The 101,580-nt window shown below is 60.8% G+C and overlaps 4 protein-coding genes across 8 annotated transcripts; 1 reads left to right on the top strand and 3 right to left on the bottom strand.

Moving 5' to 3' along the window:
• Positions 1–5,752: 5,752 nt before the first annotated feature.
• RAB36 (RAB36, member RAS oncogene family) lies at positions 5,753–18,185 on the bottom strand. 5 transcript variants are annotated; one of them, XM_059676000.1, is made up of 11 exons: positions 17,980–18,055; positions 17,249–17,331; positions 14,186–14,277; positions 12,515–12,580; positions 11,761–11,862; positions 11,363–11,427; positions 10,195–10,250; positions 9,416–9,493; positions 9,040–9,110; positions 7,710–7,829; positions 5,753–7,312 (listed from the first exon to the last, which is right to left on the bottom strand). In XM_059676000.1, exons 1-11 carry the CDS (start codon positions 18,047–18,049, stop codon positions 7,165–7,167), a joined length of 951 nt encoding a protein of 316 aa, XP_059531983.1. In that variant the 5' UTR covers positions 18,050–18,055; the 3' UTR covers positions 5,753–7,164. The 5 variants fall into 5 exon arrangements, with proteins under 5 accessions (XP_059531983.1, XP_059531981.1, XP_059531980.1 ...); XM_059675998.1 differs by having other exon boundaries at positions 5,759–7,312; positions 9,020–9,110; positions 17,980–18,052; XM_059675997.1 differs by lacking the exon at positions 5,753–7,312 and having other exon boundaries at positions 7,319–7,829; positions 9,020–9,110; positions 9,416–9,497; positions 10,127–10,250; positions 17,980–18,185.
• A 2,630-nt stretch (positions 18,186–20,815) lies between these two features.
• On the top strand, positions 20,816–67,936 carry RSPH14 (radial spoke head 14 homolog). The gene is made up of 6 exons (XM_059677035.1): positions 20,816–21,069; positions 21,862–21,964; positions 23,202–23,320; positions 65,726–65,951; positions 66,902–67,038; positions 67,636–67,936. The coding sequence occupies exons 1-6, from the start codon at positions 20,871–20,873 to the stop codon at positions 67,875–67,877; spliced, it is 1,026 nt and encodes a 341-aa protein (XP_059533018.1). The 5' UTR covers positions 20,816–20,870; the 3' UTR covers positions 67,878–67,936.
• GNAZ (G protein subunit alpha z) lies at positions 26,398–60,360 on the bottom strand. The gene is made up of 3 exons (XM_059677034.1): positions 60,127–60,360; positions 44,542–45,730; positions 26,398–28,116 (listed from the first exon to the last, which is right to left on the bottom strand). Exons 2-3 carry the CDS (start codon positions 45,262–45,264, stop codon positions 27,772–27,774), a joined length of 1,068 nt encoding a protein of 355 aa, XP_059533017.1. The 5' UTR covers positions 45,265–45,730; positions 60,127–60,360; the 3' UTR covers positions 26,398–27,771.
• A 3,000-nt stretch (positions 67,937–70,936) lies between the features above and the next one.
• Positions 70,937–97,626, bottom strand: LOC132222150 (sodium/glucose cotransporter 1-like). Its single transcript, XM_059677069.1, has 15 exons — positions 97,570–97,626; positions 94,269–94,340; positions 92,136–92,240; positions 90,990–91,049; positions 89,183–89,287; positions 87,012–87,117; positions 85,916–85,996; positions 84,409–84,629; positions 82,899–83,034; positions 79,961–80,068; positions 78,777–78,927; positions 77,611–77,779; positions 76,354–76,569; positions 74,245–74,344; positions 70,937–71,894 (listed from the first exon to the last, which is right to left on the bottom strand). Exons 1-15 carry the CDS (start codon positions 97,609–97,611, stop codon positions 71,620–71,622), a joined length of 1,947 nt encoding a protein of 648 aa, XP_059533052.1. The 5' UTR covers positions 97,612–97,626; the 3' UTR covers positions 70,937–71,619.
• Positions 97,627–101,580: the final 3,954 nt, after the last annotated feature.

The following is a 101,580-nucleotide window of genomic DNA, read 5'->3' as shown; positions in this document are numbered from 1 at the left end:
GAGAGGAAGGGAGAGGGGTAGAGAGATAGAAACCGATGAGAGAGGAACATCAATTGTCTGCCTCCACTGGGGATTGAGCCCGCAACCCCGGGCATGTGCCCAGATCAGGAATCGAACCGACGACCTCCTGGCTCCTGGGCCCCCGCTCAACCGCTGAGCCACCCCCGCCGGGCTGTGAGGGGTTCTCTTGCCTTCCCCCCAGTTCCAGGGCCACCCAGGTGAGATACCCTGATGTCTAATACGGAGCCCAGGGCCAGGGCCCTGCTGCCTGACCAGGGTTGGGGTCACCCCCACACAGGCTCTGTGGCCCGGGCAGTCGCCTCCCCTTCTCTGAGCCGGCTTGGTCCTCCTACGTAAGGTGCGGGGAGCACCGTCTGTCAGCACTCAGAGGGGCCCCTCCCAAAACACACCTGGGCAAAGGGCCTGTGGTGCCCCTTCCCTCCCTTGTTAAGAGGCTGCCCCCAGAGAGGCCCGGGGGAACCCTTGGGGCTGACTTCCAGTCGCGGCTCACTGCTGCCCTCTGCAGGCCTCTCTCCGTCCTGCCTGCAGGGCCGAGCAAGGCGAGGCTGACATCTCAGCGGTGCTCACATCCTCTGCGACCTATTCTTTAAAATGGGTATAATTGGAACGGACTCGGGGGGAGGGGGCGGGGGAGACTGGATGAAAGTGAAGGGATTCGCCAAAAAATCATATACAGGGTGTCCCCAAAACCTGTACACTCACTTTAACAGCTGGTAACTCACTGAGTTTTCACTTCGGGTTTAACTGATGTGAAAGAATGGGTGAAGCCAGCCTAAGCTTTGAACAAAGAAAATTTATCCACTAGACTTTTTATGGGGATACGTACAAGATAAGTTTTACAGTACAAAACCGGCAACTGTTGACGAATCGAAGGCGCACAAATACCGAATAAAATGATTATTTTAAAATATATATATATCTTATTGATTTCAGAGAGGAAGGGAGAAGGAGAGAGATAGAAACATCAATGATGAGAGAGAATCTTGGATCGGCTGCCTCCTGCACGCCCCACACAGGGGATCGAGCCTGCAAACCAGGCATGTGCCCTGACCGTGTTCAGAGGTTGATGCTCAACCACTGAGCCATGCAAGCCTGGCACTTTAAACCTGTATGGTTTTGCAAACCAAAGTCATCCCCCCAAAATTCAATTAATTAAAATAAAATGGGTAGAAGAAGTCCTGCCCTCACAGGGGGTGGCTCATGATCAACAGTAGCTGCCTTCCCCGCTGCCGGCATGCTCAGGGCACCCAGCGAGCGGGCCAGGCCGGCTCAGGCCCCGGGCCCTGGCGGTCAGCAGAGAGAATCCCCCAGCCACAGTTGTTTGTCCCTTGCCGATGGGCCCCTCCGTTTCCAGGGGGAATCGTGGGATCACCAGGGACATTATAATGACCACCTGGGAAACGAGAGGATACCTGGGGGGCGGGGGTACTTCATCCGTCACTGAGGTCGTCCTTTCTCTGGTTTGCAGGCCCCAGCTCAGCCCCACCTTCCGTGTGGTAGACACAAGCGGACTTCGCTCCCAAACCCTGCAGATGTGCAGCTTGGGTTTGTGGGCTCTTCCCTTGCCAAGTGGCTTGTTGTTGAGCACAAGGTCACAGCGAGATAGTGGCTATCTCCGCGCGGGAGGGGACGGCTTCTTCTGACCCCAAGGACACTCCTCCCATCCTCAGCCCTTTTTCTGAAAGCGCTCCTGCCTGGCTCTGGTCCTTTCCCGCAGGGTTTCCTTATCACCCATCCCCTCCGGGGAGGGAGGGAAGGGCAGGGAGGGAGGAAGGAGGAGGAAAGTGGGGCCCTGTCTGCCTGCTGTCTGTCCCCAGCTAGATCTAAACTCCGGAGGACAGAGACCTGTCTCTCTTGTTACCCGTGCTCAGCCCACAGTAGGTGCTTAGTCAGTGCTGGTGAATGAGGAAGCTGACGTGTGTGGCCCCAGGGAGCACACAGCCTGGGGAGAGAGGTGTGTGTGTGTGTGTGTGTGTGTGTGTGTGTGTGTGTGTGTGTGGAATTGATAAGGCAGGCAGAGCCAGGCGGTGGCAGAGGGTGTGTGTCATGTGGGGGCCCAGGGGGAGGCAGAGTCTGAGGGAGGTTTGCCAGGTCCTAGGACGAGGAACAGAAAGGCAAAGACAGGAAGACTAAGAAGTTCTAGGTGTGTTTAAGGAGCATCTAGGTTAAAATTTCAGGTACCCGTTAAAAGTGCGGATACTGGTTAAAAGTGCGGATTAGCTATTAACCAGTTAAAAATGCGGATTTTGTAATAAAAAAAAACACAATACTTTCAAGAGAAACATCAAAAGTGCTTTATTCAAAGTCATGTCCATCGCTGGCTACACATTTCCCCATCTTTCAAGTGATTTGTGGAGACCGTCCCAATAGAACTTTTCTTGTTTTGAGGCCGACCATTCAGAGACCCAGTTTCCCACGTCTTCATACGTGTTGAAGTGCCGCTCAGAACGTGCATGTGCCATCGATCAGAACAGGTGGTCATCGGAAGGAGGAAGGGCTGGTGCATACGGCAGGTGGGCTAATACTTCCCAGGCAAGATCTTTTCACGTGTCTTTCGCTGTTTTTGAAGTGTGTGATGGTGCGTCATCACGAAGCAAAATTACTTTGCCGTGTCTTCTGGCCCATTGTGGCCGTTTCACGATCAAAGCATGGTTCAAATTGATTATTTGTTGTCTGTAGCAATTAGTATTAACGGTTTCACCTGGTGTTAGCAGCTCATAATGTTGTACTGTACCCCGCGAATCACAGAAGGATGCCTCAAGAAGTCGAATTAAAGAGTCATATTTATTGCAATCCGGGACTTTGAGGGGCCATTCCCCAAATCTCATAGTGATAAGATGGCCGCAACACCAGATTTCTATAGGCAAAGATCACAAAGGTATTGATTACATCCCAGGGTTTGGAATGAGGAACCTGGTTTGCAAAAAAGCGGTTTACAGAAGCAGAAGCAGCATGTTATCTAAATTAGTTTTTGGGTCTCCAGAACACTGAGTCAACAGGGACACGTTAACTGGAGCCCTCTGACCTTGGGATAACTGTGCTGTCCTTCCCAGGTAAAGGAAAACATGCTTTCTAAGACCAGTATGACCATAACCAATGGGATAGTCACAGTACAATCAATAGGGTATTCAATCGAATGGGGTGATTTATATAATTCAGAAAATCAAAATAACTTTCCTATTGTTAAACAAAGCAAATAAGTACAGGAGCCCAACAGCAGGGTTAAAGTTAAACTATAGTTTCTACCTGAGATGATTGCTACCACACTTCAATAACACTCCACACCTTCCCGATCCCACCAAGCGCAGAGCACTGCCTTCTTTCCGAGCGATTTGGCCTTGCAGTCGATGTTGATGGTTGACTTGGGTCAACCCGTGATTTTGTGCGTTTGGGATTCTCAACATAAACCCACTTCTCATCGCCAGTCACAGTTCGATGCCAAAAAGACTCTTTTCGTGCCGTTGAAGCACCATTTTACTGATGACTTTTCGGTTTTCCATTTGTCTTTCGTCCAGTTGATGTGGCACCCATTTTCCTTCTTTTAAAATCCTTCCCATTGCTTGTAAACGATCGGAAATGGTTTGCTGAGCAACGTTTCATCTTTCTGCGAGTGGTTTTTGAGTTGGACACGCATCTCCACCCAATAATGCTTGTCATTGTCGGTCTTCCATCTTTTTCGGTTGACCTGGACGTTCTTGGTCTTTCACATCGAAATCCTCACTTTTAAAGCGTTTCAACCAGCGATCACAGGTATCTTGAGACGGAGCATGTTCCCCATAAGCTTCCCGAAGTATACGATCACTTTCAGCGGCACTTTTCTTCAAAATAATGATTTAAAACTTCCCGCAAATGCTCTTTTTTTTGGGGGGGCGGGCACGAAATTTGACATTTTTAAGCGTAAAAGTATCTATGATGTTAACACCTTCAGAAAATTTGACATAGGAAGTTCTGAAGCTTGTTGTCCATACAACAAAATAGCACACAACTCCATCGATTGAAAGACACCCGGATTAGTAACCGGTACACCTGCTAGCACCACCTGGTCTTCAGGGCTCATAGCCATCCAGCTCTCACCAGCTGCCCAGCCTGGGCTGGGACCCCACCGACGTGCCTGCCACCCTCACCACCACCCTCTGGGCAAGAGGCAGGGGAAGGTGCTGGGACCGGAGCCCAGCGGCCCGACACCCTGGATGCCGCTCCTGCCATGTGTCAGGCGGGGTCCTCGGCCCTGGCTTCTCAGGATGGCAGGGCTTCCCCGGGGAGCTGAGGCTTGTCCTTGCTCCTCCCGGGCCTGTCTGTACCCCCATCCCCACCCGCTTTGGGGGTCAGAGGCCAGAGCAGGACTCCCTCCCGGGAGGAGGTCCACAGGACCCCCATCTGTCATCTGTCAGCCACCATCCATCACCCGCCGGCCCCTGGGAGCTGCAGGCAAGATCTGAAAACGGGGCGATCGATACAGCTGTTCTCAGTCGCTGTGCTGGACGGACCCGGCGGGCCACCTCCTCCAGGCTCCCCGCCTCCTGCCCGGGCTGGGGAGCAGGTCTCCCCGGGGCTTCCTGGGCCCAGGGCTCCGTGTGAGGGACGGCGTGGACCTTTCCTTCCAGGCCCCCTCGGCTGCAACTGGCCCGCCTCCTGCAGAATCAATTATTGATGAGGCCCTTGCAGTCGGGTGTCCCAGGGGAGTGTTCTGGCCGCCTCCCCGCCTTCATGGGGGGCGGGGGCAGGGACAGGATGAGCTTGTTCTCAGGCCTTGACTTCCAGGGGTCAGAGGCCAGAGCACCCTCAGGCGGGGGGAGGGCGCTCACCTGGGGGGGAGGAGCCATGGGCAGCTTTGCTTCCCCGAGGACTGAGGGGGAGGCCAGCTGATCCAAGGGCCGCGCACCAGACTGACAGCTCCCAGAGCCGCCTGGGGCGCAGGCTCGGACAGGTGGCCGGTGGCCCTGGTGCTGGGAGGCCTCCGGGTGGGGCCGGAGTCTGGGACGCGCTGCTCTGCCTGGAAGGAGGCGGCGTGACAGGCGCAGTTCCAGTCCGCCGATCAGCCTCCCTCCCGGGAGGGCCGCCATATGGGAAGTGACATCGGGGCGGAGCAGATGGCAGGGTAGCCCTGGAGCTGCGGGAGGGGGTCTTGTCTCAGGGCAACGGCCAAAGCCTTGGGCTCCCTGGGTGGCGGGGTGCCCAGTCCTCCCTGCCCCCCATCTCCAGGAGCCCTTCTCCGACAGAAGAGGGGGCCCCTCTCTGGGCTGGGCCCTGCCCCACCTTCTCCGGTCCCTGCCTGGGCCTCCCTCTGCCGCCCCCACAGCGGCGGGGCCTTGTCCTCTCCCGGCCTCTCCCGGGGCCACTGATTCTTACGCGTGTGAAGGAGTGAACATGCGGGTGTAACTGATCTTCTCTGCGTCCCAGCTCTTGGGTGTCGCTGCTTAGGACACCTGGGTCCCTCTGGACAGCGAGGTCTGTCTGGGAGGGGGACGGACCGGGGCCTCTGCTCCCTCCAGGCGCGGGCAGGGCTGGGGGGAGGGGCCGCAGGGACCTGGTTAAGGGGCGCAGGGCGGCGTGGACAGGGCCCGCAGGGCATCACGGACGCGAGCTGCCAGGCGGTGTGTGCGGACTGGGGTCGTTCCGGCTAAACAGGAGCCGGCGGCCGCCAGGCTGTGCTCAGCAGGAACCGCCTGGAAGGCCCTCCCCGCTGTGCATGGCGCTTCCCTCCCAGGGGCGCCGCCCACTGGCGGACTCTGCTCTGCATGCAAAGCTCTGACTCATTTTTGGTTTGTTTTTTACAGAAAGCACGCATTCCCTTTAAGAGTGATGTTTACAAAGCAGGATTTTATATCGTCATAAAAAAGAGAAAGCTATAAATGTGGCAAAGGGGAAATAAACAGAAAAAGATGCCCGTGTTCTTCCCCCAGCGACGTTGGGCAGTCGCCGCCCTGAGCACCTGTAGTGGGCGGGCCCTGCCGGGGTGCTGGGCGGCACCCCTGGGGCTGTGGGTGGGGCTGTGGGTAGGGCTGTGGGTGGGTGGGGGCGTTAGTAGTCCTCCTGGAGGAGCAACCCCAGGGCATGGAGAGGGCGTGGACTGGGCAGGAGCTGGGGCTGGGGCTGGGCCTACCCGGCTGGGTGTGCGGAGGGCTGGGTGTGCAGGAGGGCTGGGTGTGCAGAGGGCTGGGTGTGCAGGAGGGCTGGGTGTGCAGGAGGGCTGGGTGTGCGGAGGGCTGGGTGTGCAGGAGGGCTGGGTGTGCGGAGGGCTGGGTGTGCAGGAGGGCTGGGTGTGCGGAGGGCTGGGTGTGCAGGAGGGCTGGGTGTGCAGAGGGCTGGGTGTGCGGAGGGCTGGGTGTGCAGAGGGCTGGGTGTGCAGGAGGGCTGGGGGGACGGCATGCTGACTCTGGGGGACCTCCGGGTCCTCCGAAGACACCCGGACGCCATCGCAAAGGCCCTGAGAGGCGAGTGCCCAGCGTTTCCTCATTCCCAGGCCTTCCCCGTGCCGGCTGGAGGGGGACAGGGGCAGCAGGGGCAGCCGTGGGCACTGCTGAGCCAGGGCAGAGCGGGCAGTGCCGTGCTCAAGGGACGCAGCAGCGAGTCACCTCGGGGGCAGCTGGACAGTCTTTTCCCCTCAGCCCAGCTGGGGAGACTGGTTGCCAGGGGCCAGAGGGGTAGGAGCGGCCTGTTCGGCTGGCCTTGCCCACTGACCAGAGGCAGGACCCGGGGATCCAGGAGGAGCCAGAGAGGCCTTCTCACCCGTCCTCCTCCAGAGAGGAGGGTCCCACGAGGCAGGCAAGGTCCTTGGGGACCCCGCTCGGCTCTGGCAGAGGAACTGGGCGGGGGACCCAGAGTGCGAGTCCTGCTGTGAAGGGAAGTCCCAGGCGGGGTGGCAGGTGGTCCTAGGGTGCCGACTCGGCCAGGCCCTGCCCACCAGGAGAGGCTGAGGGCACGTGCAGATGCTGACGGGTGCTGAGGGCCACGGCACACGTGTCCTGTGCCTGCAGTGTGAGGTTTCCCAAGGCCGGGCAGACGGGTGAGTCTGTGGGTGAGCCTGGCCTTCCAGGTGGCACCACGGCGCCCCCCAGTCGGGCAGTGCGGGCCCCGGGCAGCTAGTGCGGGCTTTCCTGCTAGAGAAGCGGGAGTGGCGCCTGCACAGATACATCGCTGAGTTCAGACTCCACGTGCCCCCTCCGCAGTTTCAGATGGCGCTGCCCACGCGTGTCGGGAGTGGAGGCCTCGGACACAGACCCCAGCTAACAGCAGCCCAGGCCAGAGGGCCTCTCGCTCCCCTGGGTCTCGGAGGGGCTTCCCTCCATCCCTGGAAGGAAAGGAGTCTCTTGGCATCAACCAGGCACCTGCAGGGACATGGGACACGCCCCCCACCCGATGCCCTCTGGTGCCTACTGGTCAGAGGTCACAGGCCTCCAGGCCTCTCATTCAAGGCTGGGCACGGGGACACATTTCGGGTGATGGGCAAAGGTAGGTGCTAGGAGAGCCACAGCCAGGACACACCGTGGAGCCTGGGTGCCCAGCCTGCCCATGGGGAGACTGCCCAGCGGACAGGGGAGCAGCGAGGGGGTCTGAGCTGGCAGGCAGGGTCTGGGAGGCTGCGGGCCTGGGGTCAGAGTGACGGAGGAAGGTGGGAGGGGGGTGGGAGGATGCTGGAGGTGGATGTGAGGCCACAGCCTGCCTCCGCCCCCGCGGCCTGTACGCACGGATGAGGTCTCCGTCGCCGACCAGGAGCCGGCAGCCGCTCCTCCTCTCCAGGGCCTGCAGCACCGACTGCTCGAACGCCAGGGCGGCCACGCGGCTGAAGAAAGCCGACACGTTCTCCCCTGCGAGCCCAGGACACAGCTGTGACCGCGCGCCTCGGGGTGGGGCTGGGACAGGGCGGTGCCCGGGACTGGCCTCCTGCCCCGCCGCTGCCTCAGATCTCTGCCCCTGGGCTCCCACAACCTATTCATCCCGCGGGGAGGGCCCTGCTCTCCTGGAACCTGGGAGCACCTGGCCAGGGCCAGCTAGGAGGATTGGCACGTGCGGCCAGCCCCGCGCAGAGCCTCTGAGTCCTCCTCCAGGTGGAGGCTGCCCATCCGGGCACAGGACGGGGTTCCAGGGCCCTCACACTACCCTGTGCAGCCAACAGCCTGCACGACGAAACAGGGGCATTCTGCTTGGCACCCAGAGCCCTCGGTGAACCTGCCGCCATCTGGTGAGAGAGGGGGTCCTCCCAGGGCACGGGGGTGCCATCAGGCAGGAGCAGAGGGCACCAGGCCTGGGCGCTGCCTCCCCCATCCCTGGCCCGTGTCTGCAAGGACCACCGTGTATAATTCCTGCCCCCAGACCCTCTCTGCGCCAGGTGCTCACTACATGGCATTGTCGAGTTTTTCTCGGGGAACACGTGGGGCTTTTGCAATTTCAAACATGCTTTTCCATTAAAAATAAAATGAGATGAACAGCATCACCTGCTTCCCAGACAAAGACACTGAGGCTCAGAGACACTGGGCATCTTGCTGGGGCCACGGCGAGCAGTGCCCGTGGAGGAAGGCGGCTCAGGGCCCAGGGCCGGATCCGGGGGATCTGGCTGAGGGCTGGAGGCCGTGAGCGAGGGTCGTATCTCCCATGATGACACCCAGGGGATGGATGGGAGCCCCCAGTTGCTGATTGCCCCTCTGTGTGCCAGGCGGTGCCCCCCACCCCCGGGCACCCACAGGTGCGGGCAGGGCCCTGCAGTGGTTACAGTGAGGGCTGGGTTCCAATCCTAGACCTGGCACGGCCGCCCCGGGACCCTGGAAGCCACTGCCCAGGGACAGAACTGACCCGCCCAGAGGGTCGGGGTCGCTATTCCCACGGCCATTGGGCAGGGTCCAGTCTCCCTAGAGATGAGGGGCTGTTCAGGCAACGGGAGGCCCTGCCCGGCCATCCGCACAGCCGCTGTGACGCGGCACTCGATGGGCCGCAGAAGGCGATGCGTGAGCCTCCCGCAGCCGGCCCCAAGCCCACCACGTGCAGCCCCGAGCCCACTCACCTGTCTTCGCCGACACCGACCAGTACTCGGCCTGCAGCTCGTTGGCCAGGTGCACGGCCTCCCCCTCCGCCTGCTCACACGCCGCCCTGGACTGGGGAAGCGGCCCTTCTAGGAGGCGCCGGGAGGTGGCTGCCGCCTCCCACTGGGCCTCCTTCCCCGCCTCACCCTGGGCAGGCGTGAGACCCCAGCAGCCCCAGGCAAGTCTGAGTGCCAGCCGTGCCCCCTGAGAGGAGCACCCCTAACTTTCAGGTCCCAGGCCTGTGCCTGCGGATCCTCACCGAACCACGCCAGGCCGCCCTCCATCCCGGGCTGGGGCTGGAAGCGGATCCATTTCCCTGGGCACCCCCTCCCCCAACATCCCCCCCACCCCCCCACCTCCCCCTCCACCCTGCTCACCAGAAGGTCCTTCTTGGTCCCCACGAGGAAGATGAAGCAGGAGCCCGGCTCGTTCTCCCTCAGCGCGTCCTCCAGCCACTGCCTGGGACGCACAGGGCGGGGGGACCGGCTGAGAGACAGTTCTGCCCCCCCAGAGAGGCCAGAGGGGGTGCAGACCCGGCCGCCCAGGCGCTGGGAGGGTGCCTGGACCGAGCTAGCTGAGAAGGGCTGGGCCGAGTCCGGAAAGGCCTTGGCTGGACCACAGGGCGGGGGGTGGGGGGGTGGGGGGGGCCCAGGAGCACCGGTCAGGGGTGGTGGAGACCCAGTCTTGGCCGTGGCTCTGCCCTGGCTGTGTCAGCTGGGGTGATCCTGCACTGTCCTGAGCTGGGTTTGGAGATGCGAGATGTGAGCACCCACACGTGGGAGGGGAAGGGGGCCGGGTCCATGAGCCGGGGATTCCGGCAGAAGCAGGAAGGCCTCCGGGAGCCGGTCGTGTGGGCAGCTCCGGACCAGTCCCTGTCCCAGACAGAGGTGCCAGGCATGTCCCTCCGACGGGACTGGCCACGGAGCTTGCAGGCCCAGGGACATGACCCTGCCAGGCCCTTCGTCCCGCACGAAGGCTTCCAGATGGCAACAGCCGAGCGTGGGAGCAGGCACAGGCCCCCGAGCACGTCAGCGTTGGTGCAAATCTCGAGGGAGAACAGGGGCCTGACCAGAGCTGCTCCCTCGCACCTGCCACTGGGGCCCAGCTCAGGGGCGCCGACTGGGGAGCCCTTCCAGGTGGGTTTCTGAGCCCAGACTCGCCTGGTGTGTTCCAGGGTCTGCACATCCGTGAGGTCAAAGGCCGTGATGATCACTGCGCATGTGGGCGAAAGCCAAGAGCTGGTCAGCGACAGGGGAGGCGACAGGGCGTGACAAGGGGTGCCCTTCAGTCGGCTCCCTGCTCCCCAGGAACTGCCGGGGTGGCCCCCAGGCACTCAGCTCTGGCCCCCACATGGAGGCCAGGAAGGAGTCACCCCGTGTCTGCCCCTGGTGACCCACCCTCTGACGCCCTCTCCGACCCACCCCCAGTGGTGCAGCCACAGCGGGGATCGCGTGAGGCCCGATGCACTTGGGGCTCCTGAGCTCAACCTCCCCTCCGCCGTGCAGCTAAGGGAGCTGGCGGGCGAGGGCCTTCGCTGCTGAGGCCGCGTCCCCACCTGGGAGAGACAATAGTGCCTCCAACTGCGGGGATGCCGGGAGGCTTAAGCCAGAGCAGCGATTTTAAAGCTCTCGGTTCAGGGCCTGATGCAGGCAGACTCCGGACTAGTGGCAGCTACTAGGAGCAATTACCACCCTGCCCGGTTCGGCTCAGTGGATAGAGCGTTGGCCCGAGGACTGAAGGGTCCCGAGTTCGGTTCCGGTCAAGGGCATGTACCTCGGTTGCAGGCTCAATCCCCGGCCCTGGTCATGGCCATGTGGGAGGCAGCCAATCAATGTTTCTCTCTCTCTCTCTCTCTCTCTCTCTCTCTCTCTCTCTCTCTCTCTCTTCTCTCATCTCTCTAAAAATCACATCCTCGGGTGAGGATTAACAACAACAAATAACAGGCAGTTTGTGAGTTTAAACCACCAGCTTTGGGGAAATAACTGATGGGGAGCAGGGAGGGCAGGACATGGAGATGCAGCCCCCCCCCCCACACACACCCCCGGTCAGCTCAGCTCTGCTCTCTGGGGGCTCTGGACACATGTCTCCCTGGAGCCTCTTTCTGAGCTGACACTGGGGCTGAGCCTCCCAGGGAGCACCCATGCCCACCGGGTCCCACAGGCTGTGCCGGCCGAGGCCCACCCAGGCCCCGAGACTGGCCAGGGGCTCTCAGTGCTTCCTGGGGACGGATCTAGGGCCTGCACGGAGGGCCTGCTGAGCCTGGTGGGGAGCCCTCGGGTGCGTGATGTTGAGGGCCCCGCCGTGGCCATGACCCGGCTGCTCACCCTGGGCGCCCCGGTAGTAGGCAGATGCGATGCACTTGAACTTCTCTTGCCCTGCTGTGTCCCAGCTGTGCGGGGGCAGAGAGAGGGGGAAACAGAGGCGGCAGGTTAAGTCACTGCAGCGGTCAGAGCTCAGCAGTTTGGGCCCCGTTTTCCAGATGGGAACAGGGGCTCAGAGACCGGAAGTGACCTGCCAGAGGCCTCATGGGTGGCCTGGCGAGTGGGGTCACAGGTGGCCATGTGTGGGGGGGTGCGGGGTGCTGGGTCCTGCTTGTTCCCACGGGTCCTGGCTGAGTGCCCCTGAGAAAGAGCACAGCGAGGGCGTCCTCAAACCGCGCCCCCACTCTCCCCCATCCCTGCCCAGGCCACCCAGGAAACGGCGGCACTCGACAGGGACTCACATCTGGAGGCTGTAGGGCATCCCAGCAATCTCAAAGCGCTCGATTTCGAAGTCCACCCCGATGGTGGCCTTGTAGTCGTGGTCAAAAACGTTCTTGCAAAACCTGTGGGAGCAGGGAAGTCAGCAGAGAGGCTGCGGGGAAGCTTCGTGACAGCGAGAGTCTGGGCATCGAGAAGCCCGCCCGCTGGGAGTCACTAAGGAGGTGACAGTCCCGAGACAGGCCACGGAGGTACAGCCAACAGGAATTATGGGGGGGCCCGGCGGAGTGGCTCACTGGTTGAGCGTCGACCTATGAACCAAGAGGTCACGGTTCGATCCTGGTGAGGGCACATGCCCGGCTGGCAGGCTCCATCCCCAGTAGGGGGAGTGCAGGAGGCAGCTGATCCATGTGCTCTCACATCAATGTTTCTCTCTCCCTCTCCCTTCTTCTCTGGAATCAATAAAGTTATATTTAATAAAGAATTATGTGGGGGGAGAAAGGCTGCAGCAAACACTGCAAGTCAGGGGCAGAGAAAGGGAAACTGGCATGCTTCCGCAGCGAGGGCGGTAAGGGCGAGCCCACGGCGCCGGGGGACCATGCGACCGATGCCAGGGCCCTGGGATGCCCCACTCTCCGCTGAACCCCCCTCCCCGGCTTTCCCGCACCCCTCCCCGGGCGTGCTCCGGGCAGTCACATGCCTGGACTGTGACGGTGCCCTCTGGGCTCCCAGGCAAAGCCCTGGCAGCCTGGCGCTGGGGCGTGGCGACGCGCCTACCTGTGGATGAGGCTGGTCTTGCCCACGTGGAGGTCACCGACGACAACGGCCTTGGAGAGGCTGAGGCTGCGGAGAACCGGCGGGGGCGGCTGCTCTCAGGCTCCGTCACAAGAGCAACTCCCCACACGGCTCTCCTTCCCACTCCCACCTGTGAGCCGCCCACAATCCTGGATGGGGCTTTATTTTCTTCATCCTCACCCGAGGATATTTTCCCATTGATTTTAGGGAGAGTGGAAGGGAGAGGGAAAAACATTGATGTGAGAGAAACACAGCAATTGGGTGCCTCCTGCACGCCCCCTGACCAGGGCTGGAGCCAGGGAGGAGCCAGGAATTGAACCCGGGACCCTTGGGTCCACAGGCTGATGCTCTATCCACTGAGCCACACCGGCTAGGGCGCTGGTGGGGGTGGGACACTTGCTGAGTCGCTCTGGGTGTCTGTGCCCAGCTCTGGAGAAGCAGGAGGGTCTGCGTCTGTTCTGGGGACCCTGCTGTCCCTGGGGCTGTCCTCCTGGCCCGCTGGGCCTGAGCCCTTGACGTGAGAACTGGAATTGGGTCACGAGAGGCTGAGGAAGCAGAAGGAGGAGCCCTGGGTGGGGCTGCGTGCAAGCTGGGGGCACAGCCAGGAACCTGGGGCGCACACACAGCATGGGGGCAGGGACAGAACCCTGGCACCTCCTACCCACCCACCCCTGGGGCTACACGCCCGAGGGGCTCCCTCCTGCTCCTGGCAAGCAGTCACTCCCTGAGCGGTCACACCTGCTCCTTTGGGGGTGTCTGCTAGGGCCAGCCAAGGGGACAGGGGCAGGTCCTAGACAGATCTCGGGTCTGCATGCCTGGAGGTACACTGACTGAGGGTCTCGGCTCCCCGCTGCCGCGCCCCCCCCCCCCCGACTCAGCTCTGCCCCGGTGCCACCTGGTCCAAGTCCCTGATGCCACCCTACCTCCGTGGCAGCATCTCTCACCCCCTGGAGACCCCATTCAGCACACAGCACCCTCGGCACTCCCCTGCAGCTCCAGGGACCTGCTGAGCCCGGGCCCCAGCCTGTCACTAGTCCCCAGTCCTGCCTGCAGCCCCAGAGTCCTCAAACCAGTCTGGGAGGGTTGACCCCTGAGACAGAGGGGTGCAGACAGCAGGTGGGCACTCCGTCCCACCCCCCACCATCCCCTGAAACGCCATGAGCACCAAGTCTGTGCTGACGGTCCAGCTCCTGGAGGGCTTGGCCTGCGCAGTGCGGCCACCAGAGGGCGGAACAGGCCTCCCAGGGCAGCTGCATGCCCACCTGGCCGCAAAGCCATCCCTCAGCCCCTCGCTGACCCCCGCTGAAGGAACCAGGTGTGTCTCATCACTGAAGTTTCTCCCTCCCTCTCCCCCTTCCTTGCTGAAATCAAAAATATACTTAAAAAAATAAAAAGAGGAGGAAAACCAATACAAACGGAAGACAGATGCCGAGACCTCAGGCTAAGAAATCACATGCGTGACTTGTTGGGAAATGGTCACGTGGCAGCCGTGTGCCCAATGAAGCAGCGAAAACTCCCGTCAGGTTCAGGCCCATCCTGGGCTGCACGGGGCAGTGTGGGTGTGTCACGTATGCATTCGCATGTCCACGCACGCTCTCATTCCTCCCTGCCGGCCCCCCACACCCCACGCCCTGGGCGCTGAGGGGTGCTCACCCGACGGTGCCCGTGTTCCTGCGCTGGCAGGCGGCGTTGACCTGCCCGTGGAAGTGCTCCTTGAGCTGCAGGCAGGCGGCAGGCGTGTACCACTGCAAGGAGACAGGCAGACAGACAGACAGACAGACAAATGGGCACCTAGCTCCGCGAAGCTGCGGCTCCATCACCCAGCAGGGCAGCGAGGTGGTGACCTGCCACCGGCTGGCAGCCCCTCGCTCTCCCCGGTCCCTCGGTCAGGCCCGTCCCCTCTCCTGTCAGCAGCCTCAAGACTCCAGGTGTTAGGAGTCCTGAGGAGCCGCAGCAGGGGCGGAGCCAGACCAGAGAGCGCAGGTGGGGACTGGAGAGCTGGGTCCCACCCGGGGTGGCTGTGCCTTCACTGTGGGCACGTGTCAGGCCTCCATCCCCTCTGTCCTCTTGGGGTGAGAGGAAGGCTGGCCTGTAAGGGCCCTGTTAGCTCCAAGGTCCTCCCACAGCTCCTACGGAACTCCAGGCCATTTTGCTTCTAACGTTTGCACATGTGTGCATGGAAATGCGCTGGAAGGCACTTCAGGCCTCCCACAATAGCGGAAGGCAGAACCGGGGGTGGTTTAAGAGTACGGCCTCAGGGTCAAGACCTGCGTCCATGCTTAGCTGCTGTGTGACCCTGGGCGGTTACCTAACGTCTCTGAATTTAAAAAAAAAAAGTTTTTAATTGATTTCAGAGAGGAAGGGAGAGGGGGAGAGAGAGAAGCATCAATGGTGAGAGAGAATCACTGATCGGCTGCCTCCTGCACGCCTCCCAGTGGGGATCGAGCCCGCAACCCCGGGCATGTGCCCTGACCGGGAATCCAACTGTGACCTCCTGGTTCACAGGTCGACGCTCAACTCCTGAACTTTAGTTTCCTCACCTGCGAACCTCAGAGGCTTGGGGGCAGAGAAGGCGATAATGTCTGTAAGGCGCAGAGCCAGCCTGGCACACACCGAGTGCTCAACAAGTGTTCGCGGCTGTTATGATGCCATGACTCGTGCTGAATGTGCCTTTGTTTTAAAATTAGAAAAAACACTTCGATGACCATTATGTTTTATTCTCTAATGGGCCGTGGCTAAGCAGAGAGTGTGGCGAGGACATGGAGGGAATGGCATCGTGGGAGACTGCCGCTGTGCTCTGCCACGACGCGGCCGTGGTGGCCCGGGCCACGGGCTCTGTCCCTCAGGGGCTCTGTCCCTGTGGCAGGGGCGTGGCCACATGCCCTCCCCAGGTGTCTCTTCTGAGCTCCCAGGCACTGGAATGGGCTCTGCTCTGGCCCAGGTGCCCTCGCTGCTCCAGGCGTGAAGGTGGAAGGAACTTTGCAAAAAGGCGAGTTAGGAAACCTCACTGAGCCCGTTTCCTCCTCTGTAAAGGGCGACACGCCCAACAGCACCTCTTCATCTGGTGGCCGGAGGATTAACTGGGTGACGCTGGGGCGCAGCGCAGCCCCGCAGCCCACATTCAGGCGGGACAGCGGCTGCTTTTCCCGCCGACTTGCATCCAGCCTCAAAGTGGGGCCCCGGCCTGGGCACGGTGGTCACGAGAGGAATCCCGTGACTTGGATGGACTGGAGCAGCGTTTAATAAGGAAGGCTGGACAGGAAGTGCGAGCCAATTTTAGAGACAGGAAAACCGAGGCCCCCAGAGCAAAGGGAAGGACTTGCCCCATCTGACCACAGAGTGGTCCGGTCTGACATGGCGTGCTGCGGGTGGGGTGCAGGGCGAACTTGGCCCGCTGTGCCCTGTGACCCCTGGTGTCCACCGACAGCCGGGGAGAATCCGACCTTCTGTGGAAACAGGGCAGATGCCCCCCAGGGTAGGGGGAAGTCGGAGCTCTGCAGTCAGCCACACGGGCATGAATGCGCAGTTCTGAAAATACGTTAGTCCTTTTTTTTTTTTTTTAAATATATTTTATTGATTTTTTACAGAGAGGAAGGGAGAGAGATAGAGAGTCAGAAACATCGATGAGAGAGAAACATCGATCAGCTGCCTCCTGCACATCTCCTACTGGGGATGTGCCCGCAACCCAGGTACATGCCCTTGACCGGAATCGAACCCAGGACTCCTCAGTCCGCAGGCCGACGCTCTATCCACTGAGCCAAACCGGTTTTGGCAAATACGTTAGATCTTAATGTAGATGGAAGAGAGCTTAGTTTCTGGCAGCAACTGAAGGCAGAATGGTAAGAGGGGAGAACCCTGGATTTGGTGTCAGGAAACTGGAGTGCTGTTTTGATCATCATAATGATGCCCTAGTGGATAGAGCATTGGCCTGCGGACCAAAGGGTCCCGGGTTCGATTCCGGTCAAGGGCATGTACCTTGGTTGCAGGCTCCTCCCTCTGGTCGGGGCACGTGCAGGAGGCAACCAATCGATGGTTTTCTCTCACACTGAAGTTTCTCTCTGTCTTTCTCTCCTCCACTCTCCCTAAAAGAATCAATGAAAAATATCCTTGGGTGAGGATAGCAAAAAAAAAAAAAAAAAAAAGATAATCGTCATGATAATTATGAGAACAATGACCACCTCTCAGGCGGGGAGCTCCCGTTGGCTATGAGCCAGGCACCCGACACGGGAGGACTGACCCTGTGGAACAGTGGCTCCGAGCGGTTGAGTAACTTGCTCACAGTCACACAGCTTTAGGATTTAGAATTGATTTAGGATTGACAGATTTAGGATTCACACCCAAGACTGTCTGATTGCAAAGTCCGTGCCCTTAACTTTCAGGCCACACTGGCTCCTGGCCCACCCTGGCCAAGCCAGCGCCATGTCTCCCAGCGTCTCAAGAAGTCTGTCAGCAAGGAACTGACCTCCCGGGTTCACCTGCCTTGTTTTTGGTGATGAGTGCAGGTGGGGAAAGCTACCATTTTAAACCGGTATCTGCACTTTTAACCGGTATTCAATGAGCTCTTAATCGGTTAAAAGTGCGCATACCGGTTAAAAGTGCGGATACCGGTTAAAAGCGCGGATTAGTTATTGACTGGTTAAAAGTGATATTTGTGGACACGTCTGGGGAGCGCAGTGCTCACTGCTCACGTCAAGGTCTGGCCTCAGGACTCCCTACCTTAGGGAAGCTGGCGATGATGCGGTCCCGGCTCACAGGGGGCCCCAGAGGCGGCAGGGAGGCCCTCATCCTTCCGGAGAGTTCTGGGGACCCAAGCGGGGGAAAGGGTTAGGGAGCTGTGCCAACGCCTGGGGACTCACCCGCAAGTTCACGCCTAACTTTCCAGGGGCTTTAAAAGCAGGTCCAAGCCTCCTCCTGCCCCTGCCAGGCGTCTGGCCCGGCGTCACCTCTTTCAGTCTGCAGGCAGGAGGGGGGGCGGGGAGTCCCGAAGACCTGGGCCTCCCTCCTGCTGCGGGGTGTGGGTGTCCAACCCGGAGTGGCCCCTCTCTGAGCGTGTGACTGGTTGTGAGTGGGGCACACACATCGCAGGCCTCGCAGGCAGGCTCTTGGGTTTCAGCCCACAGGCCTGTCACCCCACCCGGGACCGCGCCCCCGGCGCCTAGTCAGCCCGACCGCGCCTTCCTCTGCCCGCTTCCCCGCTAGGGTGGCCTTGACCCAGGCCTGTTGTCCTCGCTCTGACCCAGCGCCCCTCCAGGCCCAGCACGGGGCGTTCAGGGTCGGGGGTTCAGGAAATGCTGAGGCCTCAGGGCCTCAGGCCGCGCTCAGATTCTGGGGGTGGGAGGTGGGCGGGGGACGCGGCGTCCTTCCGACCGGGGCCTCCGCGACGCGCCCTCCCGGAGGTGGGAGGTGGGAGGCGGGCCAAGGGGAGGACAGAGGCGCGGCGGACTCACTGGCAGCAGCAGCGGAAGATTCGGGTTCAGCGCAGCCTGGTCCGGCTCGGTTCGCTGCGGAAATCACCATGGCAACGATGACCACGCGCGACCCGAGAGCATCTGACCAATCCTGGACGTCGGGGGCTGGGTCTGGGCGGGGCTCGGAGCGGAAGCAATCCCACTGCGGCGTGCCCGAGCCGTCACCATAGCAACCAGAGCCTGGAGGGAGTCGTGGGCACTTGACTAGGCTGTTGCCTGCCCCCCCCTCCCGCCCCCGCCAGGGAGCGCTTGCGATCACCATGGAAACGAGGGCGGGGTTGGATATGGGGCTGTGGGCGGGGTCATCGCGGTCTGGGTGGAGCCTGGATCCAAAGATGGGAGCCTGGGCGGGGCTGATGGTGGAGAGACCTCTCTGACAGTCACTGTAGCCGGGAGGGGTAGGAGCTCAAACGGGTAGGGGTTATGATGTGACGTGTGTAAGTGTTTATTTTTGTAATGTATTGAATATGATTTTTCATAGGTCGATGCTCAACCACTGAGCCACGCCAGCTGAGCCGAAGGGCACTTTTTTTTTTTTTAAAGACTGTATACACAGACTCTGAGAGGCCCCGGGTTCCCAGCTTTGAGAATCTATTTTATCCAGCTTCCCATTTCACAGACAAGGAAACTAAGGCTCACACAAGTTAAAAGTGTTGCCACGTGAGTTAGAACTAGAATCAGAACCCAGGTTTCCTGACTCCCAGCCTTGTGCTGTCTGCCCCACACGCCTCAAAAAGCTCAGGGTCAGAGAGACCCTCCCTGACTTTGTCCTTTGAAGAATAGCAGCAGTAGGGGGCAGGTTTCCACATCACCATATGGCATCCTTGGCCCGCAGGTCTAAGTCAATTACCTGCATTTCAAAGCTAAGTGTGTTGGAGGCTGATGCTTGGTGCCTTTGTTAGCGAGTCTCACGGCGACAGGCCCAGGCCTACGGGTGAACTCATGTGAGTTGGTCTACCATCTCCTGTGCTCAGTTTGCTCAGCTATCAAAGGGACTCGACTATCTATGAAAGTGCTCTGTAGATTAGTATAAAGCTGGACTCAAGTCCATGACTCAGTTATTCATTCTACACGTACCGAAAGCCTCCTGGTGATTAATGAAGCTACGGGATCATTTACTGGTACTAACATAGAGTTGGGGAGACGACAGGCTTCATGGAGGTGGCGTCTGTCCACCGAGCTGTGCCCCGAAGGACACAGAGGTGGTCCCTGTTCCTGGCAGCCCAGGCTGCATGGAGGAGGTGGCCATTTGGAGGACTCATATCCGGCCTGGCACCCAGGGTCTTGAGCGGCAGGCTGGATGTTTGGACTCTGTCCTGAGGCCACTGGGGAGCCATGGAGGGTTGTATGCAGGTGACGGCTGGGTCTGGCTTGCTTTCAAGCACAATTGCCCCAGTCAGCAGGGCATTGGGTCCACTGCGAGGGCCGATCTGTGTCATTCCCGGGCCATCAGCCTGCAGAGCAAGGAGCATGGGCCAGGGCTCGGCAGTCCTGGGCTCTGGCCTGCGTGGTTTTGGCAAGCTACTAAGAAGGCCTCTGAGGGGCCTGCCTATAACCTGGATCATGTTAGCAGCTCATGGGGTTACTTTGAGGACTAAAGTCATGCGAAGTGTCCCGCGCAGAGAAAGGCGTTCACACTCATTTCCCTTCCCCTCGGTGCTATGAACAAAGCAGAGCCGTCTTTGTTCCCCGCGGTAACCCCGTAAAGTATCATTGTTCCCTCTTTACAGTCGGCCCCAGACCGAGGCTGCTCGCGCCGCCTGCGCCTGCGCGGTGGGCGCCTAGTGTGCGGAGCGCAGCGCTGAGGACGCCGCTGGGGTCGCCTGGCAACCTGGTCGCCTAGCAACGGGCGACCGCTTACGCTGAAGCAGGTGAGCCTGCGGCACCAGACAGGGGCCCAAGACAGGGGGGACAGGGGACCCTCAGACCCATCCAGTCTGGCTCACACGGGTCCCGCGTCCGCTCGCATCCGCGGCGGGACTCCCGCAGCCCAAGCCACATACGGGAGGCCAGGCCCCCTTGTTCCCGATCCCCGGAGCCCAGCATTCCCTGCAGGGGGAGCCCCAATCGGAAATGGCCGCCCCTCCCCTTCCCCGCCCAGCTCGTCCCGTCTGTCTCTTGTCACCTGGTGCCTAAGAGCAGAGTTGGCCTTAGTTCTTTAACTGGGGTAGAATCCCACAGGGTGGGGGCCTGTCAGGGCCACTCAACACCGGCAGCAGCAACCACTCCCGCAATAAGGACCACAGCCAACACATCGGGAGCCCTGGTGTGCCAGGCTCAGGAGGGTCGTTCACACGGGAGCAAGGGAAGGAGGTGCTATTATCAAATCCTTTTTGCAAAGGCTCACAGAGAGGAAGAGATTGTCAAGGGCCGCCCCGTGGCCTGGGTCTGGAGCCGGTTATGAGTACTAAGCCACATTACCTACAGATGCTCCGTGTGTGTGTGTGTGTGTGTGTGTGTGTAATAAAAATAATTCATTCCCTAGCCTTTTTGCAAAGGCTCAGTGGATAGAATGTTGGCCTGCAGAGCGAAGGATCCCGGGTTCGATTCCCTTCAAGGGCATGTACCTTGGTTGCAGGCTCCTTGCTGGCCAGGGGCCCTGGTCTGGCATGTGCAGGAGGCAGCCAATCGGTGTGTTTCTCTCACATTGATATTTCTCTCTGTCTTCCCCTCTCCCTTCCTCTCTCTCTAAAAATCAATAAAAACATTAAAAATATCCACTCAGCTGTGCTTACCGTTTTGAAGATCGAATGAGAAGTAGCTTCTAAATCACAGTCGTACTCATGACAACGTTTGGGGTTCTTTTCACCAGTGTTCTCTGCGGAGCTCCGTTTTGAAAGCGACAGAGTCACCTCCTGCAGTGCGGAAAGATGGCCCATACCTGGATCTCTATGTACCTGCCCCCCGACATCAACCCCGCCCAGGCTTCCATCGCGTACGGCTGCCGCGCCCTGCCCAAGCTGAACGAGGAACTGCAGTCCGAGGACCTGCAGACCAGGCAGAAAGCCCTCATGGCTCTGTGCGACCTCATGCATGACCCCGAGCATGTCTATGTGGCCATCGACATAGGTGAGAGTGTCACGGAGCCCAGGCGACTGTGACTCGGGTCTGGATGGACAGACACAGAGTAGCTGGAGGTGGGAGGAGTTGAGGTGACCCTCCCATCTGGTCAGTCTGTCCTTGGAGGACACCCCCAGCAGCCGACCCAGCCACAAAGCAGCCCTCTCTGCTATGGCTGGACCGACCAGGTGGCCACAAGTCCACCAAACAGCCCTGTGATCTGTCAGCCACGAAAGACAGGCAACAACCTATTGGAGCCACATCGCACCTGGGACCTCTTGTTTCCCACTCTCCTAACGACCAAAATGAACGCTGAGGTGATCTTAGTGGCCCGGCCACACCTTTCCCTGATCAGGTACATGATGAGTGCACTGCCACTTCTCCCCCAGCCTTAGCTGAAGGGCTGATTTAAAAAAAAAAAATATATATATATATATATATATATATATATACATATATATATATTGATTTCACAGAGGAAGGGTGAGTAGAAACATCAATGATGAGGGATTGAGCCTGCAACCCGGGCACGTGCCTTGACTGGGAATCGAACCAGTGACCTCCCGGTTGCTGGGTCAATGCTCAACCACTGAGCCATGCCATCCAGGCTCCAAAGGCATTTTCTGAATGGTCCCTGGGTGGGAGCACACAGAGCCCCCTGCGGTGACTCTGAAACCCTTCCTAAGGGCCATGACATGACGCCTCTGCTGGTCGCTGTTGCCGATGCGGGCTCACCTGTTGGCGTCCGGGTTGGTTGAACCGGGAGACTGATAACCTTTCAAAGGTCTTTCTGCCCCACAGGCTGCCTGGAGAGCCTGCGGGCTTTGCTGAGGGACACCAACCACATGGTGCGCATCAAGACCACCGAGGTGCTGTCCATCATGGCGACCCACACCGTGGGCAGGTGGGCCACTGTGTATGGAAACCCAGGGCAGGTTTTTGTTTTTTTTTCCAATGGAAAAACAAAAAGCCAGGAATCCGAGCTTTGTACATTCCCTTTGAACAGTGCATCTTAACCCCAAACACAAAGGGTTAGGCATTCGTCCACCCCCAGTGCCACCAGGCCTTCCCTGGGATGTGGGCCCACGGATTGAGGTTCCCCTCCTCTCTGGGACTTAAACCACCCCTGCAAGGTTGTCTAATGTGCAGCCGTGGTTTCTTTCGAGAAGAGCAAGAAGTCAGACATCAATGAAGTAATCTGTATGCAGAAACCTTCTCGGGCCTTTCTATCATCATCTCACTTGTCTGACAGACTCACTTTGGAGTCTCCTCAAAGCATTCCACCTGGTTTTTATAAGGAAATTAAAAACAACCCTCTCCTCTCATCTAACTGGCTTACCTAGTATTTACTGAACGTATAGAATCATAACAATGAGGACACAGCATTCACAGGTCTGGGGGCCGGCAGCGGGGGCTCGCTGCCCTGAAGCCTCAGTGCTGGGCGGGTGGAGAGAGGGGCCGCTCAGCTGGCAGGACAAGGGCGGTCAGTTATGGATTCTGCTGCCTTGTCCCCATGTTACCGATGAGGGCTGAGGCTCAGAGGAGCAAAGGGAAACCTCCAGGCCCCTAGGAACCCGAGTCGAAGTCCTAGCTCTTTCCTCCACCCCACAGGCCACACGGCTCTCAGGGCCTGGAGGGCCCACTTCTGGCCGGCGTCTTTTTTTTTTAAACAAGGAATTTTTCTTTATTTACTTATTGTGTGTGTGTGTGTGTGTGTGTGTACACGCCCACACGCGTGTGTGTCTTGCTAATCCTCACCCGAGGATATTTTTCCATTGATTTTTAGAGAGAGTGGAAGAGAGAGAGAGAGAGAGAGAGAGAGAGAGAGAGAGGTGAGAGAGACACATTGATTGCTTGCCTTCTGCATGCACCCGGACTGGGGCTGGGGCGACGTGGGGCGGGGGATCAAGCCTGCAACCGAGGGACATACCCTTGACCGGAATCAAACCTGGGACACTTCAGTCTAGGAGCCGACGCTCTATCCTGGCCTTGGTCTTCTCTCAGGCAGCCAGAGGGGGCGGCCTGCAGCTGCCCGCACGGGTTCAGAATCCAGGGGGGGAGGAGGGTGGGAACTGCCTCCTGACCCTCCCGGGCCTCCCGGGGATCGTCCTCGTCGTGTCTGAACCCGCCTCTCTCTGCAGAGACGGCTTTCTGAGGGACGGCATCGTCACCGCGCTGTCCCTCCTGCTGAACGACCCGCAGCCGGCCTGCCGCGAGAACCTGCACCTGGCCTTCCAGCACCTGGCCCAGGTGCCCTCAGGTAGGCCCCGGCCGCCCCTCCCGCCGCCCCACAGCCTCCCGGGCAGGCCGGGCGCGCGCCTGGCTTCAGATCCGCCTAGAGCACACGTTTAAAAGTTATGCTTTACGTCCGCCTGCGGACTGAGGGGCCCCGGGTTCGATTCCGGTCAAGGGCACGTACCTCGGTCGCAGGCTCCTCCCAGAAAAATAAGAAGACCGCCCTTGTCCGTTGCTGGCAGAATCATCTCGGGGCTCCGGGCATGGGGGCTTGCACACGCCTTTCTTTAATGAGCCGTAGCTGATTCTCCCATGCGGCCGTGGGTGAGAGGCACCGAGATGTTGGGGTGTCTCTACGACAGGCCAGTGCTTGGGGCTGAGCCCCGGGCTCACTGTGTGGGAACCTTTAAAGCATTCAGAGAAGTAGCGAGACAATGAGAATGGGTGCCAGGCACCAGCACTCAGCTTTGCTGAATGTTAACATTCTGCCCTATTTCACATGTGCGTGAGACGGTTGCTTGAAACCCCCCCCCCCGCCCCCACAATCCACGTCCCCTGTGAACCTCCTCTGCTCAGCCCCTGCCATCATCTGGGGACTTTGTCGCCACCGCGCTCTTTGTATTTTACCACAGACGTGAACAGATAGAGATCTTTCCTCGCGCGTTTTCCAGCTCCATGTACACGATCTTGCTTCCATATCTCCTGGCTATTGAAACAATGCAATGCTGTAATGCTGAGATCGGCCCATGTCGTGTCATGGGCTCTGTTTCGTTATGAGCACCGCGGCGCACCCCTATACTCACATGCAACATACCTGCCCGGCGGAGGGCCCCGCTGCTTCTGTGCCCGAGCCTGGAGGGGCTCAGCCGGGGGACAGCGTGGTGGGGCATGGAGCACTCAAGCCCTGCAGGGTGTGCCTGCTCAACCCGACACCCGAGGGTGCAAGACCGCATTAAAGGTGTTTTCACCATAAAAAAAAGAGAGAGAATGCAAGCCCGCAAGCCTGCAGCTTGGCCTGAAATTGCATGTGCTGCATCCTAGTCAGCTGCCCAGTGGCGTGCTGAGCCGTGTCGCTGTGTGTGGCTCCGCTGTCCCCGTGACCACGGGCAGCGGCATCGTCCCTCCGCCTGGCGCCGCCCGGGAGCCTGAGCCCATTTGTTGATCTGTTTCTCCCCCGACCCCATTCCTTACCGGTCGGGCGGAGGGAATGTTGCATTTCTTCTGGGTCCCAACCCTGGCGGGTCACACACTGGCAATGCCATTTCCTGGGCTGGTTGTGCCGCTTTTCGCCGTTGATCTGTTTGCTCATTGGTCCAGCAGTTTTTCATTGGAATGTAGTCCGTTTCCTACACGTGTGTGAGTGTGTGTGTGAGTGTGAGTGTGTGTGTGTGTGTGTGTGTGTGTGCGCACGCGCACATGCGCGCACACGGGCGTGTGTGAGCTCTTTGGGGTGCTGCTTAAGATAATCTGGCGCCGTTTCAGAGCTCATGAAGACTGTCTGCCATATTTCCTTTTAAAAGTGTTACGAGTTTTGTTCTTCACATTGATCTTGTGAAGGTCCCTGGGATGGATTTTTATTTCTGTTCTGAGGTCTTGTCTCGCCCTTGCTGGGCCAACACGGTCTTAATGACAAAAGCTCTATCCACACTCCCCCCCTCCACCCCCCCAGCATCTCCTCCCTGCAAACTTTCCTGGAACCTACACGCTCTAGGTGCACCAAAGGTCGGGGGCTCTGGTTCTGACAAGCCTCATCTGGGGCCACATTTTCAAAGGTCATTTGTCTGTTGTTTTCTTGCTGCAATTCACTCACTCACTCACCCCTTCGTTTGTTTGACTAATGTGTTGGGGTATCTGGGGCAAGGTGGGGGTGATGGAGGTCTTTCTTCTGAGCCCTTGAGCTGGGTGGGGTCTGGTTTACTGGCTGTTTTCCCAAAGGAACCAGCAGGGGGCGCCCCAGGACTGTGACAGCCCGGCTGAGCCCTGCTGGGATCTGGGCCTGGGGTGGGGCCCTTCAGGAGAGGAGGGGCCAGGAGTGCAGAGGCCAGTGCCTCGCAGAGGCCGCCCGCCCAGGCTCCGGAGATCCTGCCTGCGAACCTGGAGGGCACGTGTCTTTCCTGGACGGGTGTTCAGCTCCAGGGCTGAGACTGGGGCTCTTGGGTAACTGGAGTTTGGGGTGCAGCTGAACAGCAGGGGATCCCTGGAAGTGTCTCCCTACCAGACCCACTGGCCATGCCCCCTTGGGCCCTCTCTCTGATGGTGGCCTTGGGCCCTGACTGGCATGCCTGGGAGTCCAGCCCGGCTCCCCTGGTCACTCGCTCCTGTGCGGGGCTGGGAGCTGCTGGCCCAGCTTTCCCCGCGGTGTTAAAGGAATTTGCAAGGAGCCTGTGCAGGGTGGACACACGTCCTTGACTTTTGATCAGTGCTTTCCCCACACGGAGATGCTGTAACCGGAGTCAGCGAATGGTAGGCCTCAGGGGCACTTCTGGGGGGTGCCGGGCCCTGCAGGCCTGCCCTGCCCTGATGGGGGTCGGCACCTCGGGGCTCTCTGGGAACCTCTTCTGCTCTGCGGGAACAGCTCTGACCCTGGCGGAGGTGTCTTTAGGGTGTGAGGGTTCTGGGTGACAGTGGGGGGGGGGGTGGGAGCCATTGTCACCCCCAAACCTCAGCGCCTCGGGACACAAGGGCCTGGCGGGGCTCCTCACTGTTCAGAAAATACGTTTTTCTTTAATTTCAGAGAGAGGAAGGGAGAGGGAGGAATAGAAACATTAATGATTAAAATCACTGATCAGCTGTCTCCTGCACGCCCCCTACAGGGGATCGAGCCCACAACCTGCAACCCCGGGCAGGTGCCCTGACCGGGGATGGAACCATGACCTCCTGGCTCCTGGGTCAATGCTCAACCACTGAGCCACACCAGCCGGGCAGGCTCCTCACACCTGCAGGCTCTTTCCTCTCTTGAGGTTGTTTGTTCTTGATGTTCATTTCGAGATGAGTTACCTACGTGTGTGTGTATGGGGGGCGGGGGGAGAGGCCGAGAAAGGAACCTCAGGGTGGACGGGCCCAGCCCTCAGCCCTGCACACGCAGCACCCGGGCTCGGATGGCTCGTTCGGGATATTTTATTTTCTGAAAGTAGACAATCTTTGACTTCCACACCACACCGGCCCCGCAGCCCTCTGCACATCTCCCAAAGTCCTTGGCTGTGCTTCTGCGCCCGACCCGGGGCGCACGGTCCCGAACAGAGGCGGAGAGAGGAGCTCTGGCGAGGTCTCGGGGCGCCTTCCCTCTCGGTGGCCGCCGGGGTTCGTATTTACACGCGATCCGCGGCCAAGGTCCTTCCACGGCGGCAGGTGCCACGGGCCCGGGGCTGGGGTCCCAGCAGGGCCTCCCTCAGGCTACAAGGCTGGCTGAGCCTTCACAGGAGGCAGAGCTGCTCTCAGCCACAGGCGCGGGCGGCCAGGGCCCATCTCCCGCCTCCCCTCGTCTCCTTGCAAAGCCAGCGAACTTCCTCCGTCACCGCCAAGACCGCCAGCTATTGTCCGCTCACCCCGACGTGAAGAACCCTCTTTAAATACGTCACATGGAATTTTCTGAAACAAAAACGAAGCAGAAACCGCACCAGGAGCAGGAGCAGGGGACAGACCCGTCCGGGTAACAACTGTGACACTCGGCAAGCCAGACACGAAAAGGACCACCTGAAAAAAAACAGGTCCCGAAGACCCGCGTTTTAAAAAAAGAATACTCGACTGCGTTTGAAATTGTCTGTTTTTTCCTGCAAAACACCACGAGGTTTGGCAAAAAAAAAAAAAAAAAAGTCAGAGAAGAAATCCCAGGTTTAGAAAACACCGGACAAGAAGGAAAGCTGGGACCCAGCTGGCCTCGCCGGAAACAGGTCGCGCCGCTCGTGCTGCTGTGTGGATGCTCGCTGCACACGTTGAAGCTGTTTAAAAAGAGCTGCGAGTGGCGGGAGGGCTGGTTGGCGCCCGTCTGGCCTCGCACCCCGGTTCCCGGCGCAGAGCGCGGTCCCCGGCGGCCAGGGTGGGCGTGTCCAGCGGAAGGAGCTCGGACCCTCCCTGGTCCTCCCTCCTGGTCAGCGACAGATCCCTGTTCTAGGGTGCAGCGGGCCTCCAGGTGGCCCCCAAGCCTCCCCCCGCAGTCCCATGGTGCGGAGGGGGGACCCCATGCAGAGTGGGGCCAACTCAGGGAGGGGGAAGGGCCTTGGGGAACGTGTGACAGCGCCTCAAATCTCCAAGAGACCCCGACGCTTGGGGACGCTTCGCTGCCTCGACTGTGTGTGTGCGCGCGTGCGTGCGTGTCTACCTACCTAGCAACCTATCCGTATATGGTTATGTTTGTGGAAATGTGGGGGCCACGGAGGCGGAGGGGCGGGGCGGGGGACGTTCTCCAGGCCCCGTTTTCTGGCCCTGGGCTGGGGCGGCCCCCCGGGGTTCCGTCACAGGCGGGCGGGCTGGCCGCCCTCAGCAAAGGCCTATGTACTTGAGGTTGTTCTGAATGATGACGTCGGTTACGGCGTCGAAGACGAACTGGATGTTACTGGTGTCGGTGGCGCAGGTGAAGTGGGAGTAGATCTCCTTGGTCTCCTTGTTGCGGTTCAGGTCCTCGAACTGCCGCTGGATGTAGACGGCCGCCTCCTCGTAGGTGTTCTGGCCCTTGTACTCGGGGAAGCAGACTGTGAGCGGGATGCGCCGGATCTTCTCGGCCAGCAGGTCCTTCTTGTTCAGGAAGAGGATGAGGGACGTGTTGATGAACCAGTTGTTGTTGCAGATGGAGTCGAAGAGGCGCAGGCTCTCCGCCATCCGGCTCTGCGGGGAGGGGCACGCGGCGTTAGTCTGGGGGCTGCGAGGACGGACCCCAGGCCCCCACGGCCGAGCCTCCCAGCCCGGGCCTGGCCCCCACAAAAGCACCCTTCTGGCCCTGGCCGGAGTGGCTCAGTGGATAGAGCATCAGCCTGCGGATCAAAGGGTCCGGGTTCGATTCCGGTCAAGGGCACGGACCTCGGTTGCAGGCTCCTCCCCGGCCTGGGCCCCGGTTGGGCGCATGCAGGAGGCAACCCATCGATGTGTTTCTCTCACGTCGATGTTTCTCTCTGTCTCTCCCTCTCCCTTTCACTCTCCCTAAACATCAATGGGAAAATGTCCTCGGGGGAGGATTAACGAAAAGAGCATCTTCTGCTGGGTGTGTCCGCTGCCGGGTGCGCCGTCTGCAGCGTCTCCCACTGGCCCTGCCACCCTGAGTGGCTGCACCCCCTCCACGCCCCGAGCCCGGCACGGGTTGTAAGAGGCTCCTTCCCTGTTGGCGCCTCCTCCGGGCCCAGTGGTGACAACACGTGGCTCTGGGGCTGCAGCCCGGTGGACGGGGCATCTCTAACCTCACATCCTGAGGGCCCGCCTGCCCCAGGTCTCCCGTGGGGACGCTGTGTCCGGGTGAGCGTGGCGGCCTTTGCCGGGCAGTCAGCTCGGGGCTGCGGGGGCGGGGCCCCATCCTTCGAGCCCCGGTCCTGCCCGTGTGGTATCGAGTCCTCAGCCGGGGTCTGGGAGGGGGAGGGGGGCCTGTGCTTGTGGAGCCAAAGGCTCTAGGTCAGAGCTGGGGAGGCTCAGACTCCTCTGTCCCCACTGGGCCTCGGGGTCACTAGAGGTCACACGTGACCAGGGCAGATCCCGGGGCCCTGCCTCCTGGCGTGGCACCGGCCCTTCTCTGTCGCCCTCTGAGGACTCCCCATGCGCCGCAGCCACGGTGGGGTTTTACGGAACATAAAGCAGATGCCAGTGTTCAAAGAACCTAAGGCAGGGGCCTGACTCCCAAACCCGCTGTCTCCACGCGGAACTGCCGGTTCCACCTGCGGGAAGGAGTTCCTACGGCGGCGGGAGGGGCTCCGGTCTGAGAGAACGTGGAGCAGCTGAGTGTCCGAAGCCCAGGACCAGTTCAGTTTAGATCCGAGGCTTCGGGTTTTAGACCAGATCATACCACCGACGTGGTAGCCACGAAACCGCCGCCGGCACTGGCCGCGTGGACACGGCACTGCTTGCCTGATCCTCACACCTTCCTAGTCCCATTGCACAGATGGAGAAACTGAGGCTGAGAGGCAGGAAACGTGCTCCAAGTCCCAGAGCCCACTGCACTCCTGGGGTGGACGGGAGGTGCTGTCGGGCCCATGGGGGGCTCATCCCAGGGTGGGGAGGCTCCCACGGAAACCCTGCTCTCCCACGGACCCTGAGTTGTCTGAGGTGCGGGGCTGACAGCGTCAGTGCTGAGAGGGGACCAGGCTGAGTGGGGAGGATGCTCAGGCACCGGCGGCCGTTACCCCCGACAACAGCGAAGCTGCCCCGAGAGCCGGTGCACCGCCCGGCTGATGTTCTGCAAAAGCAACGCCGCGTCTTTAGAACAAGCCCTGGAAAGCGAGGCGGCTCTGGTCTGGGCGAGCCCTTCCTGCAGAGATGAATGGAAAGCAGCGCCCCGTTCCCAGCAGGGCCTGGGGGAGCCGCACTCGGCCGGTGTGAGCGCTGAGTGGCGGGCTGAATTATCCCGTTCTGCTGGGAGTGATTAGCTTGAATGGGTTCCTGGAAGCCACAGCGTAAAGACTAGCAGCGCTGCCGTGTCTCACGGGAGTGATGCCATAATCAGGGCTGCACGGTCCCCACGTTTTACATGATGTCAACAGTAGGCGCAGCCACTGGCAGCCAGGCCTGAACCCCCTGAGCAAATGCCTGAGGGTCACACACCCTGAGGGCAGGACAGTTCCGGCTGTGATGGCAGGGGACGGAGCCCCAGTGACCAGGCAGGGGGCTCTCCCGAAGGCTGAGAGGGGGAGGTCTGCCCCCAGCAGGTGGGACCCGGCAGGCCAGTGGCTGGGGATGGAGCAGGGGTTCAAGGGTGGGTTTGCAAGCCCAGAGTGGGGGCCAGGCAGAGGGGACAGGACATGTCCAGGGTCCTGGCGTGGGACCTCCCTGAGCCCTGCTGGGTCACCTGGCGGCTCTGTGTCCAGCCCGGCTCTGTTCCGGGAATGAGCATGGAGTTTGGGAACAGGGGCGGGAAGGCCTCCTCCACATGCTGAGAGGGTGCCCGTGAGCAGGGCCTCCCAGGGCTCAGCGGAGAGCCTGAGATGGCACCGACCGCGCCGCCTCCTCCAGCCACAGCCCCCCCCACCCCCCGTGGGTCCCTGTCCCGCTGCCAATGCAGCGGAGATTGGGGACGCTTCTCGGGGGACATGGACCCGCTGAGCTGCCTGTGACCAGCAGGCTCTGGTGCCACCAGCTCACTCCAAGGCCTGCTCCCTGGGGACATGGGGCCCGGGGCTCGTCTGCACATTCATCTCTAGAAATAACACGATGCCTGTCGGGAGGCCTGGGCTGCAGGGGGGCCTGGGGGAGGGGGCGGGGACACGGCAGAGGACTCAGTTTCCTCATCTCCAGAACGAGGCTGGTTCTGTTGCCGCTGGGGGAAGCCCGCGTGCTTGCCACGGAGGGAAGCCGGCTCTCCCGGGGGAGGTGGGGCTGGGAGGCGGGGCCGTGGCATGAATGAGCTCCATTCACCAGGGACGGAGCCAGCCCCGTGGCTGCCACCCTGCAGCTGGGCCACCAGGCCTCTCCGGGCAGCAGGGTGCCAGGCTCCAAGGGCGCCGGTCGCGGGACCTGGGCATGGCGGCCGCCTGGCAGTGCCCCGCTGGGTGGGGCAGAGCGTGGCTTAAGGGGCAGGGGTCGCTGACAGTGCGTGGCGAGCCTAGTCCACCGTCTGGTGCCCGGCCTGCCGAGGGGAGTCGGGCCTGGGCACCCCCAACTTCTTTAGTGGGGAGAGGGCAAGGGCGCCCCACTGTCAGACCCGCGCCCTGATGTCCCGGCAGGGGCGTGGCAGGGGCGGGCTGTTGGACGTGCAGCCGTGGAGCGTGTGACGGGTTGTGCCACCAGAGTAAGAGCACGTCAAGGATGGCGCCGGTCACTCAGGAAACCAGCTTACGCTCCGTCCCTCAAGCGGGGACAAGCCGTCCAGGGAGAGAGAGGAGGGCTGGGCGCCACGGAGGCCGGCGGGGGCTGCACTAGGGTGGCCCCAGGCCCTGAGGGGGAGAGGCCAGGCCGTGTCCAGGCTGCAGGTGCACAGCCCTGTGCTTCCCCAGGCAGCCAGCCCAGCGAGGGTCCCCGTCCCACTGGGGTTCATTTCCCTCTCGGGGTCCCCGTGTCCCAGGGGGGCTCAGAGGAGCAAGATCCTGGCTTGTGCCGGGGGCAGGGGTCCCACTGAGACGCAACTGCCTGAGGACGCGACCCTGGGCCCCGAGCCAGGCCACTTCCTGCGGCTTCTTCACTGCCCCATCGCAAGCCTCTGGTTGGAAACAACAGAACTTGGGTTTCGACAGCCCCCCCCACCCCAGGGGACGTGGGGCTGTTAGGGACCAGGTTGGGGCTGTGGTTAGGTGGCGGTGGGGTGGGGCGGAGATACCCGTCTGCCCTGTGTGTGTACAGAAGCCGGGGCACCAGACCTCAGTCTACCCCCAAACTGCAAGTGCCCCCCAGTCTGCCACGTCCTCTCCTGAGCCACGACGCCCAGGGACCTGGAGCAGTCTGGCGTCCATGGTGGCGGGCACTGCGCAGGCTCCCACCATCCCACGGATCCCCCACATTCACCCCGACACCCCCCAGTTCTAAGAAGCCCCCTGACAGCCGCCTCCCATCCTCTGGGCCCCACAGGCCGCACAGACGCGGGCCAGAGCTGGTCCTGCCTCGGGCCCGAGGTTTCCTGGCCTCCCTGTGCCGCCTCCTGCCTGGCCGGGGCCTGGAGACCGTGGCTGCCCCTCTGCTCCTGTCTCCCCCGTCCTCAAGGAGCTTCCAGTGCCCATGGAGGCTGAGAGGCGACAGAGATGGGCAGACAGACAGACAGACAGACACACACCACGCAGCCAGCCAGCATGGCTGTGCTTCCCGCAGAGGCCCGGCCCGGGGAGGGGGCGGCAGGAGGCGCCTGAGTCATCTCTCCGCCTGCAGGGACTGCGCAGTCGGAGCGGAGCTCGGAGCTCGGAGCTCGGCCTCCCCAGGCAGCTCCAGCTCCTGGTCGCCTGGAGGATCTGTCGCTCCACCCCCACCCCCACCCCCACCGCCCGGGAAGCGCGTCCCCCGTGGAAGGGCAGGGCCGTGTGCTTGGATGGAATCACATAAGCCGGGTGGACAAGAGGGCGTACGTGGCCGCGGTCAGCCACCCACAGGGAGGCAGAGTCCTTCCCGTGGCTGAGCTGCGGGGAGTGTGACAGCAGCTGCCACCAGGGCGGCCGCTCCCCTCCCTCTGCTCCGCTGAGCCTGAGCGTAGTACCCAGACACTCAGTAGACTTGCTGCCGTTTCCATGACAACCGGGAGGAAGCCTCCGCCCTCCAGCACAGACTGATGGGGGAGGGTGCAGCGGGTTCCTGGGCCCGGCCAGGTGTCCCTCCCTCCACAGCTGTCTGTCACTTGTTGGGGTGCCGGTAGGAGAGGCCCTGGGGGCTGGGGGGATGCTGCTCCCCTGAGAGGCAAGGCAGCAAGAAGGTCCTTTCGGTGACCTGCTCCTGGCTGGGGCGGGCCTCCTGGTGGATGGAGAGGCAGGAAGATGGCGCTGTGTCTCGCCCATGTCACTCGGTGGGGCAGTAGCCTCAACAGCCGCCCTGACAGCACGGGCCCCACCCCCTCCCCCACCTGTGGAGGCTGCCGTGCTAACCCCACGCCCAGCTCTGTTCACCTGGAGGTGGCGTAAGGGGCTCCCGTGCCAGGGAGAGGCGCTGTCGTGGGCTCCGCCCATGTTCCCATTTACAGAGGCGGAAACTGCTCAGAGGGCTCACCTCGCCTGCCCAGGCCCCTCAGCCTGCCCTTCTCCTGTCTCCCCCACTGCCACTGGCCTCAGGAGGTGGGGAGGGGTCTGGGGACAGAGGTGGGCGACCCGGGTCACTTTGAGACCAACCTGGTTAGCACTTCCCTCCTCTTCCCCCTGCAGACCCAGTGCTGCTGTGCTGGGCCGGAGGACTGGGCTCATGAGGCTAATGAATCAACGAGCCCCCACTGATGGCTCCTGGAGCCAGTCCACAGGGACAGCGCAGCGGGGCAGGGCTTCCACCTGCCGCCTGCGGGCAATGGGCTCGGGGGGGGGGGTGCTGCCTGGGGGGGTCCTCTCCCCACAGGTGCCCAGGCCCAGGGTCAACCAAACTCACTCGCCCAGCCTGGGCCCTTGGGGTGTCAAGACAGAGCAGAAACAGCAGCTCAGTGCCTCACCCCCCCCACCCCCTGCTCCCCCAGCTACAGCCACGGGGGGCCTTCCCTGTGGGACACCCCGCACCCCTTCCAGCCACTCGGCTCCTAGGACCCTTGGTCGGGCGCCTACCACCCTCAGTGCCCACCCATTTCCACCTGAACCCTTTCTCCTGCTCACTTCAGCCCTAGGGCTCCCTGGGCGACACGTGTGGGCGAGGCAGGCAGCTGCCCGAGTGGGGCCCTGAGTGGGGAGCCCTCCTCTGCTCTGACGGGCAGCCCAGTTCTGCTTGCACTTGGCCTTCCCTGACAGCCCTGGGTCCTGGTGGCCAGGAGACAGCAGCAACGAGGGACTATTGAGAAGCGAGTCCCGATAGAAGGGTGGCCCACAGGTACGAACAGCCCAGCCGGTTGGTTCGGTGGTTGAGCGTCAACTTATGAACCAGGAGGTCATGGTTCCCTTCCGGTCAAGGGCACATGCCCGGGTTGTGGGCTCAATCTCTAGTGTGGGGAGTGCAGGAGGCGGCCGATCCCTGATTCTCTCTCATCACTGATGTTTCTCTCTCTCCCTTCCTCTCTGAAATCAATAAAAATATATTAAAAAAAAACAAACAAAAACCCCACCACGTAGTTACGGGGCTGGAGGCCTCATGCCCCACCCAGCGCGCACCTCGTCTGAGCCCAGAGCTGAGGTGCATGCTCAGCCCCGCCGCCTGGCTGCCCCCCCCACCTCTGCTCTGGACGTCGGGGGTCACTCTTGGCCGCACCTGGAGCTCCCACCGAGTGGGACAGAGCAGCGAGGAGCAGCCTGACTCAGAGGGGCCGAGTCACTGAGAGGGTCACGTGCCAACTGCCCAGACTGCCCAGTGCCTGGCGGGCGGTGCTGATGGATGAGCTGACGTGGGGGCTGTCCCTTCGCATCTGTGCAGACCTCTCCTTCCCCTGCCGCTTCCTTTGCTCTTGTGGGACCCGCCTCCCCCCTCCTGCCCTGGGGCTCCCCTGCACCCACCACAGCCACCAGGTCCTTTCGCTCCCCTGGGCAAGGCTCTCCAGTGGCTTCCACCACGTGTGGCTGGTCCCACACCCTCTCCTCCCGCCGCGGGGCCAGGCTGTCCCTTCTAACCCAGAGAGGCCTTCCCTGGCGTACCCCTAGTCATGATCATTAGAGCTCTTTCTGCTAGTTTGCTGCGCGGCTTGGAGCACCACGGGGCCGCGTGTTATGGCTCCCGCTCTGCCGAGGGCGGCGCTGTCCGTGGCAGGGACCCAGCAGGGCGGTCTGCCCAACCCGGGCCCCGGCAGGCGGCCAGATGGTGCCCGCTGTGTGTACTCGGAGTGGCAGCCGCTGTGCGGGGGCCGGGTGAGAGGCGGCGTGCGTGTGTGCCCGATGCCCCTGCCCCCTGCCCACACGGTGCCCCTGCCCCGGCGGGTCTGGGCCACGGAGGGCCAGGCAGGGAGGGTGGGGAGCGGTCTCCCCTCTCCCAACGTCCCCTTCCCATGCCTAGCGTTCGGCGGGGACCGTGGCGGACAGCAGGGCTGGGTACCGTCCTGGCCTTTCGCGGCCAGTGGCTGCGTCCTTTCTCCCTGTAGCTCCGTCATTCAGCCGATCGATCTGGCAAAACCCCTGAGAAGGCCTTGGATAAGCGAGGGCCCCGGCTCCGCCTGACGGGCTATGCCAGCCTGTGTCCGGGTGGGTGAGCCTCGGGGTCATTTTCCCACCTGAGCCCCTCATGGCCGCCCCCCGGGGGTTCTGTGTGCAGAGGCCCCAGGGCCTGACGCCCCGTGTGCTCCTGCGGTGGGGACATGCCACCCGCCCACTCCCGCTCCTGCACCCCAGCTGCCACCGGCAGACACGCAGCCCCGAGGCCACGGACGTGTCAGGAGGGAGATTAGCGAGCGGCACAGAAAGATTAGCAACTAGGACGGGCACCCCTCCCGCCACCAGACACTCCCGGGCGCGGGTTTTCAGGGGCCTAACCCTCCCCAGGGACGAGAGGGGCTTGGAGAAGGGCCCCTCCTCCTCACCTCTCTTCTCCCAGCCCTGTGGCCCCAGCGGGCGCAGGGAAGCCCATGTCAGAGCGGCCCGCGGCCTCGGGCCGGCGACAGATGGGGCTTCTGTGGGGCGGGGTGGTTCCGAGGAGCCCAGAGTCAGCCGCCGCCTGCCTGCCCCGCCCCCCCTCCGGTCCAGGGGCCACTGCATGCCTCGCAGTAACAGCAGTGAGCGGCCTGCGCGTCACAGTCACACCGCACGGCTGTTTGAACAAGATAACGCGGCCGGCTGCGCGGCCCGCGGCCCTGATAGCCTGACACCGTGTCCTGAGCTGCCGGGAGCAGCAACCCGACTTCCTGCGCTCGGAGCTGTGCAGCCGGCGCCTCGCCTCTGTGCCCCCCCCGCCCCCCCCCCCCCGCTGGTCTGTTTGCCGGGGCCGGTTCCCCCAACTGGACGGCGTGGAGGGGGCGGGAGGGGCCCTAAGTAATAGAAAGGGTGGCAGCCTCCCGCTCCCCAGCCCCCCAGCCCCCCAGCCCCGGGCGCGGACAGCGCACCTGCTTCGCCCTTGGGCTTGTGTTCTCAGAGCAGAGCTGCCTCCTTTGTGTGGCGCCACCCTGCTGGGCCCGAGGGCTCAGGGCTTGTGTGTGCGAGGCCTGCAGCCTGGGCCCAGCCGCCTTCCCGTGCACCCTCATCTTCCCACTGGGATTGCTTGGGTCCTGCCGTGCCCACGCCCGGCACGAGCCTAGAGCCAGGGCACCACAGTACAGTGCGGTCAGCCCGGCTCCCCCCCTTCCATTTACTCTGTGGCCAACCGCACACAACACCAGGCTGTTCCCAGCCCTAAGCCCCTGCCGGCCTGGTGGGTGGACTGTGCCAACCACTGAGGGGCCAGGCACAGGTGGCTACACAACAGCCCTGGAGCCAAAGCCATGCCTCCTCCCCCGCCCCCCAGGGCCCCAGTGCGAGCTGGAGGTGGCCCTGCACCAGAGCACCTTCCTGCTCCCCACGGGGACCTCGCCCATCGGGTGTGCGGTCCCCGGGGAGACCGAGCAGGCCACCCAGGGGTGGCCACCACGCCCGTCGGCGCTGCTGCTCCCAGCACAGGCCCAGCGCCCCAAACATACACATCCCGTTCTGCTTTCTGTTCTCACGGGACCTCAGAATCAATGACCTGCCGACCATTCCTGCTCCCGTAAGTGCTGGCCACAGCCCGCGTGAGGGGACATGGATGGTAGCATCCTGTAACCTGGGGGTGGCTCACACAGGCTCAGACCCCCACTTCTGGGACCGCAGATTCCCAGGCTGACACGGAGCGTTTGCTCTCAACGGGCCTGGGGCGCCCACGTCCTGCTCCCCCATTTCACACCCAGGTACCGAGAGGGCAGGGGCCCTGGCTGCCGGGGCCTGCGGGGAAGCATGCCTTTTCCCGTTCACTGTTGCTCCCACTGAAATGAGAACTGTTTCCTGTTTGCTTCATGTGACACCTGCTGGCGTGAGCCAGGTGCCCTGCTGCCGGTCACTGACGGGAATTAGCGAGCGGCAGGTGCCGGTGCCTGCAGACCGGACGCTGCCAGCGGGCAGGCCTGCCCGGGGCCTGGAGGCCGCACTCTCGCTGGGAGGACACCAGAGCGAAGAGGCCCCTCCCGGTTCAGCTCTTGAGGCCCCGGAGCCCGCGGGCTCACGCCCTGTCTGACCCGCTTCCGCAGGGCAGGCCTGCCCGCCTGGGCACCGCCGGCCACGCCTCGGAGCAAAGGCTGGTGGAAGCACGGGCAGCGGGCGGGGCCAGTCCCTGCAGGGACGTGAGAGGTGAGAGACGTGGGTAGGTGTCCCAGTGGGGACCTGCCTGTGGCCAACAAGATGGGTTTCAGAGAGAGAGGCTCGCCCGTAAGCAGTCTTGGGCCCCCTGCCCATGCACGCGCCGCGCAGCCACACGCTGGGACGAGTTAGGACACTGGGCCCCTGGGCCCTTTCACGCCCCCCAGGCACCGCCCCGACAGGGGCTCCGCCCGGGCACGGCTGCTTCTAACCCCGTGCCCATCGCCGCCTGTGCCCATCACTGTGGCTGGTGGCGTTATCCTGCCCGGGACGTGTGGTCCGGCAGGTCGGGCAGGCGCTAGGACTGCCAGCCGGCCCTTCGGAGGAGCTGGCGCAAGTTCACGAGAGACCAGAGCGCCGGGCGAGGCTCCGGACGTTTCTGAGCAGCTGGTCCGGGAGGAGACTCCTCCATCCTGGCCGCTGACCTGGTCCCAGGATGCACACACAGCAGCCCAGAGGCCGATGCCCAGCACGGCCGCTCCCCGGCCCATCAGCCACAGGACTGCCCGGACCCAGGGCCCGGGCCGGGCCGACTCTGACGACTTTTTGAGAGGACACGTCCTGGACAGGGAGCAAGGCTCGGCCTCAGGACCGCGTTGGCGCTGAGCCTGTGAGCGGGCGGCGAACCCCACGTGTGAGCCGAGAGCAGCAATGTGAACCCCACACCCAACTGCCCTGTGTGGCTCGGGTGGGGCTGTTTTTGTCGCGGGGGGTGGGGGGGCGGGAAGGGGACGGAGGAGCAGGGAGCCCTCTGGCTGATCACCGTTCTGGACGGGATGAACGTGAACAGAAAGAACACGTGCGGTCACGGGCTGGAGCGGGGCATCCCGGCGGCGGCTGATGCACAGGGACCCGCCCGCTCTTCAGAGCGACGGACAGTACATCCTGTAATTCACGGATGACGGAGCCGGTCGGCAGGCCAGGGGCTCAGAGTCGCCGGATGTGTCCCGGGTGAATGTTTAACAGCCCGGGGGGAGGCGGATTGGAAGCGGCTGCCGAGTTCCCTCTGCAATTACTCTCTCCCGCCGGATCTGAAGCCCCCAACTGGATGTCACACGGCCCACGGATTCCTGAAGATTGGACCTCACACTGGCCAGTGCCACCCAGCTCTGCCCTCCCGTGGGCTCGTGGGACAGGGAGGCTGTGCCCGCTAAGCCCGGTCTTAGCGCCTCTGCAGCTGGGCCCGTTCTCCCCGCACGGGCTGGTCAGCACTGGGCGAGGCCCCCACTGGAGCCCAGCAGGCCGGCTTCCTGGTTAGGGAGGACCACCGTCTCAGAGACCCGAGGAGCACCGGGGCACCCCCTGCAGACCCCGCCAGGCACAGGGTGAAGCTGCCGGTGGAAGAGGCGGCGAGGGGGTGCGACCGGCCCTCATGGAGGGAGGGGGCTGATGTGCCCACGAGGAGGAGATGGGGACGAATGGACCCCGAGGCCCCACCAGGCGTGTGGAGCGGGCCGAGGGTGGGACACACGGAGCAGAAGGCCTGCCCCACCCCTTCCCTTCGGCTGATGTCTGACAGGACCTGCTGGGGCGCGGGGTAGGCACCTGGCGGACAGAGGGGGAGCCCCGGAAGCCGCCGGTGTGCCGGGAGGAGGCTGCTGCCAGAGGCCCCGATGGCTGCACGTCTGCTGGGAGCGGAGGGAAGGAAGTCTCCGTCCAAGAGACTGAAATGTCAGCTGCCAAGTGCCAGGGCCCAAAATAGGTGCCAGGCTGCGCTGCAGAGAGGGCACCACCAGTGCTGCCTCCCCCTCACCCAGGCCCACCACGGCTGGAGCTGGCGTCCCACTCAAACTACGCGAAGCCCGGGCCTCGGGGGCAGGTGCCCACCACTGCCAGCCATTGACCGAGTAACAGGGGCGGCGGGCTCAGACGCAGGGCCACTGAGCTAGGAGCCAGATGCCCTTCGCCTCTCCAGGGCCAAGACGAGTGCCGGGCAGAGCAAAGCACCTTGGAGGAGGCCAGGGCCGGTAGAGCCCGCACAGAGGCGGGGGCTGCTCCTAAGTGCCGGCAGCGCCCCACGACCCGGCTGTGGGAGCTGGCCGTCCTCTAGCAGCTGGCCGCCCCCCTAGCAGCTGGTTGTCCCCTAGCAGCTGGCCGTCCCCTAGCAGCTGGTTGTCCCCTAGCAGCTGGCCGTCCCCTAACAGCTGGCCGTCCCCTAGCAGCTGGCCGTCCCCTAACAGCTGGCCGTCCCCTAGCAGCTGGTTGTCCCCTAGCAGCTGGCCGCCCCCTAGCAGCTGGCCGCCCCCCTAGCAGCTGGCCGTCCCCTAGCAGCTGGCCGTCCCCTAGCAGCTGGCCGTCCCCTAACAGCTGGCTCCAATGCTTGGGACGCGTCATGGGCCCCAGAGACAAAGCCGGTCCGAGCTCCCAGGGGTCACCGCTGGGGAACACTCGACCAGCTGAGCCCTGTGCCGCCCGCACCTGCCCGCACCTGCCAAGGGCCTGACTTTCTCGCTGCCTCTGCCTCGGCCTCGGCGGAGCCGCTCAGATCGGTCGGTGCCTGGGCTGTCCACGCCGAGGGCTCTGGTCCAGGAGGCCGCTCTGTCCCAGGGTCGCCATCATTCGTGAGGTTTCAGACAAGCTGCATGTGGTCCCAGCACGTCCTGAGGTCGGAAGGAGTCTGAGGGAGCCAGGCCTGGCGGGAAGGCTGGTGGCCCACAGGCCGGCGGCACCTCCCTCTGGCACTGTCCCAAGTCCCAGGGCAGGTTCCGGGATCTGCGTCCTCGACCGGGACAGGAGCAGGAGGCAGAGGGGCACGTGCTCCCGTGCCTGTTCAGGCCGCGGCCACTGATGGGGCGGGAGCCGTGGGCCGTGCCAGCCCTGGTGGCCATTCAAGTCTCCTGAGCCCAGGTGGCTGCCCGGCACCCAGACCACAGGGAGGCTGGTCCCACGGCGTTCCCCTCCCTGACTCCCTGTGGGCGGCCCAGAGCCAGTCCTCGTCCCAAGGCCCTCCCTGGAGCCCCCTGGGCCCACAGGGTGTGGGGACCCCCGGGGAGCAGTGCCAGGGCCTCCCTGACGTGATGGGTGTTCTGTGGGCGCAGCCCCCGCGCCGCAAAGCTGGCTGGGTAAGGACACTAACGGGCGCCAGGCCCTTCCAGGTCTAAGCCAAGCGCCATCCCACCTTCTGTTTCCCTTCGCAATCACCTCCTCTGGACGCAGAACCAGCTGTCCCAGCGGGCGGTCGCCCGTCTTACCGCAGGACCGTGGTCCCCGCAGCGTGCCAGCTCCTGACACGTCATTTTACTTATTTTTTAAAATATATTTTTATTGATTTCAGAGAGGAAGGGAGAGGGAGAGAGAGAAGCATCAATGATGAGAGAGAATCATGGATCGGCTGCCTCCTGCATGCCCCACACGAGGGATCGAGCCCACAACCTGGGCCTGCGCCCTGACCGGGAATGGAACTGTGACCTCCTGGTTCATAGTTTGATGCTCATGCATTGAGCCACGCCGGCCAGGTGACATGCCATTTTTAAAGCACAAAAACAAGCTCCCTTTTCGGGCTGGATGACCAAGTGCAGGGGTACACTGTTTGCAGGACAGTCCTAGGGTGCACTGCACATGCTCCCACTGGGGCCTGGCACCGGGGGCTTCCCCAGAAGGGCTGAGCGTGCCAGCGACCGCACACCCAGCAGCCAGGGCCCTGAACTCAGGCTCTTCCCAAGCCTGCCCGCCCCCAGCCCACAGTTTCCTGAGCACCATGTGTGCCAGGCCTGTGCCCACACCGTACAAGGGGTGGACCTGCTGTGGACCTGCTTAGTGTCAAGCCCCCACAGCAGGTGCACAGCAGTTATACAGCAGGTATACAGCAGGCACATAGCAGGCGCACAATAGGCACACAGCAGGTATACAGCAGGCGCACAACAGGTACACAGCAGGCACACAGCTGGCGCATAGCAGGCGCACAGCAGGTATACAGCAGGTGCACAGCAGGTGCACAGCAGGCTGCCACAGGGCTGGGAACAGCGACACCTTGCTAGGAATGGGGCAGTGAGCAGCGGCTGTGGTTTCGCCTGGGAACACGTTGACACTCACAGGCAGGCCTTTCATCGGTCTCTTCTGCGGTTCCCTCCACTCTGAAGTGGCCGCACAGTCCCTGAGCAGGTCTGCAGGGGCCGAGGGGGGCAGCAGGCACCCCCTCTCTTCCCTGAGTCCCAGCAGGGCACCGAGGCGGGGGCAGAGCCATGACGCCGGCAGGCTGGGGGAGGGGCCGGGGCAGACCTCGGCCCGTGGCCTCTGGGCTGTCACGGTGGGGGGTGGTCTCTCACGCGTGGGGTCACGGCTGAGCCTGCAAATTTGTCTTCACTCCTGGAAGGGGCCGGGGGGGGGGGGGGGCAGGCCAGGCTGGGAGGCCGAGCCGCCGGGAGTGGCTCCGCTGAGGCAGGTTGGTGCAGGGCAGCCGGCTTTCCCACGGCTGCCACCAGCTGCAGGCCTGGGTGCCCCCACCTGCCTCCCCACCCGTGACAGGGACAGCGGCCTGGCTGGCACCCCGCACGATCAGTCAGGTGACGCATCCCTGGGCTGTGCCCCGGCCGCCCATGCTGTCTAGGGAAGCCCCATAGGAACAGTGAGGCCCGCTGACTGGGGCCCTGGGCGCCTGTGGGGACTGCATGGGGGATGAGGACCCCTGAGGTCGGCTGGGACCAGAGCTGGGTCACTGTCAAGGCCGGGCACGGCTCGATGCCCTGGTCCGAGAATGCTCTGGAATCCACCTCCCCCTGCCCAGGTGTTGCCCTGTGCTCACAGCAGCCCTCCATGCCCAGGAGCCCAGAGATCCCGCCGTTACCCTTGGCAACATGCTGACGCAAATGCCAGCGGGCAGGTTGGGGGCTGTGGCTCCTCTGCTGGGCTGGGGGAGGGGGCTCTGCTGGGCCTGTGGGAGGCGGAAACCAGGCCCCAGAGCCGAGTGGGGGTTGGAGAGCTCTGAGCTCCGTGTCTCGGGGGCCCCCAGCCTCCTTTGGTTTCTGCAAATATCAGTGTGGCCTGTTCTTGGCTGCCTCGCCCTCCAAAGGGAGAAGGAGACGGCAGGGGTGGCAGCCCTGCCCAGGCCGAGGCGGCAGGCGGAGGGGGCAGGGGCGCAGCGGCGGGACCGCGCTGCCTGCAGCCCTGGGAGAGGCAGGCTCTCCTCCTCCTCCTCCTCCTCCTCCTCCTCCTCCTCCTCCTCCTCCTCCTCCTCCTCCTCCTCGCGGCTCCCGGGCGGCCGGCCCACCGTGGCGCGCAGCAGGAGGAATGGGGGCATTGTCTCTCTCAGCAGCCTGTTTGTTTTCCGTCCTGAGATATTGCTGGTGGAGCATGAAAGGTCAGAACCATTTGGAATCCAGTGAATTTCCAGCCTCGCTTGCTTGGGTTTCTCGAGAATTTCCTTTTCTGGTGAACAACCACCTCCTGGGCCTGCCGCCTGCGCTGCCTGCGAGACCAGGGTGGTGGCGGAGGCGGTCGGCCCGGCTGCCAGCCCCTCCCGCTAGAAAGCGCCCTGAATGGCCCCGGAGCCCGGCCCCTCCGGGAGGCAACGCGGCTCACAGAACCCCACGGCCAGGCCCAGGCCGCAGCCTCTGTTCTCACCCGGGGCTCCCACTGTGGCCTCCCGCGGGGACAGGGCAGGGGAAGCCAGAGGCATGGGGCCCCTGGGGACGGCCTGTCCTCCTGGCTGTCCGCTCAGCCTGGCTGGGCAGCCACTCGCTCGCACAGGAGCTGCGCCCGCCCTGTGACGAGTGACCGCAATGGAGTGGCCGCAATGGGGGGGCGCAGGCACCGCTGGGGTCAGGAGAGGCCTCCCAAGGGGGTGACACCTGGGATGAGACCTGGAGGGCAGGGCCAGGAGGGCAGGTGCTGACGGCTGGAGAGAGCAGAGCAGGTGGGAGAATGAAGCGCACACAGGCCAAAGCAGAGAGAGAGCGAGGCAGAGGGGAGGCGAGGATGGGCCGGCGGGAGCCAGGAGGGCCTCGGGCATAAGGCCTGGCCCTGGGCCCGTGTGTGAGGACATGTGGGCCACCTCCTGGTTGACAGAAAGCAGAGATGAAAGCCAAATCCCTCCGCAACACACGGGCCCAGCTGGGGCCCAGGCACCCTGCCGCCTGCGTCCTGGCACACCTGTGGACCCGGGCTTGGCGGGAGACAAGCCCGGCGCCCAGGGGCCTCGCCGCACCAGCCGGGAGATGACAGCCTGAGCGCCGGTCCCCGGAGGGCTGGGAGCAGAGGCTATCGCCAACCTCAGGTCCCTCAGAAAAGGACCAGCCCAGGAGCCGACCGCCGGAGTCGATGCGGCTGGAAGACCTTCGCCTCAGCGTCACACAGCCTGGCCGGCCCCCAGCCCTCTGCCCTCAGCAATGCCCACAAGGCCCTGTCCTGGGGACAGTGTCCTTGGCTCAGGCCCCTCCCACCAGCGACACCCCTGGGCACAGCTCTGGAGAGAACCCCAGGGGCATCGCGGGGCAGTGAGGAGGGCCCTGCCCGGCCTCCATGGCTGCCTGCAGCTGCTTCCCCTTCTCCAAGAGGCCGGTCTCCTTGCGAACCCGCACACCCTCCTCCAGAACAGCGCGCAGGTGCCCAGCACAGACCTCCTCGAGCGCAGGCCCCATGAGGACTTCCCAGCTGAGCTCCCACACATAGCTACCACCTGCCTTAACGAGACCGGGGAGGGAGCAAGCCCCTTCCTTGCCACTGCCCTGGTCCCCCAGACCTGAAGGCCGGCCCCCGTTTACCAGCATGGCGGGGGGGGGGTCCCCCATGAGCATCATCACCCCTGCCCTAGGTCCTGCCCGTGCTGCCTCCCCCAGCCCCCGGCACCCCCAGCCCCACCGCAAACCGCTCCTCGCAGACCCGTGTGCCTCATGCCCCACCCAGGATCAAAGGCCTCCGGAGGGCAAATCCCGCGTCTGAGCTCAGTGCTCCTGCCTGGCCCAGAACCGCCGCTGCAGGGCGGGCGGGGGAGGCCTTGGCCACGGCCATCCCTCGTCTGGCCGCCTGGCCTCTGCCACCACCACTCCTGGGAGCCAGGGAGCCGGGCACCTCGCGCACTGGCCTCCTGCCTTGGTCCTCACAGCAGGTGTGACCCTGAGGTCCCGCGGTGCCGGCGGAACCCCGTGCTCCACATCTACCCCAGCCACCCACCTCGCTGCAGCCACCTGGACCCCTCTGACGGCAGCCTCGACGCACCCCCCCTTGGACACGCCCAGGACCCCCCGCTTCCCGGGGGGCGGCGGCGGGAAGAGAGGAAAAGCTGGCCGCTCACCGTCTGGTTGTCCTCGTACAGCTTCAGGTCGTAGCCGCTAAGCTCCACGCAGAAGATGATGGCCGTGACCCCCTCGAAGCAGTGGATCCACTTTTTGCGCTCGGACCGCTGCCCGCCCACGTCCACCATCTTGAAGGTGAGCTCCTTGAAGGTGAACTTGTTCTCCACGATGCCCGTGGTCATGTCCCGGGAGCGCAGGATGTCCTCCACGGTGGGGATGTAGTCGGGCGCGGCGATGCGCTCCAGGTCGTTCAGGTAGTAGGCCGCGTTGTCCTCCAGGTGGTACTCGTTGGAGCGGCCGAAGCAGGTCTGCGCGCCGGGGTCGGCCCACAGCCGCCGCATGACGCCCAGCAGCTCGGGCGTGATCTCGCCCTTGCTCTCGGCCGGGCCGGTCAGCGCGAACAGCTGCACGGCGTCGTAGGCGCGGTCGGGGTTGTGGAAGTCGATCTTGAGCGCGGCCAGGGCGCGGATGATGCGGGTGAGCGAGTCGATGGCGTTGTAGAGGATGAGCGGCTTGTACTCCTTGCAGGCCTCCAGGTTGAAGCCGCCGCTGTGGATGATCTTCATCTGCTTGACGATGGTGCTCTTGCCCGAGTTGCTGGTGCCCAGCAGGAGCAGCTTGATCTCGCGCCGCTGCCGCTGGCTCTCCGAGCGCAGGTGCCGGTCGATGCGCCGGGACCGACGTGCCGCCTCTTTCTCCTCCGAGCTTTGCCGACATCCCATGGTCTGGCAGCGGCGGCGGCGGCGGCGGCGGCGGCGGCGGCGCGGACAGGAGCGGGACGGGTGCCTCTCCCTCTGCCCCGAGGGGGCGGGATGCGGAGACTCACTCGGGCGGTGTGCCCGCGGCCCTCGGGCGCTCAGTGCAGGTGGCGGGGCGAGGCCGGGCCCCGCTGCAGCCCCTGCCCCAGCGCCTCTTCTGCAGCTGGCATGGCGCTCCGGCTGGGGGAGGGGCGGGGCCCTCCCTCTAGCGACACTCCCCCGCCCCGGGCTGCCACCTGGCCTGAAGCACAGCAGTCATTTCCTGTCCTCCTGGGGGTGGGAAGGCGTCCGCTCGCCTCTGCCTAGGCTGTGGCCGTCTGGTCCCCGGTGGCTGTGGCGATGCTGCTGGGCGAGGCTGGAAGGCCTGCCGCCAGGGCCTCGGCCGCGGGTGCTCCCTGCGGCCCCCCTGCCTCGGGCATCTGCCCTTCACCTGCCGATACAGAGAACAGCGTGAGTCTCCTCCAATGGAGTAGGGGGGGAGGTGGGGAGCCCTGGGGGGGGGGAAGTAGTGACTAAGCCCCTCCCTGGAGCACCACCCAGTTTGCTGAAGCCAGTGCTCAAGGAACGAGGGCCAGCGCTCCGCCAGCTGCCAGCGTGGGTCCGTGGTTGAGTGTTGACCCAGGAACCAGGAGGTCTCAGTTCGATTCCTGGTCAGGGCACATGCCCTGGTTGCGGGCTCGGTCCCCAGTGTGGGGTGAGCAGGAGGCAGCCGATCCATGATTCTCTCTCGTCGTTGATGTTTCTCTCTCTCTCTCCCTCTCCCTTCCTCTCTGAAATCAATAAAAATATAAAAAAGAAAAAGCGGTGAGGCCCTTACCTAACACCATAAACAAAAATTGACCAAGTGGGTCGGAGCCTTTAGAACGCGTCAGGCAAAAGCGGCCGACGTCGGACGGGCGGTGATTTCTTGGCCATGACACCAAAGACACGGGCAACGAAAGGAGACAATTGACGAGTTGGACTTGGTGAAAATTAAAAAATCCTGTGCATCAACACACAGTAACAACGGGGTGAAAGGCCACCCACAGGCTGGGAGGAAACATGTGCCAGGCATGTATTTGCTGAGGGGTGAATATCTAGCATATACAGAAACCCCCAAAAACTCAACAACAAAAACTAAGTCAAAACCAGGCAAAGACGTTACACAGGCATTTCTCCAAGGAAGACAAACAAGTGGCCGATAACTGCATGAACACGCCCCACGTCAGTAACCTCCAGGGCAATGCCAATCAAACCCCCATGAGACGCCCTCACGCCCTCCGACGGCCACTGTCAACACAGCAGATGGTGAGGGTGCGCGGGACTCAGGACTCGGCGCGCTGTTGGTGGGAATGGAACACGGGGCAGCTGCCGTGGAAAACAGCGTGGAGGTTCCTCAAAAAATTAAAAATAGAACTAGCAGATGTGCTCCAGCAATTCCCCTTCTGGGTACAGACCCAAAGGGACTGCCTTCAGGTCCGGGAGAGATCTGCATGCGCCCTTTGGACGCAGCTCCCTTCACAGCAGCCGAGATGCAGAAGCAACTGACCGATGGACGGACAGGCAACCTGGGGCCCATCCTCCCGAGGAAATAACACTCAGCCTTAACAAAGGGGGGGAATCTGACGCAGGCTACGCATGGATGAACCTCGAGGACAGCCGCCAAGTGAAGCCAGCCCGTCACAAGAGGACGGACGCTGCACGGTTCCACGCACACGAGGTGCCCGGAGGCACAGAGTTCACAGAGACAGAAAGCGGATTGGGGGGGGGGGGGGGGCGGGGAGCTGTTTAACCGGACGGGGTTTCAGTCTGGGAAGATGAGCAAGTTCTGAAGATGGATGGCGGTGAGGGTTGCACAACAGTATGAATGTACTTAGTCCTTCTCAGCTGTACACTGAAACGCGGTCAAAATGGTAAATTTTATGTGATGTGTATTTTATCACCAAAAAATGTTTTGTTGGAGACCTACCAAAAAAAAAAAAAAAAAAAAGGCGAAGGCCACGTGTGTGGGAGAAAGGCGGCGGGTGACCGGCCCTGGCTCCCCCGAGCGGAGGCCTGTCCGGCCCGCGCTGTCCACAGTGTGCGCGGCGGGGTGCCAAGCCCCGTGGGGGGCGACCCTTGCCCTTCCAGGCCAGGGTCCAGAGCCGCCCTGTCCGCGGAGGCCGGGCTGTGCTTTGAGAGCATGTGCCCCACGGCCTGGTGGCCGCGGGCTAGGCTCCGAGAATCAGGCCCTGACCAGTGCACACCGGTAGCCGCAGGGCAACTTAGGAGGAGAGGGGAGACGGTGGCCTGCGACCAGCCTGCCATCTGCTCAGGGCAGCACCCAGTCACAGCTGAGGTGGTCCCCTCGCTGGGGACACCCTCTTGCTTCAGACCCCCGGAACCCACATGCTGGGGGCCCACACAGGGCTCTCCCGGCAGCTCTGCGGCTCAGTTGCACTCAGGGGTGGGGTGGGGGGGTGCGTGCAGGTGCCATGGGAATGGCATGGGGCAGGGGCGGGACCTTCCATTGTCCCTGCGACGTACTGGGCCAGGGATCTGAGCGTGGCACGTGGGCAGGTCGGAGGTCACAGCTGACCGAACCAAAGACCCGTGCCCGTTTCCGAGGGTGAGGGGGGCAGGAGTCAGAGCGAAGGCGGCACATGATCTGTGATGGGGAGGCACCGCGATCCGAGGGCCGGGGAGAGTGCGAGGCGGCAGGGCTGGAGAGGCGGGCTCACCTCCTGACGGGTGAGGTGAGAGGTGACCGTGGGCAGGAGGGCAGGGAAGGAGACCTGCCTGTGCCAGGGCCTCTGGGTGGGACTGTGCCCAGCAGGAGGGCAGGGAGGGGGACCTGCCTGTGCCAGGGCCTCTGGGTGGGACTGTGCCCGGCAGGGAGGGCAGGGAGCCGGCAGGGGGTCACTGTGGACGCTGGCTTCTCCTCTGCGCGGGGGCAGCCAGGCTGGAGCGAGGTGTGTGCCCTGCAGACGGGACTGAACAGCTTTTTGGAGCAGGGAGGCTCCTGCATGAAGCAGTTGTGAGGGGCAGCGGGTGGGGAGCGCTGGGGGAGGTGAGCTCATGGGCTGTGCAGTGGAGTTAGGGCTCAGGGCGCCCGGGGAGGGGACCTGGGAGGAGGCGGCGGGGGTACCACGTGGGCTCAGGCGGATGCGTGGACCCGCCGGGGCTCCCAGCAGCTGGGACTCCTCTGCCCGTGGCTCTTGAACTCCCCGGAGGCTCCTCACAGGCCTCCCTGAGGCGCCCACCCAGCTGCCTGTCCTCCTAGAGGCTGCCAGGGGTGACCCCCAAACCGACAGCCCCCGCAGCACACCCCACCCCGGGGCCGCTGGGGTTGGTTAAACACCTGGGGTCACACCTGCAGGAGGAAGCGAGCGCCACAGGCACCAAACGGGGACCTTCTCCTCCAGGAAAGGCCTGAGAGAGAAGCAAGCATGACCTCCCTCCGGGGGAGCTGGGTGCCGCTCACAGCGGGGCCTCGGGGCCCCTCATGGGATTTGGTGGCTGCCCAGCCCTTGGGGTGCCAAAGGGCGCACAGGGAACCTGGGTCCAGGCCACGAAAGGGGGACCCCGGGCAGAGGCAGCGAGGTGGGCCCTGGTGGCAGTGCTACCCCCGCCCTCACTCCGGCCAGAGCCACCCCTTCTCCCAGGAAAGGGCCCCACCCCGCCCTACGGTGCCCCTGCTGCTCGGTTCCACTGGCCTGTCCCCCAGGGCACCCTCGCTGCTTCTCCCAGCGCTCGGCCACCCGGCCCCAGGCCTCCACCTCAGATCCCGCGGGCAATCAACCCACCCACCACCGGCGTCTGCTCATCCCCCTGCCCTCTGGGAACTGAGCCCGGGCGCAGGCTCTGCTGGGGCTCGGGGGACAGGGGTGGAGGGACCGAGTCTGGGCATCCAGGGTCCGCGAGGCCATTTCTGATGAGAGCAGCGCCTGGAGATGAGGGAGCAGGCGAGGCGGGCTGACTAGAAGGCCAGGGGACAGGACGTTCCGGGGAAGTGAGGCCCCCCTCCCCCTCCATTCTGCTCCCTGGTTGCCGCTCTCCTTCCTTCTGAGCCAGTCGCTGTGAAATATGTGAGGACAGATGGATGGGCACCGAGACAGCGGGGCGCTCTGAGGCTCCCAGCATCCCTGCTGACCGCATGACCTTGCGTGACCTCGCCACCCGGGGACACCAGGGGCCCGTGGCTGAGGACCCACTGTGGCCGCCACTCCCAAGCCCTTGGTACCCCTGGGACTCTGGGACTCCTCCCTGTGCCTGCCCTCCCCACCACACCCCAGTCCATTCACCCTCCTCCCCAAGGCCAGGCAAGCGCCCTGAGGGCCCCAAACTCGAACTCGAACTCGAACTGTGTGGCCTGTTGTGCTTTTGCCACCTGCCCCCAGCTGATGGCTCCTCCTCCCACCTTCTCAGGCTCACTAGGGGGCGGGGGTCCTCTTGAGCCCTCCTCCTGCCCACCCCTCCTCTCCCCTTCCCACCATCCGGGCAGCTCTCCCTGCCCCCTCCCTTCCCAGTTAGCTCGTGCCCCTCCCCAAACCCCATCCTGCCCACTCCCCATCCTGCCCACTCCCCATCCTGCCCACTCCCCATCCTGCCGACAATAAGACCCGTCGGGGGGGGGGGGGCAGGACCGTGCAGAGCATCGTAGAAATGGCGGTATTTCTTATCTCTAATAGTTCACGTTAACCTGAGGCAGAGGCAGAGGCGTGCTCGCATCTGCCCGTTTTGGGAGCCGGGACCGCCTCTCAGAGCCCAGCAGCGACTGGAGCTGCCGCCCCCGTTCTGTTACCCCACAGCCACCAGGTGTGGCGGACAGCGACATTCTCAGGGGTGAGGTGGCAAAGTGACCGGGACCGGCGCGTAGCTGTCACGACTCCCCGCCCCCACTCCCACGCGGCCTTGCCCACACCAACCCCACCACGGCCCCACGGAGGCTTTCGGAGCCGCCGCGTGTCCACGGCAGCCCTTCCCGCGCTCACATGGACCGTTTACAGGACGCTCCGGGACAATCATAATGACACGGGCATGACGCACACAGGTGTGGGGACACACCACTGCCAAAGGGGAGGGGGCCAGAGGGCGCAGCACGGGGCGCCCGCTGTCCTGGGACAGTCACCTGCAGTGTCGCAGCCCATGCGCCACGGGAGAAGGCGGCACCCACTCGCCCAGCGAGCGCTGGGGACAGGGGCAGAGGGCTTCTGAGCGCCAGGATTTCTGTAAGGCTTGTATTTATTTATTTATTTTTAATATTTGTATTGATTTCAGAGAGGCAGGGAGAGGGAGAGAGAAACACCAATGATGAGAGAGGATCATGGATCAGCTGCCTCCTGCACGCCCCACACTGGGATCGAGCCCGCAACCCGGGCATGTGCCCCGACCGGGAATCCAACCATGACCTCCTGATTCATACACAGGTCGACGCTCAACCCCTGAGCCACGCTGGCCGGGCTCTGTGAGGCTTGTAGATGGCTCTGCATTGATCAGTTTCTGCAAATATTGGGAAAAACGGTAGCTTGTGCATATGAGACGCTACTGCCTGCACCAGCGGAAAGGGCCTGGGGACATGTGACTGTGTGTGGGTTCTTTGCAGCCGTTCACGGCCACCGGGGCCCTGGCCACCGGGTCAGCTTATCCAGGTCCCAACCTGCCCGCCTGGCCTGGTACTAAACCTAGAGCAGGTTCCCTGAAAGCAGCCCACTGCCTCTCCCGCCTTCTTTTAGAGCCGGAGTCCGAGTAGATGGGAGAAGGACCAGGCCATGTGGGCAGCGTCCCAGCCGCAAATAGGCCCCAGTGGACGGCTCTGCCTGGGCGAGGCAGCCTCAGCCCTGGGTGCTGCTGCAGATGCCGGGAGGCTCCCTGTGGCCCCCACAGTCCGAGGCTCTGGGTGCCTCAGCCCTGGGTGCTGCTGCAGATGCCGGGAGGCTCCCTGTGGCCCCCACAGTCCGAGGCTCTGGGTGCCTCAGCCCTGGGTGCTGCTGCAGATGCCGGGAGGCTCCCTGTGGCCCCCACAGTCCGAGGCTCTGGGTGCCTCAGCCCTGGGTGCTGCTGCAGATGCCGGGAGGCTCCCTATGGCCCCCACAGTCCGAGGCTCTGGGTGCCTCAGCCCTGGGTGCCTCAGCCCTGGGTGCTGCTGCAGATGCCGGGAGGCTCCCTGTGGCCCCCACAGTCCCCAGGCTCTGGGTGCCTCAGCCCTGGGTGCTGCTGCAGATGCCAGGAGGCTCCCTGTGGCCCCCACAGTCCGAGGCTCTGGGTGCCCTCCACCCCGTGCCCACAGCCGCCAAGGCTGCCCAGACGAACGTGATAGCATCGCCTGGGAACACTGACTCAGGAGGAAACCAGGCCAGGAGGAAAGAGAGAAAGAAAGAAGGCAGAGGTTCCGCGTCCAAGGGGAGGGGGGCACCCTGCCCGGGAGGTGCGCCTCCGCTACGGCCAATGGAGGACCCCTGCCTGGGGGGAGGGGGACCTGGCTCCCTGGTTTCCATAGCGAAGGTGCTTGTGGCGATCCACCAGCCCCTGCACTGGGCGGGGCCTCTGCTTTAACCAGATGGGCACGGCAGATGTGCGGCTGCCTCTCGCTGGCCTGAGCAAACTTGGATATGGCCCGGCCCCAGCCCCAGCCCCCGGCTCCCGGCCCCAGCCCCCGGCCCCCAGCCAGGGTGTCCTCATCTGGTGAACCCGTTAGGGCTGGGGCTTCCGTTGCTGCCACTGAATGCGTGCCCTACCCCCACCCCGAGGCCCGTTCACGAGCCCCGCCCTCACCCTTCCCGCCCAGCTCCAGCCTCCTCTGCCATGGACACTGCCCACCCCCCCCTGCCCCCCCAGCCTGAGCTGCAGCTCCCCTTCGGCTCCAGTCCTGGCCGCCACGGTGGCTGCACCTTTCACACCTGCTCGGTCCTCCACCCCTCGTCCTGCCCGGGAGAGCCCGGAATAGCCAGCAAGGGAAGGCTGACCCCCCTGGAGACTGAGGCCCCGTAGTGCCCGAGACCAGCCCTGGCACCCAGAGCTGGAGCAGAGATGGTGCGTGTGGCGAGGCTGCCGGGGTTCCTGGAAGAGGCGGGTGGTGTTGGGGTACCAGGGGGCCCCTCCTCCCCGCCACAGGGCAGGGCAGGGCAGGGACGGGCCTGTGTGCGTGGTGCTATCACAGAGGGAATCGATGCTTGGCACTGGCCCAGTGTTTAAGGGAAATGAATAGATTTTGGCTGAGGACAAAGAGAGTTTGATTAATCAGAAATTGGATAATGGAGGCAACACTCTATTTTTCTTCCCAGCATTTTATCGAGAAATATGTTTGCACAGCACATCGGAAGTAACGGAAGGCTGTGAGCAGGGTGGGGGGAGGGGGGCGGCCGCGCTGGAGCCCAGCCCAGCCCGGGGACAGGGCTACCGAAGCCACACGCACTGACAGGGACGGGTGGCAGGCTAGCTGGTGATCACCTCATGGGGCCACAGGAAGCCAGAGGGGATAGGTTGGGCAGGCCAGAGGTCACACACAACTGGGGCAGCTGGGGTCAGAGGTTGTGCCACAAAGAGGTGGGCAGGGGAGGGGCAGGCACACAGCCAGGTCCTTAGTCAGCACGGTGGTGGATGGCCGCAAAGCAGGTTCCTCATGTGGAGACGGCTCCGTTCCCAGCCTGGCCCCCTCCCCGCCGCTCCACCCTGCCCATGGCCTTCTTGGTCACCCCCTCCCTCCTCCTGTGCTGTCCCCTCTTACGACACTGAGAGCCTACGCTGCACAGGTTAGGGGAGCAGGTTTCTGTGGGCATCTGGTTTCCCGACCGATCCCGCAGGCGCCTCTGTGCCGGGCAGAGCTGGGCCCAGGCTCCCTCCCTCACCCCGGGCACAGAGGCTGCCCCGGGAAGAGACACTTAACAATGACCCGCATTGCCAGTCAGACTCATGATGCTGCTGGGGAGCACGGAGGATGACGTTGGGTCCTCCCCTGACCTGGGGTCAGGGTGCGTGTCCTGAAAGATGGGCCACGTAAAGGGAGATGAAGGATGAGCGGAAGCTACTGAGCAAGGCTGAAGGCGTGGCAGGGGTGGCCAGTCCCGGGCGACACCCCCAAAGCCTGCCTCCCGGGCGAGCACCCCCAAAGCCTGCCTCGGGTACCTCCTGCAGACAGGGCTCAGCGACCACGACTGCTCTCCTTGAGCCACAGAGCAGCCGCAAACCCTTATCCACGCTGTGCGCTGGGCTGCTGCCTGGGAGTTGGTATAAGAAGCGAAAACCGTCTGCACCCTTGACCGGGACCAACGGAAAGAGGAGGACGCTGAGGTCCGGAGAGTGGAGGACGATGTGCCAGCGTCAGCGGCACAGGCAGGGCCGGGACTAGAACCCAGGGCTCCCGACTGTCCATCCAGTGCCCTGTCCCCCGCACTGAGTGGCCCGGCCGAGCTGCTCTTGGGGGCAGGGGCACCGGGAAAGGCCATCCCCCCATCACAGGCTCCCGTGGGCACCGGTCCTTTCCCCCGCCAGGATCTTCTTTTCCATGGACGTGCCTCTATACGTCCCCACTCTGTGGATCCCCGAGTCTGGCCAAGGCCCCACCAAGTCATTCCATGTCACTGAGGGGCCAGGCGTCAGCCCGAGGCATCCAATCCCGGATGCCGGGACCTGGGCCTGTGGTACCAGCGTGAGAACCCGTCGGGCAGGCCACCTGCCTCTGGCTCAGGAGTGAACCCGTCGGGCAGGCCGCCTGCCTCTGGCTCAGGGGTGAACCCGTCGGGCAGTCCGCCTGCCTCTGGCTCAGGGGTGAACCCGTCGGGCAGGCCACCTGCCTCTGGCTCAGGAGTGAACCCATCGGGCAGGCCGCCTGCCTCTGGCTCAGGGGTGAACCCGTCGGGCAGGCCGCCTGCCTCTGGCTCAGGAGTGAACCCGTCGGGCAGGCCGCCTGCCTCTGGCTCAGGGGTGAACCCGTCGGGCAGGCCGCCTGAGGGAGGGGGCCACCCGGGCTGTGCACCTTGCCCGGGGCCCCGTCGGTCACCCACTCGGGAAAGCCCCCGTCTCCCCAGGTCTCCGTCTCCTTAACTGGGAGGAGAAAACGGAGGGGAAACAGCCCCCCTTGGCAGAGCTGGCTGTGGAGGGTAAAGTGAGCTTCTGTGTCCCCCAGCCCCACCGAAAGGCACCTGCCCCCCGTGACCCAGCAGTCCACTGCGCCCCGAGAACGCCTGGGCATGCACTTGGGCTCCGGGGGACGGTGCACTGGGGCCCTCTCTCCTCCACTCAACTCGGCCGTGACCTCCATGATCCATGACTCAGGGGCAGGCCTCGGGGGGGAGGTCAGCCCCCACCCCGCCAGGGCTGGGGGTGCTCAGTGGGCAGGGTCCCTTCCTGGAGAGTGTGCTCCGACCACCACCCAGGACAGGCCCACGGGAGACACCGGGTGGGTTTCTGCTTAGAGCAGCGGTTCTCAACCTGTGGGTAGCGGCCCCTTTGGGGGTCGAACGACCCTTTCACAGGGGTCACCTAAGACCATTGGAAAACACATATATAATTACATACTGTTTTTGTGATTAATCACTGTGCTTTAATTATGTTCAATTTGTAACAATGAAAATACATCCTGCATATCAGATATTTACATGACGATTCATAACAGTAGCAAAAGTACAGATATGAAGTAGCCACGAAAATAATTTTATGGTTGGGGGTCACCGCAACATGAGGAGCTGTATTAAAGGGTCGTGGAGTGAGGAAGGTTGAGAACCACTGGCTTAGAGGCTCCTGGAAGGAGCGTGGGGCCTGACGCGATTTGTAAAGACCCTCCCGGCCCGGCCGGTGTGGCTCAGTGGCTGAGCATTGACCTGTGAACCAGGAGGTCACGGTTCGATTCCGGTCAGGGCACATGCCCGGGTTGCGGGTTCGATCCCCAGCGGGGGATGTGCAGGAGGCAGCTGATCAATGACTCCCTCTCATCACTGATGTTTCTGCCTCTTTTCCCCTCTCCATTCCGCTCTGAAATCAATTTTTAAAAAATTAAATAAAAAAAGACCCTCCACACCATGGTTTTAACAGCCTCGCTTCGTAGCACTTTTTGGTGGATCCTCCAGGGATGTCTCTAAGAGTTCCACCCTAATTTAGAAGCAGACAACTCAGAGCTCTGTGATGTCGCAGGCTCCTCTGAAAAGAGACGAACGCAAGGAAGCCATTGTTGGGTGAGGCTGCCCACTGCGCCTGCCCGGGGCCTGACCACAGGACGCGAAGGCCTGCAGCTCTCAGGCTGTGACTCCCGCTAGAGACTGCGGGGGGGCGGTCATGGGGCAGAGGGAGAAGAAACCACCACATTTGGGAGGCAGAGGTGGGGCTCAGAGGGTGGCTCTGACCAACCCCAGTGGCCCCAAGTGCCACACACAGCCCACCAGCCTGAGAGAGGCAGATGGAGGGACAGAGGGTGATGGCACTGTCCTCGCTGCCACCACCACCAGGCTTCCCGGGCATGCACACAGGCAGGCACAGGGCCCCGCGCCTGGGGCAATGCTCTGCTGTCACTGTCCTGAAATGCTTCATCATTAAAAAATATATATATATTGATTGATTTTAGAGAGGAAGGGAGAGGGAGAGAGAGAAACATCAATGGTGAGAGAGAATCATGGATCGGCTGCCTCCTGCACGCCCCACACTGGGGATGGAGCCCACAACCCGGGCCTGTGCCCTGACCGGGAATCGAACCCTGACCTCCTGGTTCACAGGTTGACGCTCAGCCACTGAGCCACACCGGCCCGGCTGCTTCATCATTTTTAACGCGGGCCCTACACATTATGCGGCCTGTCCTGCCCATGTTACAAGTCGCCATGAACCCCGTGTCCGCGCGGTGTCTGTGCGGGCCCCGCCCTCCGGGGCAGACAGACCCAGGCGTGGCGTCTGCACTGCTCTCCCGAGTCTCTGGTCTGGAGAACCTTCTCAGCTCACAGGGGGAGCAGTGGAGGCCCCGAGGCCTGGCCCCGCCCTCCTGGCCCCACCTGCTCCCCATCCCCATGTGACCTCGGCCGGCCCCTGGCTTCCCACACACTTGGCGCCGGACTCCAGGTTCCTGTCCCCAGACTCTCTCCCCTCTGACCGCCACGTGCACCCATGACCTGCAGGGTCTGACCGACGCCCAGGGCCCTGCCCCTCCAGCTGAGTCTGCCCCGTCCGGCTCCCCAGTGCCAGCCCCGACCTCAGAGCTCTCCTCCTCGCCGCCTCTCCAGCCGCAGGTCCCACCGAATGCCCCCCTGGGTCAGCAGCCCCCTCACCCCAAATGCCGCCACAGCTCCTCACGGCCTGCCTTCCGGCCGGGCCCCTGCGCCCAGCAGCCAGGCGGGTCTTTTGAAAGCGAAGTGAGCTCAAGCGGCTGTTCCAAAGCTGCGGGGCTTCCAGCTTCCCTGGGGCCTGCAGAGCCCCCCCCACCTGCTCCGCAGCCCCCCCACCTGCTCCGCAGCCCCCCTCCTGCTCCGCAGCCCCCCCACCTGCTCCGCAGCCCCCCTCCTGCTCCGCAGCCCCCCCTCCTGCTCCGCAGCCCCCCCACCTGCTCCGCAGCCCCCCCTCCTGCTCCGCAGCACCCCCACCTGCTCCGCAGCCCCCCCATCTGCTCCGCAGCCCCCCTCCTGCTCCGCAGCCCCCCCACCTGCTCCGCAGCCCCCCTCCTGCTCCGCAGCCCCCCTCCTGCTCCGCAGCCCCCCTCCTGCTCCGCAGCCCCCCCTCCTGGGCTGCAGCCCCGTGGACTTCCCGTGGGGCCCGTGCGTTTGCACCTGCCATCGCCTCTCCTGGGGCGCTTCTGCCTCGCCCCTGGCTCCGCCACCGCCCTGCGCCCCTCCTGCCCCGCAATCAGTTCCCGCGCGCTGGGCCGGCCTCCTACCTGGTGCGGGCGCCACAGGGTGGACGCGGCGTCGGTTCTGCTCGCGTGTCCCTGGGCCTGGCACAGGGCCCGGCCCTCGGCGGGTGTGGTAAATATCAGCCGGAGGAACGACTGAATGAACAGCCGTGAGGGCGTCAGTCTCCTCCCAGGCCCGGCAGACGGGCTGTGAGTTAGTCCCTGAGTTCACGGGGCCAAATCTGAGGGGGCGGAACCTGTGCTGGGGAAGTGGGGGGCCGGTGCAGGGACTTTGGCTCTGTCTATGGGTGGGGACAAGGTGGCTCAGAGGACAGGGATGGGCCAGGTCCTGCCCCAGGTCTGCGCCTCACCTGGAGCTCTGCCCTCCCCCCCCCCCCCCTGCGGGGAGCTGGGCCCTCCCCCGCCTGCCCAGCGGCCCTGCCCCGTCTGCACAAGCTGTGTCAGGCTGCCCCTGAGGCTGCTGCCTGGGGCTGATACAGCGGGTGCCCAATGCCTGTTCATTTCCTTCACCCTCCTTCCTGCCCACCCTGTGCTCCAAGGACTGCCTCTGGGGCCTGGGCTCCCCCAGGTTTCCTTCCTGGGGCTGCGGGAGAGCAGTGGCTAATCTGCCTCCTTCAGAGTTCCTGCGCCCGCCTGGTCAGCTGCAGCGAGAATGCCCTTAGGGCACCGGGTTTCAGGACTGCGGGCTGGTGTGGGGCAGCACGGGCTGCCTCATCCTCACACCCAGGGGGTAAGGCCGGTGGCGCCCTGTCATCGAAGGTACCCACAACATAACCATGCCCAGGCCACACCCCGAGCCTGGGCCCGCCTTCCCTGGGACTGGGCGCCCCCTCCCATTGGCCTCTCTGCAGGGACCCTGGGCCGTCTTCCCAAGCCCACCCCGCCCGGGTACCCGGAGTGCCCGGCATCGCCCTAGAAGCTCCCTGTCCAGACCACGGCGATTTCCCTCCTGGGACCCCAGGAGACAGAAGCGCTGAGCAGCTGGGACAGAGGGAGAAATGTATTCCCCGTGTCCCAAATTTAGAGTCCCTGGCAGGCTCCGGAACAGAGGGCCACACGCACAGGGGGAAGCCCCCCAGTGGGCAGGTGGGCTGCGTGTTCTCACCGCGGCCCCCTGGGCCTCACCCCAAAGCTGAAAGTGGGGGAGGTGTTTGGGGTGGGGCTGGGAGCCAGAGAGCACACAGGCAGAGGGCAGAGGTGACCTGGCCTTCTGGGGGGGTGGGGGGCATGACTTATTCACCCCCTGTCTCAGCAGACCAGGTCTGTGCGAGCAGAATGCAGGAGAGTATTAAACCAGACGCCCCTGTCTCGTGGCGGAAGGCACACCACTCATCTGAGCACGGGCGGGCGAGCGTGGCCAGGCCCTCCCGCGCCACAGCCCCGGCTCAGAGACTCCCAGGCCTCCACGGCTACTGCTCCCTAATGTCCACGCCCCAGAGGGACAAGAGCTCACCACCACCCTCCATCCTGGCTGGGAGGGGGGCCAGGTGGGTGGTTCCCCGGTTCCCAGGCCTGGCCCCAGGCCTTTCAAGCTCTGCCCGGGCCCGCGCCAGCTCCTGGAGTACACAGCTAGCCGCCCCCTTTGACAGATGGGGGGACCTCGGCTCCCACGGACAGAGCCACAGCGGACAAGCAATGGGGTGGCTCTCACCCCAGCTCCCTCGGCCCCTGCATGTCCCCCACCCACCTTTCCCGCCACACCTAGGGCTCCCCAAGCACTCCCTCTGCGCCCCTCAGACCCGACTGCCCCAGCTCCTGTGCCCTGGTCCGCGTGCCCCCCTCTGCCTGCAATGCCCACCCCAACTGTGCCAGTGCCCTTCAAGCTCCAGTTCAAATGCCACTTCGCCCACAGGCCTGTCTGACCCCCGCCTGGGTCACCTCTTGGAGGTCCCCTCCTGAGACCCCCCAAACCCACACTCAGGGTTGGGGTTATCTGAGCAAAGACACTGCTCCCCTGTGGGGTGGTGAGTCAGTCCCTGGAGGGCAGGCCCGTCCACTCGCACCCCAGCGCCAGGCCCTGGGGGAGGCAAACGCTCAGTAAATATTTGCTTAATCGAATTTGGCCACGGAGCCACCTCCAGACAGAGCCAGGGCAGCGGGACTCGGTCCCCAGGGCAGGGCAATCACTTGGGCAGAAAAAAAAAGCCGGCCAGGGGCTGGGCTGTCTCCTGAAGCCCTGCCAACTTCCCTGCCAGGCACCAGGCGGGTCCCTGCATCCTCGGACGCGGCCGCCTTTCCATCCCGGTCACCGAGAGCCCCGGTTCCAGGCCCAGGCGGGGTCCTGCCGTCACCCAGGGGCGCAGCGCCGCCCTGAAGGCAGAGCCCCCTCGGATCTCCCGCAGGATCGCGAGCCCCAGCCCCGAGGCGCTCGCACCCCTCCCCCGAAACACCCCCACCGCCTTTTAAGGGAAAAAAAATATTGAGCCAGGAACGTAGCAAAAATCGCAGCGGGTCGATACTCATCTTGCTCGTTTGAATGCCTCGGAGCAACCTGCTCGCTGCAAGAGCGATCACCGAGCCCCGAGCCGAGAGCCATCCGCGCTCGGGCCCAGGCCTCCGGGGCCCTCTCCTCCGTCTGCGCCGAGGCCCCGCTTTGGCGCACCCGCCGCCCCGGTCGCCGCCTCCCCGCTCCCCCGAACGGGAGACCCAGCCTCAGCGCCGCGCCCGCAGGTCGCCGGGCCCCTGCTCCGCACCAGCGGCTGCTGGCGGGGGGGTGGGCGGCGCGGCATCCCCAGCGGCCGCTGTCCACCATCCCGGCCCGCAGCCGCCCCCTCCCGTCGGCTCCCCGGCCCGGGGGTACCCGGTCCCCAGCACCTGCTGGACCCGCGGCCACCCCCTGGCCACCGCCCTGGCATCCCCGCCCTCGTCGCCCCCCACCCCAGCCGGGCATCCCAGGCGCCGTATCGGGCACCCCCAACCTCGGGCGGATCCCCGGCACAAAGGCCCGGGCGGGGCCCCGGGTGGGGGTGGGGTGGATGCCCCGGCCGCGCCCCCGGCCCCCCGAGGCTGAGCCGCACTCCCGGGCCACGGGTCCACTCACTCACCTCTGGGCCGCAGCACCGAGCATCCGCCGAGCTGCTGCGGGCGGCGCGGGCGGGCGGGGTGGTGAGCGCGGGCCGTGGCGCCCTCGATCCGCACGACGCGGGTGGCAGCGCCCGCGCGGGGACGTGATCGGACCGCGGGCGGCGCACACACTCCAGCCGCCCTGGCTCCCTCCGCCCGCCCGCTCTCCCGCGCCGCCCGCCGCCCGCGGGTCCGCCCGCCCCGCGCCGCCGCCGCCGCCGGCAGGGGGCGGAGCCGCGAGCGCAGCGCGTTGCCAGGCAACCGCGGGCGGGGGTGCCGCGCGCCCGCCGCTGACCACGCGCCGGGCGCCGCCGCCCCGCCAGCAGCGTTGGGTCGCTGCTCATTGGGTACGAGCGGTTGATGGACGCCTCCGCGGCCCAATGGCGGCCGGAAGGGGCGGGGCCGCAGCTGGGCGCGCGCCTCCACCCGGTCCACGCTGCGGGCGCCGGCATCCCTGGGACCCGGCTGCCCCGAGGCGCCCAGCCAGTGGCCCAGCCTCTAGCGGATCGGGAGACCGAGCCTGGGAGCGGCCGATGGCCCCTGCCCCGCGCCGGCCCCGATCCACACCCAGCTTGGCCTTTGCTGAGCTCCGCGACCTTGGGCAACCGACTGACCTATCAGGGCCCGTTTTACAAAGTGGAGCTAGTGGCGCCCGCTTCCCTGACTTGTCGCGACAACCCGCTAGAATGTGTGGACGGTGCGTGCACTTCCTGAAGGTTTGCGCCCGCGAGGCTTGTGCAGCGATGGGCTCAGTCGTCTTCGCTCGCCCACCCAGCTCTTCAGGGCCCCTGGCAGTCCTGACCACGGAAGATGGATTGCCTCCGAAGGGGGGGGGGGGAGAGAAGGGCCCAGGAGTGTCCCCCTCCCCCCCCACCAGAGCGGTGGGAGGGAGCCAGCCCAGTGAGGGCCGGGGTCCCCGTGTAGAAGGCACAGGATGCTGCTCAGCAAAATGCCCCCGAGGGCAGCCTGCCCAGTTCTGTGCTCAGTGTCCGAGAGCCGTCTGTGGGCCTCAGCGCCAGGAGCGCCCCGCCCCCCTCCTGTGCTTAAATGCTGTCCTCTCCGTCGTCCTAACGCGGAGCTTTGTCCCTCCTAGAGCATCGCTGGTGAAGTGCAGGCGCTGCCAGCCAACTCTGACCTTGTCGCTTTACGTTTACGCCGTCACGGTCATATTACAAGGAGCACCCACTCGTGGGCATGGGAGCACTGGCGCTGACCGCTGGCAGAGGTAGAGGGGGTGTTGTCCCCAGCCCAGGTCTGTGGCCGGGAGACAGAGGCGGGGATCTGGCTCTGCCCGCTGGACACCGGCCGTGGCATCAGCATCATCCCCGTGACCTCTCTGGTGGAATTCCTTCACACGGCAGCCCTTATCGATGGCCTCCTCTGCACCAGGCACAGGTCCAGGCACAGGTCTAGGGTTTTGACAGACCCAGCCCTGCCTGCTAGACCCCCCTGTCTGCGGGGCAGCGGCGGGCAGCAGGACATAATCCACCATGACAGTTGTTCGGGGCTTGATCCCGAAGACCCACCAGGGGCCTGGGGCCGGGGACGCACCGGGCAGTGGGACAGCAGGAGGGGCAGTGCCCGTGACTGGGGGCAGGAAAGAAGCATGGAGGGGTGTGAGGCCTGGCGGACCCCAGAGAGGACCAGTGAGCGTGTGGGGATGTGCTAACACTAGGCTGCGGCGGGGCTGGGCACAGTCATGCCAGGAGGGTGGCCCGTGTGTAGAATTGGGGACATTGGCCTGAGACCCACTGGAGAGTTTTAAGGTTAGTTTTAATATATATATACACACATACACACACACACACACACACACACATATTATTGATTTCAGAGAGGAATGGAGAGAGAGAGAGATTCATCAATGAGGAGAGAGAATCATGGATCAGCTGCCTCCTGCACACCCGACACTGGGGATCGAGCCCGCAACCCGGGCCTGTGCCCTGACCTCCTGGTTCACGGATCGATGCTCAACCACTGAGCTATGCCAGCCGGGCTCTGGTTAGATTTTTTAAATTTGAGAGGGAGGAAGACAATGTTTTGTTTTACATTTACAGTAGGCATGCTCCCGCCGTATGAGTTGTCCTAACATGCAGAATCAGATGACAAAGATGACAAGTAGTCAGTCCCGGAAAATAAAGCACAGACGTCAGGGGGCCGTAGGAGGTGCCGGAGGAAGGGGTGGCGCTGGCTACGCGGTTGGAGGAGCAGCTGGAGAGGTGGCCAGGAAACGGCGTGAAGGGCCCCAGAGCCCTGGGCAGGGCGTGTCTCGAGAAGGAAGACATGGTGAGCCATGTCCTGTGCCTTGGGGAGCGAGGCTGAGTAAGCCGAGGACGGAGAAGGGTCCCCAGGAGCCGCGGCAGGCACAGGGGTGGGGTCGGTGTGCCAGGAGTTCGGGGCAGGGGGGCCATACAAGGCGAAAGCTGGACGGGCGAGTCACTGTGAGTCGAGGCGGGCCCAGGGCGCCTGGCACAGATGTGGGGTCTCCAGGCAGGGCCAGAGCTCCGTCGTGAGTCCTTACTGGGCAGGACAACAGGACCAGGGACAACATCTGGGGCTCTGTGGTGGGAAGAGGGGTAGGGCCCTGGTGGCGACCCCCTCTGGCAGCATCTCGCCAACCCAGCAGGGGCAGCAGGCTGAGGAGAGCCCGCGGGGGCGGCGGGAACCCCTCCCCCAGGAAATGCCCAAACCACAACCGAAGTGGGGGGTCCACCTGTGGACGTGGTGACTCTCAATCCCGGCAGAGCTTTCTGGCTCACCAGCCGCTGAACGCACCCAGCCAGGCTGAACCAGGGCCTCCCCAAACACTGGTGGCTCGTGCCTTCACCCTTCCGCCCCCCGAGGCCCAGCTCCCCAAGCCTCCCTCCCTGCACATCCAGGCCCCCGGGACCCTGGAATTCCTCATCTACACACGTGGCAACCTGTGCTGTAAGGACAGGTACTCGCGGACGCTCCCCTAGTCTGCCCACTCCCCCAGGGGCGGGCGGTGGTGGCTTGCGGCCTATGGGCCTCTGGCGACGGTCCCCTGCTGGCGGACGTGGCTGCGTGCCCCACCTGTCCTGTCCCCCCACCCCCTGCCGGCCCATTCTCAGGCAGTGGGGGGCCAGCTGGGCCCCTCCAGTTTGTTTCCCCGGGGTCTCTGCGCCCCCCGCACACACACACACTTGAACACGCCGTTGCGGATCTGGGTTAGTTATAAATAGCCAGGCCCCGGCTCTCCTTTTAGCTGAGAAGCAGCTAAGTGAACGAGTAGCGAGGCACACCCAGCACGCGTTTTATTTTTAATTTTTTCCCTCCGTCTCAAAACGAACCGGCCCCCGTGCTCAGCATTCTGCAGGCGGAGGCCCAAGGCAGACGCCCGGGAAGGGGACCCGGGGAGCCGGAGCCCCGGCCCGGCGGCCGCGGTGTGGCCTTGGGCACGGGAGTTGCCTCTCTGGGCCTCGGTTTCCTCATCCAGGTGGGGAGCATGGGTGGTGACGACCTCCAGTCCCACAACTATATTTATTTTAATCCTCACCCGAGGATGTGTTTCCATTGATTTTTTAAGAGTGGAAGAGAGAGGGAAAGACAGACAGAAATATCGATGTGGGAGAAACGCGTCGATGGGTTGCCTCCTGCATGTGCCCGGACCAAGGCCCCAGGTACGTGCCCTTGACTGGAATCGAACCCGGGACCCTCTGTTTGCAGGCCGACGCTCTAGCCACTGAGCCAAATAGGCCAGGGCCAGGGCCAATATCGTGATTTTCTGACTTCAACCGCCTCCCTGTGCGCCGCCTCCCCGCAAGCACCCCCCCGCCACCCCCCACTCCCCCGCCACCCCCCCACCCCCGCCATGGCTCCGGCAGCCACTGTCCCTGGGTTTCCCTAGAAAGCCGGACCTTATAGCACGGGAAGCCACAGTCAAGCCCTGACCGGATGATGATGCACAAATTCCTCCCCCGCCCCGCCCTCAGCCTGGCTCAGGTGCCAGCCAGGACCCTCTCCCTCAGCAGCCCGCAGAGTCCTTCTTGGAAGGTGGACTTGGCGCCCCTCCACTGTGAGCTGGGCTGAGAGGGACCCAGGCCTGGGCAGGTCGGGAGCCTGCGGGCGGGGCCTGCAGGGGAAGCGCAGCAGGAGCAGGAGGCCTCGGGATGCGTCGGGCAGGGGTCTGTCCAAAGAGGCGTCTTGGGGGGCAGGGACTGTACAGCTTCTGCCTGTGTATCCACCCCCCCCCCACCCCCGCCCCCCACACACACCCCACAGGCTCTTGCTTGCGGCAGGGACTCTGAGTTGGTGGAATCCGGGGGACTCTTGCTGTGCTGGGCCAGCTGTCCTGGGCCTATGGCGACTGTCCTTGCACAGAGCCCGTTCCCACCTGCTACCCGTTGGCATCGCACCCCCCCCCCACACACACACACACACCAGGTAGGCATGAGGAAGCCAGGCTCCGAGAGGCTCAGCGCCTTGTTCAGGGTCACACAGCTGGACACAGTGAGGATCCAACGTAAGCATTTTTTTTGGAATCCATGTTTAGTAAATCGTAAAAAGCCCCGGACTCCAGCAATCAGGAAGCTGCTCTTCCTGGCGTCGTGACCCGCGAACTAATGGCTGCTCCCCACCCCAGCGAGAAGCGGCTGGGCCCGGGCGCTGCTGGCTCTGCCGCCCGCTGACTGCCTGTCGCCCCTCTCACCGCACCCCTCACCCCGGGCTGCCATTTGATGTCCTTTGAGGAAAGGACGGGGATGCCTTCAAAGAGGAAACGCTGGTGCTAATTGGCACTGGAGACCTTTAGGCTAATGAACCTGTTTACTGGTCTCTGGAGTAAATTAGAAGGCTTAGCTGGGGAGGTGGCAGAGAGGTGCTTGCCCGCCGGCGGCCTCTGCGGGCCTGCGGTGGGAGCTGATGGGGAGGCAGGGCACGGTGGGCTGTGGACGGCGCCGCCCTTGTGCCCTGGGGAAGGGCTGTGCCCCCTGGTGGCGTCCTGCTCACTGCCCCCTGAGTGCTGCTCTGGGCACGTGGGAGCGGGGCCCCTAGGGGTGCCACCGAGCAGGTTCTGGGTCCTCCGGCAGCCTCCGCAGACAGTCCCCGGGCGGGACTCGGGCTGGAAGGAGCCAGGCTGAGCCCCTCTTAGGCAGGCCCACCATCTCAGGCTTCTCCCCGCGCCGGTGCCGCAGCCACACTACGTGGAGCCCCTCCTGGGGACACTCCAAGACCCTTGGCAAGCCCGGCCGGCGGGGCTCAGTGGCTGAGCATCAACCTATGAACCAGGAGGTCAGGGCACAGGCCCAGGTTGTGAGCTCCATCCCCAGTAGGGGGCATGCAGGAGGCAGCTGACCCATGATTCTCTCTCCTCATTGATGTTTCTCTCGCTCTCTCTCCCCTCTCCCCTCTCTGAAATCAATAACAATATATATCTTAATAAAAGGGCGATGTCCCCTGTTATAGGCGACCAAAGGCTGGTACCTTCCCGGGTCCTCGGGGGCCTCGTGGACCCCACCCCTGCCTGCCACCCACAGCCTCCTGCAGGACCGGCCTCACCCCCGCGTGACCCCCGGCGTGGTGGGGCAGGGCGGCCCCTCAGCGTGCTCTCCGTCCCCGCAGGGGCCAAGGGCATCGTCGACAGCGGCCTGATCCCCTCGCTGGTGCGCAAGCTGCACCGGGAGGAGGAGAGCATCCAGGAGATCCTGCTGGACACGCTGGCGGCCTGCCTGCAGGAGGACGCCACCGAGGCGCTCAATAGCCGCGTGGTGCCCTTCCTCAAGGACAAGCTGCTCAGCCCCAACGACAACATCCGCTGCAAGGCCGCCCGCACGCTCATCGCCGTCAGGTGAGGCGGGACCCGACGGAGCAGGCAGGCAAGCAGGCAGGCGGGGCGGCCTCACAGCGGGGAGCTCTGCCCCCTCCCCCCCACCGAGACATGCAGCATGTCCGTCCGTGGGGAGACTGTCCTGGTGTTGCAGCGCAGGAGGGAGGGGTACCCCTGGCACAGAGTGGGCGGGAGGGGCCAGGGCTGCTGCTCCCCCCTCACCATGCACAGGACCCCTCCCCACGGAGGCCTGTGGGCTGAGGCCCTCCTGGAATCCCCCACTTTCACGCTCACAGCGTCCTGCGATGCCAGGATTGAAAGTGACCAAACAGCCCGGCCGGCGGGCTCAGGGGGTGAGTGGTGACCTGTGAACCAGGAGGTCAGGGTTCGATCCCCGGTCAGGGCACAGGCCCAGGTTTCGGGCTCGATCCCCAGTGTGGGGCGTGCAGGAGGCAGCGATCCATGGTTCTCTCTCATCATCGATGTTCCTCTCTCCCCCCTTCTCCCTTCCTCGACGAAATGAATAAAAATACATATTTTAACAAGTGACCGAAAAGGTCATCTCGCCCGAGGTGGCTGCTGTTTGCGCGGCTTCGGTCCTGGCCGCTGGGCTTCTCACGGAGACAGAACGGGAGTCTCCCTGTGGTCCCCCCTCACCCCCGTCCTGCTCCTCGGTGTCGGGTTGGGGTCCATTGGGTTTCTTCCCGTGGTGCCTTAGGCCAGGCTCCGTCGCCCCCTGGCTCCGGGTGGTCTCGCCGTTAGCGGCCCCGGCCAGGCTCCCGGGTGGTCTGGGTGTAGGAATGAGGCTCGACTTCCCATCCATGCTCCCTGGCACCCTGGGGCCCAGGCCCTTGGCCAGACCCGACCACAGGGATGGTCCCAGCACAAGGCCTTGTCCCCTCGGCTGGCCCGAGGTCCTGCTCCCTGGCTCCCCCGAGCAAAGCCCCTGAGCTGCCCCCTCTCTGGCCCAGCATCCCTCTGGAGGGCAAGAAGCAGATGTGTCGGCACGACGTCATCCCCATCCTGGTGCACCTCCTGAGGGACCCGGTGGAGGAGGTGAGGGCCAACGTCGCGGGGGCCCTCATGTATGCCACGGTGACCACGGAAGGTGAGGCGGCCGGGGCTGGGGGCCAGGTGGGCGGCTGGGGGCCTGGTGGTGGGAGTGGCGTGTGTGTGGGGGGGTCACCACAGCCGGCCAGCATGTTGGCTACCTGCCCAGCTTTTATTTCAGAAAGAAATGGAGAGGGAGAGAGAGAAAAACACCAGTGACGAGAGGGTCATTGATCGGCTGCCTTCTGCACGCCCCACACTGGGGATCGAGCCCACAGCCAGGAATCGAACTGGTGACCTCTTGGTTCCTGGGTTGACGCTCAACCACTGAGCCACACCCAGAGGGGCTGGATGTTCCTTTTTAAGAGACCCCTGTGTTGCCTTGTAAGGGGGGGTGGGGGTCGAGGGACAGCCACCAGGATGGAAGGGGAGAGGCCAGTTAGGGGGCTGGAGGGGCAGGAGAGGACGGGGCCTGACCTGGGCTGGAGGCAGAAGGGTGGCAGGGGCCTGCGGGGCGGGGGGGGGGGGGGCGGTAAACGAGGGAGCGCCTCCCCTGAGGACACGCAGGCTGGAGGCTGGGGGAGGCCTGGAGAGGGGGTGGCGAGAGGAAGTGGGCAGAGGCCCCGAGGGAACGCCTGGTGCTGGTCACCCACAGGGAAGTACGCGGCCCTGGATGCGGACGCCATCCACTCGCTGCTGGGTCTGCTGATCTCGTCCTTGCAGAAGGCCCGCCTGAACGCCGTCAAGGCCCTCACCATGCTGGCGGAGGCCCCCGAGGGCCGCAGGGTCCTGAAGGCCCACGTGCACGCCTTCCGAGTCCTGGAAGTGGGGGACCCCAGCAAGACTGTGCAGCGGGCGGCCCAGGTGGCCATCAGGGTCATCGAGTGGAAACCCTGAGCCTCTCCTGCGGCCAGACCCGAATAAAGGGGCCCGGCAGCTTGCTCTCGGGTCTGCATGTCACTGATGTTCATGAAGCCTGGACACACCTCTCTCTCTCTCTCTCTCTCTCTCTCTCTCTCTCTCTCTCTCTCTCCCCTCTCCTGCCAAAGAGGACATGCCCGGCCCAGAGGGCCAGGTCGCAGGTGGCAGAGGGCAGGACTGAGCCTTCCAGGGACAACACATGAGGGAAGGGAGTTGTGGGGGGGGGACACAGCTGGACCAGGCATTACCCCAGTTTTGGACACCGACTGACCAGGCCCACGGGTGTGGCTGGGCACGGCCTTGCTCAGCCAGGTCTGCCCCCTCCCCACACTGGTAGCAGGAAGGTCAAAGGTGTCACCCCAGCCCTGGCCAGGAGCCTCGGCCCTCGCACGGAAGGGTCCCGGGTTCGATTCCGGTCAAGGGCATGCAGGTTCCGGGCCCTGGTTGGGGCGTGTGCAGGAGGCGACCAACTGATGTGTCTCTCACATCGATGTTTCTCTCTGTCTCTCCCTCTCCCTTCCATTCCCTCTAAAAATCAATGGAAAAATATCCTCGGATGAGGATTAACCAAAAAAAAAAAAAAAAAAGTGGCACCGGGTGCGCTCTGGCTGGGGGGTGCGCTCTGGCTGGGGGGTGCGCTCTGGCTGGGGGGGTGCGCTCTGGCTGCGGGGTGCGCTCTGGCTGGGGGGTGCGCTCTGGCTGGGGGGGTGCGCTCTGGCTGGGGGGTGCGCTCTGGCTGCGGGGTGCGCTCTGGCTGGGGGGTGCGCTCTGGCTGGGGGGTGCGCTCTGGCTGGGGGGGTGCGCTCTGGCTGCGGGGTGCGCTCTGGCTGGGGGGTGCGCTCTGGCTGGGGGGGTGCGCTCTGGCTGGGGGGTGCGCTCTGGCTGGGGGGGTGCGCTCTGGCTGCGGGGTGCGCTCTGGCTGGGGGGTGCGCTCTGGCTGGGGGGGTGCGCTCTGGCTGGGGGGTGCGCTCTGGCTGGGGGGGTGCGCTCTGGCTGGGGGGTGCGCTCTGGCTGGGGGGGTGCGCTCTGGCTGGGGGGTGCGCTCTGGCTGGGGGGTGCGCTGTTCGCGGCCCCCCCACGGATGAGCCTCGGGCGTGCTCCTGAAGCTCTTCCTCCCGAGCAGCCGCATTCTCCTCTCCTGCAGGGGGTCCTCCTGGCACCCCCCACCCAGCCTCCCTGCTGTGGGCCTGGCCCAGGTCTGGTTTGCTTCTCCCCCAAAGAGAAATTGGCTGAGGCGGCGGCAGAGCTGGGGGGAGGGGAGAGGTTAGGTCTGCAGGGGGACCCCGTAATCTGCCCCCCCCCCCCCCCCCCCCGCCGCGTGGCTGCCTGGTTCGGCGGGGTGGCTGGTCTCCAGCCAGCTCTGACCTCTGCTGAAGCTGCAGGCTTAGCTCAGCTCAGGGCTGGACTTGTCTGTCTGGGCTGAGCAGGAGCCTTCATTTCCCCGGAAGCTTTGGGAGGCTCCCTGCCTCCACCAGGGTCTCCCTCATGCTGTCCCCTCCCAGCAGCCATGTTTCCGTTTCCGGTGGGACAGGACCCCCGGCTCCTGGCATGCCCCCTCCTCCCAGTCACACCAGCCGAGCCGGCATTCCCAGTGAGCGCACCCTGGCCGTCCTCCGGGGCCTGGGGCCTTCCCTTTCCAAGAAGCAGCACAGAGAAGCCCGGGGCCCTGGAATGAGAGGATTAGCCTAAATAGGTCCCGGCGGGCACATTTGTGTGCTTAAAAAAGTTACTGATGTCTGAGAGGAAGGGAGAGGGAGAGAGAGAGAGACATCCATGATGAGAGAGAACCACGGATCGGCGGCCTCCTGCAGGCCCCCCTGGGGATGGAGCCCGCAACCCGGGCCTGTGCCCTGACTGGGAATCTGTGACCTCCTGCTTCTTAGGTCCACGCTCAACCACTGAGCCACCCCGGCCGGGCAGGGACTGGCTGCTGGGCCCAGCTGGGTCAGGGGAAACCACATTCTCAGAAAAAGGCCCCAGGAGGGGAACCGCTTCTTTAGGAAAATAGGAGCGCCAGGGGCGCCCATTCCTCCTGTCCCCACCTCGCCTCAACCACAGCGGCTGCTCCACCCCCACCGCCTCCCCAAGGTCCCACCCACGGGCACCCGTGCTCCTGGGGACGGACGGTGCAGCGGCCCAGCCGTGGCCGCTGCCTCCCGCCGAGCTGCCCCTCCCGGGGCTCGGGCTCTGCCCCGGTGGATCCTTTGGGAACCAGGGTTTCGGTGGTGCTTCTAGGCCCGCTCTTCTCCCTCGACCCCGCACAGGCTCACCTGCGGGACCCGGGCTGTCACCCAGCTCACGGCCCCTCCTCCGGTCCTGGGAGGCCTTCGCTGACCCGAGGTGAGGTGGGCGCCCAGGGGGCACTCCGGAGGGTCCAGTGCGCGGAGGGCCAGCGAAGGCCGGGTGTCGGAGCTGCTTCTGGCCTCACCCCGCTCCCTACGTACGAGGGTCCCTGGCTGAGCCTCGGGCTCCTCCTCTGAAATGTGGCTGATTCTCGTTTTTCCACAGGGCGCTTCTGTGGCTTGTGTCCTGCTCTCACCCCCGGCGGAGCAGCAGGCCACGCAAAGCGCTGGCAGTTGTGTAGGCGGGAGGGGCCTGGCCTGCAGGCCTTGTGTGATCCCAGGTCCACTGGTGTTTCCCCCCAGGCCACGTGCTCTGCTCACAGCTGTTTTCCTGCAGCAGCGGGCACATTGTAGGTACTCAAGAATGGCAGCTGAAGAGTTAAATGAGGGCTCAGTGGATAGAGCACCGGCCTACAGATGGAAGGGTCCTGGGTTCGATTCTGGTCAAGGGCACAGGCTCGGGTTGTGGGCTCCGTCCCCAGTAGGGGGCGTGCAGAAGGCAGCGATCCATGATTCTGTCATCCTTGATGTTTCTCTCTCCCTTCCTCTCTGAAATCAGTAAAAATGTATCTTAAAAATAAGATTGAGGCTGGGGACGAGGAGCTGGCCGTGCTAGTGCACCCTCAGGGTGTGATGCCGGTGTGTCTTCCCAAATCACCTCAAGGCACTGAGACGTCTCTAAAGGCACAAACCCTTCATTCAGGTCTGAGGACGAGGCGGGAGCCCTGCAGGCACAGCCAGGAGTGGCCTGTGTGACAGCTCAAGGGACTCTAGCCCTTGGAGTAACTCCAGTAACATCCCAACGGCTGGCAGACTGGGAGGGCCCGGCAGCAGTCAGGCGGTGCGGAGGGGTACGGGAGCCTCTCGCTGGCCCAGCAGGAGCCCACATTCCCATCCGCAGGCAGATGCGCCCAGCGGGCCTGCGAGGTCATCGTGGGCACACACTGGCAGGAGCCCGGCACGGGGGTGCTCACGCTACACAGCACCGTGGCCCGCAGGGCCGCACATTTAAACGGGAGGACAGGCAAGCGGAGGCTGGGTACAGGAAGGAAATGCCGACAGTAAAATAAACTTAAGCAAAAACCCAATGCATCTAGCGACGAGAAGCCAAAATTAACTCTGAAGTGAACGTCAGTGTTTATGCAGGAGAGCCATTTGGAGGAACGCGTCTGTTGTACAGAAGCAGACGCTCTCATCTGCGTGGCCCTGCACGGAGTGGACTCCGCTCTGTCCCTGCGGCTGCTGGCACCTGCTGGGTGACTGGGGCCTTTTCATTAGTGAGACCCGGGGCCCCACCCCTGCGGTCTCCCCACGAGGACGAGGGCGCCTGGGAGAGGCAGGGTTGCCCCCCCCCAGCCGCTCTGTGCTGGGCCACGTTAGTGGTAGAGGACGTGGCACAGGGCCGTGATCAGGAGCAAGAGGAGCCCGCTGACATTGGCCACCTTGCTCCAGAACGGCGACTCCAGCGCCTCGCGGGGCTTAGTCCCTTCGGGCGAGTCGCTCTGCACTGTCTCTTCGGACGGGGCACCGGACTCCTCCGTCTTCTCCTCCGTCTCCTCTTCTGGGGCCACTTTGGCTCTTGGCTTCGCCTCCAGGCCACAGTATATGTTCAAGGCCTTCCACAAGCAGCTCTCGGTCCCCGTTCTTACCCCTGGAACAGAGGGCAAAGGTCAGGAGGCGCAGGCGCACACACTCCGTAAGGGGTCCCACCTCAGCCGTGAGTCCAGCAGGAAGACCAATGGCCTTGCCCCGAGGTGAAGAACAGTCCCCGGCCCCTGCTAAGGGCCCGACCACCACCCTCAGAGTCGGGGAGAGTGGGACGAGGTTGAGGGGAGCAGGTGGGAGCAGAGCGGGGCTGCCTGGGCCACGCCTGCCTTCTATGGGCAGAGCCTTCGGCTGGGCCCAGGGCCCCTGGACTGGGTGGCGGAGAGGTTCAGGGGCCTCTGCTGTCACAGAGCCGGCCGACCCAGGTCTGCTCGACACGCCCACTCCTGTCTCGGCCACGCAGCCGAACGCAGCTCTGCAGGCCGAGCGCAAGCGGCTGCCCCTGCGCCCTCAGCAGCACTCTCCCCCGCGGATGAGGACATCACTGATTCCTCACACAGACGCTGCCCCCTTTGCAGCGTCGCAGGACCGTCTCAGGGCCCAGTAAGGCTCTGCAGGCTGGAGGGGAGTCAGTGGTGTCCCCCAGGAGGCGGGGGGCGGGGTGGGTTTAGGGGTTACAGGAGAGCTTCTCCAGGCCGACTCTGCGTAAACACCTAACTCTGGGGCTTAAACTTGGCCCCTGTCAGCACAGTGCGTGCTCCGTGCGGTCAGCACCATGGCCAGCGCCGGCGCATCCCTCTGACCCAGCAGCGGCCTGGGGTTGGCTTTCTCCTGGTGACAAGCGCGGTTCAGTGGGAGCAGATGCCCAGCCATGTGCCCGGGACACGCTCTGTGCCTGGGCAGCCTCCCAGCCAGCTGCTCCTGAGGCTGAGGTGGCACCAGGAATGTGGAGCCCATGGCCAGGGACGGAGGAGCCCGTTACTGGGGAGGGCGGCCGGAGGACCCCAAGCCAGGGACACCGGTATCTGCTATCGGTGCTGAGAGGCCGGAGCCGCACACGCTGGCCTGCTCTCTCAGGGGCGCATCACCACACCGCCCGCAGCTGCCAGGCCCAAGGAGGCGGCACAGGTGAAAGGCGGCGGATCGCTTGACAACAGCCGCAGAGCAGCGTGACGGGAGGCGGGATGGGCAGGGGCCGAGGGCACACACTGGAGTCAGGCTGCCTGTGTCCGAATCCCAGGCCCACCACCGCCCAGCTCTCTATGGACCCTGGGCAAGTCACTGGCTGCTCAGCGCCTCATCTCCCGTCTGTAAAGTAACGACTGTACTTCTCATGGAGGGGATGCTTCTGACAGCGCTGGCACGTCCCAAGTGGGTGGTCCATGTGAGCCACTGTCATCCTCACCGCCCATGTCAGTGGATGGGGAGAAGAGGCAGCGACAGGTGCCCCAGAAGGAGCACCGGGCACCCTATGGGCACGGCGAGCCAGTCCCCCGTTAGTGAAGGGAAATGCCCAGGGAGCCTGCATCCTCCTGGTGGTGGGCAGCCTTGCCCACGGGGTCACTCCCCCACGCCCCCACTGGCTGGGCAGAAGTCCAAGGAGCCTACCCACCCCAGGTCTTCTCTGCACGTGTCAGAGGGAGCCCAGGCCTCTCTGGGCTCTGACCTGCCCTGGCAGGAGGGCGAGGGGACCCGTAGGCACTGTCTTCTCCTCCAGCAGCCTCTTCTCTCCCTGTCCCTCCCTCCTCCCCCAACCTCACAGCCTCCCGCACGCCCTGCCTGGACTCGGGGCTAATCTCCTTAGGCCTGATCCTGCTGCGTCAGGGTCCGAGGAGCTCAGGGCATCGTCCTGTCCTGACCCGATCCGCCAGGAACCCTCCCCTGGGCCGCAGCTCTGCCTGGAATGTCCTCTCAGTTCGTGCAGCCTAGCTGTCCTTGGACCTGGAGCCCTCTTAGGTGGGGCTGCTCCCCCTTACAGACCCTCTCCCTCTGAACCCCTGTGTAGCACCCCCCCCCCCAATGCTGCTCTCAGTGGCTAAGCCAGCGGCCGGTTCTCCGGCTTCGTTCTTCGCTGTCAAGCATCTGCCTCAGTGGCTCAGCCGCCCCCTGCAATGCTTCCCGGTCGCCAAGCACTGTCCTCCTGCCCGCCCCCCCCCCCCCGCCTCCTCCCCGTGGCCTGGATGCCCCTGCGCTTCACGAGGGACCCCTCTCTCCTCCTCCCCCTGCACGGCCCAGGTGGGTCTCTCCAGCCAGACCACCCGCAGAGATGTCGGAGAGACATCTCCCTCAACGGCCCACAGACCCCCAAGGCATAGGAAGACACAGGAAAGCCAGGGCCTCTGCCTGGAACGCATTTCTGGAGGGGGGCTGGTGGCGGGGTGCTGGGAGGCAGCGCAGGCCACCCCACACCCCCAACCCTGAGGAGCCCCCGCCCCCCCAGGCTGCGGCCTCCTCACCGGGCTGCAAACGCAGAGCCATTCTCTTCACTTGCATCTCTGCATCCAGGTCCACCCTCTCCTCCTGGCTGTTGCGTAAACTCCAACAGAGCCGGTGGAGCTGGGGAGGGAGGGACAGGTCCCCACTCAGGCCTTGCCACACAGGCCTACATGCCGTGGCCGGCAGGCGGGCACCGGGGCTTGAGGGACTGCAGGGACCTGGTCCTTAGGCTCCAACACAAGCGGGAGGGATGGGAGTGGGGAAGCGGGCCCTTGGCTGCCATGGAGTCCGTGTGGGCTCTGCTGCCGGGCGTGTGGCCTTGGCAAAGGGTGATGCCTCCCCAGGCCCCTGTCCTTCCGTTGAGTGAGGGTGGAGGCAGCTCGCTCAGGGCCCCTTCGGGCTCTGAGGGACCAGGACCCTGTGCCCCCGGGTGAAAGCAGCCGTCCCCCCTCTCCCTGGACGGACCGGCCACCGAGACAGCTCTCGCTCTGCCCAGAGGCTCTTCCCGTCCCTGTGGCCTGGCCCCGCCGAGCCCAGCACTCAGGCTCAGCAAGGGAGCACCCGTCCCTCTGGCCTGCGACTTTGTTCTTTTCCTGAAAACACGTGCGACCACCTTGGGAAGGAACAGACCCAGACGATTGCCGCTTTCCCCGCCCCAGGACTGGGGTCAGCAGGAGCACAACTAAGTGAGCCTTCCCGCCTCCCGATCGGGAATCGGTGTTAAGCTCCCGTCACACCAGCCTGGCGGACAGGAACCTCAGCCCACCCTCCGCACATGACAGGGCCCTCCAGCACCTGCCTGCGCCCGCTTCTCGGGCTGAAGTGCCGGCAGTAAACTTCTGCGGTGTTACTAAGAGGCCGGTTCAGCCGTGTGTACATATTGGCCTTCCCAACAACACCCTCGCGCCCTGTGGGCCAGGCCCCGGTGCTCTGTCCCGCCTCCCGGGGTGGTGAGCAGGGCCTGGCCCAGTGCCTAGACACGGACCCATAAACGCTGCTTCCTCTTCCGCTCCCCGTCCCTGCCAGCCGCTCCTCTGCTCCCAGGGCACCCGCCTGCCGCCAGGCCGGTGGGACACACTCAACGAGCGCTTGGTTGCCTGAGAAGCAGGCAACACCCAAGAGGTGAGAGTAAGAGGAGTCACGCCCATCACCCCAGTTCCTCAAGGTGCCAGAGCAGGGAAGTCTCCCACTGTCACGATGCCGGGGTGACGTGTGTTGGGCGGTGACGTGTGTTGGGCCTGCACCCCGCAACCCTGGCTGCCCCCCGCCCACACACACACACACACACACACACACACACACTGGCTCCATCCCTCCTCCAACAGGGCTGCGTGTACAAGAAGGGAAGGAGCAAACGGAGCTGCTCAGCAGCAGTGCGGCCAGAGGGGAGGCCCGTGGGAACCGGCCTGAGCAGTCTTCCAGCTCATGGCTTTCCCTCCCCCAGGCGAGGGTGCAGGGAAGGCATCACATCAGGTGTTCCAGATGCTTCTCCCTCTGAGCTCCGGAGACGGGACATCTGGGCCCTGCCTGCTGCTTTCGGCCTGGCCACGCCCCTGTCCTGCAGGGCCTGCGGCTGTGCTGTGCCATAGCAGGTGATGTGCCATTTACTAGGTTGGCACCTCAGACAAAGGACTGACCTGCTCTGAGCCCAGGCTTTCTCACTTCCAACTGGGTGACTGGGAAGCATGAAACAGCCGCGCCAGGAGAGCCCGGGAGATGCCACCCCTGAGCGGGCACAGGCAGCTGCCCCAAGGACTGCCCCTCTCCCTCCTGTTGGCTTAACTTTCTCTGGGTGGTGGCAGCTGGGCCTGGCGGATGCTATTAATTCATACTGAGGTTAGGGGCACAACACTTCCAAGGAAAATGTGTATTTTAAAAGCCAAACTTCTCATTCTAAGTAAACAGCGCCTGGCAGAGGACTGCTGAAAAGGGGTTCAGTTTAGTTCTGTTTGTAAGGCAGGGCCTGTCTGTTGCCTTGCCTGTATCTGGTCCATCCCTATGCCTGGCCCCAGCCCTCCGCTTTCAAAGCAAACGCAGGGATTTGGCCGCTTCTGGCCCAGCTAGCAGAGCCCGGGCACTGCTACGGGGGCCCCGGGCCAGGGCGGACCCAGCACCCGGGCAGGACTTACGTGCTTGTCCGGGATCGGGTCTGTGAGCAAGGAGATGCCCAGGATGGCGAGGAGACTGATGGCGAAGAGGATTATGGCGAAATGGAGGTAGTGCACGCCGCAGATGATCGGAGGGCACTTGTTGTCTCCCGAGCAGGTCTGGCGTCCGTAGGCAAACTCAGACACCATCCGGATGAAGCCGATCAGGAGTCCACCGATCAGCCCCCAGAAGGCCCCCTGCGGGAGGAGGAGCCTAGGGTCACTGAGAGGGGGTGGGAGGAGGCTCGGCCCCCTCGGCCTCAGCCCCCGGAGGAGTTGAGTTCTGAAGCCAACCTCGTCATCCTAGGGCTCCCCCCAGGAGGCCTGTGTGAGCACCAGGGGGGGGTGCCTCTTGGCTGGACACAGGCCTGAGCGCGTGCGCGCCCTCTCAGGCCAGGCAGAGCGGCAGGAGGCTGCCCGTACTGGTAAGCTGGGTCACACACGGTGACCTCCAATGTAACGTGTCCAGAGAGACCGAGTCCTCCCGTCCTGTAAGGGCACCTCCATCTCCCTGGTTGCTCTTCCCTGTCCTTCCCTTTCCATCTGCCCTACCCCCAACCCATGAGCCAATCCTGCCGGCTCGACTTCTCAAGTGTATCTGGAGCTGGCCGGTGGCTCAGTGGTTGAGCATCGACCTATGAACCAGGAGGTCAGGGTTCAATTCCGGGTCAGGGCCCAGGCCCAGATTGTGGGCTGGATCCCCAGTGGGGGGCGTGCAGGAGGCAGCCGATCCATGACTCTCTCTCATCATTGATGTTTCCCTCTCTCTCCCTCTCCCTTCCTCTCTGAAATAAATAAAGATATTTTAGAAAATATGACTCAAACAATAAATAAAAAATTCTGACAAATTGTGCTTTCAAAGTCGTATGAAAGCACAACTGAGCCACTCCGGGGATCTGTGCCTAAAGCGTGGCTGGGAGAGATGGCCTCACTGCAGGGAAGGGGAGGAGCCACAACTGTATATCCCACTGTGGACATGAAATCTCAGAGCCAGACACACCCCAATAGAGAGCAAGTGAAGGACGTGCTCCTACAGCCAGACGTGTGTGCGGGAGGGTTACGTTGCAAAGGGAGGGAAACCAATCAGAGCCGGCCCTTACCACGTGCATGAGGGAGCGGGGAGCACATCTCTCCGGGAGGAAACCCTCTCTCAGAAAGCATGTGATGCCAGGCTGTGAACCCCTGAGGCACTAGCGACCCTCCTCGGGCAACTCTGGCCAAGACAGCAACCCCACCCACCTGCTCAGTGACTCTCTTGCAAAATATGGCGAGCAGGAAGATGGCCGCGATGGGGGGCACCAGGTAACTCTTCACTGCGTGCATGTAGTCAATCAGCTGTTCACTGTTTGTTGCTTGAATTACAGGGACCCAGACGATGGTGACAACAAGTAAGATGATAACAAAAAACCTGTAAAGTAAACCAACAGTCAATGGCAGTTCGGTGAGTTTTCCCCGCTTGCCAATAAAATGGCTACAAACCACAAACGATTAATTCAGTTATTCCTCAGGTTAAATTCCAGTGCCCATTCATCATTGTGAGGCAGAGGAGACAGCCATCCCCCTAAACACTAACAGGCCAGACGGCTGCAGACAAAAATCCTTCAACTTCTGAGTGATGACGACAAAAACAGTGTTCGTTCGCCTGTTCCTGAGTCATGGACAGGCTGTACCATATCTGGAGGTGGGTTTGAGGCAGTCTTGCTTAAAATATGTAATACGTGAGAACTATTAACTTTTCAGAAAAGTACCTTTAAACTATGGAGTGCTGATCAAAATGTAAAGACCACCTCAGAAGCAGGGATTAGAGAGAGAAAGTAGATGAGCTACATGCTTCTTCATGCAACATAAAGGAAGGAGGAGACACATCAGGCCACGTTACATGCATGCAGGCTGGATGTAGTCCAAGGGCAGTCACCGTGAAACCCTCTGGAATAAAGACAGGACCACATTTTACGGGTTTGTGTCCCTCCGGGCCTAGTGCGGTGCTGTGTGGCCTCGTGGGTAACCCCGTGGCTCCCAGATGGACAAATCCTCCTACTGACTGTGGGACCTTAGGTCGGTCCATTCCCTTCTCTCAGCCTCTTCGCCCCATTCTCCCAAAGAGAGTAAGAACAGTAACACTGACCTTTAATGTCATGAGGACTGAACGAGATAATGAGACCCTGTACGTAAATTTCCTCACCAGGACTATTTTGGAGCGACAGCAAACTATCCTAACCTTTTTCAGTGATTACTTAATTCTTTTCCCAAATAATTTTTCTATGTGATTATAAAAGCAATACATCTTCATTGCAAAACGGCAGCAAAAATCTGTAGAAGCATACTGTGTACAGACAGGCTGATTCCATACACAGCCTTACGGTCTAAATGTTTCATGTAACTGAAGCGTGAGAGCAAGCCTTCACCTGGCTGTGACCATGAGCTCCCGCTCCGTGGCTGTCGGCCGGATCTGGGTGTAGATGTCCACGGTGAAGAGGGTGCTGGCGCTGTTGAAGATGGAGGTCAGGGTGGACATGAGAGACGCCCACAGTGCGGACAGCATCAGGCCGCGGGCACCTGGAAGACAGGGACATTTCCTGGGCCTCGGTTCTGTCCATGCGGGAGGTGGAGCAGGCCTCCTAAGGAACCTTTCCAGGCACCACATTTTCTCTACAAAATATGCAAGTTCTGTTTGGAGTGAGGTTTCATCGCGGAGAGATGAACACATGACATCTGTCCTTGCTTTGTGACGAGACTTTCTCGCTTCCGGCGATGTCTTGATATAATGATGGGAGCGACTCTCCCTGAGAGTTACTTTGTACCAGAACATTCCTTAGGCATCAGCCTGCCGATCCTCCCTCCCACCCTGTGCGACAGACACCACTGCTGTCTCCCACTTCACAGATGAGGAGCCAGAGGCGCAGAGAAGGTCAGACTCTAGACAAGTGGTGCTGCTCCTTGTGCCTCAGTGTCTTCATCTGTAAAATGGGCATAAAAGCACTTATCACAGGCTGTTGTTAAGATTAAGACAAATTAAGTAGACGGGTGAGCACAATTCCCAATACAGAGTGCTCCACCAATGGTAGCAATAACCATAGCCATCCAGCCATGCGACCCGTCAGGCTACCGCGTGGCAGGGACCCTGATCTGCTGGGAGCCTAAAGGGTACATAATGGGCTGCTCGGGCCAGGCACACGGGTGTCCTTGGACTTGGCCTGCTCCAGGCGCCCTACAGTCCCGTCTCACTCATGCCTCCACTTCCGCCAGAGGGACGGCTGCCTGGCAGATGAACTCTCACAGCCCGAGGCACACGCTCCCATGTGGACACAGATCCTGATCTCTGTGGCCTGGCAGGGTCCATTTCTTTCTTCTTCTTTTTAAATATTTTTAAAATACATTTTTATTGATTTCAGAGAGGAAAGAAGAGAGAGAGAGAGCTAGAAACATCAACGATGAGAATCATTACCGGCTGCCTCCTGCATTCCCCACGGGGGATCACGCCCGAAATCTGGGCCTGTGCCCTGACCGGGAATCGAACCGTGACCTCCTGGTTCGTAAGTCAACGCTCCACTTGGAGCCTCGCTGGCCGGGCGCAGGGTCCCTTCCTTACCTTTGGGCAGCAGCCCGATGATCAGCAAAGCGTAGGCGAGGGGGCTGCAGGAACTTTTGCTGCCACAGTGCTTTTCACATTCGGAAGGTGTAACACAGGCCACTTTGTCTGCAAAGAGAGAGAAACCAACAAGTTGGCCCTGGAGCTCTAAGGTCAGCTCAGGGAGAGGAATGCAATGGGAATTACGGATTCCTCATCTGACCGGTTCTGGGGCGACTGGTGACCCTTCCGGTTCATGATCCTAGACACTCTCGGGGAGCTGGGCGTAGAGACAAAAGCTAGGAGTTAGGCGCTGAGGAGTCAAGTAAACTGATGCTTCTACCAATTCACTGCCTGACCCACGGCCAGTGCCGTGACCTCAACACGCCGTCTACTGATCCAGCTACTGGTTAGGAAAGCCAGAGGGTTACTCACCGAATGTGTGAGCGACTCATGACCCTGCTCCCTTGGCCCGGATAGGGTACTTGGGAGGAAATTTTGGAAAAAGGGAAGTAAAGGGAGCGAATGTGATGTACCCTTCAAGAGCTTACATCCAGGATATAGAGCTGCCCTGTGAGAAACCCCACAGTGAACTAACTAACACCCACCAGGAGGCAGGCCATCGCCCAGGTTAGCGGGGACAGTGGGCGGTTCTGTTGGGGACGGCGATCTAGCTGAGGAAGTGGTCGCCACGCTCCTGGAGAAAGAACGGAAAGCTCACAGGGGTGGCACAGTGCACGTCCGTTCATCCGCCCGCGCTCCTCTCCCCCTGCGGCGGTAACGCAACCTCAGCCGGGATGGTGTGGCTTGGGAGGCCCGGGAGCCAGGCCTGGCCATTCGGGAAATCCCTTCTCCTTGGTCACCAGGCCCGGTGCCTGTCACCCACGTGGACTCAGGAGGACGCCCCTGGGGTTTCTGCAGGAACCACTGGGAAAGGAAACACCGTTGCTTTGGGGGGTGAGCTGGCGGGACAGAGGCTGGTGCTGCCGTGACAGTCTTGCCACCGGACGGCCTGAAGGTGACACCAGCCCAGAAAGAGGAGCCAAAGGCAGATCATTTTCAAACAAAAGCCCAGTAATAGAGGCTACAGAGGAAACTGGACAGAGAGGACACCCCTTGGCAGCGTGGCCCTGACCTGGCCGGGGAGAGACCCGGAATCAGGCCAGGCCAGAGCATCCCGGCTGCTGGCACAGCATCTTCTTCCGGGACATGGCAGGTGCCAGCCTGCATGATGAGTACCTCCTGGCTTTCCCCACTTGGCACGTGTACGTGGGTCCGTGACTATGGCCAGTCCTGAGGACTGGGACACGTGGTTCTGGCCCTTCCACCCAGGGCTCTCCCCAGTGCATTCCATCACCTCGATGCACCTTTTGGTCAGAGGCTGGAGGGACCTTGGCTTCCCGAGGCCACTTCCACCAGAGGGAAGAGCTATGCCCCGTGCTCACTCCCTCCCTCAGCAGCTTTCAGAGTCCCCAGCACATGCAATCTGCCCGGCCTTGTCCGTCAGTGAGCGGGTGGTCGGTAGTACTGGGGGGGGGGGGCATGACGCCAGGGCTCTTGGGTCCTGGAGAGCTCAGGGGCCTATTGTCCATTAATGCAGAGGCAGCTCCGAGGCCACAGGAGCGCTGCCTGACGCGAAGACCAGGTGTGGGATCTGACACAGAGCACGCCTCCCTTCCTGCTAGAACTGGAAGGGAATCAGGATCAGGGAGGCGGGGCTCAGTGGTTGAGCCTCGACCTATGAACCAGGAGGTCACGGTTCAATTCCAGGTCAGGGCACAGGCCCGGGTTGGGGCTCGATCCCTCGTGTGGGGCGTGCAGGAGGCAGCCGATCCATGATTCTCTCTCATCATCGATGCTCTCTCTCTCCCTCTCCCTTCCTCTCTGCGATCAATAAACACATATTAAAATAAAGAAAAAGGAAAAGAGGCGCGTCTCAGGCTGAAGACGACTTGGGATGAGAGCTGCCACTGCCCATGCTGAGCAACATGCAGCGCTTGCCCCGGGCCGGGCCATGACCCGCCGGCTGCCTCTCAGAGAGCGTGGTCCCTACAGGCTGAGCAGTAACAGACCTGGGCCCCGAGGGCCAGCACAGCTGGTAAAACTAGGGGCTGGGCTATCCACAGAATTACGATAGCTCATGAAGGGAGAAGGGATGACTTCGTAGCATTTAATGCAAAGAATGTGGGCCTCAGAGTCAGACGTACTTTGGGGGTGATGTGGAGTCCCCCCTCCCCCGAGCCTTATCGGTGCAGTGAGGTACAAGCCCTCTCTGGAGCCGTGAGCGCAGGGACAGCATCGCCAGTTCCCAGCCCAGCACCCGCCCACAGGACCGCCAGGGGCAGGGGAGGAACCCAGCCTTCCTGCCGCGGAGCACTGGTCGGCTCTGCCCTTCCTGAACGGCTCTCTGGAATCCTCTCCAGCTGCCCATCTCCATTGCCTCTGCCAGACTGCTCTCAGCCGTCCCCCTAACCCATTGGCTCTCAGCCGTCCCCCTCACCCATTGGCTCTCAGCCGTCCCCCTCACCCATTGGCTCTCAGCCGTCCCCCTAACCCATTGGCTCTCAGCCGTCCCCCTCACCCATTGGCTCTCATCCGTCCCCCTCACCCATTGGCTCTCATCCGTCCCCCTCACCCATTGGCTCTCAGCCGTCCCCCTCACCCATTGGCTCTCAGCCGTCCCCCTCACCCATTGGCTCTCATCCGTCCCCCTCACCCATTGGCTCTCAGCCGTCCCCCTCACCCATTGGCTCTCAGCCATCCCCCTAACCCATTGGCTCTCAGCCGTCCCCCTAACCCATTGGCTCTCAGCCGTCCCCCTAACCCAAACCATTGGCTCCAAGGCAGTGATCTGGGCGCCTGGACACCAGATCACCGTAGGAGACCTGATAACCCGGATGTATCTGGGTCTCTGAGACGGGCGAGGATTGGGGTGAACACAGCAGGACCAAGACGTTACCTGTGTACAGGACGCGGCTGATCATTCCGGGCATCACAAGAGTGAACATGGGCAGCAGCTTCAGGTACCCGCAAAGGACACAGCCCCCCTTCACATGGTACATGCTCTTCCCTGCCAGGCACCTCTGCACAAAGATCTGCCAAGGAGACGCAGATGGTGAGGGAGGTGGCTGTCTCTCAGGGCACACGGAGCCCAGGCCGCCGGGCGGAGGGAAGGCTGGGACCCTCACCCAGCTTCTCCAGGGCACCCCGGCAGGAGGAGAGGCGTGACCAGGAAGCGCTCTGCTCAGGGCACAGCTGCCGGAGGGGACAGCGATGGCGTGCGTGACCTTGGCCTCGCGGCTAGCACTGACGCAGTGTTTACAGTCTGGCCCCCGGCAAGGACCAAACTCCCTCCAAGGGCCACAGACCATCTCTGCTGGGTGAAAGGAGCAGAGCCCCGAGACGTCAATCCAAGCAAAGGTGGGTTCCTGGCGACACATGTGTATTCAGAACTCAGACCAACTTCACTCATCTCACTTAAATGAGCTAGTAGAGACCTTTAAAGATGCAAAAGTCTCCTCCAGAAGAGGTTACGACCCAATTTCATGGGGCTCCTGCTTTCAGAGGCAGCGTGCGCTCGGCCGAGCAGAACAGTGCAGCTGGCAGGTGGACAAGCACTTAAGAAAAAGTCAAGACACGGGCCAGCGCGTCAGAACCTTTCGGCACGAAGCAGGCACTAAAACAACATCCCTGAAGACATTTAAATAATGGGGGGAAATGCCCGCAGTGTGATGGCGACTAAACAGCACAGGATGCAACAGTAGCATATACACCTCGACTCCATACGCAGGAAAAGTCCACAGGAGTAAACCAACACGATCACAGTGGTTCATCTGCCCGGCCGGCGGGGCTCAGTGGTTGAGCGTCAACCTATGAACCAGGAGGTCAGGATGCGATTCCCAGTCAGGGCACAGGCCCGGGTTGTGGGTTTGATCCCCAGTGGGGGGCCTGCAGGAGGCAGCGATCCATGATGCTCTCTCATCATTGATGTTTCTCTCTTTCCCTCTCCCTTCCTCTCTGAAATAAAAAAAAGATTCATCCATGTTCCTATGTGCAGCTACACTTCCTTTTAGTTCTATATTTCCTCTTCACTTTATGAATACTTCACAATTTATTTAATGAGCCACCACTGAGAGAGAGAGTGCCATACAATTTTTAGAGTAAGTTTGAGTACTTAAAAAATCCAACTGATACGCTGATTGGCTGCATTTAATTTATTGACCCAACTGAGGAGAACTGACTCATTTTTTATGTCCAAAAAACGATGTTTTAGAGAATGATAGGGAAGAAGAAAAAATAAGAATAGTTGATGTGCTGTAGACGGCACTGTAGGAGAAATTCCTCTAAACACCATTTCATTTAAACTAGGTAGGCAGTCAACAGGGATCGGAAGGGAAACCTGACCCACTGGGTGGAGCCTTGAATCACCAGCCCCCATGCAGTCACCTCGCCGCTATGCGTCTCATTACCTGATCGCTGCACCAGTAGTATACAGAAAGGATGGGGATGCCAAAGACCACTCCAGGCCAGGGGAGGTCTCCAGTAATGGCGTTTCGGAAGATATGGAAAGAATCCGCACGAGGCAGGTAGCATTCTGGCAGGGCAGTCCAGTTTCCCTCCTGGATTATGCTTGGCTTGGCGTTGGGGTACTTATGCAGTAGCTCCTGGTACCCTCCCACTTCCTTGAAGGCTTAAAAACAACATAAAATGTATCAGTACCGTAAATTGGACAGTAACACACATCTAACGAACTGAGGTTGCAAAGTGGGGCCCAGTTTGATGAACTGCAGCTACTCTAATAAAAGAGAAACATGCAAACTGGTGTCACTCAGCTACACCCACCAGCCAATCAGAGTGACGATGCAAATTAACCAAACAAAGATGGTGGTTAATTTGCATACGCAGGCATGGAGCGAAGACTGAAGACTGAAGAGGCTTGGCTTCTCTGCTGCGGCCGGACCAAAGGCCTGGGTCCTGGGTGCCGGAGGAAAACCAGTGCCGGCAGCCAGGGAAGGAAGGCCTATTGCACGAATCTTTGTGCAATGGGCTTCTAGTCTAATATATAAGGTGCAAGTGAGTGACAACTAGTCAAGACCCCATGTGCCTAAGACAAGACACGTTTTCCTCAAAGAGGAAAGAGTCCAGGGGACACTGGCTGTGTGCCCAGCACCCCTACTCCTGCTTCTGGTGGTAGAACCCCTCTTCCCAGCTCATTCCGTCCTGTGTGGCCTAGGTGGGCCTTGTCACACTGCCACCATCCCAATCGGGTACTTGACCCCGCCGGCCAGTGTTCCCTCGCCCCTGGGAGTGGATTGGAGACCCACACTCAGCTAGTTGGGACTTATTCGTCGGCTTAAGAGATCAACAAAGCCTGCTTTCTCCCTTTGGGGTTCTCAGCTAGTGTGGCAGTCTGGAGCTGTCTGCCTCCCTGGTTCAGGCAGAACCCTGGATCTAGCCATGCCTGAAGGTGCTATGAGCCCGGAATGGAAGGGAACTACGCTAGTATGACAAAGAATGTCTACAAAAAAATGACAGCAAACATTTCATTTAATTGTGAGACATTCAAAACTTTTCCTTTAACATTGGGAATGAGACAAGAATGTCTCTACTTCTGTCTCTGCTGTCTCTGCTTCTATTTGACACTGTAGTAAAGGCCATGGCCAGGGTAATAGGCAAGAAAAAGGAACAAGAGGTATCAAGTTTGAAAAGGAAGTAAAGAAAAAGGAAACTTCTTGACTCGGTGCTGGTACCAGTGTGTTCACTTTGTACATTTCAGCTAGCTGCACACCTGACCCCGTTCTCGCACGGAAGCGGAAGTCCTCCCGCCCCCACATTTCAGCGTGACCTTACAGACTGCTCTTGGGATCCGAGGGCCTCAGTCCCTCATCTGGAGATGACGATGATGAAAAGGTTGAGGGCAGCAATCAGCTTCGGGGATCCCCCCCAGGGTGCTCGATGATCTCAAGACTTACTTACCGAAGCCCATCACCAAGAGGGACCCCAGGACAATGACGCTGGCATGCAGGGTGTCAGTATAAACCACAGTGAGGAAACCACCTGAGGGGGGGGGGGAGAGAGAGAGAGAGAGAGAGAGAGAGAGAGAGAGAGAGAGAGAAAGAGAGAGAGAGAGAGAGAGAGAGAGAGAGAGAGAGAGAGAGAGAGAGGAAACGCCGCGTGTGGCTCTCCTGCGGAAAGGCGCGCTGGCGTCCTGTTCCACCTGCTTGTTTCCCCAGATCTCCACACTCACCCCTTTGTCCCTTCAACTCAGTGGGTCTCACTTATGCTGGTCTTGGTGCACCGTTTTCTCTCTTTAACCTCCTTTCTGACCTCCTGCTGGATTCTTATCTTGCCCTTCTATGTCTCAATTTCCCTTCTCCCAATTTTTTGGATGAACCAAAACCTGGTGGTTTCCTAGGGGAAAACCTGTCAGTCTCTTTAACATCTCAGTTTGGAAGCAACAGTCAGCATGCCCTGGCCTCTCCCTGCCGGATGCCAGCAGCACTCCCCGTGGTGACTCCCAAACATGTCCGCAGACAGCCCTGGGAAGGCAAGCCCCACCGCACGGCCCATGGAGGATGCTGACTCAGTGCATTCCATTCCCAGCCCCGATTCTCTCCACTCGACTGGTGATCTGCCAGGGACACTTCCCAGCATCCAAGATCTGCACCGTGGCTGGGAAACACGTCCTCACTCTCACAGCCCAGGCGAGACCGCGAGGACAGAACTGCCTCCATAGAAGTTCCCGTCGGACAGCCTGACCAGGTACCAGGTGAGCAGGATGGCCCGAGGTTGCTGCCTCCCCCTCCTTCCCGTCCTGAGGTCCCATTCTTGCACCTGGCCGCCTGCTGTGCCAGACCACCCCCACCCAAAACGCCTTTCTCAGGGTAGGGCTCTAGTTTGGCACTCCTGCCTCCGTTATTTCCTGTTCTCCGCAGCCTCCTGGCCTCAGCAAGTGCTCTCCGGTAGGAAAATGCAAAAGCTGAAGCCCCCGGCCCCAGTGTCCGCCTGGACTCCACTAAGAGGTAGAGCTTTGGCGTTAACGTAAGTACCTGTGTGCTTAGAGCCACCTCACCTGTGATCATATAAACACCAGTGATGGTCATCAAGACCATGGTGGCCTGGTAAGCATCCAACCCCAGCACCAGCCCCATGAACATGGCCCCAGTGCAGATCTCCACCTGAAACGACACAAGGCCACAGCTGCACTTCCCTCTCGGCTCAGTCCGCAGTCTGAGAGACACTGCCCTTCGAAGCCATCGCAGTTAGCACATGGCCCACGTCACTGGGGGACACTGGGTGAGGGTCCCCAAGTTCTGCTGGCAGCAAGGCTTGTGCCCCATGCGTCCAGCCAAGGCCAGCACCTGAGGGCTTGGCTAACCCGATTATCCGCTTAACACACTGAGCCTTCTCTCCCCGGAGCCCCAGCGGGGTTGTGCGCAGCGTGAGCAATCCCCGAGTTCTCCACTGGGGAAGGCAGAGGCACCAGCTTGTCAGGAGTTGGCAAACTTTCTCTGTGCAGGACCAGAGAGACGGGGAACACTGCAGGCTTTGCGGGCCACACACCGTCCATGTTCCTTTATAACCCTAGCACTGTGAAAGGCTTCTCAGCTCAAGGACTGTAGACAGCTGACCACCATGAGGACTGGCCTGTGGGCGGGTTCTGAAGACACGGGGTTACCAAAAGTCAGTCGCTGTCACCCAGCCAGTGTGGCTCAGTGGTTGAGTGTCAACCTAGGAACCAGGTCACAGTTCAATTCCCGGGCAGGGCACACGCCCAGGTTGGGGGCTCGATCCTCAGTATGGGGCGTGCAGGGGGCAGCTGATCAATGATTCTTTCTCATCATTGATGTTTCTCTCTCTCTCTCCCTCTCCCTTCCTCTCTGAAACCAATAAAAATATATTTTAAAAAAGATTTTAAAAAGTCAGTCACTGTCTTCAATAGCTTACACTTAATGGAGACAGGCCACTAAATGGGAAATTTCCGTGTAATGTGGTAAGTGGCACTCATTCGATTGTTCAAAAAACATCCATGAGTGGCTTATGCGCTGACCATGCTCTCCGCACAGGGGGCAATGCAGTGACCAGCCAGGCACGGCTCTGGGCCTCAGGAAGTTTGCACTGACGTGGAGCAGACAGACCAAGAGCAAGGAAACAGATTCCTCTCACATGGCGACAAGTATTACAAAGAAAAATGAAAACTGAGGAATGGAGCGAGCATGACCAGTGTACCCATGGGAGGCCTTCCCAAGGAGCTCAGTGAAAAATATGGGGACAGCCCTGACTGGTTTGGCTCAGTGGATAGAGCGTCGGCCTGCGGACTGAAGGGTCCCGGGTTCGATTCCAGTCAAGGGCATGTACCTTGATTGCAGGCGCATCCCCGGTGGCAGGTGTGCAGGAGGCAGCTGATCGATGCTTCTCTCTCATCGATGTTTCTAGCTCTCTTTCCCTCTCCCTTCCTCTCTGTAAAAAATCAATAAAATATATTTTTAAAAAAATATGGGGACAGACATTGTGGACACTGAGAGCAGGTGACAGGCTTCAAGGGGAAAGGCTTTCTGGATGTGAGCAACAATAAGGCAGGCAGGGTGGCCACAGCCCGGTGACCACAGCGGGGGACAAGGCCAGAGACAGGCGCTGGGACAACCCAGCCCTCATCTGTCACCAGGGGTTCGGCTTTCTGGTAAGGTGTGGCAATCCCTGGGTGGCTGTAACGGGAGTGACATCACCTAATGACACGACCCAGGAAGCCCCAGGTTCTCTGGGAGTACAGAGGAGGGTCCTGTAACCGAGGCTCAGGAGGCAAAGACGCCTCCGCCGTTTATCTTTTGTAAACTGTTATTATGCTACTAGAGGCCCGGTGCACACATTCCTGCACGAGTAGGGTCCCTAGGCCTGGCTGGCAATCAGGGCCGATCAGGGTCCCTGCCTCCCTGCCTCCTCCGTCCCTCACTCCCTCAGTGCCCCGGCACAGCTGCTGGTCGCCTGCCATGCTCCACGTCGCCCCCTGGTGGTTAGCGCACATCACAGCAAGCGATCGAACTCCCAGTCTCCCCGTCCAACTCCCAGGGGGACACTTTGTGTGTTAGCCTTTTCTATGTATAGACTCTTCCTCTGCTCTAGCTCTAACAGCAGAGGCCAGGAAGTAACTGATGGGGCCCCAGAGCAAACTGCTGGGACAAATCTAGCACAGTCTTGGGCACTGGTATTTACTTTCTTTCTTGAGCTGGCTTTTCCACAACTTACTGAGATCTTTTGGAAGAGATAGAGGAATAAGTACAGAATAGCGAGGAGGAACTGGATCCGGGAGCCACCAAATCTCTTCCTCAAATATTCTGGCATCGTCACCACCTGTATGAGCAACAAGAGAAGTCACTGTCAGACACACTGCAGGCTCACAGGACGGCCGAGCTCACCATGTGCAGGTGGTCACCAGGTGCAGGCAGGGTGGGAGTGGCCCAGGAAGACAAGATGCAGGTCCCGACTCTGGCTCTGTACTAACAGCAGCTGTGAGGATGAGAGGAATAAACAGGACAGGCACCCCAGCTGCTGCCTTCACGAAGCTTGGACTCCAGGCCGGCCGGCGTGGCTCAGTGACTGAGCATTAACCTAGGAACCAGGAGGTCGCGGTTTGATTCCCGGTCAGGGCACAAGCCCGGGTTGCAGGCTCGATCCCCAGTGTGGGGTGTGCAGGAGGCAGCCGATTGATGATTTTCTCTCATCATGGATGTTTCTCTCTCTCTCTCCCCCTTCCTTTCTGAAATCAATCATTAAAATATATAGAAGCTTGGAATCTGCTTCGAGTGCAATCCTCGGAGAGCAGAAGGAAATCCAGTTCATTCAAAATGTCTAATGACAAATCACTTTTGTGAAATAACCATAGAGCAAAATTAACTGCTTCCTGGCATCCTACAAATCTAACAGGTGTGCCAGGGAGAAGAGCTTGACTCTGTCAGCGATGCTCACGTGTGCTGGTGCCCCCAGTGATCCCGTTCACTTCTACTCCAGGTGCTCAGGCTGCGTGCACCGTGGGCAGGGAGCGAGGCCTCTTTGGTCATTAGATGGCAGCGCCGGGCTCACGGCAGGTGAGTAATTGTCACATGAGTACTGTCCCTCCTTCTGTCCCGAATGTCCTCACGTGCTCTGTCCGCCGACCTCACCCATGTCTAACTCCACTCCCACCTGCTGTATGAAGACTCGCCCGGGGGCTTCCCACGGCTGTATCTCCTGAACCCCAAGTCTCTTAGTTTGGCCGCTCACTTGCTTTTTCATCATAACCTGCCATCCAGAGCTCATTTCGCAGCCAGGTTCTGAGATGTACTGTCTGCATCCGTCACGACAGACGCCTCAGTGCGCATCTCACGGTCCTGGAGGCTGGGCGCTCCAGGTGTTGGCAGGGTTGGTTCCCTCTGAGGGAAGGACTGGTTCTGTCTGGCCTCTCTCCGTGGCTTGTTGAGGGGTCTTCTCTCTGTACATGTCTGTGTCCACATGTCCTCTTCTTGTAAGTTCATGCCGGACTAGGGCCCACCCTAATGACCTGGTTTTAACTTGATTACTTCTTAAAAGACCTCATCTCAAAAATAACAGTCACAATCTGAGATAATTTTCCTGGGATTATGGCTTCACAATTGCAAGTGTCAGCACAGCAAATGAGCCTGTTACGTTTTTAATGCCCTCTCCACAAATATGTATACATACATGCCCTGGCCAGGGACTGAACCCGGACCTAGTGCCCTGACCAGGAATCAAACCAGCAACCTTCTGGTGTACGGTACGCTGCTCCAACCCCGAGCTACACTGGCCAGGGGCTCCACAAATATTTTGAAGTTTAACAGTTTTATGAGATATAATTTACACTCAGTAAAATTCTCCCGATTTTATGTAAAGTTCTCCGAGTTTGGGAAAATGTATACAATTGTGTAATCACCACCACACTCAAGGTGCAAAGCATTTCCAAACCCCACAAAGCCCTTAGAGCTTGCAGTCAAGGCCTCCACCCACCCCTGTAAGGAAAATGTTGTACAAAATAGAGTAACTGGTCACTGACACTCACCCCAGCCTTAATGTAAATGGGAGAAAATATCCAGCCAAGAGCAAAGAGCAGAAACGGAGACTGAAACAGAAAGAAAAACATCAGGTCCCACACAGGCCAGGCTCTAGAGAAAATGCACGCTCACTCACTACCTAGGGGTTCCTACCGGGGCCTTAAGAATAACAGCCCACGTGTAACCCTCCCATCCAACGAACTTCACTGATAGGCACTTGATGTTTGCCTATAAAAGGGTGCATTCTTAATTATGGGGGGCTCCCTGAGCCAATTTTCAAGGTATTTATTAGTATTCATTGTTCGCCTACTTCCAGATAGAAATGAAGGTGACTTATAATGAAATATTTAAGAAGAAAGAAAAATCAGAAACCATTCAGAGAAATAGGAAACTACCAAAACTGTACACAAGGTATTGAAATTGAGTACAAAACTGGGTCTTTACAAAGAAGGGGTAGGGTAAATGGAATATATGAAGGAGATGCTAGTAATTTGGAGAGGAAATGCTTGTAAAGTTCAGGGTTTCTTACTAGGATTGGAATTCACTCTGCTAAAGTATTCTTTTTTTAAAATATTTTTTTATTCATTTCAGAAAGAAAGGGAGAGGGAGAGAAAGATAGAAACATCAATGATGAGAGAGAATCATTGATTGGCTGCCTCCTGCACGCCCCCTACTGGGGATTGAGCCTGCAACCCAGGCACCTGCCCTAGACTGGAATGGAAGCTGGGACTTTCAGTCCGCAGGCCGACACTCTATCCAGTGAGCCAAACCAGCTAGGGCTAGAAGTATTCTTTACTTTTGTTGTCCATGAGAAGAAAGATGTGACTCATACAGATATGTACATACATATTTATATACAGACATTTAAATGTTAGTATGATCTTTTCTCTACAGGACTAGTTCCCTAAAACAGTTGCTTATTGTATTCCTACAGTCCCTGGAATATAAATATTCTCTGTCTCTTCGGTAATTTACTAAGAAGAGAAGACACTAGCACGGTTTTTTGGAGATACTAAACACTTGGTCCCTCCCTCCCAGGCCTTCTCAAGAAGCAGTCAATGTTTACTCAAAGTTGGAAGCAAGTTTTGATGTTGATGAGCTTTATTAGAACAAAGATAAAGATGGAGGCTGGTCACTACACACCTATTACTTACATTCCACTCGAAGGCCCCCACGGCGATCCCCGAGGCCGCTCCCGTGCCGGCCAGGCCCATGAAGTGGGCAGGACCAATGTTTGAGGCAAAAAGAGAAGCACCAATCTGGTAATCAGACGACAATTCCACATCAAAACTTTCAGTCCATGTCCGAGAATTAATTTCTCAAATGTAAACTCAAACTGAATTTTACAATTTTTTTTTCAAAAGGGGATAATTCCTGGGCATAATTCCCATTCGTGTTTCTTCTATACATATCCTAACCGTAAGTTAGAAGCCAAGTGAAGAGGGAGACAGTGAAAAAGGTAGAACAGCCATTCTTATGCTGCCACCCTCCCCATGCTCCACAGACGTGCCTGCAATTCACTACTGCAGAAACATTAGCAGGAGTGTAATCCATCATTGTTCAGAAATAATTTTAAAATATTAACAATCTGCCGAAACCGGTTTGGCTCAGTGGATAGAGCGTCGGCCTGCGGACTGAAAGGTCCCATGTTCGATTCCGGTCAAGGGCATGTACCTGGGTTGCGGGCATATCCCCAATAGGAGATGTGCAGGAGGCAGCTGATCAATGTTTCTCTCTCATCGATGTTTCTAACTCTCTCTATCTCTCTCCCTTCCTCTCTGTAAAAAATCAATAAAATATATTTAAAAAAAATATTAACAATCTGATGACATGGAACTAGTTAAAACACATGAAAACAATTTCATGCATCAGGCCTCCAGTAAATAATGATACAATAATAAACTGCATTTCCTGTACTCACAACCACCCTGTATAAAATATCTACATCTACTTACCTATGTATATATATAGGCCTAGGAAAATATTAATACATTAAAAATGGAAGGTAGGTTAAAAAGTCACCACTCATTGCCCTGGCCAGTGATTAGGGCATCAGACCCTGGACCGAAGGGCCTCAGGTTCAATTCCCACCCCCACCCCCCCGTCAAAGCGCATGGGAGGCAACCAGTCAATATGTCTCTCTCTCCCCTCTCCTTGGGTGAGGATTAAAAAGAAAAGGTCACCATTCACTAATTCAATAATTATAAATGTCCATTGCCATCTGTGTGCCAGGCACTGTTCTAGGGACATATTGGTGTGTAAAACAGAGAGAAGCCTTTGCCCTCATGAAGATAACATTCTTTTGGGAAGAAGAGAATAAACAAAATAAATTAGGGGTTATTTTCTAGCATAAGAAGCAGCAATTGGGTGGCTGGGATAGAGTGAGAGGAGATCTGAGGGAAACCAGAAGAGCTGAGGAAGCAGCCAGAGAGAGCTGGGGAGAAGCCTCTGGTGGGAGAAGCCTCTGGTGGGAGAAGCAGCAGGGGCAAAGGCAGGATAAACCCAGTGTTCAAGGACACTGGCCAGAACTGGAACGGGGGTCCTGAGAGGCGAGGTGAGGAGGGTAGACAACCTGTGGCCTAACACAGGCCGTTAGTAGCAGCTGGGCTTTCATTCTGGGTGTCAGAGGGTTTTAAACATAAAAGTGAGATGGTCTGACTCAAGTCGTAACTGGCTCCCGCTTTGCTGTGAGCACTGTAATGCACTGGATGCGAGTCCAATTCCCATTGTAGACTGCGCGCTGCTAGAGGGCAGGACTATCTCCTTGTACATATGAGTTTTATCGGGACATGAGAGCTTCCTAACCTGGCAGAGGGAACAGACATGCAAGTAAGTGCAGAGTCCCAAGTGTGTGCCAGTAACTTAGTAAGTGGTTATTAAACGAAAACTGAGTTAATTGGGAACATTTAGGTAACAAACTACTTAGGAGTGACAGGAACCACCAATGAAATGGCTTTCCTTGTTTAAAAATTTCAAAATATTCTGAGTGTAAGACATCTAAATTAAAATAATAAGCAAGTTGCCCAGCTGGCATGGCTCAGTGGTTGAGCATCAACCTAGTAACCAGGAGGTCATGGTTTGATTCCCGGTCAGGGCACATGCTCAGATTGTGGGCTCGATCCCCAGTGTGGGGCGTGCAGGAGGCAGCTGATCCATGATTCTCTCTCAGCACTGATGTTTCTCTTTCTCTCCCCCTCTCCCTTCCTCTCTGAAATCAATAAAATACATTAAAAAATAAGGTAATAAGCAAGTTAACATGTAGCCCCCACAGTGGATGCCACACTCACCAGCCACCACCCCAGGCTTCGGCCAGCCAGGAAGAAGTCTTCTATGTTCCCACGACTGCTTGTCAGTATCGCCTTCAACAACAGAGAGCAATGGGACACAAGAAACAAACTGCTTCAAAGACACGGTCTCTTAGCGGGTAAATCTCTTTAGTGAGACACCAAATCCACTCTCCCCTTCTTTCTTGTTAGGAATAGAAGGCCATAGCCCCCGAGTTAGGGGAGGGCTCATGGCGGCCTCGCTGGAGACTATAGTCTCTTCCAGCTCTGACATTGCATGGGATGTCCATACCTCTACATTATTGTAAAAATAATATTGCTCCCCCACCACCACCAAATAGTTGACTAGTGGCACGGTTTCCAGCAGAGTCTCGGAGATAATATTTGTACAAACTTGGAGCGGGAAAAACTTCCCTGAGCCACCCAGGACATTTAGAAGATGTAAAGGAAAAGAGAGATGGCAGAGCTCTTCTAAGCGAGGTAACATCCAAATGACAAAAAGACAGCATGAATGGAGCCCGGACCAGTGGCTCTCAGCCAGGGTGGTTTGTCCCTTCCGTCGCGGGGACACGCGCCAATGTCTGCAGACCTTGGTGGTGAATGGGTAGGGGTCAGGGGCACTTCTAGGCATCGTGCAACATACCGGACAGACCCCCACAACCAAGAGGGATAGTGCTGAGGTTGAGAAACTGGTTTCGACAAATAACTTGAAAAAAACACACCTTAGCAACTGAAATGTCGGGCAAGTTTATAAAAACAGTTAGACAACCCAGTTCAAAAATGGGCAAAATAAAGTGGCTCTTCCCGGAAGAGGAAAATCCACGGAAGACGCTCAGCCTCACGAGGAGTCTTGAACACGCCAGTCAGAGCTGCGGGGGGAGCCACTCATCCCCATCAGACGGTAGAAAAGAGAAGAAACGTGAGGCAGGACTGAGCAGGGCTGGCGAGGGCTGGGGAGGCGGCAGGCCCACTGCTGCTGGAGAGATGGACATCTTAACGAGTTCTGTGGATCGCCACCTAATAATACAGACTAAAATCTCAAGTAAACATACTCTCTGACCCAGCGCTTCCAACTTGCGAATCCATGCTGCGCAGATTAAAAGCACTGACACATTAAAAAAGAAAAAGAAAAAAGATTGCTCTAACCGGTTTGGCTCAGTGGATAGAGCATCGGCCTGCGGACTCAAGGGTCCCAGGTTCGATTCCGGTCAAGGGCATGCACCTGGGTTGTGGGCACATCCCCAGTGGGGAGTGTGCAGGAGGCGGCTGATTGATGTTTCTCTCTCATCGATGTTTCTAACTATCTCTCTCCCTTCCTCACTGTAAAAAAAATCAATAAAATATATTTTTTAAAAAAGATTAAGAAAAACAATCGACCCAGCAATAATCTAAGCGCCAATCGTAGAGAAAATCTGGACAGTCCACACGTTTGCGTGACTATTACGCTGTATAAACCATGAGCCAGAGCTCTAATGTTGACCGGTAGGGCTCTCTCCGCCACCCAGCAAGTGACAAAAAGCAGCTGCAGGATAATGTGTAGAATCTGATCACATTTTTGGTAAAGACACAAAAACCCTATGTCCGTGCTCGCTTGTTTGCATGAGCACCGAGAAAGGGGAGGAAGGGCACAGGGCCATGGTTTCCCCAGAGAGGCGGGAGCGGGTGGAGAGCAGTAGCTCATTTGTAGATACGCACACATCTTCTCCCTTCGTACAATAAGCGTGCTGTGCTCTCCTGGTAATAACAGCATTCGCCTTACAAAAGAAGCCGAAGGGAAGGTGATAAGGAAGGGAAAGATCAAAGCGGCTGGGTGACCGTGCACACGGACGGCCCCGATACGAGCAGAAGGAACAGCAGGCGTCCTTTCGAAGTGACCAGATGGCCGGCTAGTCCTCTGACCGTGGCCAGGAACACGCCGGGTGGGGGCTTCTTAATTCAGTGAGAGAATCTGGGGGGAAAATCCCCGAACAAGGACTCCTCAGAGCCCCCTGCCTAGGCCACCGAGAAGGGTGTTTCTCACCACGGAAGCCAATTAGAAAAAAACAACAACAACTGTTTGTTTAAATGATCTGCAAAACACCTCAGGTGTCTTTTTTACATTTGGAATAAAGGGCCTGCATTTTCTCTGCTGGTACACAATTCTCTTAATTGGATGGAAACCATGTCTCCATCACGCTGTCTGTCCACTAGCAGCATAATGGCTCACTGTAAGCCTCAAAAGAATGGCCAATGACCAGACTTTGTTTTTCGAATTTATTTATTTATTTTTATTGATTTCAGAGAGGAAGGGAGAGGGAGAGAGAGAGAGAAACATCCATGTTGAGAGAGAATCACAGATCGGCTGCCTCCTGCACGCCCCCTACTGGGGATCCAGCCCGCAACCCAGGCCTGAGGGGGAATTGAACTGTGACCTCCTGGTTCATAGGTCGATGCACAACCATTGAGCCACGCGGCCGGGCAAGGACACTTTTTTGAGTGCTTACATGCTAAACTCAGTGAGTGAATGGCACTGAGAGAGACATGGTCTCTACCTTATTAAGAGAACCTTGTACCAGCAGAGAATACATAAGCTCTTTATACAAATGTGAAGAGAACACCTAAGATCCCCAATTTATATACGTGTGTGACCTTTGGGTTACACACCTGAGCCGGATCAGGCAGCTCTAGGTTCCAATCTGAACGCCATCATTTCCTGGGTGTTTTACTTAACCTCTTTGAACCTGTTTCCTCAGGCACAGGTGGGTGCAGGGGGGAGAGGGTGCTCCAGGCACAGGTGGAGGCAGGGGGGTGAGGGTGCTCCAGGCGCAGATGGGGGCAGGGGGGAGAGGGTGCTCAGGCGCAGGTGGGGGCCGGGAGGAGAGGGTGCTCCAGGCACAGGTGGGGGCCGGGAGGAGAGGGTGCTCCAGGCACAGGTGGGGGCCGGGAGGAGAGGGTGCTCCAGGCACAGGTGGGGGCAGGGGGGAGAGGGTGCTCCAGGCACAGGTGGGGGCAGCGGGGAGAGGGTGCTCCAGGCGCAGGTGGGGGCAGCGGGGAGAGGGTGCTCCAGGCGCAGGTGTGGGGTGGGGGAGAGGGTGCTCCAGGCGCAGGTGGGGGCAGGGGGGAGAGGGTGCTCCAGGCGCAGGTGTGGGGTGGGGGAGAGGGTGCTCCAGGCGCAGGTGGGGGCAGCGGGGAGAGGGTGCTCCAGGCACAGGTGGGGGCAGGGGGGAGAGGGTGCTCCAGGCGCAGGCCCGGCCCCGAGGGGCCCCACCCAGCCTGGTGTCCAGGCCCCGCCCTGCCCTCTGGGGACCTCCGGGCCCTGGCGTACCCACATGGCGACGGCCAGGACCAGCAGGAGATAGGTGAGCATCACCAGCAGGTCTATCTTGTTGTTGACGCCCCCGTCCACTGAGCTCCAGTTGGCAGAGATGCCATACCACAGGAAGGGCATGGCGGCTCGGGCGGCGGGCCGGCTGTTCTGGAGGCGGCAACGGCTTTGACTCAGGCTTCGCTGGGGCTCCGCGGCCGCGGGGCATCCTGGGAACGGCCACGGGGCATCCTGGGAGTTCCAGCCTCGGGGCATCCTGGGAGTTCCAGCCTCGGGGCATCCTGGGAGTTCCGCCATGGGGCATCCTGGGAATGGCCACGGGGCATCCTGGGAATTCCCACCACCTGCTGCGGGGTCGGGGGACTGCGAGGCCCAGCTCTGGCCAAATAGCAAGAACCTGGTTGCTTGCGGGGCGCTCTGTTCAGCGAGAACCCGAAAGCGCGTCTTCACTGCTGGTCCAGGCGCACCCCCCGCCCTTTTGGGCCGCAGTCGCTTTCTCCCAGACTAAGAGCTGGTCCAGGCAGTGAGGTCATCGGCCTTTGTCTTTCTCTGTCCGACTGACTCACTTCTCCTGACATCATCTCGGTCCTGCCATGGTGTCGCCAAGAGCAAGGTTTCATCCCGTGCGACGCGCACATTCCCTTGCCCCGTGCACCGCATCGTCTTGTCCAGGGGCCCACCCATGGCCGCTGGGGCTGCTCCCATGTCTTGGCTGTTGTGAGCAATGCTGCAATGAACGCAGAGGTGCGTGTGTTACTTTTTGAATCAGTGTTTTTGTTTTCTTCGGGTAAATGCCCAGAAGTGGAATTTCTGGGTTGTATGGCAGCGCTGTTTTTCATTTTTGTGTGGAATCTCCATATTGTTTTCCATAGTGGCTGTGAAACTTTTTTAGTTAACGTATATTTATCCCTGGCTGGATGGCTCAGTTGGTTAGAGTGTCGTCCTGCTACAGGTTCCGTCCCCTGTCAGGGCACATGCAAGAATCAACCAATAAATGCATAAATAAGTGGAACAGCAAACCGATCTCTCTCTCTCTCTCTCTCTCTCTCTCTCTCTCTCTCTCTCTCTCCTTCTGTCCCCCCTTTCTTTCTCTTTCTAAAAGCAATAAATAAAAATAAAAAAAACCTTAAAGAAGTATATTATAGCCAGTGAGTATATAGTTGGGTCTTGTGTTTTTATTTAATCAGATGATCTCTACTTTTAACTAGCATTGATGTGATTGTGGTTAAATATGCCAGCCTGCTATTTATTTTCTATTTCTCCCAAATGTTTTTTGTCTCTTTTTTGTTTTTCTTTCGGATTAATTGGTGTGTGTGTGTGTGTGTGTTTGTGTGCGCGCGCGCACACACGTGTGCACTTTCGTTTTATCTCCTCTGCTGACTTATTAGCTATAACTATTATTTCAGTGGTGGCTTTAGGGCTATAGTATCCATCTTTAGCTTAACCCAGTTTACCTGCAATGACATTATTACACTTCACACACTGTGTAAGAGCTGTACAACAGTATGCTTTCACTTCTCCTTTGTGATGTTGTTGTCAGACATTGTATTTCCCACTTGATGTAAATTTTACAATTTAATTTATAAATGTTACTATTTCTTTTTTAAACGGTCTATTACCTTTAAAGAGATTTAAATAATTTAAAAACCAATTTTATATGTACAGTTACTAGGCATATAGGACTTTAATATTTATATATAAAGACTATTGTTTTTTTAAAATTTTATATACAAAATGTTATAAATATATTTAATGATTATAAAATATATTTATATGTGATTAGAAAAAGTATCTCTCTATATAAAAGCCTAAGCAACCGGCTGACCGGCCAACCTTTTGACCATCTGACTGGTACCTATGACACCCACTGACCACCAGGGGGCAGATGCTCAACGCAGGAGCTCCTGAGCTGCAGTGATTTGGCAGCTGCAGTTCTCGGTTGATGCACTCGAAACCAGAGGAGGGGGAGCTCGATTCTGGGGTGCGTCACTCGAGAACCGCCCTCTCGCAATCTGGGACCTCTCGGGATGTTGGAGAGCCCGTTTCAGCCTGATCCCCACAGGCTCAACCGAGAGCCCCACTGGTGCACGAATCCGCGCACTGGGCCTTAATATATATATTTCCACCAGTTTTGTTGGGGAGCTCTTCACGCTGCCGTCCGGAAGTGGAATTCTCCGTCTCCCTCATTGGTCTTTGGAACTGGATGTGAATGTGCAGCTGGATGCTGATGTTTTAACTCCCACTGCAGGAAGGCTTGTGGATACACACCCCAGTGATTCAAATTTCCTACCTTCTTTAATAAAATTTTTTTTTTTTTTGCTGGACACACATTAATTTTTAGAATAAAACTCATTATCTTGAATTTTAATTTTCTGAGCCCTTTGGGGATACAGAGCACTCATAACCCAGCTAACCCAGAAGGATTGGATCGGTCCTCTCCACCCCACCACAGGGCAGGGAGACAGGGGAAACCAGCTACACCTATTGCCAGCCCCCTCCCTAGCAACCACGCCACCTGGTGGCATCTTTTACGAAGACCACCTGGAGCCTGGATTAGATTCTTGGTCTGTCACCCGCCAGCGATGAAACATTGCCGCCTGGTGTTTTGTGACTGTCATTTGCGATGAAGTGATGTTTGGCCCGGTGACTACGTTCGCCTTTTACAGGGAAGCGGATTTGGGGCTTGTTAGCCGAGGCGCCCGAGTAATGAACCTGCGTCCATGCCCACACCCTGGTGGCTGGCATTTCACCTGGCGCGGCTCAGATGGGGCTCATCCGGAGGACATTCAAGGCATGTGCTCCCCAGGTGTCTAGTTCGGTCATTCCTCCCGGGGCAGTGTCCAGAGTAACCCCCATGGGTTCGGACTCGTGCCTCTATCTCAGCAGACTTTTGGGGTCATTACGAAGGATGTAGAGGAGGCGGCATAGTACAGTCCTCCTCCAGATCTGCTGGCACGCAGTGACAAGATGGAGAAGAGAGGCTGGGTCCTGGACGCTGTGACTCAGTCGATAGGGCGTCGGCCTGCAGAATGAAGGCTATCGGGTTCCATTCTGGTCAAGGGCACAGGCCCAGGTTGCGGGCTTGATCCCAGTAGCGGGTGTGCAGGAGGCAGCCGATCCATGATTCTCTCTCATCATTGATGTTTCTCTCTCTCTCCCTTTCCTGCCCTCTCTGAGATCAATAAAAATATGTCCTAAAAAAAAGAAGGAAGGCTGGTTTGGAGCTTTTTTTTTTTTTAATACCTAGATCTTCAAAGGACATAAAGAATCCTTCTTCTTGTTTTGTTAGGGTTCCTCCTATCTCAGACCCGCCCTCCAATCTCATCTTAATTGATATAATACCAATTATTCTCAGCAGACAATTTGCTTCCAGCCTTCTATTGTTGTCAGCGAAAATTGCCTGAACTCAAAGACTCTCACAGTGGCCCAGGCCCATAGGAAGTGAGACAAAAGACATTTCCACCCGGAGCAGAAGGCATTGCATTTCTGTGCTTTCCCCTCAATACCTCTACCCACAATTTTCAACAATATGCACCATCCTTGAATTTTTCAATCAGCCTTATTGAGGAGACTTTATATACAATACCATGCATGATTTCAGAGAGGATGGGAGAGGGAGAGGGAGAAACATTAATGATGAGAGAGAATCATGGATCAGCTGCCTCCTGTGTACCCCCTACTGGGGATGGAGCCTGCAACCTGGGCATGTGCCCTGATCAGAAATCAAACCATGACCTCCTTCCTGGTTCAAAGGTTGATGCTCAACCACTGAGCCACGCTGGTCAGGCCAGTCATGCATGTGAAGGTGGCTGAGTGCTGACTAATATATAAAGTTATTAAATGAGCCCTAGCACAGCAATTAGAAACTTTAACCACAGTTTTGCTCAGCGCGTCCTGCATGTTCCCCTTTTCCTCTCAGATAAATGCCAACGTCTGACTGTGCGTGGAGAACAGATCCCAGGAGTGACCACAGCCCACGGCTCATGGAGAACGATGGTGTCAGGAGGAGGA

The sequence above is a fragment of the Myotis daubentonii genome, chromosome 19, assembly GCF_963259705.1.
Source record: "Myotis daubentonii chromosome 19, mMyoDau2.1, whole genome shotgun sequence".
Taxonomy (NCBI): domain Eukaryota; kingdom Metazoa; phylum Chordata; class Mammalia; order Chiroptera; family Vespertilionidae; genus Myotis; species Myotis daubentonii.
This window is presented reverse-complemented; position numbering and strand designations above follow the sequence as displayed.

What these genes read in the sequence shown, in the direction of transcription:
- LOC132222150 (XM_059677069.1), bottom strand. Translation starts at nt 97,611, where the DNA reads ATGCTCACCTATCTCCTGCTGGTCCTGGCCGTCGCCATGTGG. An exon ending in CATCGGGCTGCTGCCCAAAG is followed by an intron (nt 78,928 to 79,960) that starts GTAAGGAAGGGA and finishes CCTGTCTTCCAG; the next exon opens with GTGCCCGCGGCCTGATGCTG. An exon ending in GAGCTCATGGTCACAGCCAG is followed by an intron (nt 77,780 to 78,776) that starts GTGAAGGCTTGC and finishes TTTACTTTACAG; the next exon opens with GTTTTTTGTTATCATCTTAC.
- GNAZ (XM_059677034.1), bottom strand. Translation starts at nt 45,264, where the DNA reads ATGGGATGTCGGCAAAGCTCGGAGGAGAAAGAGGCGGCACGTCGGTCC. An exon ending in TGTACGAGGACAACCAGACG is followed by an intron (nt 28,117 to 44,541) that starts GTGAGCGGCCAG and finishes CCCTCCCCGCAG; the next exon opens with AGCCGGATGGCGGAGAGCCT.
- RAB36 (XM_059675997.1), bottom strand. Translation starts at nt 18,049, where the DNA reads ATGGTGATTTCCGCAGCGAACCGAGCCGGACCAGGCTGCGCTGAACCC. An exon ending in ATCTTCCGCTGCTGCTGCCA is followed by an intron (nt 17,332 to 17,979) that starts GTGAGTCCGCCG and finishes TTGGGTCCCCAG; the next exon opens with AACTCTCCGGAAGGATGAGG. An exon ending in GGACCAAGAAGGACCTTCTG is followed by an intron (nt 9,111 to 9,415) that starts GTGAGCAGGGTG and finishes CCGCTTCCCCAG; the next exon opens with TCCAGGGCGGCGTGTGAGCA.
- RSPH14 (XM_059677035.1), top strand. Translation starts at nt 20,871, where the DNA reads ATGGCCCATACCTGGATCTCTATGTACCTGCCCCCCGACATCAACCCC. An exon ending in CTATGTGGCCATCGACATAG is followed by an intron (nt 21,070 to 21,861) that starts GTGAGAGTGTCA and finishes TCTGCCCCACAG; the next exon opens with GCTGCCTGGAGAGCCTGCGG. An exon ending in CGCACGCTCATCGCCGTCAG is followed by an intron (nt 65,952 to 66,901) that starts GTGAGGCGGGAC and finishes TCTCTGGCCCAG; the next exon opens with CATCCCTCTGGAGGGCAAGA.